Genomic DNA, 140472 nt, shown 5'->3' with positions numbered 1-140472 from the left:
ACAGAACTGGGAAAAAGAGCTTTTTCTCACGCCGCTCCCACTTCATGTAACACACTGCAAAAAACCTGGAAGCTCCCTGAACTTATCTCTGTAAATGATTTTAAAGCCAGACTGAGAGCACTTGAGGTCAACTCCTTTAAATGTAACTGTTTTTATAATTGAAATTGTAATTTTATTATTTGTCTGTGTTTGTAACTTTTTGCTGCCTCTTGGCCAAGACTCCCTTGTAAAAGAGGTTTTTAATCTCAATGGGACTTTCCTGGTTAAATAAAGGTTAAAGAAAAAGAAAAAAAAGCTGCTAAAAGTCAATACTGAAGTCTTCCTCAGTTTCAAACAGGGAGGAAACAATGAGTCCTGGGTGGGGCCTGTTGGGGACTTGACTCCACCCACAACCTCCTCCTCCTGGATTTGTGAATCAGAACTGAGAAAACAGTCTGAGCTGGAGGTACCGGAATGAAAATGAGCTTCATCAGCAGATCGTCTCACTACCGGACCAATCAGCTGCAGAAAAACATATGAAAGTTGGATGAAAAGAAACACTAGAACCTGAAGAGAGAACTGTTTCAAGCTCTCAGTAGGACAAAACACATCTTCAGTACTCTCAAACCCCAAACCCAACGGGCCTTAGTTGGGCAATCAAGAACTGGAGTTTGATTCACCATGAAGAACAAGATTTCCTTACACAATGATGAAAAATTTATCAGAAACAGGACGTGAGATCATTGGTGTTAAATACATGTATTTTCTTTTTATAAATTAGGTTTGGTAAAAGAAACAGTTAAGAAAAATATCATTTCCAACTTTGCAATTGTATAGAGAGGGGAAGAGGTTTCAGAACTGAGCTTTGGGGGACCCCAAAAATCAAGAGGTAAGAAAGGTGAGTCTGCAACTTGAAGCTTCTGCTTGATAGGCAAGACTCAAACCAATGCAGTCTGACATTGAAGCGTGGAGATTCTGTTGGAATGAAAGCGCACAGACGGGGGTATCCAATTCAAGCCAAAGATTTATTACCCGAACAATATTTCTAATTCAGATATCCGGGCTCAATCAATTTCCCTGAAGGCCTTTTACTAAAACAGGGCTCACAGCAGGAACACAAAGAAAAGAGCAGTCTTCTCTTCCTGCCCGGGTTTTATACAATCTCTGGATGAATATGTAAATGCAACTCCCGACGTTAAAGTGCCTAGGATAGCACAAAGGTTAACATTGGGAGTTGGGTCATCTAGACCCACTTGACAGTGCTCTGAACCTTTTTTCTTCAATGATTTGTGATCTTCACTGGTGTCCATGCATTACATGAAATCTTTCCACCTTTATCCACCTTTGTCATGGTAGGGATAACACATCAATGGAAGGGTGGGGTCATCTAAGATAGCACAAGGGTTACTATTTGTGTGGAGCACCTCCCCGTCCTGTACAGGTTTGCCCATTTTTCACTCATATCCACCCATAAGGGAAGGTGAGACAAAGGCTTAAGCTTCACTTTCCAGGCCACCAGACCATTTTAGAATTTGCTTCAAAATAATGTTGTCTCTTTTGGGCCTTCCTTACCTCCCTGACAGTTAACAGCCCCACACCCACTGTCCAACACTCAGGTCTGCAGAGCAGATTCTCCTAAGTGGCTCCATATTTAAATGTAAGCATTGATCTTTCTCTGCAGCAGTTCCTACACTAAGGGAAAAACCTTCCACTGCATATCAGCCATCCCCGCTTTCTGCTTTGAAATTCCCCTGGACGTTGAAATCTAGAAATGAATTGGCATTAGATGGGTTTGATCTTTATTTTGTCTTTTTAATTAAGTATTACTATGTTTTGAAATTTCATATTTCATGTTAATCTATTTAAACCTTTTTTTCTTTTGAGTCTTGTTGTGAAGTGTGTACTTGTGTGTTAACACCTTAACTTCTCTTCCATAGTGTTTGGATTTTGTTTTTCTCTCCAACCCTTTGAGACCTCAGTTATAAAGTGATCCAAAGTAGAGACTGGAATGGAACTGTTGGAAGTTGGTTAAACCAGGTGACCCAACCGATAATCAATGAATATATGTTTGATGCTGTTCTTAACGTGTGCACCATAAAAAAATGATCGGCATAAACTAGATTAAATGAATCGAGAAACAGAAGGCAGCATCAGGTTTTCACCACCATTTATTAGAATGTGAGGTAACAGATTAATTACTCATCAGTAAACAGCTGATCAGATTTCACAAATGCCAAAGTATGAAGAAGGAACAAAAAATACTAGCATCACTATTGACAGTAAGCAACAAGGGTTGATTTCATTAAAAACAAGCAACAAAAAAAAATCAAGGCTTCAAAATAAAAGTCTGAGAATAAACACTGTTTACTTCGTATTAATCGTTTCAGAAAACAACCTTTCATTTTATGAAAATATGTGAAAAAGTGGACCTGTGGGCATCCTGAGCTCTGCTACTGTGAGTAACTGAACAGGAACAAACAGAACCTCTGCAGGTTCGTCTGCCCAGCTGTTTGGATTTACAGCAGCAGATCCATGAGCCTGAACCTCCACAGCAGCACTGTCAGGACTCCTGACCTGAAACTTACTCACACAAAACTGAAGAACTTTAACCAGAAAGCTGTGGAAACGACATGATTCCAGGTCAGACGCATCGAGGAGGATACAAGTTTACTCTGGTCTTCAACAGTGAGCCCCGTCATCTATGTGAGACAACAACTTCAGGCACAGATGGATGATGTCTGACTGATGACTGAACTATCAACCTTTTCCTCAATGACATCCAGACATGAAGGAAACCAGATGGAGACACATAAGAGACGATGAGGAGACAGGACGGAGAACTTAAAAAGTTAAAAGGAGATTTGGAGTAAACAAAGAAAAGAAGAGGCCAGAAGCACAAAGGAGTGATTCAGCAAAGACCAGGATTTGACCGATTCCCACGTCTCCTCCTGCCTGCATGAGCACAACCTTACCAATAGACCAGAAAATGAATCGATTCTGTATGTGAAATACTTAGTGTGTGTGGGCGGAGCCTGCCTGCTCAGGCCAGGTAAAGCACAGGACAGTCAAGTGGAATGATGAGTGAGTTCAAGGTCAGAGGCGGAGCTGGTTTGTCGCTCCAGGACCCGCTGATCCTTGCAGGCGGCCATCTTTGTCTGGATGTTCCTCTTCCTCTCAAAGTAGTCGACCAGCGGAGGCTCCGTCAGCAGAGATGCCAGCACCTGTTCAAAGGTGATTGACCAGTCCACATCCATCTTGCTGGCCTTCTTCTGCTCCCCCCCAACCAGCACCAGGTCATCTGCGAGGTCCTCGGAGTGCAGGGAGCCCAGGCTCACCACAGAGTAAGACGACACAGACGTGTCGTCTTTGTTTTCTTCTTCAGACGTCTGCTGAGCCGGCAGCTCCAGCTGGGCCTCAGCCAGAGCGCTGCACACCTGAGACACACCTGCTGCTCCGCCTCCAGGCACATTCTCCGTCTGCAGAGTCACAGGCGGGGCTTGGGCAGGGGGTGGGGCTTGATCGGGGACATCGTGCTTCTTGGCCCCATTGCCAAACTTCTTTCCAACCTCTCCAATACGCAGCAAGAGGCTGGCCACGGTGGCAATGGAGTGATACAGCTCCTGCTCCAGCGGCTCCTCGCTGAACATGTTGTACAGAGTCTTACACAACTCAATGAACTGCTCCTGCACACACACACAGCCACACACACATACGTTACACACAGTCCCACCTGCTATACCCCCATGCTCTGCCTCCATGCTGAGTACCCTATTATACTGATTCATACCTTCAGGTTCCCATCTTTGCTGTGCTCTCCCTATACTACCCTCGCATGAACTCCTCACCTGGTTCATTCTGGGCAGATCCTTGATCGTCTCCCTCTTGGGTTCCTTCTCTTTGGCCCACATCCTCAGGTAGTACCTGTAGTCCTTCACCTCTGAGGGCAAAACACAGGGAGGAGATCACATTCTGCCTGATAGACACTCAGGGAGACGAGGGACAAACTGTCAGGATGCGGAGGTGGGGTTTACCTTTCTTCTCCTCATCATCTTCATCATTTGCCTCCTCGCCTGTTCACAAAGGAAATCATTAACAGATGATAAAATGACGAGAACCCTGACCTCTGACCTTTGACCTGCCTGTACTGTCACAACATGCGTGTTATTAAACTAGTTTTGTCCTCACGAAACTGAAGATGCAACAGTCCTGCTGCACTGGAGTAGACTGTAGTTACAGCTGTGACAGATACTTGAAAAGTTAAGGAGGATCGGAGCCTCTTTCTTTATCTCCACCAGAACATCTGTTCTGCAAGGAGAAACGATTCCATCCCACAGTTCTTTACACGTAAAGCACCAACTTAGACGCATCAGAGAAGCATCAGAATAGAACTTGACTAGAATGTAAATGTCTTTCTGCTGGAGATTCATGTTTTATAAATCACCAGAGCTCCGCTTGGCAGCTCATCTAGATGAAAACAGCAGAACCAAACTTACTGGACCTGTTTAATTCAGATGTTCTGCATGACACAGCTGTTGGTCTGCTTTTTGGTCCATCTTTACATCTTAGCTAGATCTGGTGTTCATCTGGTAAGGTTCTGGTGTTGATCTGGTGTAGATCTAGTAAGGATCTAATGTGGTTCTGCTCTGATTCAGATGTGGGTCTCATGTGGTAAGTTGTGGAACTGGTGTTGAGGACATGTGGTTCCAGTATAGATTTGGTGTGGTATTGGTGTAGATAAGACATGGAACTGGTGTGGATGAGATTTGGTTCTGGTGTAAATCTGAAGGAGTTTTGGTGTCAATCTACTGTGGTTCTGGTGTAGATTTGGTGTGGTTCTGGCGTGGATAAGTTGTAACTCTGTAGGGGATCTTATGCTGACCTAGTCTGATTCTGGTGTGGATCTGGTATGGTTCTGGTGTAGATCAGATGTAGAACGGGAGTAGATATGGTGGTTCTGGTGTGGATAAACTATGGATCTAGTTTAAATCTGGTGTGGATCTAGTGTGTTTTTTTGTGCATCTGGTAGGGTTCTGGTGTAGATCTAGTGTGGTTCTAGTGTAGATCTGATGTAGAACAGGAGTACATATGGTGGTTCTGATGTAGATCTGGTGTGGCTCAAGTGTGATTGTGGTCCGAGTCTAGTGTTTATAAAGTGTAGATCTAGTGGGGTTCTGGTGTAGATCTAGTGTGGATCTGGTATGGTTCTGGTGTAGATCAGATGTAGAACTGGAGTAGATATGGTGGTTCTGTTGTAGATCTAGAGTGGTTCTAGTGTGGATCAGTCAATCCCCATCTGGAAGCACCTGTTGCAGGTAACGCAACATGGCACGTTGGTTCTGGAGCAGACATCTACGGACCATTGGACCCGCGGTCAAAGGTGCTGCCAAACAGGCACCAGCTGGTTGGTGGAGGTAGCAGAAGCTCCAAACAAAACTCAACAGTAACAGCAATATCAGCTGAGAGGGTTTAGCAGACTGTTCTCACTCAGCGCTGATGCTCCTCCCACACATAAATGTTACTTTCAGGTGTGGCTGCATTTGAAAGACTAAACAGGCCTTAACAGAATACCATCCATCTAAACCTGCTTGTTCCTGTAGGGGGGAGGGGGGGCTGCTCCCACCAATCCATCACAGAGCTCAACATGATGTCATTAATACCAATGAGCACTGTTACTACCGTATAAAGAAAGTCACCTCATCTTTAGTGGTTTGTTTGGGAATCTGTCAACATGACCATAGAGCTAAAATAACTGGCTAAAACAAACATGTGTGTGTGTGTGGGGGGGGACCACAGCTAGTCATTCTGCGTTCAGAGTTTACCCCCGTCTTGGTGCATGCTGCAGATTTGGAAAAACATTATTATTCTATGATCATCTGCAGATTCAGTTCAGCCTTCAGTTCAGTTTGACTCAGATGCTGCTGCAGTTTTCCTCTTCATGTGTTTGATCCTTTTTGTGTGTGTAAGAGTCTTTTGTGTTGCTTTTGGATGTTGCAATTAAAACATGTTTTCATGTGAGGCACTCTGTGTCACATTAGTTGCAAAGGTGCTGAACAAATAAAGTTTGATTTGATTCATGAAGGCGTTTCCGTCTGCAGAGACTAAATGATTATTGATTCTGGTTAGTTACGCTAAATCACAGCAGGTCAGGTTTTAAGGTTTTAAGGTTTTAGCAGCTTCAGAAGGACGTTTGAACCTTGACCTTCTGGATCAGCTGATCACACAGAAGTTTCCTGTGGGGAGAATCTTCTGAAGAACCTTCAACAACATTTGACAGCTTCGTTTTCAAGGAGAAAAGACACAAACCTGCGGCCATCTTGTGCTGCTGCACAGAGTCCAGGTCAGACATGAAGGAAGATTCTAGAGAGAAACATGAGAGGGGAGGAAGAGGAGTCCACAGAGGGGGGAGAGGAGGCGGCAGACAGAAGGAGGAGTTAATCTGAGCTCGGCACATGCAGATACGAAAGAGTGTGAAGCAGAAACTCAAAACATCAGAGAGCCAGCAGCATGTCAAAGAACCTGGACTTCTTCATCACAACCAGAGTGTATATGTGAGCACAGGCACTCATGCTGCCCGCTCCACCACAGGGCTCACAGCCACTCCCAGCCTGACCACGGAGACCAATGACACGTCCAGATAGCAGAGAGGAACTGGCTTTCACCAACCTACATGCGAACAAACTTCTGATAGGGCTGACACGTCCTTTTTTTTTTTTTTTTTTTACTTGTCCTGTCCAACAGCTGGGCAGGCAGATGAGAACTGAGGGGCCTCTTGTGTTGGACATATTTTACTTTAACAACAGGGGTTATTAATCTTCAGACAAACCAAAGGTATGTCTGAATAAACCCCTTTTGTAATTGAGGCCAAACTTTAATTGAGGAAAGCTGACGCTTCCTAACGCTGGAAGGCAGCAGACTTTTGAAAATGCCCAAATGAGGCTAATGTCGTCAGATACTCTGGCCCTACCTATTCAGGCGGTATGAAAGTGCCGAATGCTGCTAGTGTTTGATGCCTTTAGTGATGGAACTGACAAAAGCGTCGATGGGAACAGAGCAAGTGTGACACAGTTGACATGTCTGCACCACAGCTTTCAGCTTTCAGGTTCAAGCTCCATCTCACCTGCCCAGGTGCTTGATGCCGTCTCTCCCTGTGAGATCTGTCATCAGCTGTGAGCCGGTTCTGGACATGCTCTGAAGTGCGTGTTCTGATAGCAGAGCAGGGCTCACTGTTCCTGTAACATGACTGCCCTCAGGACGGAGACGGAGCACTTCCAGAATCTCTCGCTTCTTTAAAGTGGGTCAGAGGCGCAGATCAAACCTTCACCCAGTGATTCTGCTGTGCCAAGCCCTCGTCTCCCTCCATCACAGGGCTGTCACAGGGGTGGATGGACCCTCTCAGCCGAGAGACGTTTACTTTTACCAGACAGGAAAGTGTGAGAGCCATTATGGAAATGACTGCCGTTAGTTAAACTGAGTTTAAACTGCTCCTGTTCATCCAGCCACACGCATCAGCTGTGGGTGTGTGTGGGAACATTGGGCTGCATGTGTGTGCATGTGCACGTGCATTTACCATGTCGTTTGTCATCAGTGAAGAAGTATGTGGCTTCCAGAGCAGACTCCGCCTCCTCAGGACACAAAGCTGCAACAGAGAAATGACCAGTCAATCCCTGTTGTAAAAACGGCAGCTCTGACTCTCAACTCTGGCCCGGTTCTTTGCTGGGCTGGGTCCACAGCAGTTTGGGGCTTTAAAAGATCCAAACTTTCCAAAAGGTTACACAGTTGGGAAACTTCTCAAAAGCACAAACTGTAAAAAGGGAATCCTACTGAACATGCTGCAGGTATCTTTCAGTCACCTTCACTGGAATCACAGAACAAACTATGAGCCAAGCTGCAGTCCAATTGGAACTCAAAGCATTCAAGTTTACAGATCTGTGCAAAGAAGGTTTCTTACAAACACTACTGGAGGGGGTAGGGGGGGTTGCAATTTGACATCAGCGATAGAGAACAGTTCAATTCCACCTCTGACCCACTGAAGTCAGTTCAGTTGTCATTTCTATGCCATGTGGACACTGTCCTGTTAGAGCCAGAAATCCTCAGTAAACAGGGATTGGTGCAAGTCCGGTTGAGTTATCGTTTCCATGGCAACAGCTTGTTGTAAGTCCACACCCTTAACTTTTCAAAGCGAGCTCCACGAAATCTTTCAATCAAACATTTCAAACAATTGACAGTAGACTTCCTACTTTTGTTGAAGCATCTGATTGGTTAGCCTATAACTTGAATTATTTGTGCTGCAGAAGAATATCCTAAAAATTAGAATAATCAAAAAGATGTTAAAAAAGATGGCAGAGCAAGTATGGTTTATTCTGACAAATAGAATGACTGAGTAACAACCTGGACCAATCTAGAGGCAGACCAACCAGAACCAAGCCCCATCAGAATTCACAGGTGCTCTTACCTGGTGGGAGGTGGAGCTTGTACAGCAGCTTCATTTTCTCTGTCATGTCTCCATGGTACATCCCACCTGCAGAGCAAAGCACACCAATGTGGGGCCAGCTCCAGGCGAGACCAAGCAGATCTGCAGGAAGACTCACTGAGTCCAGTGATGAACTCTTTGAAATTGATGAGACTATCCTGGTTCTGGTCCAGGAGTCGGAAGAGGCGAGCCGACAGGATGGGGGTGTGGCCTCCACATGTCCAGGGGGCCAAAACCGTGAAGAGTTGAGTGAACTGGACCAGATCAATGCGATACTGCTCCAAGTAAGGCAGGCTGGGGTCATGGCGCTCCGCTGCAGAACTGCTGGAGCCCCAGTAACAGCTGGTCATGTGTTTGGACTGAACCGGGCCAAGCACAGATAAAGCCAGTCAGATGGACCAGGGGAGACCAGAACTTCTAGACAGGAGAGACAGAGCTGCTGCTCATTCTGACCTTAAAGAGACAGTAGAGCTCCTCCAGTTCCTCTATGGTGAAGGCAGACTCCGTCATCATCGCCCTCACCTGGGGACACACACGCACAAACATCAACAAACACACCTGTAAGCCTCGCTTACAGGTTATATGTTAGCTCAGCTTGATGTTCATGATACGTACCACACTCCTCTTTGCCGTGTCCTCCAGGGACTGAATGACCTTTAACCTTTGCTTGAACCTCATCTGCTCTATGACATCAGAGCGAAGGGAGGCGAACTTCTGCAATGAAACAGGGCACACTTCTTCAGGACTTAGACAGAGTCGCTCCAGCAGACAGTTTGAGCACGGCTTGTAAACGGCAGAGGCGTCATGTGGACATCAGCCTGACCTCGTACGACGACTTGAGGAGGTCAAACACATCAATCTCCGGTGGGGGGTCGTCTCCACTAGTGAGCAACGTGTGAAGGTGAGGGATCGGCGCAGACACAGTCTGTCTGTTCACAACATTATCCAGGTACCTGCAGCACAGGTGAAGTTCACTCCATCTGCAGACTGCCTAACCATGGCCAAACACCATCTGAACCACACAGCACCAGCTTTACCCAGGTACTAACCAGGACAAGACTTAAACCAGGTATGAACCAGGGTAAGAGTTAGATCAGACTTAAATTTAGAGACGGTAAGAGCAATAGACTCTGGTTAGAGCCGTGGTCAGATCTGTACATTCCTACCTGCCCAGGATGGTCATGGCCTCCCCCTCATCACTGCAGCAAAGGAGGGCATTCATGTTGTCCTGGAGGACGGCCAATGCCACCTGCGGGTCGGTGGGGAGATTGAAGAAACTGGTCAGATGTCACTGAAATGACACCAGTGTCTCACTTTTGCAATTAAAGTTAAGAATTTATGTTTCATTTAGAGAAATAATGAGCAGTCTAAGGGGGGAGACAGTGAAGTAATGGGGCCCAGCCATGATGCAGAGGTACAGCGGTCAACCTCTGATTGGAGGATCACAGGCTTGGTTCTCACAATGCCTGTCCATGTGTCAAAGTGCCCTTCGGCAAGACACTGAACCCCCCAACAAATAAACGGCAATTACTGTTGCCTTGGTGCACATCTGGGTTACAAAATGGGTAAATGGATCTGGCTGCAGAAGTTGAAGCTGATGAATTGAACATAGACACAATAATGTACATCCTACATGTCAAAGGACATGGAAACAACTGTCTGCCCCTCAAGCTCCACTAGTGAGCAACATCTTTTTTGTGTCTGTTTGCTCCTTTGGTGGGGGTGGAGAAAGAGGAAACCGTCTCCTACAATATTAAAAATGACTTCATGTAGCTACAAAGTTCAACAAAATTGATGATACACCAAGTTCCTGGAGATGAGTCTCTGAGCTGGCAGCATTCACCAGTCTTCGATAGAAGCCTTCGATCTTCGTTAGAGATCAACGGTGAACGTCCTGCAGGGCAGTACCTGGAAGATGACTTTAATGCCCTCATAGAAGAAGTTGTCTATCAGCAGAACAGCGCTGTCAAACGGCATCGCAGACAGGAACAGGGTGAGGAACCAGGAAAGGCTGATGGTGGAAATGACTCCCAGTTCTTGCATGTGTTCATACAGCTGGGGTAGAAAGTCGCGGGTCAGCTCCTCGAACACACCCTGATCCACCAGAGCTCCTGCAGGAACACAAGCGCATGCTCAGGTGGGCTTTCCCCCTGCAGCCGTCATGCAGCCACAGGATGCAGGTTTGCCATCAGTCGTGTCTTCTGACAAATACTAAAGTCAGGCAAAAAAGTATTTTGTCAATAACCAATCTGCTAAATGCTCCCTTTAAAGAAGAAAATAAGTATTTATCTCCTACAAACAAGAGTTCTGCTCCTCTCAGACCTGAAGCTCTTCTATCCTGCACTCATTACCTTTACGTCACTGTTTATCCGTATAAAAGACACCTGTCCTCACCCTTAAACAGTCAGACTGCTACCTCTCCACCATGACCACAACCAGAGAGCTGTCAGAGGACACCAGGGACACGGCTGTAGACCTAAACCAGACTGGGATAAACTAACCTACAATAAGCAAGTTTCCCTCCATCTGGAGCTCCATGGAAGATCTCACCTGGTGAAAAACAAATGATCTGGGCAGCCGTGGTGCAGCGGTAGGGCGGTCCACCCCAAGGTCGTAATATTACAGGTTCGATTCCCGCCTTGCACAGCCATGTGTCAACGTGTCCTTGGTACCTGGTGGTAGGTTGGCGCCAGTGTTCGGCAGCGGAGCCACCACCAGTGTGTGAATGTGTGTGTGACTGTAAAGCGCTTTGGGCTTTGTAGGTAGAAAAGCGCTACATAAGTATACGCCATTTACCATTTACCATCTGGAGAACAGCAAGAAAACGGCCCAGAACTACACGGAGGAACTGTTCAATGGCCTGATTCATATTCTGCAGAGCTCCAAAAGTCCTCCTGCTTAAAACAGAACATGTCCCATCTAAGGTTCTCCAGAGACCATCTAATGATCCAAAGGAGGACTGGGAGAAGACCAAAATGGAAATTGTTGGTTTAAATGCCACTGGTCATGATTGGAGAAGGAAGAATAATAAAATACATTCCAAAAACACCAAACTAGTCATGAAGCATGGGGGTGGAAAAGTTATGGTTTGAGGCAGCTTTTCTACAAAGCTGGATGGGACGACTGGTCCGTATCAGGGCTCGACATAGCCATTTGTCCGCTGGCCCGGTCCTGTTTTTCGAGCAGTGCGGACCACAAGACTTTACTTTTCACTTGTCCGCTCGGGCCACTAAAATATCTAACGGTTTATATATTCTTCACCTTTTTCAATAAAGTAAATTTTGCGAAAACGTGTAGATTTACCTCGTCTTCATAATGTAGTTTTTCTGCTAGTCCTGTGTTCAGACTTCAAGGGTTTCTATGGGAAACCTTTGATCACTTCTCCTTCTCTCCCGCCTGCGCGCGCTCGGCTTTCACTGCCGAGCACCACGCGGCACGCGCTCACTACTCTTTTTTTTCAAACTTTATTGAATGTAACGATTCAATACAAAACAATGTTAAACAGCAACAACGAAGGCACAAGCCAGTGGGTTATTATTACATTTGATTATAAATCCGACACCGTCACTGAAGAGAGACTGAAGCATGTCAGAGATGTGGAAGACATGGCAGGAATAGAAAGGAATATGTTAGATGGAGTAATGGGTATAATTAGTAGTATGGACAGCAAGATATTTAATGAATGCATTGAAGATGAAACTGTATGCACTAAGCTTTAAGCTGAATGTCAAAGAATCAAAGGCAACTCCAAATACCTGAATCTCAGACTCAAATGCAGTAGAATGTTAAACTACTTAATTTTGTTTTTCTTTACAACACTGTAAGCAGTAAGTATTTCTAGTTAGCTGAATGATCTCAGTTAGACCTGCACAATATGAGGAAAACTCGCGATATGCGATATCAGAGATTAAAATTGCGATAACGATATAATTTGCGGTATATAAACAAACAGCAAAATAACCAAATAACCATTCCCAGTTTAAAAATTATACTCCAAATGACCCACGTTGACATAGGTTACAAACATCTAACATAACAGGGCTCCATCTGATTGGTCAACAATGTGAAGGCGTCCATCCGATTGGTCAAATGCATTAAGGGATTTATTTGATTCGTTAAATGGTTCAAGCTGCCATTAGATTGTTTTAACACATTTAAGGTTTATGATTTATTGCGATATTTGCCGTTAAAAGCACCATGAAAACTTCTGAACTAGTGTTACCTACTACACTGCAGTGCTCTCTTCAAAACATCTGAAACAGACTAGAGCAGATTTAAGTTTGATATGGTCTATTTTCAGTCATTGAAAAGTGTAGAAATAAGTGATGTCACCAGAATGCACCAAATTGTACCATATTAAAAGTTTCCGGGGGGCCATGCCCCCAGACCCCCCTAAAGTTGCAAGCACCTGCGGAGCGGCGGGTCCCGCTATGCGCGGTGTCGGGCCAGTAACTTTCAGGCAGGGCCAGTACGTTTCAAAAACTGCAAATTTCTGGGCTATGTCAACCCCTGCGTATGAAGGAAAGGTTGGTCCAAGAATGGAGAGATGTTGGTCTAAAACCTCCTTCCATCAGAGAGAGCATCGATGATGAGACATGGCTGGATCGTCCAGCACGACAACAATCCTAAACATATCGCCCGGGCAACAATGGAGTGGCTTCAGAAAAAGCATTTCAAGGTTCTGGAGGGTTCTAGCCAGTCTTTGGACCTGAATCCAACAGAAAATCCGCTGTCCAGAAGATCTACATGGAGGAAAGGCCCATAATAACAGCTGCAGAGCTAACCTGGTGATACCTGCAGGTAACCCTTGACCTGTCATGCCTGGTACGGCTAAGCGCTCCTGTCTTGTGGCCTGGGGGCCGGACACTGGGTTCGCTTGTGCCTCTGGGCATTAGGGGGGCCCCTGTAGGGGGGCCCTCTCTGTGCCTGGCTGGTGGGGTGGGGTGGGGTGGGCGCCCCCCCCCCCCTCCCCCCCTCCCGGGCTGCCTGGGTCCGGATGCTGGGGGGGGCTTCTGGTCTGGGGGGCTCTCCTCCCCTCTCCTGGTCTGGCTGGTCTGGCTGGGTAGGATCTGGTTCCCCTTATGAACACACGGTTCACGTCGGCAGCATGCATGTATCTCCACCTCCACGTGCACGTGCACACTGCCACACTGTTCCCTGTCTGCTTCATCCCTCCTCCTTACCTACAGTGTATTGATGGACAGATTTTTTTTCGCTCATCTTAGTGTCAGATTTTCACCTTTTATGTAACATTTGTCTTTCCAGCAGATCTGGTATAATTGTTACAGCTTAAATTAATAACTTAGTCAAATCAGTGCTTGTATCCCCCACCTTTTCACCTTTCTTCCTTTTACTCTCTTCCACCCTCCCCTCACATTCTTCCCCTCTCCCTCCCCACACACACTAAATGTAACAAATAAATAAAAAATAATACGACAAAAAGGGGTTTATACAAATCTACACTCTAGTTTCTCGAAGCTATTTAACCTCTTTTTGTGATAGTAAAACCTGTCCAACACAAAAAGCCTTCAGCTCTAATCTGTTTGCTCAGCTGTTGGACAGAACAAGTTAAAAAAAAAAAAAAAATTAAAGCCATGGTTATATTTCAAAGTATTGAGGTGAACTTTTCATTTTGACCAAATACTTAAATACAGCTGCATTACACAAATAAATGATTAAAAATCATGTGATGGGATTTCCTGCATCCTTTTCTTCCTCTCCCTCTCTGACAGTTAAGAACCGTGTTTCTGTCAAAGACTTGGTTCTTGGAGTAGATTAGAGCTCCTCTGTTCAAGACCACAGACCTGCTTCAGACGGCTGTTACTGACCTACAACTCTGGTGTTGTAGTAATCTGGCAGCATCCGCTCGCACAGCGCCACCAGCAGCCAGAAGGCTTCCTCCTCCGTACAGTAAAGCAGGAGCACAGACGTGACAATGTTCATCGCCTGGTAAGGAGAAAAACAAGTTCATGAAGGAAGAAGCTTTTTTAAATCTACATTTATATCACAGGAAAAAAAGTCTATATTTAAAAACTGGAACAAAACGTAAAGAAACTCAATAAATGTCCATAAATAATAATAATAATAATAATGGATTGGATTTATCTGCGCTTTTCAAGACACCCAAAGCGCTTACATTGTGTCCATTATTCATTCACTCCTCATTCATACTTGGTGATGGTAGCTATGGTTGTAGCCACAGCTGCCCTGGGCCAGACTGACAGAGGCGTGGCTGCCATTTCGCGCCTACGGCCCCTCTGACCATCACCGGGATCATTCATACACATTCACACACCAGTGGAGCCACACTGGAGGCAAGGAGGGTGAAGTGTCTTGCCCAATGACACAACGACATTTTGGCTGGTGGGAGCGGGGATCGAACCGCCAACCCGCCAAAAGCTCCATGCCTACAGAGAAGAAAAGCTGGATCTTCAGAATGTCCTGATTATTCAACTAAATAGGGTTGATCTGTAATGGACTGGATTATAACTGATCTGTTTTCTTGATTCCTTTCTTTCTAGTCCACTCCTCATGCTGTCAGTCGAGTTTTAGCTCGTGCAGAGATGGACTCACAATACTCTGTGGCTCACAGAGCGAGCTTTCATTGTCCAAATGATTGTCTGACCACATAAATCAGAGAATTCCATCCAAAGCACGCTTGACCTTTTACAAAGGCGTTACGGCAAGCTACGGCCCACGGGCCAGAACCAGCCCGGCCCGCAGAACAATATCAGAGATTCAAATTTCTTTTTGTCTTTGTCCTTTTTGCCTTTTTTCTTTTGGTCACGTGATCGAGACTCGCATAGAAGGTGACATTTTATTCCAGTCTGCGCTCCTATCTGAACCCCTCTGAACATCCCTGTCAAACAGAACAGAAGACAGTCTTCCCCTTCTACAGCGCTGTTCACCTTTCGCGGTCTCACTGATTCCTTCAGTGCCATTATGCTGCTGTTTCTTTTCAAACAGTTCCTGTTCTGTGTCCTGATTGGCTGGAGAACTTGTCAATCAGCCTCCTCTGTGTCGTGTCTCCTGCACAGATGCATGCAGCTCTGGTCACGATCAGATCTTTGTTTTCATTCCAAGATCCTGGATTATTTTTCTATGAAGGTTTGAACGTTGAGAGTTTAAAAAGAGAGAAAAGTCTGAAGATGTTCACGTCTGTCTGAGGAAGGTGTAGGAAGTGTGTAGTGAGGATTTCATCTTCATTTGTTATTTCTAGAAGGTAACTCCAGCAAAAAACCAGGGACCACTGAAATAATGCACATATATGTCCAGGAATTGGACTCCACAGTAGTGCAGGACACAGCACAGCTGCTCAGGTTTACGGGGAAGTTTAGCACAAAGCGTGAGATGTGTGAGGAGCTGCAGTCCTCCAAAGTGTCAAAGGGGCAAAGACGGCAGAGGACAGCCTATCTGCTGGATTCATTTTGGAAATTGAGCCCAATAGAAATATTTTTCCTAACTTTTTTCTTTGAAGATCACAGAGATTATTTGATTATTTTTTATTTCATAAATAGTGTTGTTTATTTCATTAAAATAATAATGAATGAATGAATGAACCAAAGGGCTACACAATAAAACAAAGACTTATGTGGCCCTCACAAAAAAAGTTTGGAACCGGCAAACTACGGCGGGGGTGGGGGGGGGGGCGGCACTAAACTACTTCATCTGTCCCGCCAAACTGGAATAAGTTATATTGAAAATCCTTGTCTTATGAATGTAATTCAAGAGTCTCTCCATAGATGGTGCTCTACAAACAAATGGACCTTCAGGAACAGGAAGTCATTGAGCCTCCATGTGGTGTTGGATTGGGATGTATGATTTTTGTTGGTTTTCATTTTTCCGATCATTCAAACACAACATGAATGCAGCATTTCTCTAAGGTTGTGTTTTCCTCGAGGTAAATCAAGTCGTTGGTGAAAATGGCTTTAAAATGAGAACGAAAATCACATCCAATAAAAACTTAAAAATGTTCTGTTTTAAAATATAAATGTTCATTTTCAAAGTGTTTTCGTCCAGATTCCATGTTATTTCCTTCTCTTATGGGGTGGACTCCCACAAAACTCCACAGATCTGCTCCGGCCCTTCTATCAAATTCTGGAAGCCTTTGTGGCCCACGAGGGATAAAGTTTGCACACCCCTGGGTTAGACGTTCAGCTGGAATCAGTTCTTGACTCATAAAGGAAGTCCACAAAGATGTCAGAGTTTAGTGTAGCTGATTGGGTTCAGAGGAATTTAGGATGTTTCTTGAATCTTGGCAAAAGAACAAAGCTTTCCATCAACCTGATTTACCTGGTTCATTCATCCTCAAGATCACTAAGACAACCAGGCCAAAGGTTAGAAGGGGAAGAGACCGAGAACTGTCCGCTCTGACCTGGCAGTATCCGATGCCTGGGTTGCGATGGGCATAGGCGGTGAGGACGCGGCGCAGAGCGGCGATCCCCGTCTCGTTCTGGAAGGCTCTGTGTTCAGGCATTGAGCGATGGAGGTCCCGCTCAATCTCCTCTGTCGCCAACGAGCACTGACCCATGGCTGCTTCAACAAGGTCGCCATAGTAACCAGGGTGGGACACTATTTCATTCTGTGCTCCTAGATAGACAAAGAGGAGGATCAGAGTCAGACAGAACCATTAAAGCTCCGCCTCCACAGAAGGACGGACGCTGACCAGAGAAGAGCAGCCACAGTTCTCCTCGTAGACGTTCAGGGATCCCGTTCAGGACAAGTTCTCTGGTTCTGGAGGTTCGGTACATGCAGACGCCTCGACCAAACTCAGAGAAGTGGATGTTCCAAGCCTCCTCCTTCATCTTCTCCTTCATCTACAGAAGAAGGCAATGAGGCAGACATCTTGAACAGCCCCAGGAGGAACTGGATCATGGTGGGAGTCTAACTGGGCCCATGGGGGGGCTGGGACTCACTGCTTTGGGTCCCAGGTCCTCCGGAGAGTCCCGGTGGTAAAGCTGCAGCAGAGTCTGAGTGGCAGTGGGCAGACCGGGATGGTAATGACGCCCCTTCAGGACGGAGTCAGATTTTGCCAGCGAGGAAGAGGAGACAGTGGAGGTCGCCTGAGGATGTTCACAAAGAGCTTAGATGGTATCACAGACCGTGTGAAGTAAGAGCTCAGTCTGGGCTCTGGTTGACGTACAGCAGGACCAATCAGTGACAACGGGTTGGTGTCTCCCCACAAACTGTCAGGGGTTCGCTGCAGGAAGTCAGAGATACGCTGGACCAGGAAATCTCTGTCCTTAAGGTTGGCGAAGAGGAAGTTCATCTTGTTCTTTGTGCTGATGGAGACCGGACACGGCAGGACGCTGCTGCTGTCTGCCTTCTCCACCACAGACACCTGAGCAGCAGAGCAACAGAAGCTTTCACAGATTTCTTGGTTAAACACACCAACTATATTGTCATCACACAGTCAGAGTGTGTCCTTCCTACCAGCGATTCCTGTCGCGTGTACAGAAGCTTCACACACTGAGCTGCACACCATCACAGACACAACAACACACAGGAAACCGTTCGGTCGCAGCTGAAAGCCCAGATGGAGGCTGAGCCACAGCAGCCGTGACACCAGCACCACATTCAGCGGAGACAAAGTTCTGAACCTGCTCCTGACCCGGTTCGATCCACCACGCCTCACCTCTCGAAGTGGGATGATGAGCTGACACAGGTCTTCCTCTTTACTGTTGAAGCAGATGTAGTTGTTGGAGATGAACAGCTGTCCAACCACATGCATTTTGGCAAATGGCGCCCACAGCGTGCAGTCCGTGTGTCCGTCTAGCCGCTCTTCATGAGTCAGCCGGAACATGGCCCGGTACCACTCGTTCTTCGCTCGTGCGTCAAAATCCCTGCAAACAAGAAGGGGCTGATGAGAGGATCTGCAGCAGTCCGGGTCCGCTCCTTCCGGGCGTAGATTTACAAACAAGACCTCTTCAGAGCGGAGACGTTCTTCAGGGTCTTGCAGGGTTTAGGCAGCGAGCGGTCAAACTCAAACGCCTCGTTGTCGAGAAGCTGCCGCATGGCCAGGTTGGCGAGCTGCTCCATCAGCTTGAAGGTGTCCGTGATGTTGAGGAACATGGAGAAGAAGTGTTCAGTGTGCCGGGTGCTCACACGGACGCTCTCGGGAAACACCAGCGTGGCGTTCTTCTCTAGCTGAGTCACTTCGGTCCACGGCACCACCAGAGTCACTGAGGCCAGAGCACACAAGAACAGGAGGCTGACCACCAGAACCAAGAAACCGCAGGAGTCCTAAAGCAGAGAGGCCTGTCAAGTGTGAGGAGGACCTAAGCAAAGCTCTCATACCCTCCTTGCCCAGCAGGAAGGAGTAGAAGCACAGGTGGTTGACGGACAGGTAGAGCCAACCCTGTCGCGGCACTCTGCCCTTCCAATAGCTGCAGGAGTAATAGTTCACCAGCTTCTCCTCGTCCGGCATCCCGAAGAGCCTCCTCATCTTCACCTCTGCCTCTCTGAACTTCCCACTGTCCTCCTCCTGCTCCTCACCCTGCTTGGGACGATTCTCCTCTGCAATGATGCCCTGCAGAAAAGTGACATCACTCACCAACGACAGTCCGGAGGAACTAAAGAGGCAGAAAAAGGAAGACGTCCACCTCAGAAAACTCACCAAGATCTTTCCTTTGACGAAGGTGGTAATGTCTTCTTCATTGTCAAAGATGGAGATGGTTTGCAGCAGGTTGGACTCCAGCCAATCCCAGTGCTCCGTGATCTCCTTCCTTGATGAACCTGCGAGACACAGGTGAGGCAATTATACAACATCAACAATACATCAACAATCCAAAAATGCTCAGAAATGCAATTTTAAGCTTATTTTTTTTCTCTTTGTCCTCCATCATCAGAAAAGGGCTAAAAACACCATAGAGTGGGTCTTTAACTGTGATGTTTCCATATTTTATTGTGTTCTTCCAGCATGTTGTCTCTGATCATTAAAATATTTATTGTTTGAAAATTGTTGTAACTCTTAGATGTGACCTGTTGGCCACATTGTCTTTGAGTAAGAGTCTTGATCTCTGTAGTTTTTTCTGGATCAATAAAGGCTCAAGGGAAAAAACAAACACAAGACAAAACAGAACACGCAGAAACACAACATGACACACAGCAAAATGCACAACAGTGACTCCACACACCGCAGGCGATGTTCCAGTAGATCTGAGAGTCCGCCGTCTGCAACAGGATCCTGTACGGAGCCACTCTGGCACTGGAGTCCAGAACCACGTCCAGAGTTCCAACCAGCAGACCTGCAGGGCCACAGGTGAACAGGAGAGCATGTTTGAAGAGGTTTGTGTGAACAAAAACACTTTTCTCCAGAGAGCGTAGGGTCTCCATCACTGTTGTGTAAAGCACAGCGCCAACATGACTCAGCAAGCTGAGGCTGCACTGCAAACACTGAACCACTGAAAACACAAAGCATCACAAACCAAGAGCTTTCCGCATTTTCATGACGAACTGACGAAACAGGACTCCCAGCATGCAATGCAGGAATGAGCTCCCGACTTGTTCATAACCCAGTGACTGCATGAGAACTGGACTGAGCGAGTCAGTGTGACATCAACCATAGAAAACCGTTTACTTCCAGCTCCAACCATAGGAAGTCAATTCGGCCGCCATTTTACCCCCAGTGTGGACGCTGTCATGTTGGAGCCAGAGGTTGTCAGCAAGCAGTGATTGGTCCAAGTCAATCCGAGTTAACGTTTCTATGGCAACCGCTGTCACCGATCAGGAGTGAGCTTGTTGGAGGGGGGGGTCAGCATGTTGCTCCATCCTTCACTAGAACTGTGCTGCAGTGACCTTTGAGTCCAGTTCCCATTAACTAACATCTGCACCACATCTGCAGTCAGCTGACTCCTGATGATGTCACCTTCAGGAACAGCTGAGTCTGCGGTTTTTACTGAACTACCCCCCACCCCCCCACCCCACCCCTCATTTTGTTGTTCCTCTTCACAGGAACACACACCCAGCGTAGGACTGGGATCGGACCTGGTTCGGTGCGGAAACGGGTTCCATTCCGGTATCAAGTTCCATCCACAACCACGTGAGACGTTCACGGACCATGGTCCCAAAGCGGATGACCCATGATTCATATCGAGGACGCAACATTTTCATCAGAACCGGAATGTTCCGGACCCGTACAGTACCAAACCAAAACCTTCCGACTGGACCCATAGAACCGGGCCATGGCATGGGCCGAACTCACCCGAAAGGCCCCCTCCGCGGCCGTGCCCCCTCCTTCTCTGCAGAACGAAGAACGGGTTGGCCCGCTCGGACACCCACAAGGCCCCGGCCATCAGCACCTCCTCCGGCGGGATCCACATGCTGGAAGCGGCGGGAACACCTGCACCTCCCCGGCCTTCACGCAGACATCAGCTGCTGTTGTTGTTTTCACCAACTCTGGCCACGAAAGACTTCCGGGTGCACGCGGCTGACCACGCCTTCCTCACCCTCTGCGTCGTGACGTAACAGACCGTGGTCATTAACTCGAAGAGACTTGTTTTGTATGTTGCAATTGTTCAATAAAAATTAAAAAAAAAGAGACGTGCAAAAAACTACAAAATACTGTCTAAAAATTGTACTTGTTGCTTTTGTTTACAACTGAAACACAAGAATGTTACACTGGAAAGAGGAAGGGGTGAGCTGATGATTGTCACTTTTAATTAATTGGATGATTCAAGTATTTCAGGATGAGACGGAGTTACATTTAAAACAACCTATTTGGAGGTTTTTTTGGTGAATGTAGAATTTTGTCCTAAAATTCTGCATTTTTGTTTTGTTCTTAAAAGTCTTTTTTTTTGCTGGAAAAATGAAATCAAAGATTGTTTTGGTCCCACATGTTCCAGTTCAGGGAAATGCAACATGTTATTACGATGATGACATCAGTAACATAAAATGTGTAGAATTGTTGTCTGGTGTGTTAAGACATACCTTCATTTTGGTGTAAGGAAAGTATACTTAAAATTAAAGTAAAAAAAACACAAAAAATGAGGCATAAAACTTTCCATAAGGTGAGGGTGACTGACTTTTACTGTGGCGGGTCTGTTGAGCTTCAGGATCATGTCTCAATGTTTGCTACAGCACGTTTGTGTTATCGTGAAGTAGGCCCTCTGATGTAGTCAGTAAACTGCAGTGTTGCACAATCACACACTCTTCTGGTTGTTTCCTTGAAGCCCATTCCGGGTCTGCTGCAGGTATTGACCCAAACACAACAGAGGTTTCCCATCTGAAATGCTGAGGTTGAAATGAAGACGTTGTAAAGCTCTAGTACGAACAAAGCCAGGTCTTCCTCTTCATCCTAAAACTGAGGTCATGGAGGGACCAGCAGAGCATCTGCTCCAGAACCACAGGGATCCTTCATGCCGCGCTGCTCTGGTCTTCATGGTTCTCAAGAAAGTGTCTTCACTTTCTCCCTGTTCAGTTCCCCACATTCAGATGATGAAGACCTCCACCAGAGAACACAACCCGACGAAGAACTGATCAAATGAACAAACCGAGACAAGGCGAGTTAAACCCAATGAGGACACTTTAATAACAGTTGGTGACACTCGATGCTGAATAAAGACCCAGTGACTGATAGCTTCATCATCATCATCATGGTTCCACACAAACAAGCACAGACAGACGAGGACAGCAGCAGTGTCCCTCCAGACATCTTCAAGTCACTTCAGAGATAGTATTCAGTTGAAGGATTATAGATTGAATAGCAATTTTATATGGATTATTATATGCAGGTTAATTTAGAAGCAGTTTAATACATTTGGAGGGAGCAGTCAGCTATTTCAGGAAACCTTCTGCAGAAACCCAAGCGTGATGGAGACGAGCCAAACATCATCAGGATCTCCTCTTGATGGCTCCATCCCAGCTCAGACATCACCTGGAGTAATTGAGGGAGGGGGGTCTGTGTTAGAAGAAGAGGAGTCCAGCAATGATCCACAGACATGAGGCTGATGGTGAGTGGACTGCAGTCTGGAGAGTCCTGCTGACCGCGTTTTCATGAACCTGCCTTCATCCGACCTCACTCAGCTTCGGCTTTCTCCGTTGGATGTGTGGGTTTGGGGATCAGGGATCGTTCTCTGACGGTTTCCGTGCCTCGGCTTCTGTTGAAGATGCAATGTGAAGCTTGCCTGTTTAAGTTTAGCTGTTGAGTTCATGATGGCTGAACCCTGCAGGGATATCTGATGTCCGCAGGACTACAAGTGAACAAGAACATCCGGGAAGTTCTGGCAGCTTCATTACTTATGTAGGAGAAGGAGGAGGATATGGCAGGCTTTTCATTCTTTCCTTGTATCCATATGAGGCCTGAAAACCCAGAAAAGCACCCTGAGGAACTCCACATGCTGCAAACGACGTGTTACAGCAGGCTTACTGAAATGCTGGACTGTCCCTTTAAATCTAAATACCTCCATGTCTACAACCTGTTCTCCCTGAAGGGAATTAACACTGATAAAGATAATGTTAATACATCCAGATCTTTGTCCAAGACCACTCTGGTTCTGGTTTCCACGTGATTAGGGGGAATAAGCTCACTATGTATGTACAGATGAGGATGTTAATCAAAGAACCACCCATCCCTCATCAGACAGTCAGGGGTTCAGGCTGATTCCAGCTCAACACAGAACACCGGAAAGGAGGGATGGATTTTTTTTCTGGGTTCAGATTTCTGCTGAGGTTCTGCTCGAGCTGCTCCAGTTTCAGACACACAACTTTGAACTTGTTTTCCAGCAAGAGAACGGGACTTAAAGCACAACAGGACCCGTGTAACGGCCGGGGGCACTTCTGTGGGCTTGAAAAGTTCCACAAAAATGGATCCTAAAGCTCTCCAGAAAGTAATAAAACATCTAAATAAACTCAAAAAAGAAAAAAATCTCCAGGAGCAACAAGACTCCAGAAGTCATTTTGGTAGCATCTTCCACAACAACAGCTTTAAGAAGCCATGGTTCTCCTAAACAATTTAAATACGATTTGAAAGAGAAAAATAGAATTTTTCCTGTTTTTATGACAAGCCTCTCGAACAGAAACATGGTCTTTTGGGATCAAAGAAGAATTTCAGAAAGGTGATCAATTCTCCCTCAGCATGACAAACATCCAAAAACTCTTTTTCTGGACTGCAATTACTTTGGGCAACAAAAAGTACTGTTCCACTGAGTCTAAACATGAGAGCAGAACCTTCTGTGGGAGAGCCTAACATCTCAATGGAGCTTCTTTCCCCTGAAAAATGCAGTGAAAACCTTCCAAAGATCTCTGTTGAAAGTCCTGACATTTAGGGGAACGATGAAAAACAGAAGAAGGGCTGTGAGAACTCAAAGGCAATGTCAACATTTCATGATATTTAGAGTTTTTGAGGTACCTTGGATGTCCAGGAAACAGCAGGTTTCCTTATTCGATGTTTTCTCACAACATTCTAGAGCTGGACTGAGGGTCAGATTTGGTTGGTTTGGTTCTGGTGGGTCTGGACTCGGTGCCTCTCATCTTAATGTTTTCAGGGAGCAGTTTTTGAACAAAACAAATCCAGACCAAACTGTCACCAAGATCCAGCACACTGCGTCTGCGGCAAGAAGGAATTCTGGTGGAAACACCGAGTCCAAAACCAGGTTGTTGTTTTTAGAACTTTCCGGTACACCACGTGACCAACAAACAGGCTGTTCCTGTGTCCACACAGGTGCTCCAGTCTGGTGCCGGGTGCCCCTGTGGCGGGTCTCAGGACTTGTTGTCCTCATAAAGGTCCAGTGAGGCCTGGATGTCCGGCAGCTCCATTTCTGACACGGCGCTGCGGCCAGACCCCGAGTTCCGGTTGAAGAAGTGACCGCCACCTGAAGCAACAGAAGCAAGACGGGCTTAGTTTCACTAAACAACCAGGTCTTTATGGCAGACAGAAACAGCTGGAGCGTCTCTGACGTCTGCTGAGTAATGAAGCCTTAGAAAGCAGAGCTCAACACGGTGACAAACCGCAGAACTTCCATTATCTGTGCATCAATGCTCACAGCAGCATTCAAGTCCTGTAAAGCTTAGATGATTATTATCAACATGCTTCCTGTTTCCAGTAGGTGGTGCTGTAAGAATTATGAGCACCAACGAACTGAATCTGAGACTGTGCATGACAAAGTTTGGTCTGGCTCTGCAGCTGCTTTTGTTGTCATTTTTCCACCGCTTTTTTTAAAAAAGAACTTTATTTTCTGTTTAAAGCCACACACTTTTTTTACTTTTTATTTATTTAACATTTTTTTAACCAGGATAAAATAAACTCATTGAGATTAAAAATCTCTTTTGCAAGAGCTTCCTGGAAAAGAGGCAGCAGCACAACAATAACACACATTTCTCATTTACACTCACACTCAATCAACATAAAAAGGCGTACTTAAATGAAGGATTTGCTGTTTGATAGCTTTATCTCACGTTAATTTAAAAGTAAATTGAAAGAGTCCAGAGAAAATCTTTCTGGAGTTCAATCCAAAACTGTGCTGCAGCAAATCTAAAAGCCTTTTTTCCCATCTCTGTGCACACTCTGGGCTGGGCCACAAGCTCCCTGCTCTGCTCCATTCTGATGCATCCACTCGCAGTGGGTACATCCATGAAGGCCGTTGTTTTCCTCGTCTGAGCTGGAATCTGGATCTAAACTGGACGTGTAAAAGGGATGATGAGAAATGAGCAAAGGCTTACTCCATGCCAACAGTCCCGCCCAATAGTCAGAGGTGAGTTTCTAATGAACTCCTGCTGCTCTGCAGAAAATATGTCCAAGGAAACGAAAAAAATGGCACAATCATAATTAAAGAACCGCTGGGAATGCTTTGATTAAAGTGGGAATTTAAACTCAGAATGTGGTTCAACATTCTCATCTTTGATCTGCTTGACTGAGATTTTCTTCACTTTCTGCTGAGGTGAAGCATTAATCTTACCTGTGACCGCGACTGTGATGTCTGCAGGAGTTCTGGGCGTGGCCACATAGTATGGCGGGCTGAGTGGCTCCAGGCTGATGGAAGGCTGCATGCTGTCACTCAATGGCGCCCTCTGGCTGCCAGAAGGCTGACTGACACCCAGACGCTCCACATCCAAGACAACACTGTCCATGCAGGGGAGGGTCGTCTGCGGGCGGAGGCAGAATCAGCAGGCGCTTACACGTGTGTGATTGCTGAGGCCAGACATGACGCTGTGATGTCAGAAGAGACTCACCATGATGCCCAGAGCTTTCAGGATGTTGAGTTTGCACATGGGGCAGGTGCAGTGTTCGTTCAACCAGGGGTCCACACACACTTTGTGGAAAACGTGTCTGAGTGAGACAGAAGAGAGTGACGGTGACAGAATACTTCACCATGAAATGCCACAGAGAAGTCTAACTGCACAAATGAACATAAACATGGAGTTCACATTGAGAGGAGAAATACTCAAATGTTTGAAGCAACGTCTGGTACTTTGGTTCAAACTGCGACGGACTTACTTGCACGGCAGGATCCGGACCACATCATTCAGCTGGTACGCTTCGATGCACACCGCACAGTGGTTGAAGTCCGGATCCGTCTCCTTGAACACACACATGCAGGTGCGTGCAAGCACACACAAAGAGGACAGGTAAACTGACAACTTTCCAGACAAAGTCGTGCACATCTTCTTTGATTTGTTGGTGGTCAGAAGGTAATTCTGGATTACTGGTTCTGGTTATGTGGTCAGAGCTGCCCTCTGCTGTTCGAGTCCCTCAAACAGCTTCTGCGTGAGGTTGTGTGTGTGTGTGTGTGTGTGGGGCGGGTTACCTTGTCTCCTTTCTTAACCGTCCTCGTGGTCAGCTTCCCGATGGCTTTCTTGGCTGCATCGCCGAGGCGGCGCTGACACAGAAGTGAGGAAATGTTAAACATTAACACAAAGCTCCAAGACACATCAAAAAGCTCCGCCCACATCTAGCATCAGGTGATGTGCCCTTGTGCTCTGCTGAACACAACATCTGATCTCCAGTGAGGTTCACAAAAACTCCACAATACGGTCAGATAAATGTTTTTAATACATTCAGACTGAAAACGTTCATATATCTGATTTCAATACTATTTCTGAGATCTTGTCTATGACCTGGAACAGATTTTTTTAAGGATCGTCATTTTTAAAAACGTTCTATTTGGTTTCATGTCAGCTAGACTGCACAGCTCAGAATGACCTCAGGTTCAATGCAGAGACACTGCTGACCCTCCAGTCTTTTAAATAGACTTCATGATGGGGTTTGGTCTTTTTCTACTGTTTTTATGTTCTATATTACACAAATAGACTTCCTATTAGAGTAACTACATTCTGCTCAAAAAGCAGATAAATCTAATCCATTATTATTATTATACGGACGCAGTGATTGATCCGAGTCAGTCTGAATCATTATTTCTATGGCAACCACTCACCCCAATAAGGAGTGAGTTTGATGATAGTCCACACCCCTACCAATGGAAAGCATGCTCATGGGAATCTGTCAATCAAACAGTCTGAACGTTGGATGTCAGACCACATGAACAAAAGAAGAGGATTAGCACATGTATTTATAAAAGTTTACATTCTTTCCTTGTATCTATTTGGAGTACCGGGGGGGGGGGAGGCTCAGTCCAGTTCTCCCAGTTCTCACATACAGTCAATGAGGCCAACATAGCAAAGCTGTTCATGCTGTTCTCACTCTCTCCTAATATAAATGTAAAAGGTTTACTTCACTGCTTAAGGATATTTTATTGCACATCAATTTTACTGAAGTGTGTTTTGATGTTTTAGAGTATTTTTTATTAGATAGTTTTCTATCGACGTCTACAGTGTCTGCTGACTTCAGAAAACCTAAATCTAGATGGTGAATTCTTTGCTGTACCTCTTATTGGTGTTTTACATTCTGTGGGTTTAGTTTAGTTTTTTTACCTGTGAGTGCATTTATACACTGACTCTGATGTCACCCTGCGGATTCTGCATGGAGACCGGCGTATTTACTGTGGTTGCTCTACCCCCATCCCAACAATATTCTGGACATGCCGATCGCATGGGACAAAGTAAAGTTTGAAGCTCTGTTGGCTCCACTGTCCATCTAAAATGCATCTCTGTAAATCTGTGGAAAATAAAGCTCTAACAAAATCAAAATGAATGATTAAAAACACTTTAGCTTTCCACAGGTGACATAAATAAAACAATAAACAAACACTGAAAAGATCAATAAAACTAGACTTTAAATAGATTGATTTTTTTGTCTAAATTCTGACTTTTTCACATGGACATTAACAGGAAATTGTTCCCTTTTAAAACCGGCCTCTAGTGGTCTTTTCAAGAACTGCACCCTTTGGTACTTTCCATGTTAAATGTTATTGAGGTAAAGAATGAAGCATGAAAGATTCCTGACAGGAGTAAGAAATGCAGCGGCTGCTTTCACCTGGTTCAGCTCTGATGTTGCTGAGCACGTTGTGGTTTTATTATTTGCTCAGCAGAGCAGAGGCAGCTAGCACACTCCACATCATCACATCAGAGTGTTCGATCAGCTTTTAAACATTTACTTTTGCTCTGCGTTGGTATTGATTATTTGTACAGCACATACACAACCCCATCTGTCGTAGCACATCTGTCAGGTGATTAAAGATGTCTGTGTGAACATGATGGAAGGAGTTTCGATCCATCAGCAGCCCTGCTCTGAGCTCCTCGTCTCAGAACTCATTACCACCAGAACCCATAAACATGAAATATCCCTAATGATGAAATAAACAGCTAAACAAAGCCTAAACTAATCATAATTAATTCAACCTATTACCCTAACTTGAGACAAAAAAATTAGTGGGAAAAGTGCATTTGACGATTTTCAGTTTTGACTTTTTTGTCAGAATTGTTTATGCCTCACTATTCCATGGACCGGTACTCTGTAAGTGCTTTCTTCTTTGCAGGTTTGGTCTTTGTTTTGTCCACACTAAAGCTGTTTTCATCTGTTGGTCCTTAAATTTTGTTAAAGTTCACCTGAACTCTGATTTGAACCAAAAAAAGAGAACTCTGGTCCTCTAGAGCAGTGTGTGCCGCGGCACACTGGGAGATGGTCAGGTGTGCCGTGAGAAATTGCCCTCATTAACTGATCTAAAAGCAATTACCATCTCCAGGAAATCAGCTCTTTGTTCATCCAAACAGGCCCTGATAAAACACTGAGAAGTTAAGATATGAAATATTATAAAATTATTTTTTCTTTGTGTTTATTTAATTCTATTAAAGACATTTTGATAAGAATAACGGGATACCGCAATTTAGCTGCAGCTATAACTGTGTAAGGAAAAGTCCCGCCCCTTTAACTGTCTCCACCAATCATTCTTGAAGGCTTAATCACATGTCATCAGTCTGACCAATCAGAAGTGGTTAAAGTATTCACTTCCTTGTTTCGATTTAGCGCAAAAAAGTCTCTCTGTTCTAACAAAAATACCAGCTAAAGCTCGTCTTTAGCGGTGTAGCTTTGCACAGAATCTGGTATCAGACTGGAACAAGTGAACAGAATCATGAAGCTCAAAGACGCTGGTCTTTTTGCGGTCGGCAGATTACGGGCACTACATCTCCCATGATGCAGTAAAGTGACTGTCTTAGCGCACAATGAGTCTCTCCTCTCAACATCTTAAAACAACGAACACACATCAAACAGTTTTTGAATCTTTTGACTTAATTTTTAATACATCTTTTAGAAAAAAACAGCTGCAGCTTCCAGCGTTTTCTGCAACAATTATCACAAAAATGCATGTGAGATTGCAGAGCGGCTGGAAATCAATACAGACTGAGCTTTTTCTTTTTTTTTATTTATCTATTTTTTTGGATGCTGGTGTGCCGCGGGATTTTTGTCAAGGTTAAAGTGTGCCGTGGCTCAAAAAAGGTTGAAAAACACTGCTCTAGAGAACAAGGATCTGAGTTTACTTGCAAATGAACTCTGGTGCGGTTTGCTTCAGTGTGAATGTAGATGGGCTGTGGGTCTAATTACCTGGCTGCGGTCACGGGCGCTGCTGAAACGTATCTTCTGGATGAAATAGAAGATGAGCCAGGCTGAGGAGATGATCATGAGGACGATAAAGGAGATAGAGACAAAGACCAACGAGCCGCGGTTGATGTTTTTGGTGGAACTGCGCTGACCCACAACTACAGAGACCAAGACCGTGAAGTTCCGCTCTAAGTGCGCCAGGATCTCTTTTCCATACGCATCAGTGATCATCACCGCCACTATCTCTCCAGTACCTGCAAACATTAGCACACAACATTTGCTTTCTGCTGATGTCATCCCAACATTACTGGCTGACTAACAAATCTCCGTCTACACTGAATTCAATAAATCAGGAGTCTCAATCTCAATTTACCCAGAGGCCAGTGGAGGCAGAGTCTGGAGTTATGTGACAACGCTGCAGTTCTGCAGCAGTGGTGCTTTGGTGTGAATTAGAGGTTAGCCTAGCCATGACACGTCAGCCCTATTGAGGAGTGACGAGAGGGAGCTTTCTAAATGGCCCTGTCAGAGGCCCATTCCCTTTGTGGGCCATACTGATAATATACTTTCATATCAAGTTTGGGGTCACAAAATAAACTTCTGGGGGCTGTAACTGTCGCGTGGGCTGTAAGTTTGAGAACCCTGCATTAAACCAATAACTCAGCGCATCTTGCCCAAACTATGTTTGCTGGAGTTCCACATTGTAGTCAGAACTGGAAGAGGGGGGTTTTCAGGAAGCTCATAGTTTTCAAACTTTTACCAATGGTGTCTAACTCAGCTTGGCCTAAAAACCTACGTTAGTTTGTCCTATTGTGCATTCACCACATGCAAGAGAGGCCTTTTGGTTTGGGTGCAATGCAGATGGAAGGCAATCGAAAGTAAAGGCCTGCCCTTGACATAACAATGGTCAGTGACTGAAAGCAGCAAAGGAACCTTAACTAATTTGAGGGGTACCAACTAAAGTTGGACTACCTTCTTAGTTCTTTTGTCATCAAGCATGGGCTGTGTCTCTCCTTTTTAAAAAGGATTTTTTTTTTTTGGTATTGGTTGATTCGATTTGATTCTGCTTTAGACAGATCGATGTGGTTCAATCTTATGAATAGAAATTAATTCATTGATTCATTGATTGATTGTTACACTGTCATTTCCTGTCATTTGCTTCTCCTAATGTCAGTTTAGATCAGTTAAGCAGTTTTTGGAGTAGCTGGATGGGATGCTAGGGGTTGCACCCATTGAGGACAAGAGCTGAGTAAGAAGGAAGAACTCAACTTAGAGTCAGTATAAGATGATAACTTCACCTAAGGCCATGAACTATGAACTGTTAACAAACCAACAAAATCACCAAGACATAATTAGTGGAAATGAGCTTCCTTACAGGGTCACTTTAGAGACAAAGCTAAGCCATCCAAACAAAGGTAGATCTGCTATCCATAAATGTCAAGAAGAACTAGGTGAGACGGGTTTTGACATCTAGTAAGAATGTAACCTAGACACCTTCCTATTGAGGTGTTAAGAGGATCTACAACTAGGAAGCCCAGGAAATGCTGGACAGCAGTCTTTTTAGCTGCATTGGAACACTTTAGTCTTCAAAGAGAGCTGCAGGAATTGGTCAGGTGGAGGTCTGGAGATCCCTGCTCCCCCTACGACCTTGACCCTCAACAAAGTGGACAAAAGAAATCCAAGAGCCTTTCACTTCAAAGGGTTGGAATGGTGTTTGAGCCTATGATTCATGGAGCTATGAGACCACAAAGACCTGCAAATCAAACTGTCCTGACTCTGCCCTTTACTGAGGGTCTCAGGTTTTTAACCAAACCTGTCCTCTGCTATTGCTGAAGGTTAGACTTAATGATGTGGTAAACAAGCATCCATCACTTTTGAGTCTCTAAAAAGAAACAAACCCACAAACAGAACTTGGTTTTAAGTTGTCCGGACCTAAAAACCAGAGATGCAAATGAATTCTCAAAACTCAAAACTGTTCCTTCCCACATCCCTGTGCGAAAAAAGGCAGCTTCAGTCTGGAAGTCTGTTGACACAGTTGCCCTGCTCCAGACTTTTGCTCCAACCCTACTGAGATCCCAGGCTGACCTAAACGGCAGACAAAAGAATACGAAATATAGAAGTTGGAATCTTCCACCTGCATGTCATATATGCGCTCGCTTGAAGGAGGTTATCAACCTCACACTTTCCAACAAACTCTGCTGAACCCCCCCCCCCCCCCCCCCCCCTGCTGTCTGAAACAGGGGAGCTGAAGGTCATGTCTGTACAGATACAAGCAGGTGACGTATCTTAGTGCCATTTCATCTATACCTTCTTTCCTCATCGTGTCCTCAGACCATGTCTGACTGTTCTTTATTGTGTTTCCATGGTAACTGCCTCCTGTTCTTTGTGGATGTAGAATAAACTCTAGTTGTGATTATAACTTCCTCCTGTTTGCAATTCAGCCAACAAAGTCATCTCTACCTCACACATACAAGCAAGCCCGCACACATACACACGCCTGCCCGCACACATACACACGCCTGCCCGCACGCACACAGTGGGGTCACAATGACCTCATCAATGACAGTCGCCTATATTTAGCCTCATTGATCGGCAGGAAGCCGTAGCTCACGCCCTCCATCCTCTGCATCCCTATGCCTCCTCTGCCCTCATCATCTGGTTCTTAAAAAACAAACTGGAGGTTGGATTTTATGAAAAACACAATTTAAAAAGCTGAGATCAGCTCTTAAACCTTTGAGATGCTACATCAGTATGAAGTGATGTTCTAGTTTTGAAAAAAGTTCTCACAGTGACTGCACGTCACATGATTCACATAAAGATAACCTCTGTTTTGAAAACGTTCATAATCTAGCTGTTCTCCTTAATGCAAAAGTTCAAAAAGTTTTATCAACATAAAGACAGCAAGACAAACATTCAATCTTTAGAGGACTTCAAAGTAAGATGTTCTTGGATTTCTATTGTCCACTTTGGTGAGGGTCAAGGTCATGGGTCTACTTAATTTCCCTCCGGGGATCAATAAAGTCCTATCTTATCTTATCTTATCTTATCTTATCTTATCTTATCTTATCTTATCTTATCATAGGGGACGCAGGGATCCTCAGACCTCCACCTGAACAATTATGGTGTTTGATCAAGTTTGTGACTAATATGATCACCTATTTGATCTATTCTGTGATCCTGTCTGGGATAAGTTAGTGATCTTGCGTGTGATTAGTCTGGGAACATGCTTGTGATCTGTTTTCTGCAGTGATCTGTCTGTGATCTGGCTTTTGAATGAGAAGGGTTGCTTGTGTTGGTGGATGGTTTGGACCTTCATGACCCATCTTGACGGTTTTCTCCGTGGAGTTGTTGTAGATGAGGACTGCTGTGGCATTGTAGGCAGCTGCCTTCAGGATCTTCTCTTTAAAGGTACAGTTGCCTCTCTGTAACAGCGCCACCCAGTGCACAGTCCGAGGAGGAACCAGGAAGTGGGTGTTTGGATCACAGCCCTGGCGGTCCACAACTATAAACACAAAGCCAGAGTTGAATAAAGGATGAGTTCTTGATCTGCCTTGCTAGCTAAAATGAAATCTACACAAAAAATAAGCTTATAATTCAATTTCCTAAGTGTAACACAAATATATCTTCATTGTTGATCAGTCAAAACAAAAATTCCACATTAAAACTATATGGTAGATTTTATTAGTGATTGTCAGGCAGCCGAGATGATCAAAATGTAAAAATCCTTCTTCATAAAAAAAAATTGTTTTTAAACTGAACTGTAACTCTTCTGCTATTTTTTCTAATTATAACATAAAATCAATGACTATTTGCATGTGTTGTTATTTCACTCAAAAAAATGTACAACACAAAACACTGTTATGTTCTCTGCTGCAAATACACTGTCAGAGAAACCTCACCTGTTCACACCTGCAGGTACCTGAGCATCTATGAGGACCTTCCAGGAAGTGGATAGGAAGTATTTCTTGACAGTTTTCGGTAATTATAACCTGGATGATATGAATACTGAAGAGCTCCTCCAGATACTGGAAAACATTCAGCCTCTCTGAACTAAACCAGCTGGAAATTATACAATTATAGGTGTCTAGAAAATTAAAGTGCCACCTTTTTTACCTCCCTATATCTATAACTCTAGCTGCATCGTGGGAAAAAAACTATTACACAACATATAAGCAGAAAGAAAGTAACTCTATCTGGAGTTTTACTGAAGCACTTTTGATCCCAGATGAGTTTTCGGACAAAGCAGTTTGAAATCGTCCGTTTAGATGTCAGTTAAGGTACCCATACTCACTAACCGGTCATGCGCGGAGTAAGGCAGCGTCTACTTCCCATCATCCCTTTGTTTACACTGTTTCCCGCTTGCTTACAGCTTCTCACACCCCCAATCTAACATTAGTGGTGCAATAAAACTGACAAGCATTATTGAAACTGCTGATCTACTGGGATTTCAACACCATCTCTAGGGTTTACAGAGAATGGTCCGAAAAAGAGAAAATATTCAGTGAGCGGCAGTTCTGTGGTCAGAAATGTTTTCTTGATGTCAGAGGCCACACCAGGCATCACTCTTGTCAGCTAAGAACAGGAAACTGAGGCTACAATTCACACAGAATCACCAAAACTGGACAATAGAAGATTGAAAAAAATGTTGTCTGGTCTGATGAGTCTCCATTTCTGCTGCTTCATTTGGATGGTAGAGTCAGAATTTGGACATCAACAATAATTGAGCATGGTTTCAACACCACAGCCTACCTGAGTATTGTTGCTGACCATGTCCATCCCTTTCTGACCACAGTGTACCGTCTTCTGATGGCTACTTCCAGCAGGATAAGGCACCGTGTCCTAAAGCTGGAATCATCTCAGACTGGTTCCTTCAACATGACAATGAGTTCACTGAACTCAAATGACCTCCACAGTCACCAGATCTCAACCCAATAGAGAACCTTTGGGTTGTGATAGAACAGAAGATCGACATCATGGATGTGCAGCCAACAAATCTGCAGCAACTGTGTGATGCTGTCATGTACATATGGACCAAACTCTGAGGAATGTTTCCAGTACCTTGTTGAATCTGTGCCACCAAGGATTAAGGCAGTTCTGAAGGCAAAAGGGGGTCCAACCCGATACTAGCTAGATGGACCTAATGAAGTGGCCGATGAGCGTACGTCTCCCATCAGGAGAAAAATGCCACAAGAAGATGCTAAAAACACCAAAATCACCATTTCTATTGGAGTGGGTCTTTAACTGTAACTGCAACAAAGAGGTATTAAACTATTAGGTGTTTGTTACAGACATTTGAAAGACGCGGATTGGTTTAAATAATGACTGCGTTAAAGAAAAAAGGATCTGAGCGGCTTCATGTGACGCTGCAGTTTGGAGCTGCAGACCCGCGCAGCAGCTGCAGTGTCCTTGTAAAGGCTGACTGTAACCGGACACTTCAGGGCAGAGACACACAATCCCTCATCCTCCAGCAGCCTCTGCAGCAGCTCACCAGAGGCGCACACACAAACGCAAAAACAGACGGTAGCCGTGTCCACAAAAACAACACACATAGCTGCAGCACAGCCACAATCCACCAAAACACACCTGCAGCTAACATCCAAAAAACAAACAAACATAAAAATCCCTTCCACGCACACACATGTTTACTTGCACACACAAACCTGAGCATGCTCAGAGTATGTGGGGGAATTTCATCTACTTGTACTGAACTGGACCACTGATCTGGTCTTGTCTGGAGTGAGCTGACAGACTCACAGCATCGGTGGTCCTGGTCACACAGAGAAACATCCACAAAGGTCTGCAGCTGAGGGCTTGGCAGGAAGATTCAAGACTTCAGCTGCTCCTCTGACGGATCTGGAGGAAACCTGTTCTCTTTACAGACGGCTGTCTGCTGATCTGTTTCTTTGTACCTGAGTTGTTACGTCAATGTGACAGTCCTGTCTCCGGTCAGATCAAAGATCCAGTTCATCTAACCTCTCCAAATCTGTGCTTCCATGTGGGGATGTTAATGTCCAGTTCATTTTAGATAATGAGCACACTTATACGCTGTGGATAGATCGAGCTCCATGGTCCCAGTCTGTGAGGTGACGCTTCATTTTGCTAACTTGCTTATTTCTGTGTTACAACTACCGTACATCCTGTTTCTTTGACCAAAGCTTTTCCATAAGACCTACAGCTTCTTTCTGGAAGACTTGTGGCTCATAGCATAAGCAGACGTGAAGAGGACTCTCTCAGTAAGAGATGTGGTCAAACCAGACATGTTTTTGTCAGAGACACAGGAGGCGGAACTGAAGATGGACGTGGACTTTGCTTAAGTCCAGTCCATTTAGATCAACATTACTGATGAAGAGAAAGGGATTAGGACATGCTGAATCCCCCTGAATTTTCAAAATAAAACATAATGTGGGAACACAGGTAAACTTGTGACTGGTGAATGGACATTGAGGTAGAACAAAGCCACTTCTGATTGGCTATTGATCTTTAAAAAAGTTGTTGATCAGATGAATATGAGGTATTTTGACCACTGCTGGCTTAGTTTACATAATCCTTCTTCAGTTTAACAAGAAACTGAATTGTGCTTGATTTCTAGTCTCTGTGGGACTCCAACAAGTATTTTATAGAAAACACTGAGATTTTAAGAAGAGGGATCTTTGTGATCTTATTGTGTCGAAAGAATCCTTTAGGACAAACTCGACTCACTGACTTAGAGGAAAACAGTCTTCCTTTGTTTATCGCGGGGGTTACGTTCTCAAAATTACCGGTGATCGATGAAATCCGCAAAGTAGGATTACAGATGTTTTAAGGCTGTAAAACTCCCCCCTCAACACTTTATAGGCTTTCTTCAGACAGACATGAACATGTCCACACTTTTCTCTCTTGTTTAAACTCTCAAAGTTAAAATCTTCATAGAAAAGTATTACAGAATGAAAACAGAGATGTGATCACAGTGAAGATTTATGCAGATTTGGCAAACCAAACACATCCTGTACTGTCTAGAGACACAGCACGGCGGAGATTGATTGACAAGGTCAACAGCCAATCAGAAAGCAGAACAGAGAGCGCTGTAAAAAAAGACAAAAAACGGTCCCAAACAAAATTCACAAAACTGCAAGACTGCAAAAGCTGAACCGCGATATAACAAGGGACCACTGTACTATGTTGCTCTCTGGAGGTGCAAGCTTAAGAGAGATGGAAAGTCTAAGGACTTTCCATCTAGAAAAGGAACTGCTGCTGTTTGTAGATCTTTGTTCTGCTGCATAACCCAAGTGCTTTTGAGCCTGACCTCATGAACACCAACTAGTTTAAAAACTTTATCTCGACAAGAAAAATTGTATTACAGTGTTCTCTCGTTATATAGCAGTTCACCATTTTTTTCTGCAAATGTGCGTGCTTTTTTTTTACAGTGTATTGTTTTGAACTGTCAATCTCCTCCGTGCTGAGTTTCCTGTACAGAATGTGTTCAGTTTGTGAAATGTACGCAAGTCTTCAAAAATCTGAAGATGTTCATGTCTGTCTGAGAAAAGTGGATAAAGTGTGTAGTCAGGAGTTTTACAGCCTTCAAATATCTGTAATACTTGTAAAAATAATTCAATTAAATAATTGACTACTTTGCAGAATTTGCCTATTGCGAACTATTTTTAGATAACTGCCAACATTAATGAGGGACCACTGTAACTAAATCAAAAACAGAAAAAAATGTTTAAATATTCTACACATCAAATCAAATACCAAAATAGAAAATTGAGTTTCTGCAGTAGTGCTGGTGTGAATGCTGACGCTGCAAACGCTGAAGCAAACGGCTAAATGAGCTAACCAAGCTGAAGCTTGCTCAAACACGAAAAAACATGCAAAAGAATGAAAAAGTTGCAAAGTATTTTGTTGCTGTTTCCAAGCTAAAGAAAGTTCAAAACTGTTTGAAAAAACAGCAACATAAAAATACTTGCTGGAAGGCCAAACGCCACAATCACTGCTTTGAAAAATGGTGAAAGTTTCAAGTTTTTTATCAGCTCTGAAAGCCAAGAATCATGTCCCAGTATTTTAAACAGATGTTAACAAAATGCAAGAAAAATCTGCATGAAAAACGAATACAGTAAATTATTATAATTAGTAAATGTAAAAGGAGTTCAAATAAACAGTTCTTATAATTTTGCATGTTATTTTTAAATGTTAAAAAGTAATTTATTGTTGGCTATTCTGTTGATTAAAAATGAGAAGCATTTGTCAAACATCTAATAGACTTTAAAGTCAAACTCTCAGTAACAGCAAAATGCTGTCTGACCTGACCTGATCTACTGTCCTAGGAGGTTTCTGTTACAAGTACCTACATGTATGACTGAGCTAAGTATGGCCTACAGAAAGTACACAGAAGGTACTTCTGTTCACAACTGCTGATGCCAGTTAAAGTGTTGAACTTCACTGCATGAAACAACGGTAAATAGAGGATAATTTCCAAAAACATGATGACTGACCCAGATGACCGGCAGCAGGTGGGCTGGGTTTCTGGAAGACCAGCAGGATGCCAGCCACCCAGGCCTGGAGCGCCACACCAGCCTTTGATGTTCTCGGTCAAAATTCTCTAACAAGACTCAAGATGCATTCACACCCAACGCATCCAGTTTCAATGTTAACTCAGAATACAGATGCCATCAGAGGTCCTGCAGCATGATTTGAGCGACAGGCACAGCATGGCGGACTGGTGGCTGAGTCGTTCAGGCGATGAAGCAAAAATTCTGACGTGCGTCCTCAAATATCTGAACTTTGGGGAGGAATTCATGTCTCGCTTTGGCCCGTGACGTGCTGATGATGTGATCAGTGGGCGGAGTCTAACACCAACATGGAGGAGAATCTGTTTTTTCTCTCACTGAACTTCATCATATTCTTCTTATTTGTATTGAGAGAATAGTAAAAAGTTCCTCTAATTCTTGTATTTATTTTTTGCCTCCTCTGACTAATATGGGACAGCAAGTCATCAAACTGGGTCACAGAGAGACAGAAGTGAAAGCGTCCGTCATTCAGACGTAGCTCCTGCAGTAGATGGTGAAGCTCTCCGTACTGTTAGAGTCTCTGAATGATCTGATGAATCCAGACCGATTACTTTTGCCCATGTAAACGCGGCTCATAGCCGCGTTTACATGGGCAAAAGTAATCGGAATGAACGCCTGATCGGAAAGAAAATGCGTCATGTAAACGCGCCATTCAGAATACTCTGCCCCGATCAGACTCGTTCGGATCAGAATTTCTTTCCGATCGAGATAGGTGGGTTATACCGATCGTTTATCCTATCGTGGAGCATGTAAACGGTCATTCCGATCGTGTGTCACTACTGCTCTGGTTTAAGTCACGCATAGACGGTGTTTCGCTGAGAGAAAAGCATTGGAGCGCATAGGGGACCGCTCTCGCCCCGCTGGCTCTCCCGTCTCTTTCACCCCTCACGAGGGAGGTACGGGGAAGGAGCTCTTCGTGCCCCCCGACGCTCACTCGGTCCACTGGCACCCGAGTGAGCAGAGGAGCTGGGTTAATAACTCCGTGTCTGAGGGGAGGAGGATGCTTGTTCGGTGTGCGTTTTTTTTGTTTTGTTTTGTTATGTGTGGGAGAATTCAGACTGCGAGGCGTTCCGCCGCTCTGGGTTAGCGGCTGAAGGACTCAGGAGAGCCGCCAGCTCACGCAGCCAGTTTGGGGAAGCAGAAATAAATGTCGCTCAGTCCTTTTCAACACTACTGCGCATGCCCAAATGATTCATTCCGACTGAAAGTGTGAGCCATGGGAACGTTTGTTCTAATCGGAAAAAGATTTTCTGATCCCATGTGAACGGGTGAATTTTAACCCGATCAAGATATTCTGCTCATGTAACCGCGGCTATGGAGACGTGATCACTGATGCTTTTGCAGAGCTATTCAAATAAATAAACCTGATCTCTAAACATCACCGTGTCTTCCATGCATCAACTGTATATGAGATACACAGATATACAGTCGATGCTTCTATTAAGCGATCAGGCTACTTTGGACAGTAGCTCCTCCCACAAGCTGTGAGTGCGTCAGGATTATGACCACACACACGCCAATGATATGTTTCATTATCATGACTTCCTTTGAGGTGGCCATACGAGCCTCAAGGAAACTGCAAGACACGCCTACGTTCCTTTCAAGATGCAGCCCGTCTGTTCTAGAACCCTCCATGGGACCGGACAACCCAAAACCCCACAGCACCTGTATGAGTCGACCCCCACACTGGTGCATGTGACTAAGGCATAAGGGTAGCTGGGAATCCCATACAAACCAATGGCTCCGTCTCAATTTTCACTCTCAGTAAACAAATATTAATATTTTTAAAACTGAATTACTAACTGAGACAAATGAAGTCTTGTCAGAATCCCAACGCCTTACGCCACCCCGTGTTCTGCTCTTGTGTCTGAGTTTAACTATGGTCTCACAATTGTAAGATAGTCACAAATAGGAAAGTAGCAGAAGTTTGTCTTGGAGAAAGAAGTGTTTGTTTCACAACTTGGAGAGTATGATTTGATGAGACTAGAGGCATTTTCTTACATTTTGTTAGTAAAAATCGTGACTCTGAGACAAACGGTATTGGAGTTCTAGCAGTTTATTGAGAAAAAGAAGTGTCCTCAAAAATCTCCTCTCCCAACTCTAAGCAATCATGTGATCACGGTGTATCTCTGGATCATTCCGCTCCATTGACTTCCATTATAAATCCAGAAATGATCTGAATGAAATTTGAACTGTAATTGTGTAAAAACCAAAAGGATGTTTTACAATCTGAATACAAGGGAAAAAACCCTGCAGAACATTTTAAAGTTGAATGGTTTCTCTAGGACTTAAAATATTTCTCCATTCATTCCTATGGACTGAAATTTCAGATATTTTAATTACTTCAAAACATATCAAAAATTAAACGTACAGGCAGTAATTTCCTGAACGAGTTCAACCAAAATAGCAGCAATAGATACAAATATGAAGGAGTTTCAATGTGTCATAGACATAGAGAAGTGGAAAAGCTTCAAGCATTCATCCATAAATCAGGACTGATGATCTAAAAGGAATAGACTCAGGAATCTGCAGCGTCACCCAGCCATGCAGGTGTGGATGCAGGTGTGGATGCAGGTGTGCGTGCAGGTGTGCGTGCAGGTGTGCATGCAGGTGTCTCCAGGTTTCCACTTGTACGTCTGTGTTTTGGGCTGCAGATGTGAGCTTATCAGATGTCCTTACCTCCATGATGTGGGGAGGGTGCGATGACGACACCCCTGGCATCCACTTTGGGGGAGTTCTGTCCGTATGTGCCGTCGTCTCTGCTCATCACGTGCACGGTGTTTCCTCGTGCGTCCAGCACGGTGGCGTTGACAGTGGCATCCACATTCTCCTCCAGCACCAGGTTCCTGTCGGAGCGTGCGGCTGACATTGAGTGAGCCAGGACCAGGATGTGGACCAGGACCAGGGTGGCGGGCATGGAGAGGCAGGTCCAGCTTTGAGCTGTCATGCTGAGCTTGCACTTACATCTAAACTATGAAAACATAAAAACACAAAAGTAACTTTGTCGTTCTCTTTAGTCTGTGCATGGATGACATCACTTCCTGTGCTGCAGGTGATTATGAACCCCCTTAACATATAGAATAAAGCTGTATCAGGCTACCAACACTCTCAATTTGATTCATTCTTACATGTTTCACTTAAATGGATTGGATTTTTCTGTGCTTTTCCAGACGCTCAAAGCACTTACCATGAGTTTCCATTATTCATACTCAGTGATGCTAAGTTGTTGATGTAGCCACAGCTGCCCTGGGGCAGACGGACGAAGACGTGGACGCCTACTGCCCCTCTGACCCTCACAGGGACATTCATATGCATTCACACATGGAGCCACACTGCAGGCACGGATGGTGAAGTGTCTTGCCCAAGGACACGACAGTTGCTCAACCCCCAAATGAGCCACTGCTGAATGCAGGATGGCTGGAAGTTTGTTAAATTCATGTGGCAGGAACCTGGATTGAGGACTCTTCCTCGCCCACTCTCAGCTCTCACGCTATGATCACACCGAGCATGTGACGTTCATGGTGTTCACACTGGACAAGCAGGAAGGGGCTCCTTCTTCTTCTTCTACTGTTTTCTAGCAAATGTCCACCATCTACTGTTGGCAGAGGCTTGGTGTGAACATTGACTGTGACAACAATGGAAAGCTCAACCCCTCCTTTCTCGTGTTCCCAAATAGGAAGGTCCACTAAATCCTGATACGGGCGCCGCCATGTTGAAACCAGACGACAGTGATTGGTCTGAGTCGCTCTGAGTCATCGTATCTATGGCAACTACTGTCACAATTGCCATAGATGCAATGACTCAGAGCGACTCCGACCAATCACTGTCGACTGGTTCCAACATGGCGGCGTCCGTATCAGGAAGCAATGGTGAGGGATTCTGTCTCATTGGCAAGAGCCGGAAGTGAGGCAGCTCCTATGGGTGAGGTCACACCTCAATTCGTCCGTTGTTTCTACAGTCATGGGTGCGAAATGCTAAAGAGGTGCATATCGCATGAATCTTGCCCCAGGCAAGGAAAGACTTGGTGTCATCGAATTGCCGACGGAAACAAACTGCAATTATGAATTTCTCCTTCGTGACCAATTTTCCAGCCTTCTGTTAATAAAAAAGGATGCCATCCATACGTCACTACCAAATCTGAGTCCCCGATTGGTCAAATTTGACCTGGTTTAACTGTCAAAGTGCACTCAATGGCCACATGTTTTGTACGTAGTCCGAAAACAGTTGTAGACATTGTGTAGCTACGCGTTTATGCGCGTTTCTAGACTTTTCATTAGAAGTGGATGATTGAATGTGTGTTGGGTGGTGTGAACGTAGCTTCAGAGGAGAACCTGCAGCTGTGTTTCTGATCCTCGTCCTGCTGCAAAACCCATCAAACCTTCAGTCTGAGATGCCAATCCTTCAGGATTTTTGGTAGACTGCAGAATTCATGGTTTAGTTACCTCAGTATTGAAGTAGCAAAACAGCCCCAAACCATCACACCACCGCCACCATATCTGACTGTTACTCTTTTTCTGAATGGCTGTATCTCGTGGGCCCTGAAATGAGCAGACTTCTTCTGGAAAATTGTACTTTAATCTGTAATAAACCTTCCTGTTCTTTGTGGAGTTTTTCGTTTTTTAATTCTTTAACATCTTCGGATGTTGGAGTCATGGATTCTAATCCTAACAGAGGCTGAGGGTGAGGCCTGCAGCTCTCTGGGTGTGGGTCTTTTAGGACCTTTTTATCCTAAAGAGGCTGATGCTCTTGAGGTCATTTAATAGATTTGTCCCTCCTGAGAAGGATCAAGGTTCTCTGGAGAGCCAAAGCTGCAGAAATGCTGTGACCTTTTCCAGTCAGTTCCTGGAATTCTTTGGATCACAGAGGGACGAGTCCAGCATCTGGGAATCGTCTGGTCTTCTTCAATTAGCGAAGCCGCTCCAGCTAACCTAGTGTTTGACAGAGAAGCGGCGTGGAACAGATGCGTGGCTGGAGGACCTCCACTCCCACAACATGATGATCAAACGTTCTGTCCTCACATGCAGACTAACATCGGGACCCTTCGGCTCTCCCCGCAGACATTCAGTCTCACCTCTGAGGCTCCAGGCTGCTGTCTCCGCTCGTGGCCTCTTTACTCCCTGGGTTCAGTCTTTCAGGTGCAGAAGGGACGCGGAGGACATAACCATGCCTCCACCCCCTCCCCCGGCGGCAAAGCAACACCTCAGACTCGGGGGCTGTCGGCGGTCACGCGCGCTCTGTTTAGATTCAGTTTAATTGGGCTCAGTTTCCGCCGCAGCACCGTCGGCGGGCGGCGGCAGCCTCATCCCGTCGCCCCGCTTTGTCTCTGCGTGTGCCTGCGGACGGACAGCCAGGCTCCGGCCTGCTCCGAACTGCTGCTCCGTCAGGCTGCGGGCGGGCTCGGCGGACTGCTGGGGAGAGAAGCCCGCATACTGCGGCTCGGTTCTGTTGTGATAACGGCGCGGTACCGCGGCTCGTGCACGTCTCCTCTCAGTTCGAGGTGCACCGCGCAGGCGCGGAACAACAAAAATGGGAAGCGGGCGGGCGTGCGTGTCATGGGGGGAGGGGGGCGCAGATGTTCAATTTTCAGCCAGACTTTACGTTTTGAAACTTGTATTTGCAATTTAGAAAAAGTTCTTTTCTTTTCAATAAAAGTAGAGCTTTATATTATGGATCAACAGGTTTTTGTTACAATTTTTCAGAAGAACATTTATTTTAAGTTGTCAATTTAGCATTTAAAAATATATCAATTGCTTTTTTTAATGTGAATGTAAGTCTGATTTCGACTGGACATGTGTTAATACTTGGAATTGATTAATCGATTCATCTAACCTGATTAATCTGAATTTAAAATGATTTCAAAATTAAAATAAATCTATTATGTCAATATTGGAAAATACCATTTGGATTGCGGCACAGTAGGTTTTATTTTACTACCATCACTGTGGACAACACACATGATTCGTGTGGAAAAACAACAGTGGGCTGAACTTTAGGAAACTAAAATGTGAATGGATTTGATATTCATTGTAGTTTACTTGTTTGTCTGGACACATTAGATTTAGATTAGATTAGATTAGATTAGATTCAACTTTATTGTCACTGCACATGTAGGTACAAGGCAACGAAATGCAGTTAGCATCTAACCAGAAGTGCAATAAGCAGTAAGTACAAAATAGAGGTCTATAATATGTACAATAACTATACAGGTAAGTATATGGACATAATTTACAGATATTAAATACCATTAGCACGATATACCGATAGTTGTACTATGAACATCCTATTCAGATGAGCTATGTAAAAGTGTATGAACACTATAGGCAGAACTATGAACATAGTTTACAGTATTGCAATGGACAGTAAAGTGCATAGAAAATATTACAATGTGCAGATGGATTATACAGTGTTCCTGGATGAGCAGACAGTAGTGCAAGTAATAACAAGTTACTGTTTTGCTTGTTGTGAATAAATAAATAATTCAGAATGTTGAGGAGGGGTGGAGTCTGTGGTCGTGTGGGGGGTGTTTTAGGGGTGTCAGACACATATTTCATTTACACTTGATGATCTGGAAGAAATCCATGAATCTGGAATTCTTCACTGTTCAGTAGCAGGAATTTCTCTGTGAGTCTCACTGGTTGAAGTTTTGGATAAAGTTGTTCTGGATCCCTTTTAGTTCAGTGAATCAGATCAAATCGTTCAAAATGAACCGATACAACTTAAATTGTTCGTCCTCCTCTTGGGTGGGGAGGAATGGCTTCTGCTCTTCACTGAACTTCCCACAGGGGGGGGGGCTTGGGGGCTTGACTCCCTTGGGGGGCCCTGGTTAGTGCCTAAGGTTTGGGGTGGGGGGACGCTCAGAACTCCCAGCTGGTAGTGGGCGCTGCCCGTCTGGGGCTGAGGGGGAACTCCAGGGGTGGGGACCTGTGCTGGGCACCCAGGCCATTCGTCTGGCTGGGCTGGAGCTTGAATTCTTCATGCTCCTTGGCATTGGGGCCCCCTGTGGTGGTCCCACAGGACCTGGTTTGTTTGGGTAGGTGGAGGACCCCACGTACCATTGCGGCCTAACCTTCAGCGGGGGTTTTGGTGTGGGGGTGACCGTGCACTCCCCTTCTTTTTATATTGCATCATAGACCATAGTAAAACACAGACGCTCAACTGAGCACAGGCGTCAGCTCACCTTTTCACCAATGGTATGCATAATGGAATGATACATGCTTGATTTGTGTTTGTTTGTATGCATAACTATGTGCATGTGAACTCTAGCTCTATTGTGTACACATTGACATGTTTGTGATTGAAGGTTTTTGGAGCCAACAGGTACGTTTGGAATATCATAGTGTGTCTGTCGGCAGGCCCGCCCTTTTTGACTAACATCTATACCTGACAGTAATGATAATGATCCTCCAGCAATTTCTTGCTTTGTGATTCTACCATTTCCTACTTCTTATTTATTCTCCAACTTCTTTAACCCCTTTTTTTTCACTTTCCTTTCGTTTGTTCCCTTATGTCCCACCTTTAACATCCCACATTCTCCTTCTCTCTTCTTCTTTTCCATCCGGTACAACAACAAAAAAAAACTGTGATGAAACATAAATAAAATAAATAAAGTTTAACCCCCTAAGGTTTAGGGGTCTACTCAAATATATACACCTCGTGTGTCTGTAGATTCTGTTAAAACAGTAAAATATGTCCAACACAAGAGGCCTTCAGCTCTCATCTGTTTCAATTTGCTCAGCTGTTGGACAGAACAATGTTTGAAAAATTTATCGACTATGAATTAAATTGCCAACTAGAAATTATGATGTGAACAGAATTGTTGGTAAAATTAATCGTTTCTCCACCTAAATTCCAATGTTATTGTAATCTTTGAGTATCATGAAGGCCAACCCTTGCCTTTTGATGCCCTCAGTGTTGCAATCCAGCAGGAAAAAGCTGGGAATCATTTTTAATTAAACACAAAAGATCAAAACTCTGAATGTCATCTGTTCATAAATTATGCAATATGTAATTTAAAAAAAGTAATAAGTTGACCTGACAGGCTGATTTGCATCAGTAAATAGGACCTGAAACCAAGCCCAGTATAACTCTATAGAGGGAACACATCAGACTCAAGCAGTTTTGTCGCCTCCATAGGACTCTTATTCGTTTTAAACCATTTTTGTATTCAGATGTATCTATTGCAATAGAGCACTGCCCAAAATCTGCAGGCATCAACACATCAAAGAAGACTTTTGAAAGAAAAATCTCAGTGAAATACTCTTCATACCAAGAGCCTTAATTCCAGCCTTCACAGTTGTGGCAGAAGCCACAAATATGCGTTCACTTTGTCCAAAAGCGACAAAAGAATCAATATGCAAAAGAATCCTCCGGTCGCTGTACCGGTCCGTTGTGGTGAAGAGAGCGGAGCCAGAAACCAAAGATCTCAATTTATCAGTCGATCTTGATCCCGATATTCACCTTTGGTCATGAGCTCTGGGTCATGACCGAAAGAACGAGGTCCTGAATACAAGCGGCTTAATGAGCTTCCTCCGCAGGGTGGCTGGGCGCTCCCTAGAGGCAGGGGGAGAAGCTCGGTCACCCGCAGAGAGCAGAGTTGAACTGCTTCTCCTCCACATTGAGGGGAGCCAGTTGAGGCGGCTCGGGTCTCTAGTCCGGTTGCGTTCTGGCGCCTGGGGAGGTGTTCCGAGCATGTCCCACTGGGTGGAGGCCGCGAGGAAGACCCAGAACACGTTGGAGAGACTACGTCTGTCGGTTGGCCTGGGAATGTCGCACATTCACCTCAGAGGAGCTGGAGGAAGTGTCCGGGGAGAAGGAAGTCTGGGCATCTTTGTTTAGACTGCTGCTCCTGCGACCTGGTTCTGGATGAGTGGAAGAAGATGGATTGTAGATCATTTTCTCCAAGTGGATTTAATCTGCAACAATGTTGAAACCGTGTAAATAAAAACAAGGTGTGTTGAAAGTGATATAAGAAGTGTTTTTGACAAACCTGTAGTAAATTTCTTGGACATTTGAATGAGAGTTCATGCATCACACACTAAACTGAACCTGGCTTACCACTTGATGTACCCTAAAACCTTTAACAGACCCATCTGATTTCTCTGTATTGACTTCTTCCAGAGTGGCCACTTAGAAACACAATCATCTGCATCGCATCAGGAAATTTGGTCAAAGGCATTATAAAAAAGGACAAAGCAAATGTAGTGAAGGTGTTTCACGACTAAAAAAAATACATAGTACTCTTAATTTTAAAATCAATTTAGCCTTTGTTTACAGCGCACCCCAGAGGAGTTGTCGGGTTCTGTTTTACTGAGTGTGCATCCACCAGTTTCTTCCACCGTAAAACCTTTAAAGGTAAAACTGCTCTTTGGCCTTACTTGGTCCTGCTCCTATAAACCTTCTGTGCTGCTCTCGTTCCTGCAACCACTCTCATCCAAACATCTGCAAATACAAACAAGCCTGCGTTCCTGACTGTCTGCAGCAGTGAGCTGTGGTTGGATGACAGAACATAGGAGGGGTCTGAAGTTCGGACACGTTTCCTGTGTGATGAGGGGAGCGGGGGGGGGGGGGGGGGACTGAGCAGTTCTCACAAACATGTGTGGACACGGTTGCAGTTTCAATCAAGAACGAGCAGAACAAAAAACACTGATCCAGCTGATTAGTTCTCATCCAAACACCAGTTTAGGTCTAAAAAAAATAAAAAAGGTCAGAGACGCAAACAGCAGGTCCGCAGTGAGTTCAAACAGGGGTCCTCACAGGAGCACACACACACACACCCTGAGGTCGTTATGGTGGAGGTGTGTCCGCATTAAATTCTAACATCAGCCTCTCACTTCACTTACAGCAGAACCAGCCCCATACCCCCAAATAGACTCGAGTTTCTGAGAGAACAGGAAGCCGCTGATGTTGATAAGAGTCTACCAAAGAGCTGTGCAGCTAGAGAAAGACGTTCAGAGGAAGTATGAAACTGCTGGCTGGGGCCCTGTTCTTTGCGATGGGACTGTCGTCTGTCCTCGGCACCTTACCACCTTCTCACTCTGCAGACCAATGTCCCAACACATCTCTCAGTAAGTCTTTCTTTTTGTTTTGAAGATATCAGGGTCTCACATCTGTCTCATGCCAGAATTGTTTCATCTGAAATATAGTTGCGTCACTGAAGATGATTATTTTCATCAAAACTAAACATTGACATACTCAAACATTTGCCAGAAGCACAGACAGTAAAAATATTTGAACGCTCTGAACCCCTGACAGTGGGTGTGGTTTGTTTACAGCATCTTTATGCAAGAAACAGACATTAACCAAGTTAGCTTAAAGCCATGATCCGCTTCCCCCACATCTGGTATGATTCTAAGGCTTTTTAGTTTGATTACAGAGGGTTTTCCCAATCACTTTTAGTTTCTTACCTTTACTTCCCCCTTCATTAAATGTAATACTTTATTCTACCAATGATGATAATTGATTTGGAGAATCAAGATGATAACACTTGAGTAAATTTTTCACCAGTTGGCCAACATTTGAAATACCAGACTAGAGCTCGTGTCCCTGGCTAAGAAGCCAAACCCCACGTCACCCACCGCTGTAAAGGATGTTGGTCAAAGATTTTCTATTTGAGTGCAGATGAAGCTGTTTCATACAGGTAGTGGCCCTATGCCTTCTTTTCAGTTGCCTTTCCTTTCACCAAGAAGTTAATAAAGTTGAAGAACAAACTTTATTAGACCTTAAAGTCTTTTTTAAATTTTACACTATGATCTGTTTTAGAGGTCAAAGTTGTCTGAAGTTTGTTTTCTTTTGTGGTTTTATGCAACGTCATTTTAAGCCTTTAAGAAGAAACAGAATTTGCTAGAACACTCATGTCATAGCCTTGAAGAATTGTGCCCTGGCATGTGTAGCAACCACAGCGAATCTGTATGACACCAGAGTCTTCTGAAACGTGCTCTGGACGACCTTTGTAGACCAGTATCAGCACGGTTCACTAAACACTTTCAATCATAAAACAGAAGACAAAGCAACCAAACTTTGGGCTCAAACGTACTCAGAGACGGTACAGACTGTCTGGTGTGAACTGACTGTTTTTTAGAAACTTGCTAAAGGTCTCTTCACCACGTGACTGGGGTACCCAGGAAAAAAGCACCTCCATCTCCTGGGCAACAACCATCCATCAACCAGTTGTTCAACAAACTGGAAAGTTGTTGGTTTGATTCTAGGTCCAATTGCAGCTCTGATGTAAAGCTTCTGCCTAACATCTGTGCTGTGATGACCCTAATCTAAATAAGAACTCAAAAGTGCAAGAGAATTTATGTTTGTAACTGTGAAAATTGAGATAAAATGGAAAAGTATTGGTCCCTTAATCCACTCTGCTTATCAACAACCTCAGTTTTTTCCGCACCATCCCATATTGATTCTGAGCAGGAGCCTGATGCTATGTGTCTTGCTGTCTGCAGTCCTTCGGACCTTCCGGCTCACGGTGACCTGTAACATCACGACTCTGAAGGAGAAGCAGCTAAAGGACATCCAGGCTCCAGTAACAAACCTCTACCTGCCTATCTTGTACTTGCTGGCCTTCAGTGTCGGTCTCCCCTCCAACATCATGGTTCTGTGGGTTCTGGTGTTCAGAACCAACCGCCTCCCGTCCATGTTTTTTCTCATCAACCTGACCATTGCAGACTGCCTTCTTCTTCTGGTTTTGCCATTTCGGATCGTTTACCATTTCCGAGGTAACCACTGGGAGCTGGGGGAGCCCTTCTGTCGCGTGGTGATGGCAGTGTTTTACGGCAACATGTACGGCTCTGCTTGGTTCTTGGCACTTGTGGCCATAGACAGATATGTGGCTCTGGTTCATCCATTTAAGGCACTGACTCTGCGCACACAGCGGATGTCAGTGTACATGACGGTGGCAGTGTGGACGGTGGTTCTGGCTGCCATGCTGCCGCTTCTAATGTCACGACAAACCTACGTGTTGGACAAGCTGCAGATCACGACGTGCCACGACGCTCTCCCTGAGGAGGAACATGAGAATTACTTCCTGCCATACTTCAGCACCCTCTTTGCCTGCTGCTTCCTTCTGCCTTTTGCCATCATCCTCTTCTGCCACAGTGCAGTCCTGCGCACCCTGCTGGCTGAAGGGAAGCGCTACGCCCACGCCATCAGAGTGACTGTTTTAGTGTTGCTCGTTTTCATCGTGTGTCTTTTGCCCAGTAATGTCCTGCTCCTGCTAACTTACGCCGACATCTGGGTGGATGGGGACGGCGAGGACTTCTACATTCCCTACATGATTAGCTTAGCTGTTAGCACTTTCAACAGCTCCCTTGACCCCTTCATTTTCTACTTTGTGTCCACGGAGTTCAGGCAGAAGCTCAAACGTTCTCTGTGCTGCTCCGGTGACCATCAAGGCCAGCCCTCCTCTAAGGGGAACAACATTTCCTCATCAACGAGTCAAAGGACTAATGTCACTCTTGTGTCCATGACCAGGCGACAAACTGTTACTTAGATGGTCTGTATCCTCATATGGGACAACAGCCTCTAACCCAAGAGTCTGTGAAGATGTTAAAAAGCTCCATTAATCTGAGAGCATCTTACATTTCCACTGCTACCCAGGTCAAACACACCCCAAGAGTGTAGGACGGCCTTCAGGGCCAGGGATGGGGACCACTGCTTCAGATGAACCACGTTTGGTAATGCTGTACTGCAGGACTGCTCAATTCTGGTCCTCAAGATCTACCCGCCTTATGTTTTCCAGATCACCAAGACCTGCTAGCTGCTGATCAGCTCAGTCAGACGTCTCCTCATTCTGATGACCTGGTCCAGGTAATCAACAGCAAGCAGTGCAGGGAGAGCTGGAAAACGAGCAGGGTGGTAGATCTTGAGCACCGGGAATGAGCCGGCCTGCTGCGGTGCTTTGTGGTGATGGATTGAAATCTAAAGCTGTTAAAACATGCAAACATTCACAGACAAGTCATCTCAAAGAGAATATAAAGATCACACATTGTGTGTTAGATGAAATTCTTGTCAGTATGTTTGAAAACATTTTAGACAACAACATTTGATCTTCAATCTTAATATGTTCAGTTCAGGATGTCAAACCCTCATATTTTTTTCCCAGCAGACACTCAAAGTTTTTTCCCCCTGTCATTTATGACTGAAGTGAAGAACCAACACAAGTGGAGATGTTTTTTTCTGTCAAGCAACTAAACCAACCTGCACATGTCAGTCTGTACTGTTCCTACTAAAGCACCATTGATCTCGGTCTGACTGCTACTGTCCATCCCTCACACTGTTCATAACATTCCAGGCCTGACTGAGATACAACTGTTTGACCCGCCATATAGTAGGTGGCAGTCTGCACTCCACTGGTTTGTCATCTGCCAATGAATGGTTGAAGAGGGGCATGTGGGCTCATTGTAAAACTAATAATGAGTGAATTTTGTCTACTTTCAAATATGGTGTGTCTTGTAGAGAACAATGTCGCTTTCAGACCTGTTTCTATTGTAGTTTTATGCTGAGTCGTTTTTTGTGTTAAAAATCAATAAAAAACTGTTTCAAAGCATTCCCAGTGGTCTTTTAATTATGATGATGCTGTTTTAGCCCAAATCTAAAAACTTTTATCGTTTCTTAGGACAGTTTCTCCACAGCAGCAAGAGTTAATGAGACATTCCCTTCTGAATTGTGGGCAGGACAGTTGGTGCAGAGCAACCCTGCCTTCTTCCCCTTCCCGTTTCTGAGAACTTTCTGTTTGCACGCTCTTCCACTTGCTTGCCCCTCACACCTCCAACTTAACATTAGCAGTGCGACAAAAAGGACAAGCAATACCAGAGCTATCCAGTCGTACAGTTTTGATCCAGATTCCAGCTCAGACGAGGACAACAAAGATGCTCATGGATCTATTTGTGTGATAGTGGATGCATCGGAATGGAGCAGAGCAGGGAGCTTGTGGCCTGCCAAGCGTCTTTAATACATCCCATGTATGTTCTTTCTCAAATAATCTACTGCAGGCAAACTAATGTGTAAACTACTGGAAGTAATCTGCCTAAAGTATGCAATGTTTTCACTGCAGGTGATCTTAAGCAGGTAATTTTATATGTGTAATCAGATTGCAGGTAATCTGCTTCATGTAACCTATTGTAAGTAATATAATTCATATTATCTATTCCAGACGATCAACTGACTCTATTTGCCCGTAATCTAGTGCATAAAATCCATATACAATAATCTGATACATGTTATCTTCAGGAAATCGACTGTGGGTAATTTTATGCAATTACTCTGGTGCAGATGATCTGGCGGAAGTAATCTGGATTATTATCCACTTCTGGGAATCAACAAATGATCAAATGTGGATAATCTGCCATAAGTAAATGACTTCAATTAATTTATTCAAAAAAGTATTCTAATGCAAGTAATCTACTGAAGGTGCTTTGATGTAAATAAGAAAAATCCTGATAAAATGAATCAATAAAGTTGATGCATGAACTCTGATGCAGGTAATCTACTATTGGAAGGCTGCATCAGTATCCAATCCTTGTTACTTGCTGTTGATCTTCAGAATGTAATCTGATGTGGTGGATCTTGTCAAAAATGTACTGCAATAATCTGCTACAAATACTGTTTTAGAGATAATCTGATGCAAATAATCAGGACACATCTTAATGATGTAATCAGACTGCTGAACTTCTAGCAAATAAGCATTAAGGTGTGGGTGGGTGATCGGAATGTGCTGCATTTTTACAACTCAAACAATATAACTTTTGGATGACAAAAGAACAGTTTATACAAACAATAAAAAAATAGAACTGTTGAAGCGGAGCAGGGATACAAATTCTATAAAAAGAAATTTACCAGGATCATGAGAACATCCAAAAAAGACTATCACAAAAATATTAGAAGAAAAATAAATTAAATACTAAAGGAAGTTGGAAAGTTTTGAACAGTGTCATTAGAAAACACAAATTACCCAGACCCTTTAGTTGGTAAAAATTAGATATGCAATGATATTCAGAATATGACAAGGGAGTTTAATGAATATTTTGTAAAAATAGGACCAAAGTTAGCCGACAAAATGAACTGTTTTTAAGGATTCAGTGGTTTTGTTCTTGGTCATGTTTTTGGTTTTCTTTGTCAGTCACTCCACCTTCAGGTTCATGATCCACAGCTGTCTTCAGCTGTCTTCAGTATTTGAAACCCGTGGGAGCAAAAGAAATTCTAAAACATTCATAAACAAAACATCAACAGACCTTAACGGAATGATATGACGGTGGTAAAAAAAGGTCATTGATTCCATTGTTGACCCGCTAACCTACATTTGCAATATATCCTTTCAACATCCAGGGCGATCACGCAACTAACTGAAAAAATTATAAACGGTACAGATAATTTAGAGGTCACAGGAGTGTTCATCGATCTGAAAAAGGCTTTTGACACTGTTGTTCATAACATTTTAGTAAACAAACTGGAAAGATATGGAATACGATGACTGGTATTAAATTGGTTAAACAGACACCCATGAACTTGTAGGACGAGACCATTTCTACATCCCTCCGCTCCCCAGGCTGCATCAGTGGGAAGGATGTAGAAATGGTCTCTTCCTACAAGTTCCTGGGAGTCCATCTGGACAATAAACTGGAATGGTCCACAAACACTGAAGGGCATGGGTAGACTTTACTTCCTGAGAAGACTCGGGTCCGTCAATGTTTGCAGCAGGATGCTCCACATGTTTTACGAGTCTGTCATGGCGAGCACCATCTTCTTTACTGAGGTGTGCTGGCATCAAAGCAAAGGACGCCAACAGACCGAATAAACACATCAAAAAAGGATGGTTTGTTTTTCAATTCAATTCAATTTTATTTTTATAGTCCAAATTCACAACAACAGTCGTCTCAATGGGCTTCGTACCGGTAATTGTGAGGTAAACATACAATTAAAAGGATCATAAATGCATAGAATTCAATGGGATAATACTAAACTTTACCTAAACAGACTAAACTAAACTAGACATCCCTGCCCTCAGACCTTCCTTTGTGGTAAGGAAAATGTTATTGCCTTCAAGCTTGCCAATCTGGAAGAGGTGGTGGGGGACAGACTGCTGGCTAAACTGGGGACCATCATGGACAATCCGTCCCATCCTCTCTACAAAGTGGTGGACAAACTGAGAAGCAGCTTTAGCAGCAGACTAATACACCCCCGCTATGCAAAGGAACGATACTGAAAGTCCTTCCTGCAATCAGCCATCAGACTCTACAGTTCATCTGGCTGCCATAAGAGTTTTTAGATATTTGCCTGCATGTTTTTCTTCCCTGTATGTTTTGTATTTATTTTATTTTATGGTGCTGCTACTACAACTGGAATCTTCCCTAAACGGATTAATAAAGTTGATCTTAATCTTAATCTACATCTTAAACAGCCACATTCAAAACAGGCAGCAGTTTGTCCAACTGGAAGATTGTAAATAATCCCTGCTAGATTTAAACTGTGGAGTACCACAAGGGTCAATATTAGGTCCAACACTGTTCAACCTTTACATTAATGACATACACATGGTGTTAAATACACCCAAATACTTTTTAAATGCAGACGACACAAGTATAGTCTGTACAGGGGAGAATCTCAGTGAAGTAAAAATAGTAGCGTAAATACAGAATTAGAAAAACTAAAAAAAGGGTTTGATCAAAAAAATAAACTCTCACTCAATATTAAAAAAACTAAATTCATGATTTTTGGAAATTGCCACATTCCTGCAATTTAGAAATAAAAGTTGTGATTGATAATCATGTTCAGGAAAGAGTGACTGAATTTGAGTTCCTTGGAGTAATTATGGACGACAAGATAAGCTGGAAACCACAAATAAAGCAGGTCAGAGCTAAACTTGCTAAAAGCATCGCATTTTTGGGAAAAACGCGTCATACACTCACTCACAAAGCACGATTACTAATGTATTCATTCATAATACTACCATATTTACAGTACATTGTAGAAGTTTGGGGAAATTACGTATAAACAAATCTACAGTGTTTGTACGTCTTACAAAGAAAAGCTATTTTAATCTTTCATGGTGTGGATTATGGGACGCATACAAACGCACTACTTTGTAAGTTTTGTTCATTGAAATTATGGGAACTAGCGAGACTTAAAACAGCACTCATCATGTATAAAGCAAGAAATAACTTACGTCCAGTAAACACACAGCAAATGTTCAAAGACAGAGATGGGAGTAACAATTTAAGAAATCAGCTGAACTTCAAAAAGCATCAGTTTGTGGTGTGGATTTCTGGAACGGGTTGCACAAAGATTTAAACAAACCAAAAGTTTACATGCATTCAAAAAAAACCTACAAGATGTCACTGATGGAAGTGTACAAGGGATGATGAATAAAAACACATAGGCAAATGTCACTTCTGCATAGGTGCTATACAGATGGTGCTTTGAACATATTAGGGGAAAAAACTGTAAATAGAAATATGCACAGCATAAGGGGTAGTAAAAAGGTGTGGGATCATACAAGGTGTTTCCTTCTACCCACTCCTTTTGTAGCACACGGTTTAAGAAAAAAATCTGCCTATTTGTAACTTTTGTGCTTGTTTTCATTTTTTGTGTTAGAAATATAAAAAAATAAATACATAAATAAATAAATAAATAAATAAATAAATATAGTGTGAGTGATTTATTGAGATAGTTATGATTTTTTTTGTTTGATTTGAAATGGTTTATTTCAAGCAATTAAGTAGAAATAATACACAAGAGCAATATAATCATCAGTTATACATTCATACAGTAACTAATCAAACTTAGGATAATTAGACATATTAATAATGACCAAAACACATATTTGGCATGAATGCTCCTTTACTATTATGATTAGTACTAGTGGTAACAGTAATGTGTTTACGTTTCATTGTCTCAACAGCAGAACTGCAGGGTGGAGCAGTGGTTACCATAACTTTGAGAGATGTTGTGAATCAAGGGGTTCCAAGCTGTAGGGTGCTTAAAGTCAAAGTCAGTTTACTCTGACTAGAATCCTACTGCTGCAAAGGGGTCGATTGTCAAGTCACCCACAGAAGGATCGCACATTTGCTTTACAGCGAGTTGAGAAGCCCTGGTTGAAGTCCCAGCTCGTTTCCTCCGTGGCAGCAGGGGGCGCTACAGTGTCTCTTTCCCTGCAGCCTCTTTCTACAAGACACACGAAGAAGAAGCCGCTGTTTATATAGAGGCGCGGCTCACCAGCGCGGCCTCTTGGCACGTGGGAATCTCGCTGACACTCCTAAGGTTAGTTCAAATGGCTTAAATGAGTTTATCATATACAGAGTTGTGTAAGGGTTCAGGACGCTGCAGCCTGAAGAAAGTTATTGATTTCTGCATCTTTACAAACCGCAGCTCTGGTTCAAACACACACCGGTGTTTTAACATTTTAATCAGATCCACCGTGTCATTATTATCTGTACTTGTTTTTTCTTTTCTTTATTATCTTTACTTGTTTTATCCTGAATGTCTTCTGCATGCGCAGTGTCGCTACTAACCATGCAGCAGCATGCAGTTTATCACGTGTTTGGCACTACTTGGTTTCATGTACAGTATTAAGTCAAAAATACAGTGTGAGACAAAGACCAGGGTGTTCTAAATACTTTAAATATTAGTCCAGTCCTAGAAAGGGAGATTGCCGTTTGGCAGAAACATTTAGAGGTTTATCTGGGTCATGCACGTACACCAACACACTGTAAGTCTTGTAGTTGGTATCCTTCAGTTCAATATATACTCGTCCAGCTATGGACAGGAGGTGATGCGGTAACCCAGTCCTCAGTCAGCTGGCAGACTGGTGTCCGTCAGTGTTACAGGGCTGGTAGAGGAAGTTCTGCGGGCGCCTCGATGCATGCTCGGTTCTAGAGCATGTCTGCGAGGTGCTGCAGAACGCAGGTCTGTCAGGTCTGTCCTGATCCACTGCAGTTCAGATGCAGCAGAGCTGCACACGTCACTCTGCTCTCATGGTACCTGACGCTCCACATCACCTGTGGCTGCTGGTTCAATCACCTGCTGGGCCTCTTTGTGGTGTGCGATGCTGCTCAGTGAGTCACTGGTATGATTGAGATCATTGATGGAAACTCAACTCCAGGTCTGACTGTAAGCAGAGCAATCAAATATCGTTTACAAAAAAATTGCTACCAAAATGCTGACAATTTTGATTATTGATTTTGAATTTAAAGAGTATGAATGCTTGAGGATAAAGGTGTAAAACTTGTCTGTTTCAGAGGGAGGAGCCTCTCGGGGGCATCTGTTCACCAGGAGCTTCTGACCTGCAGGGGGCAGTATCTGCACAGGTGAGCGTTTGCAGAAGTGGTGTAGTACTCTGAACCCAATCAAGTACTGCCATGGCAGAGACCCCCCCTCTGCTGTGGAATCAAAGGATTGGCAGATAAAGTCAGGACTTTGGCACAGGTTTGAGTGACGCTCGTTTACCAAACCTGACTGAAGACCTGAAACACGTCAGCCTGAAGTGTGGGGGGGCGAGCTCTAACAGCTGTGTGTTTGCAGTGGAAGCTTTGGACCTTCAACCGGTGGAGCTGCTCTTCAATCAAAACAAGAATTTCAATTAGTCCCATTTTTGTTTTCTTCAGTTTTCCTGTAAATGTTTGTTTTTTGGTGAAAATAAACTGTTTTAAATTAATACTTTTTGGTTCTTATCATTTTTCTGACACGTTTCTGAAATCCTGTTTATGATTTTCATCATACTTGAGCAACAGTCGCATGCCAGAATGCCACCGCATGGCGATTTTAAATGCCAGTTCATCAGCGTATTCGGCAGGTCACGTTTTTGCACGCCACGCAGAGCAAAACGTGAGAAACTGGGGAGAGAAAAAAGGAAATAAATGGTTCCCTTGGAGAGTCCATTCCCATTCATGTTAATGAGCCATTTGGTTTTATCGCTTCTCTGAGTTTGAAGTATATAGGATTGTGTTAAAGTAGCATGTAATTTCATTGTGTACGGAGACCGTGCACACTGTGCGATTGCGCAAGGGTGTGTGCAACATTGCCTCGGGCGGCCTGTCTGGTGAAATTCACACCATCCAGTCAGAGCTGCTGCCCGATCCGGCTGCCTCACTGCTGCCGTCTGCATTCATGACTATGCCAACAATTTTCTGAAATCGGGCAGCGCCACCTAATCTTGACCTCTACCTCCCCATCGTACAGCGGTACTTGTCTGTGAGCGAAGCTTGAACGCCGGTTTTAGTTGAAGGTCTTCAGGGGAGGAGCTGAAAGTTTGAATCTGTGATCCTGACAATTTCAGAACAAACCTAAATGTCTATAATTCTTAAGAAACCTCGTATGTTTCGGCTGTAAGAATAAAACTACACCAGCAGGAGAACCAGAGCAGAGCTTCTCATGGATCCAGGTTGTTGTATATCTGTTAAAGAATGCAATGAAAGGATTCTTTGCTTCAAGAATGAGCTCTTTCTCTGCAGTTGTGGAATGAAATTTCCACAATTGATCAAAATTCTTGTCCGTCTCATTTGTTCTGCTTGAGTACTTGATTTTGTTTTCTTGGCTCAGCTGCTCCCCCTGCAGGCCACAGCAGGTTATTAGACAAGTTTGAGATATTTCCATGAGAACATCCCTTGTTTGGGATGAATTTCACTGAAATATGTAAAAGGTTCCTTTGTTATGAATTATAAACAAGAACAATTTTTTTTATTAGTTTCACATTTATTACCCCCAAATTAAGACAAAGATCACCCCATATGACAATAACTGATTCTGTCTGCAACGGATGCTCCTCACTAACTATTGATGCTGTTCTCAGGTGTTCCACTCTTCTACAGGTTCTACATGCAGGATTGTACTTTACCCACCTGCCACCACCGGCTAATTGGCTAATAAGACCTAGCAGAACTGCATGTCCCACCTGTAGAAGAGTCCTACATGCGGTTCTGTTAGGTCAGGTGGGGGTGCAGTCCCATCCAGTCTCTGTTTCTGCTGTCCCAGACCTGCTCTATGGGGTTCAGGTCAAGGGTCATTGATGACCAAACCATGATAGCCACTCCCACTTCCTGAAGTCCAGCTGTGACAATTGTGTGGTGGAGCGTTGTCATCCATGAACAGAAAGTTGGGATGTTCTGGTGGAATTGGGGGATGGTGATGGTTCTATGATGTCTCTGAGGTAAGAACCTGCAGTGATGGAACATCTACAATAATCAAATGCTCTGACTGCTGATGTCTGTCCAGACTGTTGCTCCACCAAAGCAAACCCGGGGACCACATTGACCTCGGCGTATCGCTCACCTCGCCTTTTCCAGCATCGCTGACGACCATCATTTCTGTGCAAGGTGAACAAACATTTATAGGTGAACAGGGAGGTAGACCTGCATTGTCCAAGTCACATGGTCTTGTTTCTACTGCAAACGTTCACGGCAGTGTCTTGGTGTCAGTGGAGTCACCTGCAACAGTCGCCTGTCATTCCAGTTAAAGCAGTGGAGTCACCAAGTTCATCTGCAACATCTGACTGCCTGCTACCAACCTGAAGGTGCTATGACCAGGTGGTGCTGCTTGTTCGTTAAGGGATGTCATGTGTTCATGGCTGTTTGAATGATGAACTTGGAATGACTGACTGGCTAAATCAGCTTTTTATCCCCACAGAATGTTGACATTGATGCAGCATTAAAAAAGTTCTTCTTTTAGAATAGTTTGGTTCTGGCTCCAATAAGTGAAACACACTGAAAGCAGTGAGACCATCATGAGGAAAACACTGGATAAAGTTTCTCCATCACCCCTATCCTGAAAATCTATGAAGTGAAACAAACACTGTTTGTGAAATCCACTCAGAGTTTCACAATATCCTCAACTTAGTGTGAGTGGTATATTTGGAGCTTCTTGCTGTAAACATTTTTGGATCTGAGCTCACTCTGCTCAGTCCCTTCCTCACACAGCATTAATGTTGAGATGTGGGTCAGTCTGAAGTCAAAAGCCACATACTTGCAATCTTCCATGAACCTCAATGTCCTAATCTTTGGTAAAAAGTTCAGTTTTATTTTTTCCTGAAACCTGTTCCATTTGTTTTTTTTGTGATGTTGAGCTGATGGTTTCTGGAGCACTGCTCTACAAAGTTGTCTGGGCGTCCCCTACTCTATCTCTGTCCTTTCCTGCTGCAGTAATGGAGAAAGGACAGTCCCCCGATCTGCTCCAGTGTCTTCTGATCACAGCAGACTGAGATGTCTTCTGTCTCACAAACTGGGGTCTCAGGCAGATGACCTATTATCCAGGACACAACAACCCTGCCTAGGTATTTCCTGGAGTCACAAAGGTATTTCAAATGTGTTAAAGACACTTACATGTCTGATTCATCCTTCCTGTATCAATAAAGCCATCCAAACCAGAGAGAGCATGTTGCACCAGGAGGAGGAGACCACATGCTGTCCTTTTAAAAAGACTTGGCTGCATCCAGGAACTCTGGTCAACTTTCAAAAGGCTTTAAAGGGCAGAAAGAGGGAAATGACGGCTTGCCAACACGTCTGTGACAATAGCAGGCCGTTATAAAGTAAATAAACTTTAAAGGTGTGATCAAATGCTGAGTTCTGGTTCTGTTGGTGTTTGGCTGAAGAATAGAGCTGCTGGTGTCATAGCAACCAGGTTATTGTCTAATGGTAAAGGAATTTCTACAAAGTTTGTCTGTGCCTGAAATTCAAGTTCCCTTTTAAAGAAAGTCAGATGTTTCTACATCAGCTGTAAGGAGGAACTTGCACAAACAGGTTGATTCAGTGAATTCTCCTCACTTACTCCAACTTCTCTCATGTCCTCCTCCTCTACATCCATGAACCTCCTCTTTGGTCTTCCTCTATAACCAACATCATCACTAGTCCTTCTCTCAACATGTGCAAACTATCTCAGTCTGTATTTATCTTTAAAAAATCTACCATGATCTCTGATGGGTTCATTCCTGATCCTACCCATCCTCATCACTCCCAAAGAGAACCTCAACAGAAGCATGAAGGAAGTGTTTGAACTTGTGTCTCCTGATCCTCTGTGGGAGGTGTTCCAGGGAAATGGGGTCCGGGGCCCCTTCTAAGGCTCATCAGGTCTCTGCAACCACAGCAGCAGTTTGGTTCATATTGAAACCCGTTTCTAGAAATGTCACTGGTACTGGTTCTGTTCATGACTTTTATGCACAGAACTTCTAGTCACAGATTATGCTGTCCTTGTACATTCTATTCTAATTTAGGCTACTCGGATTATGTGGTTTGCTTATTTCTGAATCTGCAGCTCTTTTAAAAACATCAGTTCCCATTTTCAGCATTAAGACAAACATTAAATAAAATGTATTCAGTTTCTTGTGTTTATTATAGTTTATCTGAGAGCCGCTAACATTTTCATTAAACTAGGAATTAAGAAGAAATCTGGGTCTTTGCTTAGACTGCTGCCCACACAGTCATGTTTTAATTGGTGACTACATTGGCCTTAAGTGTGGATGTGATTGTGCGGTGATTTTATGCCCCTGCAACAGACTGGCCATCTCTCCAGGGTGTACCCCGCCTTCAGCTAACAGTAGCTGGGTTGGCTCCAGTTACCCCTCGACCCCAAAAGGGAGTTAGCGAGTTCTGAAGATGGATGGATGGAGAGAAAAACTCTTTATATGGAAATAGAGAAAAACCTACAGCAGAATCATTCAGTGAGAACAACCGTAAGCTGTGACCGGTTGAATCACCGAAGAGGCAATATAAAATGAGAGGAATGTCTGTTGTACGACAAACATGCAGGCTGATCATTCCAGCATTGAGAAAAGAAGAAGCTGGAAAAGTCACAAGTTTCTCCAACTGCCCCTGGCTGCACTGTGCAGACTGAGGCGTGGTTAAGCGTGGGCGGAGTTAAACATGTTCCGCTCCGCCCACTGAATGCAATTCTTCTTTGTCACCGCAATTGCCATATTTTTCTTTGCATGTTACAAGTTTCCAAATGCAATATTGCCTCCTTCCGGATTCAGGAGTGTATTCTGAGATTAAAAAAGTAAAGGCTCATCGTTTACATTTTTTTTAATTCATTAAAAGATTCATTATTTTGATTTTAGGATAAGCAGCCTACACTCCTGCTTTAAGAGGTTTTTTTTAAACCCACAGCCATTTTTATTTATTGCTACAAGAACAAGAAAGGCAGACTGAATGAAACTGTGATGTGTGGATCACAAAATAAACGGCTCTTATCTCATATTAATGTATCTCATATTTTGCACTAGACTAGAGAATGCACTTCTCTTTTTTTCACCTCTGTTTTGTCTGCTTCTGCTGAGAGAACGAACACACCAGAAAACAATTCCATGATCTAGAACCGGTTCCACAATCAACCTGCACCTGAGAACGTAGAGAATCTTCTTAACAGAGCAGATCATTACTGACTGAAGAAACTGTGATGAAAAATCACATGCTGTGGGCGTGCCTCAAAGCCTTTAACTCCGCCCACATTACGGCACGCCTCGGTCTACAGACTGCAGCAAAGGGGCTTCTCTCTCCAAGCCTTTGAGAGGTGGTGGGAGTGCTTTAACGTCTTTCCATAAGTATCTGAAATTACCTTCAGTTAATCGTTTTCTATGCCTAGGATTCAACCACATTGATCTGTCTGAGGCAGAATTGAATCGACCAAAAAATTTGTAGGATTAGATCATTCGATAAATGAATCGATCTTGGAAAATAACATTTGGATTGAGGGACAGTAGGTTTATTTTACTCTAATGTAAAAATGACCAAAAGCGTCACAGCAGACACACACACGTGATGTCATCAAGAAATGATCAGTCCATCATCACAGTTCAATGTGTGGAAACACTTTGAATAAAGTCATGTGACCATCCAATGTCTAGAATGTTCTAAGATTGTTCCCTTTGGATTCTTTGAATGTGGAAAAACATCAGTGGACTGAACTTTAGGAAACTAACGTGAATGGATTTGACATTCATTCTAGTTTACCTGTTTGTTTGTTTGGACACAGATTTCATTTCCACTTGATGATCTGGAAGAAATCCAAGAATCTGGAAAACTTCACTGTTCAGTAGCAGGAATTTCTCTGTGAGTCACACTGGTGGAAGTTTTAGATAAAGATGTTCTGGATCCATTTGAGGTCAGTGAATCGGATCGTTCAAATGAACCAGTATTGAAAGTGAATCGAATCTGCAACCATACATATCAAATCGAATCATTGTTGAAAAGAACCATCATTTCTCACAGTAACTGGAGACCAAATGGATCCAGTCTGATTCCGATGAGTAAATCTCTGCAAAGCACAATGATCCCGCAAAAGATGAAGCTCTGTCACGAGTTCTGCCGTTTTCCACCTCTGGACTGATTCCTCTGGGTTCTGTTATCTTCCAGTCCGCAGCGGCAGAGCGGCAGAGCGGCGTGGCGCAGCGGAACGGCGCAGACGCGCAGGGTCAGGGAAACGCGTCGCTGCAGAAACGGATGTTTTCATCACGAGTTCCCGCGGACGCCGCACTCTGTCCTCCATTCCTCTGGACTCCGGGTGGAATCTGAAGCTCGACGGTTCTCGTGGGTCCACTCCACGCTGGTGGGTTTTGTCCCGTTCTCCAGACTTTTTGCGGTTTTCCTTCCACTTCTCTCGGTCTCTCGATCTCCTGGGGCTGCAGCTGGAACAAGCTCTGCTTGGTTTCCCTCGGTGTCTGCTCTCTGTTAGATTGTTTGTTAAACTTTTTGACGGGGTTTTCAGAACTTTAAACTCGATTGGGCGGAAAAGTTTCAGGTCCGGGCCGCAGCCCTGGTCTGAGTCTGCGCCTTGTTTATGAGGGAAAGGCGCGCTCCTCAGGGGTGCTGGTGGTTGTGGGGGTGTTCCTCTTTTTTTTCCTCAGAAGATGTTGAAACTTCCAGAAGCAGAAGTGTCTGTGATTGTCCAACACGTGAAGAAACGAGGCTGGTGTCAGATTGCGGCGTGGAGGACCTGATCTGCTCAGACCATCTCTGCTCTCGCCCTGCAGGGTCTGTCAACTCCTGAGCCAGCCATCTCCAGCCTGCTGCCATGTCCAGATACCTGAAGCATTTCAGCACGGTGGGGGACAAGCATCATACGGTGTGGGAGGATGAGGAGCTGCATGCAGTCAGCGAAGATCTGAGTCCAGCTTCAGGACTCTTCCCAACATCTCTGACCTTCAGGGAGGCTCTGAAGAGACTCTACGTCTCTGAGCGCTTCCAGGTAAGAGCGTCTGTCTGCAGGAAAGCTTCAGAGATCTGTCTGCTCTGGTCTGGCACTCCTGAGCTACACAGAATCTGTAAGGCAAAAGAAAACCTCTGTCTTTAGTTAGGAGAAACGCTCAGATGCAGAAAAAAGCTGCTCTGGCTGAGCAGGAAGTGAGCTGCAGACTCAGGTCCAGAATCAGAGATCAGCAGGTGACCTTGCTTGGCCTCGCCCATCGGGTAAGTGGTGACTGCAAAACTGTTAACCTCAACACCGCGACTCCTGCTGCTTCATCACCGCGGTGATCAAAAATCCCACTTCATGCTACTGCCCCTAACTATGTAGCCACAATGGGGGCCCCAAGTCTGGGTCTCCATGTGGAGACCCTTCCAGTCAGGATAAAGTACAGGGTTGGGTCCAGAACGGCGTCCGCTGTAAAAACTCTCTGCAAACCCACCTGTGCGAATCAGAGAAGGCGGAATCGCTGTGGCGACCCCTGCAGGGATATGCTGAAAGGGGAACAACAACAACCTTCAGTACAACCTGCATCAGACTTCCTGCAGGACATTGTTTGCATCATAGATGACTTGCAGAAATCTATTGTTCCAAATTACTTGCATTGGATTACTTTTTTCAGCAGATTAATTGAAGTCAATTAGATTATCCACATCTGGTTATTTGTTGATTCCCAGCAGTGGATTATTATGCAGATTACTTTCTGTAGTTTATCTGCACCAGATTACTTGCATATAACCACTCAATATATTTCCTGAAAATGATTACTGCAGTAGATTACATGTAACAGATTATCTTCAATCAGTAGATTAACTGTTTTAGACTATTTGAATCAGATCACCTGCAACAGATTACATGAATAGATTACCTGCACCTGATTGGATATAGTAGGTCAACTGCTGAAGATCACCTGCAGCAAAAACAAGCATTAGATAATTGATGCAGATTACCTTTAGTAGATCACCTGCAGTAGACTACACACATCAGATTACCTGCAGAACATTACCTTGAATTGATTACTGCAATACATTAGCGAAGGTACAATACTCTTTCTAGATTACGTGTAGTAGATTGTCTGCACCAGATACTTGGATTACATCACTTTGACCAGATTACCGTTGGTAGATTATTTACATTAGATTAACGGTAGTAAATTACCAACATCAGATTTCAAACAATCTGATGGGGAAAGCTGATCTTAAACCTAGTTCTTTTATGGTATTTGATGTGATTTTTCTAAAAATCTATTCTATTGCACATGAACACAGTGGACTACAGGCTGCCGCCAAACATTAAGAGAACTGCCTGAAAAAACTGCTGACTCGGGTCATTCCTGTCCGTCACTGCTTCTGTTCCTTCTGTTGTTTTCTTTATCAAGGGTCATGTGGGAACCAAAGGTTATGCTTTAAAAAAACACAAAACATCTGTTCCCATCCAGACTCAAGTCAATAAAAACTTTATAGACACCACAGAAACAGCAGCCTGGTGACATTTTATTTAGAAGGTCTATATCATGCTATTCTTAAACCTTTCTGAGAAAACTATATGTACCGTGTGTGTGTAATATGATCATATTACCGTCGGCACACTAAAGACTTTACTTACTTTTTTAATGAAATATAAGGACAATTTTAAAAAGTGCGTGTATGTGTTAGCCTGGGGGGGTGCTGGCAGCTCAGACTCTTCCTGGAAGCGGCTGTTCTCATTGATCTACGTCACAATGTGAGAACCTACTCCTAATTGTGGATTGGGAGGGGCTGGTGCTTTTTAGAGGAATGCTCATAAATGTTTGAACGGTTCAAAATATCACTTTGGGGTTGTTCATAGTGAGGAATGAACATTTGTGGCCACCTGCTGGCCACAAAGCGCAACTGCAAGTACAGATGGAATGAGGTTGTCAGGCTGTCTGTGTGTCTGCAGGTGGCTGTGGTGTGTTTGGTGATCCTGGACGCCTGCTTCGTTTTGGCTGAATTGCTCATTGACCTGTCCGTCATCAAGCTGGATCATGGCCACATTGCTCCTGAGGTGAACTTCCTTCTCACAGTGCAGGTGATTGAAAACCTCCACTAACTCGGGTTTATGGTGGTCAGGTATTCCACTATCTGAGCCTGGCCGTCCTCACCTTCTTCATGATGGAGCTGGCTGGAAAGCTGTTTGCTTTCCGCCTGGAGTTCTTCCACCACAAGTTTGAGATGTTTGATGGTCTGGTGGTGGTGGTGTCCTTCATCTTGGACATCGTCTTCATCTTTCACGAGGATGCCTTCGATGGGATGGGTCTCCTCATCTTGCTTCGACTCTGGAGAGTGGCCCGAATCATCAACGGTCAGTGGGACTCTCCGCAGACCTCCACGCAGAAAACATGGTTCCAGAGGAAGAGGTCCACCCTCTTCTTCTAAATGGAGCCTTCAGCCGGGTTGTGTTGCTGTTGTAGGGATCGTGGTGTCGGTGAAGAATCGGGCGGACCAGAGGATCCATAAGCTGAAAGAGAGCTACGACCACGTGGTTCAGAGAGTGACGGAGCTGCAGAAGAGCTGCGATGATCTGGTGATTTCTTTAATGTCCTTCCTTTCATCGTTTTGTACCAAATTTCCATCTTTGGAAAGAACCTTTCTTTATCGTGTGATGTGACTGCAGCTCTCTTTACTCTTAAAACAGACACAGGTAAATTGGGATTTTGTGAAACGTTTCAGATTTGCATGAAGATTAGAGGGAAGAATGTCGGCTTTGATAAACCCGTCCTCTCCAAAGTGGTTTTGAAGACACATAAAGAACTTTGGTTCTGCTGAGGATGTTCTTCACATGTCTGATCGTTCTCATTGGTGCAGAGAAGTCGCAGTTCTGGAAAATCACATGATGCTTCCATCTGAAACTCTGAACTTTCTGGATCTCTCCTGAGCTGTTCATTTAACCCTTGTGCTATCTTAGATGACCCCACCCTTACTTTGACGTGTTCTCCCTACCATGACAAAGGTGGATAAAGGTGGAAAGATTTCATGTAATCCATGGACACCAGTGAAGATCACAAATCATTGAAGAAAAAAGGTTCAGAGCACTGTCTAGTGGGTCTAGATGACCCAACTCCCAATGTTAAAGTGCCTAGGATAGCCCAAGGGTTACACTGAACTGCTGGTGTTTTCTGAAGCCACTATCCCTGCATGGACAGTAATCATCTTCATCGTAACTGCATTCTTGATGAAGAGCATGTGGCATCTGTGTTTCCATTGTGGTTCTGATTCTGCGGTTCTTTTCTGTCAGACTCAGGAGAACCACAGACTGAAGGCGATCCTGAAGGAAAACCAGATCGACTTCTAGCTCCTCGAGGACCTCAGCTCTGGATCCAGTCTCCGTCAGTCCTTTGCTCTTCTGGGATATTGTGTTTTTGTAGATAACGTGCTGATCCAGCTGTGGTGATCTGAACTTCCATCTCTCAGATTACCCGTTCACTATGTAGCATCTTCGGGGTGGTTCCTGTATCCGGGCAGAGCAGCTGCTGATGGGTCGATCAGCAACACCAGGACCAGAACCACAGCAAAGTTCGTTTTTTACAGAACCCCTCCATCATAAACCAGAACTGCCAAGATGGTCCAGATGTGCACGTGACTGTGAGTGTGCACGTGTCAGTCATCAGATCTTGTGTGGAGATGACATTTCGAAGGTCTGTTTAATGCACTCATCATGAAAGGCTTTTATTCTGAAAGTCTCCCCTTTTGGGTTTGTTTCATGAAGACAAATGAAGCAGGTGTTCTGGTTCTGGTTGGTTCTGCAGCCAGAAACTCATAGTACTGGTTTAAAATCAACGTTTGACCTTTTTGAACCCTGACTGCTTTTCTATCCTAGACTTCTGTCAGGTTTCAGCTGCTCTTTTCATTCACATTTTCTTTCCAATGTTGTTATGAGATCTACAGAAAACGTTCGTACTAGAGTCTGAAATGTTCTCTGTGGTCAGAAGAATCCAAATAAAATCCTGATATTTCAGGTCATGGTTTTGCCTTTCTTCTTCCGCTTCACATGTCATCATGAAGCTCTGGTAATGATCCTGATGTGCCAGACAGTGAGTGTAACCCTTGTGCTATCCCAGGCACTTTAACATTGGGAGTTGGGTCATCTAGACCAGGGGTCAGCAACCTGCGGCTCCGGAGCCGGATGCGGCTCTTTCACCCTTGTGCTGCGGCTCTAGGTGATTTTGTAAAATAACTGTCATGTTCTAAGATTTTTGTGGGAGCGGGCAGGAGGAAGGGGGCAGAGAGCAGCGAGAGCACGCGTGTCTCCGCTGTGAAGACGACCAGGGTCTGTTGTGGGATGGAAAGCTCTTCTAAAAAGACAGCCAGTGGCGATCTCGTGATCACATGAGCGCCCCCAAAAAAAGTAAAATTAATTAAATTTGCCTTAGGGCGCCCCTACTATCCTGTCAACTGTCTGCTATGATGACCGTATGTTGCGCTTTCTGTGTAGAACCCGTTGTAGGGGGGTTGCACGATGGGGAAACAACTTGGAGCTGCAAAGGATGTGAACAGGAAGCGAGGCGGGGGCGGGGCTTAGACTCACTGCTTGTGTTTCCAGACCCGCAACAAACTAATAGCTGCTTCTTAATAAAAATTAGTTGTCATCCATAAAATTAATTTACTTTATTGGGTTACTGGATTTGAAGAAAAAAAAAAAGAAAGGAGTCTGCATCAAAGCAAATTTGTTTTCATCATCCTACTCATGAACTATGGCGATATATAGCCAAAACCAGTGTTGCGGCTCCCTGTGGTTTCATTTCTTTCGGAAACGGATCCAAATGGCTCTTTGAGTGGTAAACGTTGCCGACCCCTGATCTAGACCCACTAGACAGTGCTCTGAACCTTTTTTCTTCAATGATTTGTGATCTTCACTGGTGTCTATGGATTACATGAAATCTTTCCACCTTTATCCACCTTTGTCATGGTAGGGAGAACACGTCAATGGAAGGGGGGGGGTCATCTAAGATAGCACAAGGGTTAAAGTGCTGTGCAGCTGCAGATGTGATCATGGAGAAATGATCTTCACTACAGGAACCTCCTCCTCCACACGGACCTCCCGTCTTCCATTATCCCAGTTTGGACTCGTTTCAAAGTCCAGTTGGATCTGACAGATCCTTTTCCACCTGCTTCAGCCACCTAACCACAGAATCTGCTGCCGATCTCAGGAACATCTCAGCAAGGAAGTTGGAAGGACCTCCTATTTTCTGCTCCCTGCTGGAGCAAACCCTGCACAAGTGAGGCTCGTCCTCCATGAAGGTGCTGCCTCACTTTTCTGGTTGTTGCATGGATGGAAACAAAGAGCCTCCATGTTTTAGTGTTTTATTGCAGCTAAAGCAAACTTCCACCTGAAACACATTTGACCTCAAGAGAGACATTTTATAAAGAGTGACTGAAAATCAAAAACCTTCAGAAGCAGCTGAACTTGATGAACGTGAGCAGAAGATGGAGTAAAAAAAAAAAAACCATTTGAGCTTTCTGCATTTAAAAACCAAATGGGACTGAAATGATGACAGTTTATTTGTGCGGTCACAGAAAATGATCTGACATAACTTTACAAATGATATTTCTTTAAAATGATCTGATACATGTTTAAAGTAAAGAACAACCACTTGTGTCGTAGAGATGAGAATACTGAAGCTCCAACATGAAGAGCTGCTCTGCAGAAAAGTCCTCCATGTGCTCCTGTCACACACGTGTGTGTGTGTGTGTGTGTGTGTAAAGCTGGAGGTCATCACGACCAGCCTCCTTTGCCGCCCTTCTTCTTTTTTGAAGCCTGCTTCTTGCGCGTGCCCCCAGAGGACGAAGGTTTCTGTTGTCGAGGGGGGACCACGCCAGCAGAGGGGGCGGCGGTTGACCCAGAGCTGGGTCTAGGGGACGTGGGGGGGCTGCTGGCAGTTTTACTGGCATCCCTGAGCAGAGAGAAGGAGACGTGAGTGATGAAGTTCCTGGATTTACATCCAGTTGTATTCAGCTGCAGTGTGTGAGTGTAGTTTGCTCACAGGTCTGCTAAAGCTCCTCCGGTTGCTCCCTGCGTGCCTTTCCCCACCTGCTCCTTCTTCTTGCCCTTCTTCCTGCCCCTGTAGTACGAGCGCTCCCTCATGGGGAGCCAGCGCTCGGGGTCGGGCGTCGCTTTGGGGTCATAATTCTTGGGAAGTTTTCCTGGAAAGAAGAGGGCGAGTCGGATTTAAAAGCTACGTGACTCCAGAAGAGCTTCATGTTTCATTTGATCAGGAATGTTGGCTCCATGTTCCTCTTCTCCAGACAGGTCATGTTAAATTCTGTTAGCATGGTAGTTCCTGCTCTACAGTCAGATCTCTGTGAAGCTTTCCAGTTCATGAAAACTGCTTTGTGCTTTCAGCACTGAGCAGAGCAGACTTACAGTTAACAACCAACAGGTTCATCGCGTCTGATTTGACATCTTCAGCCTTCTGGAGGCAGTATTGGTAAAGTCAGTGGATTTAAAGTTTTTTTGAAGTTTTAAAGGACTCTGGACAAAATTTAGGGTCCATTTCACCAAAGCTGGAAAGAATGCTAAGAACAAGACGTTAAATAGTATTAAAAAAAATAAAGTGGTTGACTCGACCGCATTAGTATATTTTACCCAGCAGTAAACTCACTCCTGGATACTTTGGTGCTAAAAGAGGTCAAAAATGTTCAGACCCATGTTTGAATGCTTTCCATATTAGCAGAAAAGGTTATTAAAATAAAAAAGGGAGGTACATCCAGGGCAAATTTGGTGCTTGTGGCACAAAATGCGCGATTTGTCTGGTTTATCAACCGCTGTGAACCAATATTTGAAGATCCCACACAGTGAACGGCTGCAGCTCCTCCCATACAGGAGAATCCTTTCATGTCATTGTAATCTACAAGCATCAACCACGTCTGCAGCTGAGCTGTGACTGCACGTTCCTCTGAGGCCTCCTGTGGTCACGTCTTACCGTGTTCTTCAAAGCTCCTCCTTCTAAACGTCTTTCAACACCAGTTGTGAATTTGGAGCAACTGAGACTGACGTGGAGCGTTCAAGAACACGCTGAACCTGGGTTTTTGCATGCGCTTTTAGCGCAGGGGCCTGTCGCTATCTGATGCTAGCACTGATACTAGGCGGCAGTTTAGCTCAGGCGGTAGAGAGGGTCGTCTAAGAACCGAAGGGTTGGTGGATCGATCCCCGCCCTCCCCGGGCCAGCCGAGCGTAATCTGGTAAATCATGCTCCAGGTTTCACAGCTCTGTTCCGATATACAGAAGATTTGGCACAACCTGCAGTTATTCGTTCTTTTTAGAACGGTTTGAACTTCCATGTTTTGGAAAGGAAGCTACCTTTACCTCCCAACGGAAGCAGAGTCCCCAACCTGGTTGGAGTTTTGTACAGAGACCCCAAAAACAGGCTTCAAAACTTGCATAGCGACAAGTGAACGTGACAGTTTTGAACCCAGAAGCCCAAACTGCGCAGTTATGCATGTTTACGCAGACCATTCATTGAAGGTGGTCGCTTGAAAAAAACCTTACACTGGATTTTTCTTTGTAGATTTGAATATGTGCAGATTTTAAGGCCCTGCAAGAAACTGATGAAGATGATGAACTTTTCTTCCTGAGCTACAGAAACAGCAGCTCTCACCTCTCTTTTTCTTCTTCTTCTTCTTGACCTCTGCTTGCCTGTAAACATGGACAACAGCAGCATGAGCTCCTTCTGCCGGGGGGCTGGCTCTGACAGAAGACGGCAGCGGACGGCGCAAAGCTCACCCCGGCTCTGTGGGGAGGTTTTCCCCAACCACTTTGGCGGCCTTCTTCCTCACGTAGGTGGCACCGTGCGAGTTCTCCAGCTCGTCCACGTCCACATTAAAGGACATTGCGTCTGCGGATGGCAGGTGTTTGCTGAAGCTGCAGGGCAGCGCTAAGGAAACAAACTGATGTTCCTACATGAACCAGCTTGCTTCAGGGCTGTCAATTAAGAGGGAGAAAAGGTTCCCTAAAATCAGGAGTACAGGTAGGAGGATACGCCTTGGCCTTGTCTGTGTCCACCAGAGAATATGCAGAGATGAGCTGTGCCAGTGTGTACACGTCCTTGGTGTTCTGTCTGTAGGAGCAAAGCTCTGGGTCAGTCTCACTGCACAAAGAGGGCCTTTAGTTTGCTGCCTTTGTGGTTCTGATACAACATGCTGGCTGCAGTCCTTTTAATTTGAGATGTGTGTCATACATGTGTCTGAGCAAGCACATGTGTGTGTTTGTTCATGCACACGTGTCTGCGTGCTCATATGTCTGCATGCAAATACATCTGTGCATGCACACATGTGCGCACACACGTATGACATGTACTGTGCATGTTGCAGACACAGACATGTGCATACGTCTGTGTACACTTTTAGATGTATGCACATGCGTTTTCTTGAGAACTTGCGCTCATATGCATACATCTGTGTATGTCTGTGCATGAGCTTGCGTCGGCGCATACATCCATGCGTGGGTTTATGTCTGTGCATGAGCTTAAGTCGGCGCATACATCCATGCGTGGGTTTATGTCTGTGCATGAGCTTGCGTCTGCGCATACATTCATCCGTGGGTATATGTCTGTGCATGAGCTTGCGTCTGCGCATACATCCATGCGTGGGTTTATGTCTGTGCATGAGCTTGCATCTGCGCATACATCAATGCGTGGGTTTATGTCTGTGCATGAGCTTGCGTCTGCGCATACATTCATGCGTGGGTTTATGTCTGTGCATGAGCTTGCGTCTGCGCATACATCCATGCGTGGGTTTATGTCTGTGCATGAGCTTGCGTCTGCGCATACATTCATGCGTGGGTTTATGTCTGTGCATGAGCTTGCGTCTGCGCATACATTCATGCGTGGGTTTATGTCTGTGCATGAGCTTGCGTCTGCGCATACATCCATGCGTGGGTTTATGTCTGTGCATGAGCTTGCGTCTGCGCATACATCCATGCGTGGGTTTATGTCTGTGCATGAGCTTGCGTCTGCGCATACATCCATGCGTGGGTTTATGTCTGTGCATGAGCTTGCGTCTGCGCATACATCCATGCGTGGGTTTATGTCTGTGCATGAGCTTGCGTCTGCGCATACATCCATGCGTGGGTTTATGTCTGTGCATGAGCTTGCGTCTGCGCATACATCCATGCGTGGGTTTATGTCTGTGCATGAGCTTGCGTCTGCGCATACATCCATGCGTGGGTTTATGTCTGTGCATGAGCTTGCGTCTGCGCATACATCCATGTGTGGGTTTATGTCTGTGCATGAGCTTGCGTCTGCGCATACATCCATGCGTGGGTTTATGTCTGTGCATGAGCTTGCGTGTGTTCATGTCTGAGTCCGCTTTGACACAGTCTTACTTCCACAGCTGCTCCAGGTCACTGACGGCCTCTTTCTTTCGGCCATATTTCAGTTTGAAGTTGGCTGCTTCTCGCACAAGCGCCAGGTGTGCTGCAGATCCAGGCTGTGGAGGAACAGGTCAAGCGGAGAACAGGGATGGTTGTAATGCCTGCAGTGGTTCTCCTAATTATCTACTAAAGCAACAGTAAACAGCTGGAGGAGATGGAAAGGCGTAAACCAGGACACACCTGTTCTGCCTGGTAGTACTCTATGGCCTGCTTGAAGACATCGATGGCGCCGTCAATGTCCTCCTCATGGGAGTACATGGTCACCAGAGCAGAAACCTGCAGACATCAGAGGGTTCAGAAGCTGGCCGGAGGTCTGCGGCAGACTCACGGTTGCTCACACACTCACCATCCCGGCTTTGTGCTGATACTCCTCAATGGAGCGCAGGACGTCACAGGCTTTGGTCACATGTCCTGAAAAGCAGAGAGAGGAAGGAGCTTGGTCCACACGACTCAGTCGAACTGTTGGCTTTAATGGGGGGGGGGTCTCAAACCTTGAACCAAATACAGCTGGGCCATGGTGAGTTTGATCGCTGAGGCGCTTTCTGGGTTCTGGTCGAGAAAATGCTGGAAAACAAGTAAATCCAGATTGAATGACTGAACTCATCAGGACTCGTGTCCATTTGGGTTTTTTCCTTCATTAATGTGAACTTTGTCTTTACATCTGAATTGTTCTTGTTAGCAGAGGCTTCTGTAGTTTCCAACCATTAGTTTGCAGTTCTGTCAGTTTTTATTCTATTCATCAGTAACTGCTGTGGAAATAAAACGACTGCAGTGGATCTCTGCAGAGACAGGATTATGCCCATCTCAGAAGGGCTTCTTGGAGCAGGACGGGTCTGACTGACGTTCCTCTGACGTGGAGAGGGTGGGGGGGTGCTGTATGTTCACCTGCAGCAGCTCAATGGCCCTGCCGTGCTGCTTCTCTCTGCACAGCTGGGCGGCCTGGATGAGGACCGGCAGTGGGTGACTCGGGTTCTGGGACTGCAGGCTTGAGGACAGCTTCCTGCACTGGTCGGCCTGAGGACACAGGCGTTTACAGATGTGTTCAGGGGAGCCACAACAGCAGCAGAATTGAAGAAAATACCAACTGAGACATCCGTACCTGGTTGGTGTACATTGCCAGCAGCGCCTTGTTGAAGTCGATGGCCTGCAGCTGCTTTTTGGCCAGCTTGTACTCCACACCTTCAGCACTGGTGAGCTTCACCTTCCTTTTGGAGTCAAACACGTTCTGGTCCTGAGGACACAGGTGTTCCACCAGGTGAGACTTCTGTTTTCCCAACCTGCAGCAGTTTCTACTTTCCTAAATTCAACATGGCAGCTTCCACAGACGGAAGCCGTGAACACGCGTGTGCACAGACAGCTCTGATGCAGGAGCATCCATCACGATGATGATGAGACTGCGCTTACCTTGTTGATGGTGATGATGTTGTTGGCCGTCACAGCCAGCAGCCCAACATCCGACGGCCTGAAATCACAGGAGATCCCCGTCAGTCCGTCAACATCAAGACAAACGAAGAACGAGCCTCCGGAAGCCAGACTTACTTGAGTTTGATGACCTGGTTGTAAAGCTGCAGCGCCTCCTCTGTCCGGCCCTGTAACTGCATGACGTAAGCCATCTGAGAGTGAATGACCGCCAGTTCGGACTCGACGTCCTCCTCCGTCATGTCCTGAAACGATTCACGAGAAGAACATTTTTCCTCCCAGCATGAGGACCATGACCCATGGAAGACTACAGCTTCAAGATGAAGAACAGCAAAAGGCTCAGAGAAAAGACGACCACACTTAAGCATAAAAACAGAGGTACTCACAGAATCCTCTGCCAGCGAGGCCCTGCACAGCTCTGCAAAGAAAAGCTACGTCAATCACCAAAGTCTCCGTTTCTGTCAGAGCAGATGAACTCAAACTGACCTTCTGCTTGCTGCAGTTTGCTGAGGGCTTCGGTCAGCTGTCCCTGACCAATCAGAGCACAGGCAGCATTGTAGCAGAGCTCGTAGGTCACCTCAGACAGACCCAGATCTTCCTGTGAGCAGCACAAGGGGGTTAGCATCACTACATCTCCCCAAAGCCAAAACACACAGACGACAGGTTACCATGGGCGTCTGCTCCCACTGACTCATGGCTGCCACCACAGCAGACAGGTTGGTCTTCCTCTCCTCCTCATACTCGTCCTGAGAGTTCCGGATCAGATCCGTGTACACAGACCTGCACTCCGAGTAACGCTCCATCCGGTACAACTGCACACAGAGCAGCAACATCAGGTGCAGCACGGCAGAAGAAACGCATCTGAGCTGAAAGGACCGATCACCAGGAATCACAGCAGCCGAATCAAACCAGCTACACAAAAACACAAATCGTGACAAACGCCAGCCTCACCACTTGACCATAAAGTTCCTTCAGCTTGTCGGTCTGCTCAGGAGCGCTCTCTATGGTCTTCAGGGAGCTCTCCACCCGGTTGAGGCGGTACTCGCAGTACGCCTTCTCAAACACCACATCACTGAGGAGAAGAACAGACATCTCCTGAGAACGGAAACCTCAGTCTTCTGCGTCTGACAGAAGAACCATTATTTGTTTGAGTCTGCGCTGCTAAAGATCAGCCTGAAAGTCTCATCAGTCTGGATTCCATCACCTGAACTAAGAGCTGCAGCGACAGAAATACATTCTGAAGAAAAACATGTTCTTTTTGATCACTGGAAGAGTCTATTGTCCAGAAACAGAGGTGGGCACTGGGGGAAGGGGCCTGCAGATCATTGACTGTACAAGAGAACTGGACCGACTGAGTGTGATCCCATCCATAAAAAATGACTAACTGCTGGTTCCAACTGTATGAAGTCGATTCAGTCTCCATTTTTTTCATGGTACGGACGCCGCCATGTTGGCGCCAGACATCAGTGACAGGGGATTGATCCGTGTTGGTTTGAGTCAGCGCTTCTGCGTCAACCACACTCACCAATCAGAAGTGAGCTTGATGAAAGGTCACGCCCCTTTCACTTGAAAACGGGCTCAGGGGAGTCAGTCAAATGTTTCGATCCCCTACTTTTATTCAGGCACCTGGGGCCTGTTTCAGAAAGGAGGTTCAACCAACTCTGAGGTTAAACTTGAACTCTGAGTTGGTCAATCGAGAGATTAACATCTCTGAGTTTTCTGTTTCAGAGAAGCTGATCGGAGTTAGGTCAATCAACTCTGAGTGGACTGATTCGGAAGAAGCCATTATCAATGGAGCGCAGATATTACGAGTCACCATGGCAACCGTGGAAAAAAAGAGGTCTGCGTATTTTTCTCCAGCTGAACTTGACGTGCTGCTGCAGAGTTACAGTGAATATGAGCACATATTCCAGAAGAAAAGCAACACCGCTGCATCTGCAAAACAGAGACAGTTAGCGTGGAAAACATAGCTGCTCAAGTTAATGCGCAAGTTTGCATTTAAATCATTGTTATAAAATATTGGCTGTAATAACTTTTTAAATAGCGTAAGGTGTGAAATAAAAAATGGCGATATTAAGGTGTACTTTTGAAGTGTTATTCCTGGTGTAATTGCATGAAATGCTGCATAGTGTACAGAACCAAGAACCAATGGGGGGGGGAATGCATTTAACGTCGGTAATGTTTAGAGGGCTTTTTTTGTTAACCTTCCCCTCTTGCAAACGTTGGTCAGTTTAATATTAATACATGCAATTGTGTTTTTAAAAGTGAACTTTTGTCTACCCTTGTATTGATCAAGTGGTATAGGTTTATACGGGATTAAGAAAGTAAGCAGTGCTAGCAAATTGTGTTTCCAAAAAGTAATTGTTACATTAATCTAATTCAATATCCCTGATTTAATTTTCACGTAGATGCAATCCTGCAGGAATTAAAAGATCATGGCAGCAGCTAAAAATGAAGTATAAAAACATAATTCAAGCAGGTAAAATGTGAGCATGTCATGGATGTAGGCTTTGTTGACAATATTTGACATATGAAACATCTACATAGCAATAGATATCTAATGTTGTTTTCATTGTATATATGTAATTGATTGCAACGAAAAACGGTAACGCTCAAACAAAAACGTATGGGGAAATGACAAAAAATCAAGTCTAGGTCTCAAAATCCTCGCACGACGTAAATGTAATTCTCTACGAATTAATGCAGCCTCCTCGTCCTCCTAAAAAAGGACAAGCCATTCTTGTCACTTAGACCGTCTCTGTGTGACGGAAAATTGGGCAATGAAGGTTAAAGCGAAAAATACCGCTTCGTCTTTAAAAAGGGGAGGGGACCGGCAGAAACCTTGAGTTTAGAGAATAAAACCTGCTCCCGACCAGGTTAGGTTCACAGCATAAGTAACCATGGACACTGACTCAGAGTATAAGTTACCTCTCTTTCAGAAACAGGTTTGACTTTCTCTGTTTACTCTGGTTTAAAAACCTCCCATTCTGAAACGGAAAACCCAGGGTTTCCCTGTTTTCAGGGTTAACGCACTCAGAGTTTACACTTAACCTCCTTTCTGAAACAGGCCCCTGGTTGTTCAGTTTATAACGTAAACAACAGAAAAAATATGGAGAAAAAACCAAAAAAAAGTCTGCCGATGATCAAGAAAATGTTTTTAAAAAAAAGTATCAGAGTGAAAATAGTTATTCGGACAAATAAATGAGTAACAGCTGTTGATATCTCTATAGAAGTCTATGGAATTTTGGTTTTTTGGAACCAGCCGCTACTTCCTGTTTGGAACGCCAGGGAGGAGGAGTCACTCAGTCCATTTCTCACATACAGTCAATTAATACATACATTCAATACATTTAAACACATTTTTCTCAGCAAAGATTGTTCACACGGAGTGCATTATGGTCTATATTCACCAATCTAGTGAGCACTGATGCCCACTGGTTTTTCACAGAGACTTCTGGGAAATTTCTAGGCCACTCGATATTTGAATTGTAGATTCGGACAGCACTACGAAATGGCGAATGCATGTAGTGACTCACTACTCAGGAATTTGGCCATAGCTAAGGTCGTTGGAGCCGATTGGTTAATTACATCTAATCCTAATATCATTCACTCCAATTCTCCTACTGCAGACTGTGATCAGGTGACTCACAAACATGAGGGGAGCGGAGGAGGAAGCGTGTCAGATGAGGAAAACGCCAACCTGCAGGGCCACTAAACACTGTGACACCCACCCCCCCACTCTGAGCGTAAACCATCTGTTTTCTGAGCTCGTCAAACCCCGTTCTGCAGACGTAACCATGCAAACATTTGCATATGATCACAGATCAACAGGACAGATGATTGTGAACGTCAATGTCTTCAATGAATCTGTTGATTAAAGATGCAGACAGAACTTAGAAGATGCAGGAGTGGAAGGAAAAAAATACTTTCTATCTATATGCTATACGATCAGCCAGGTAACGGTGTTTCTCTTGACCCTCAGCCTTCTCTGTGTGTGGACGTTCCCATAAGGAGCTCCATCCTGTGCTGAAATAAAACAGCCTCCAACATAAGCATGTCCCTTTTCCAACAACAAAAGATGAAAGCAGTCCAAACTCTTGTCTGGATCAGTGATGCCGGATCACGTCTGACTGCTCTGCTGACGGGTTGCAGTACAGACTATTTCCAGCTGAATGCGCATGCGTGTGGCTGAACAGCGTCCAGGTGAGGACATGTACCTGCCCAGCACTTTGGAGTGCGTGTTCATCACGTTCAGCGCCTCCTTGAAGCTCCCGCTCTGGACCAGGCAGACCACCTTGCAGTGCAGGGCCGTGACGTCATCTCTGGTCTCCTGCAGAACTGCAAACAGTATCACACCTGAGTCAGTGAGTGAGTCAGTGAGGTGACGGCGCCACCAGCCGGCTGACCCGGGCTAGCGCCAGCTTAGGGACACGTCAGACTAGATCAGAACCGGCTACAGTTCGGAGCGAACTTAGTGATGGGTGTTAAACAGAAACAATGAGGAGCAGGAGGACGGTTCCTGCTAAACGCGGAACCTGTTCAGGACTTAGGTCGTTGCTTCATTTGACCGAAAGCGAAGCAGTTCACTTAGCCACATGCTAACAGCTAACCCGGCGCGCGGCGTCCAGACCGACACACAAACACGCACTTTTACTGAGAGCCTTTAGGGCGCGGGTGTAGTCTCCGTTCTGCCCGCAGCGGTTCACTTCGGTCCACAGAGAGGCCACAGAGGGGCCCCCGCTCGCCATGATGATGAATGGACGACTACCGGAAGACTGAGCGTTCACTTCCGGGTTAAAGCCTATGGTCAAAATAAAGTTCCTTTTTGAAGCTTTTATTGTGTAAATCCTGACAAATAATCATACTTTGAACTTTGTGTTTGTTAGAAGTTTATGCATAACAAAAATTAAGCTCCCTAAAAAATAAAAAGCGCTTTCAAGCTTTTAAACCTGCACTTTTTGTATTGCGTTTGTGTTTTTTTTAATTGATTTGACCATGAGTCCATGAATGAACAAAAAATTGAAGGAATGAATGAATGAACGAACGACTGAAAGAAAAAAATTTTCTTTGGTCAAGTAACTTTTTTCTTTTCAGTTATGTCTGTTCAAAGCCTCAAGGGTAACTCCTGCAATTTCACGTGAAATGGGAATTTTCTAATCAGATTGCAACCACAGTAGTCGCACAGTTACACCATCTTTTGATTCTTATGCAGTTTTCTTACATCACTTTTTAAAGATATTCTGACTGTCTGATAAACACTGCATGTTTTTTGCTTTTCTTTATTTGCACTTTTATAGTTGTTAAAAAGATGAGCTGTTTCATGTTTTGTAATGACGGGAAGAGTTTCAGAAAAACAGACAGCTGCAGGCAGGACTTCATTTCTGTTTGGCACAGCTGGTTCTTGCTAGGCTTCAGTCTGGGTTTAAACTTCAATCCTCATGTTCATCAAATGCTCAACGACAAAAAGTACTCATGCTACATGACTGTTTTTACGCTGTTTGCTTACTGATGTTCACTATGAGACCTACTATACATTACAGACAACATAAAGAACACTGTGGAGAATGTGTTGTTTCAAGTTGACTTGTGACTCAGTTCTTCTGGATATAGAGGGATCACATCTCATTAAGCAAGAGGTCAAAATGTTATCAGCCAGCTAGCAGACACTGCTACATTTACTGAGACTGTAGATGAAATTTCCATGGTTGTATATACAGTTGATACTGTTTCTGGGGCATACATATGAAATTAATAAATCAATCAATCAAACTTTATTTATAAAGCACTCTTCATATAAAAGTATAACACAAAGTGCTTTACATTTAAACAAAACAAATAATATAAAAACAAGCATGAAAATTACACTAAACAAGCCCAAAAATAAGTAAATAAAGATAAAAATGGGGACCCCCTCCCCGTACCTACACAACCCCCCCAGTTCTTTCACATCTCCCACCCCCTCACTGATGGGGAAAGACAATGAGAAATAAGAAATAGGCTTAGCACCAAAACAAGATGTTGGAAACGCTAATAAATTGGAACCTCCCTCTCTGTGAACAGCCGCATGACCAGCCAAATGCAGCCTCACAGGTGGGGGCCGCTCCACCACAGCTAAGCAGTGATGCAGGTTCCCATCTAGAGCTGCAGTGGCTGAACAGCAGCCGACCCAGAAGGAGAGGTCCCAACTGAAACGTCAGCTCCAAAGGAATCATGTCCTCAGGAAAGCTACTGTTAGGATTTGTTTTTCTATACCACAAAAGATAAAACTTATTTTAGACATGCAAAAAATTACAAAAATGCAAATCACAATTAAAATGTTACAGGGACCTGTAAATGTTGGGTAGAATTATTGTACACTAACTTGGAAATGACCTAGAGTGTTTGCTCTGCCAAGTCATTAAAAATCCAAACTTTGGTTATAAAATGTATTAATCAGGGGATATTTCACTATTTTTGGGATAAAAAAGTCAGAAAAGTTCCTATTGTTAAACCTTTTAAAAATGTTGGTCCTTAAGCAGCAGATGTTGACTGTTCTAAGGAACCTTTTTAAAAACTGTAACATGGTTCAAATGATCTTCTAAAAGTCTGCACGACTTTTGGTTTGGTGTTTACAAGTTATTGTTAGTATTCTTTTTAAAATAGATGACATACATTTATGTGTGCTGAGGTGGAGCGGTCGACCTCTGATCAGAGGTTTGCAACGTCACGTGTACCTGACATAGAATTGCTTCTGGTGTTTATAGGTTGGCCCCAGTGAAGGGCTGTAGAGCCGCCATCAGTATATTGATGCACGTGTGTGAATGGGACTTACACTTACTAAATCTTTCTCCAAAAAACACTGCAAGAAAAGAAAAACTTTTTAAGGTGAACTTCCACAAAAACCCAACAAGTTATTTATCAAATTCTCTCTGACAGACGTTCTAGATTTAACTTTGAGGTCAACAGTTTCTTTGGTGATATAGAAATGGAGTCTACAGATCATCCCCCTTTTACCTATATTTATAATGAACTTTAAGGGAGGATGTGCACTGCTGGCTTTTAAATGGTCTAAAATAGATGTCATAATTTATACTAGGACATCTATGCTAAAGTCCATAACCTGCTTTTAACCAAAAATAATAATTTTTAGCAAATGTAGGAAATTAAAAACACATTTTAATTCATTTTTAAAGATTGATATACCATTTCATGTATGTAATTACAATTGTGAAAAATATTTATGCATTGAGACTCAAAAATATGTTTTAATAGCTAAGACTGTTGATGCTTTAGCCTTGGACATTATTAGTTTGTTTTTATTGTCACTATTTCTGTTTCTTTTTTTCATGTTACTCGTAATTATTATAATAACAGTTATAATATTGTAATAGTGCAATTTGCTATTTTCCATTTATAATTCAGTAACAATTCTATCTGATGTTTGTTTAAAAAATATCGGTTCACCTCTCTTTTTAAAATTCAGTTATATATGTTTGTACTTAAAGAATGTATATGAATTCCGACATTTTCATTGGTCCGTGAAGTCAACGTCGTCCTTTGCGGAGTAGGAGGAGCTACAGCCCTGCGTCGGGGCTGCGTGAGCGTGCGTGACCAGGCTTTGTCCGGGAGAAATGGCTGGCATTAAAGGTAAGTGGCGTCCGTCTGGGTCTCCGGTCAGGGAGCCCGGTGGGTCCGGTTCGGGGGAGGCAGCAGGGCGGGGATGTGCGCGTGGAGGCCGCCGCGGACACCGGAGCCGCCAGCCAGGGGCCGGGCGGCTGCCGTGCCGCTCCGTCCCGCCGCAGCTCCTCTGCGGGCGGAATGAGCGGCTATCGCGGAGAGCGTCCGTTCTAAGACGCTCAGCTCCGTTTGTTCGGACAGAGAGCAGCGCTGACGCTACCGCGCCGCCGCGCCGCGCAGATTAAAGCACTAATGACAAGACTAGCTGATGCACGTGAGACCCGCTGACTGTCACGTGACCAGCTGGTGCTGATGCTGATCCTTGCTTCACCCCACCCCCTCTTGTCTTGCAGCTCTCATCAGCCTGTCGTTCGGGGGGGCCGTGGGCCTCATGTTCCTCATGCTCGGATGCGCCCTCCCGGTTTACAAGTGAGTACCCCCCCCCCCCCCCCATGCCGCCCTTTTACCACGTGACCCCGATGAACCCAGAAAGTCAGACTTGGGGTTTAGACTCGACCTGAAGGACAAAGCTGAGCTCAAAAACACGTAGCAGGAGGGAAGGGGGTGGGGGTGGGGGGCTGCAGGACGCTCAGGCTGTGGGACAGTGAACACGTTTTTCTATCAGCGTGTCACAGGTTTGAGTCCCAGCTCAAACTGGTTCTTTTTAAACAAAACCTTTAGAGTTTCATCATCAGAATCATCAAATCATTCAAAGTTTGGAATCAAAAACATCAAAGACATATTTGCACAGAGTTGAAAAACTTCTGAAACTCCAGACCTTTCAGAACCGGACATTGGTCTGGCGCTGGTGTTTGTAAAGTTCCTTAGGTCATGGGAGAGACTCAGGAAGGTGGAGCTTAAAGTGGTTTGCCATCCGCTCCCTCCAGCGGTGTTTGACTTCCCTGAAAATCTGCTCAGAAAGATGCAGAAACGGGTCAGAATCCATGAGAACTCCCAGATCTGGACTGGGTCTGTCAGTCACAAAGCTGCCGTTGAAGCTGGAGAATGTGGTGAGGCGGCCACGTTTCTTCATGAAGCTGCTGTTAGTGAGGATCGTTAGGAACCAACCGCTTCTCCTTTCCTCTTTCCATCATCGGCTGGCAGGGCTGTAAAGAGTATCCGAGTACTCGGATACTCACAATCTGTTCCCAAAAATACGAGTATGAATGTTTGTGACGTCTGAGATCAGTGATTCGCAGAATTTAGTATATAAATCTAGTAGAGTGCAATAAAAATACACCTCAGACAATGTATGGCTCTACGTGGACCATCGCTCTAAAATAGGGAATATTGTTGGATTTAAAGTACGTAAACTAAACAAAGCACAAAGTAAAGTGTCGGTGAAGTTTCTCATTTTTAAAGTAAAACTTTAGTGTTTTTTGCAGATAAAAAGAGTGAAGTTCAGTTTCCTAAAATAAGTTTAAAAAATGTTTTAAATACATTGAAGAATCAATAGATTAGAATAAAAAATAAAGTAAAAAAAGATGAGAATGAATTTAGCAATATTTCAAAAATCTGCTTGAAATAGAAAAACTGCAGAACATTTTCAGGATTTGTTGTTAAATGATCCAAAGCAACCAGGATGTTTGTTTTGTTTCCTGCTGAAGTTAACAGAAAACTGTTGAGTGGGACATTGTTTAAAGTAGTAAATATACATAAATTCTTTCTGTTATTATGTTGATTCTTATCTTCTGTTCTAAATAAAGGTATAACTATTGTACAAATTATTTGATTTGATTTAGATTTTTTTTCGTTTGGAATGCTTTATTTCAAGCAATCATGTAAGGGTTAATGGCCTTCGAAGTGTGCGTTATTACTTTTTAACGCACGGCGTGGAAGCCTGAACCGTCCGACGCAAAGTGTGTTAAAAAGTAGTAACCGCACACTTCGAAGGCCATTAACCCGCTTATACCATGGTCATATTAACCAGGTTTTAGTCCTTAATTCTTGTTTTTTTTCCGATTTGGATCGCTTTTCTATCAAACAGCGGACTATATGTTACGTGATGCGCTGCATCACGTAACATATAGTCCACGTCGCGCCACACCACCACTGCAGTCAATATTCAGCGATATATATATGCTGATCGTCCCGATGGGTTGAATAAAGCATCAGTTCAGACAGAAAGTTCATCTCTTACCGCTTGTTTTTGTCCAGATGATGAAGCTAAAGGTTGTTTTAAAGAAGCAGTGATACAAAAGATTTAAGCTAGCTGACCGGAACTTCTTTTTTTCACCGTGCGGTTATCAGGTTTTAATGCATACCCAGCAGCCAATCAGAATCAAGTTTTCAACCAGACCATGGTATAAAGCAAGAATAATTTACAAAACAACAATCACCAGTTATACATTCATACAAATACGTATCAGACTTAGGATAATTAAACATTAAAGTAAAGATTGCTTGAGAGGGAGTGGAAGGAGGCATATCTATATAATCCCAGCCCTATTTTAATGTTCGTGTATCTAGTATGCATATTGAAACACAGACATATTTAGAGGAAATAGTAAGGATTATGGTTTGATTTGTGAATCGTTGATCTTGATTCATGAATTAGATTAGTTTGCCACCCAACTATTGAGCCACAGCCGTAGTTGATGCTGCTGTTCTCCTGTCTTTGCAGCAAATACTGGCCCTTGTTCCTGCTCTTCTTCTACATCCTGTCCCCCATCCCTTACTGCATCGCCCGGAGGATAGTGGATGACACGGACTCGGCCAGTAACGCCTGCAAAGAGCTGGCCATCTTCCTCACAACAGGCATCGTCATCTCAGCATTCGGCCTGCCCGTTGTCTTTGCGCGGGCTGAAGTCGTAAGTTTCTGGATTCTTCCGGAGCCTCTCTGCTTGAAGGTGCTGCTGTAGGACCGTCATGGCGTCTGCAGCCGTCTGCGCAGCTCTGCAGCAGAAGAATGCAGCTCTCGGGTTCAACTGCAGTGTCTCTGCTTGGTGTCAGCGCAGACCTGTCATACACTTTATGTAGAAATGTGTGCAGATTAGGGGAGATGAAGTCATTCTATACAGGAGACACAGCACAGGGGAGATTGATTGACAGATTAAACAGCCAATCAGAATGCGGAACCAGCGAAACTGTGAAAGGTGAACCACGCTGTACCGTCAATGGATTACAAACTCCCCAAAATCAAAATCTTAATCCAGATTCCTTTAGTTAACAGATTCTTTAAGTGTTAAGTATTGTTTGAATTGTTTCTTTGTTTAATCGTTTGTTTTGATCGACGTGTGAAATGTGTGCAGGCTGTGATGATCAGACTGAAGTCGATCTGTGTTTGAGTCCACACACTGACCCGCCTTCGTCCTCAGTTACTGCCGCTGCTTCAAAGCCATCAGTTGAGCTTGGTTGTGGTTGCAGATCGCCTGGGGGGCGTGCGCGCTGGTGCTGACGGGGAACGTGGTCATCTTCGGGACCATCCTGGGCTTCTTCTTGGTGTTCGGCTCCAACGACGACTTCAGCTGGCAGCAGTGGTGAAGGCCGGCGCCGCGGCGTCTGAACTGTCTGTCTGAAACCCCCCAGTATTATTTTGGTACTGCTGCTGCTGTTCTTATTTATTTGATGGCCTCTCATTCATAGACCTGCAACCAACCAGTGCAATACTAAGTTATTAATACTGTTTAATCAAAGCGCCCCCTCCCTCAGCTGCTCCCTTCATGACTGTTACACGTGCGCATCCTGTCCGGATCAGACCGTCCTGAGTCTGAGCCCTTCATCCACATAATCCTGAGAGGCTGGAATGCAGGAGGTTTAGTGTGACCTCTGACCTCCTGCACATTCTAACTGATTCTGTCTCTTAAAGTACTACTGATCTAAAATGCCTTCATGAAAGGTCAGACGATTTTCCAGATGAATGCAGGTTTGCTGGTGTTACAAAGATCCAAACAGCTGAATGCTGTTATTGTTTTTTAACAGCTTCTGTTTTTCAGTTCAGCCACATGAGATCCTCAGATTATAATCTGATTATTCGCTGTGAAAGGGGTCTGAGACGTTTTCGTCCTGAAGCATGTGAACCTGCTTCCTGTTTGAAACGCTGAACAGGAGGACATGAAGCTGCAGCTCCGGAACCGCCCTGAGGACGCTTCAGGTCTTCAGGTGTGAAGTGGGCGGGCCCAGAGCTGCTGGGGCCGAGCCTCTTTGTGTGCTGAGAGACGAGTCCACGTTCTGTTTCCTTCCTCTGTCTTCAGGGGACTCATTTTAATCTGGAACTGGGTACACGTGTTTATGATTCAGCGTGACTCCATTGGGTCTCCATTTACCCTTCAAATGTCAGTTTACCATATTTTCTGAACTCTGGGGTGCACCGGATTCTAAGACCCACCGTCATTTTAGAAGGAAAAAGAGAGATTTGAAGTGCGCCTTATAGTGTGGAAAATGCAGTAAATCCAGTTTCTTTGCTTGTGCAAAACATTAGTGCTGTAAACTGAACAGAGGAGGAGAGTTAATCAACGAGGTTCTCACATTGGAAACTACCTGAGAAGAAAGTCATCAATATTTCATTTTCTAAATAAAGATGGAATCGATTTTGATTTTATTGGGGGGGCAAAAACGCGCTCTTTTTATGAAACGTCTGTGCTGCAGGTGTCTGTGTCAAAGTGGGGGGGCAGCAGAGGAGGGGCATTAAAGACTCCCCCTAATCTGGAATGAAACCATCAGGGCTTTCTGACATGACAGAGATGCTGGGATGGAGACGTCTCACTCCCATGGCGTTCTGCATGAACACTGAGGTGGGGGCTGATGATGGCGAGCCCCCGTGTCACAGGGTAACAGGAGTCTGTCTGACTCCATCCACTTCAGGCTTGGCTGTTGTTCCCGCTTCCATGTTTGTTTCTGTTAGGTCCAGTGACAGCAGTGTTGTGTTATATTCCTTTATGCAGTTGGAGGTTTTGTGTTGATGTTTTGTGTTTTTTTCTACAAGTTTTGTCAGAAGAGTGGAGGTCAGCATCAGTTTCTTTTTTTTTTAATAAACTCCATTTTGAACAGAAGCTGCTTTGACTCATCTTTTGTTCATTTTGAGGGGATTTGATGGAGACCAGCAGAATTTAGAGAGCAGAACAAACGGACACATCCTCGGTTTGTATGATGAAGTACTATGAAAGCCTTCAGCCAAACCGTTATCTGCACAGAAATTAACATTTATATAACAAAAAATATGGATTTTTTAAATTATATTTGTTATTAGTATACAATCTACTGTATATGATGCTAACTTAAAACCGTTATAATGGAAATAAAAACAGCAGCAATAATATAATAATAATTCTAATGCTAAATGTCTTTGGAAAGGAGCAGACAGAAACTTAAAAAACTATAATTTTACCATCTTTTTTATTTGAGGGTTGGATGTTTGCATGTTTTAATACCTCATTATATATTTTTGAGTGACAGACTGAGGTTTTAAGGCTGCAGTGTGGTGTAGTGGTTGGCACTCCTGCCTCACAGTGAAAAGGCCCTGGTTTGAATCCTGGTTGTTTCTTTCCATGTGAAGTTAGCATGTTCTCCTTGTGCATGTGTGGGTTTTCTCTGGCTCCTCCCACAGTCACAAAAAAGGCTTCATGGGTTAATTGGTGTTTGTCAATTGTATGTAAGTGTGAGACTGGGTGACCCTGCAACAGACTGGTGACCTGTTCACGGTGTACTCCACCTTCATCCCACAGTAGTTGGTTGGCTCCATCAACCCACCCCAGGACCCTGAAAGAGATTCAGTTTAAAGGTATTTAGACAAATTTCTGACCAGAAGCTTTCATCCGTGCTGATGCTCAAATTTGCATCCCATTTTGTTATCGGAAGTATCTAGTTATCTAGTATAAGTTTGTATATTTTGGAGAAAGTTGTTTTCATTGAAAAATTAATCAGAGAGGTAGCTACTTCTGGTAGCTTTAAATCGTTGTCTTTGTATTTAAACTTTTTAGTGATAATAGATTTTAGTTGCTGATATTCCAAGAAGTTATTTATTCCATGTTTGTCTTGTAGTTCCTGGGGAGTTATGACTCTTTTATCAATAGTTAATTGCTCTAGTAGTGTCACGCCCCCTGCTTGCCAAGCTGGGAAGTGGATCATTTTTTTGTTGATGAGGACGTCCGGGTTGTTCCAGATGGGTGTCATTTTACACCGTTGAATTGACGAGTTTGCTATTTTGAGAAATTCCCACCAGGCTGTTAAAGTAGCGTTTATATTAGTACTTTGGAAACAATCCAGTTTTTTAACTGTTTGGCTAATAAATGGTAGATCTGACAGGTTGATCTTTTCACATAATGCCTGTTCCAAGTCTAACCATGAGTTGGTTTCTGGATTATATTTTAGCCATTTTAAGATGTATTGTAATCTACTTGCAAGAAAGTACTTGTAGAAGTTAGGCAATTCTAAGCCTCCAAGACCAGGTTCGTGTTTGTAATCATCTCAGCTGTTTTCATCTCTATGTATTGTGTGTAAGTGTTTGGTTTTCAGGGCATCTGATTTGCCACCTTTATGTTTTAATCTGGGTTTTGCCATGTTTAGGTTATTGTTTATTACATGTTTGAGTTTTTGCCAAGTAAAGCCGACACAAACTTAAATAAACATTCAGTTAAATTATTTTTTAACAAGGGTTATGTTTATCCAAAAGATTTTAACAAAAAAATAAGATACGTACAACAGACAAACAAACAAACAGTCCCCTCTTCCTCTGTCTCTGGTGTCTGGGTCCTTGAGTGAGCTTTAGTATAGAAACCAGGACCAGCCTCAGACATTCTTTGGACCTGGAAGAACTGTACATGTGAAGAACCTGGACACTGAAATCCACAGGCAACTTAAAGGAAATAGAAAGAAAACAGAAAAATAAATAAATATATATGCTACTCTCTGTGCTCAATAATAAACTGACCCAAACATGTCTGTACCTGTTGCTGAGGCACTGTGACTGCATCTGAGAGTAACATTTGTAAATAATGTGCAGAACTCAGCCTTTATTGTGTTGCATTGGATGCTGCATCACACTAAGCATAGGTCACCTGCTCCTTCACCTCACATTTTTCACACAGCTTGACTTTCCAACTGAATGAAGAATCTCTGGTTCTGTTGGTCTTCTTTCAGCCGTCCTCGCAGGAGGGTCTGAACCAAAACCAGGCTGCAGATCAAGATGGTGTCACACCCAGAGTCCTGAGGGTGTGCACAGATCAGCTGTGAGTCTGCTGTGCCTCTTCAACCAAGTCTGAAAACATCAACCCTGATATGCTTTTTCAGACTAAATTCACAAAATGATGTTGATCCAGGGGTTGAAAATGTAACAATTGAGTCTGTTCAATTGAAAACTTTTATTTAAAAAAAATCTGCATCAGAGATCCTTTTTGCTCCATCGCTCAACATGGTGTGGAAGGAAGCAGAGACAGCTGCTTCCAAAAGAACTTTAAACTTATCACAGAATTGCTTAATTATCTGAAATTCAAAGGATCTGCCTGATGTTGCATTAGAGTGTTGGTAGAGTAGAAAAAACACATGAACTCTGATGTCACTGGCTATTTAGTTATGAACAGTATAGGACTCCATACAACGGTGCTTTTTTTTTTTTTTTTTTTTTTTTTTTTTTTTTCTGCCAAACTTTATTAATTTCAATCATGTCTGAAAATCTTTGGTGTTGGACCGGACGGAAAAGGAAAGAGGGGAAGAAGAGAGAGGGAAGCTAGAGAGAGGGGGGGGTAGGGGGTGATAATAGGAGGGGAAGGGGGATAAGACCATGAAGCAGCATACAGCAACAAGTTTACTGGTTGTTAATCATTATGGTAAGGTTCAAATGCAGTACAAAAAGGGCGGGGCCCGTCCACACACACACTCAAATGTTATAAACACACCTGCTATCTGCAAAAATGTCCACCTGTCGACATGTACACAAAACAGATAGTGTTCACACACGCATACTTATGCCTTAAAACCAACTAGTGTAAAATATTTCAGTCATTCAGTCATGCAAGCTATTAGTGCAAAGGTGAGCTAACACCAGTGCTCAGGTGAGGTTTTATGTTCTTCTAAAATGGATGGTGGAACGTGAAAAGAAGGAGGGAGAGTGCCCAGCCATCCCCACCCCAAGACCCCCACCGCAGCAGCAGCGGCAGCCGGAATCCCCCCAACGCCACACGGGAACCGGCAGGGAACAACCGCCGCCCGGGCGACCAAGCCCGCCACCCAGGCCAGGGCCAGCAGGGCCGCCGCAAGGCCCCCAGAGCCAGAGGCCAGGGAAGCACGGAGGGAAAGAGAGCGCCGCCCCAGCCCAACCAGGAGAGCAGCCCCCCCGCCGCGCCGGGAGAACCCAACGCAGAGCCCCACCGGAGAAGGACGCCCACAGCCCCAAACGAGCACCCCACCACCACCCAGGAGTTCCGGGCATCCCCCCGCCCCAACCCCAGGTACGAGCCAGGACCCCCCAAGGGAGACCCGCTCCGCACTCCAGGCAGCCATCCGCCCGGCCCACGGTTGGTCCAGGGAGGAGCGAGGCAGGGGGCCCGCCGCCCCCGCCCAGGAGGGGGGAACCCCGGGGAAAAAAAAAAGGGCCCACAAGGGGTGTTATAAATATGGCCCGACCAGGCTCGGCCACAGTTGGAAATTTGGCGGGGCCCAGCACTCAGGAGCAAGGACCAGAACCCACCCCCCAGGGACCAGACACCCCCGGCTCAGATGTAATGTGAACTCCCCCACCACGCGGAGAGAGCACCGCCGGGCCCAGGAAGCCGGCACCCCGGGGACACAGCCGCCGTTGCAAAGGGGCCCGCACCCCCCACCAGGGAAGAGGCAGGGGACAGATGGACCCAGGTCCCACTTTCCTTGCAAAATATGTGTGCGTGTATGTGTGTTTGAGATGGTGTGTGTGTGCATGGGTGTGTGTTTATGTTGGGATGTATATATTGAGGGGGGAGGGGTGTGTGTACTAAGGGGGGTGCAGTTAAAATTGGCGGGTAGGGCACTAAGGGGACATCTCCTGATTACTCACAGTGACGTCCCCTCACCCTCCCCACCAAGGGGCCCTAAATGTCTAAGGTGTGGTTAAAATTGGCGGGTAGGGAGCTAGGAGGACATCCGCTGCTTGCTGGCAGTGATGTCCAAGCACCCCCCCTACCAAGGGCCCTACATGTCTAAGGTGCAAATAAAACCGAAAGAGGGGGGGGCCACTCCATACGCCAACCATAGGAGGGGGGCCACTGCCTAGTAAACACCCCCAAGGCTCATCGCAGGCTAAGCCCCCCACCCCCTCACCCTATTATGAGGTTATATGAGGAAGGGGGTAAGTTGGGGACAGCTGATAGACTGTCCCCCGGTGGTCAAACAGCTGTCCCCCGCCCCCCCCCCCCCCCCCAGCAAGGGGGCCAGGCCCACCCAGCCCAGGGGCCCCACCCCCGGAGGCGCCGACACCCCAGGCCCAACACCACCCCCCCCACACAGAGAGAGAGGAGCCAGAAAGCGCCGGCCCCCCCCGGAGCAAGCCCAGGCCCCCACCCCCAAACGCCGGCCCTAGAAGAGCTCTGGTCAGGCCTCGACGGGACCGAGGCAGCCAACCGGCCGGGGAAACCGCCGATGGCCTCAGCGGAGACCCCGACCCGTCAACCCCCCCTGCCCCGTACCAATAGTGGACCCCCCCCCTCCCCCAAAATGCCCCCCCACAGGTCAGGGCCGACAAGACCCCCCCCCCCCACCCCCCCCAGACCCCGCAGCCGAAGCGGAGGACACCCAGAGCGACCGGGGGCCCCAAGAGGGTTGTCCCGTCCCGCCCCAGAGCCAGGGAAGGGCCGATCCCAGCCCCAGGCGTAGATGGGAAGCCCATCCAGCGCCGCTGGGCCCCCCCCCCCCGAGCAGCGCCCCCCGCCAACCCCCCCCAGCACAGGCAAAGGGACCACCCCCCCAAGCCAGGCCAGACCACCACCCCACCCCCCCACCACGCACCCCCACACCCAAGCCCAAAGGACCACGCAGCGCCCCAGCCCGCCCCACCCAGGCGCCGGACCCGATCCCCCGACCAACGGAGCCCCCTACAACCCCCACCAGGCACCGGAGGCCCCGACCCCCACCCCGGCCCACGGCAGAAGGGCAAAGAGCAGCGACGACCAGGCCCCCCCACCCCCTAAGTCACGGAGTTAGCTATGGGAGACCAGAGAGACCGAATTCTTTCGAAGTTACTTGAACTTTGGGCTGACATTTTTTCCAAGCTGATATGATCAAGCAGCAGATTTCTGTGTTGACTTATATTTATATTTTTTTTGCTTTTCCAATTTATTAAAATAGTTTTTTTAGCAATGCAAAGAGTTATGGAAATGATAGAGCCTAATCCTCCTTCTACATCGATGGCACTCATGTCACCAAGCACACAAAGTGACGGTGAAGCTGTGATTGAAACCTTAAGCCAGACTGATAGATCGGCACATACCTGCCGCCAGAGAGCCTGGACAGGCGTGCAGAACCATAGTGCATGCATGTAATTGTCGGGTAGATTACTGTCACAGTGCTGACAAATGTCTGAGTTACTGAGACCCATCTTGAACATCCTCTGTCCAGTGTAGTAAATTCTGTGAAGAGTTTTGAAATGGATTAGCTGCAGATTTGGACTTTTTGTCATTTTAAAGGTGTTTAGACAAAGTTCTGACCAAAAACTTTCATCTGTGCTGATGCTCAAATCCGCATCCCATTTTGTTGTCGGAAGTGAAATATTGTTATCTAAATTACATAAAAGTTTGTATATTTTGGAGAGAGTTTTATTCATTGAGAAATTGATCAGAGTGGTAACTACATCTGGTAGCTTTAAATCGTTGAATCTGTATTTAAACTTTTTAGTAATAATTGATTTAAGTTGCTGATATTCCAAGAAGTTATATATTCCATGTTTGTCTTGAAGTTCCTGGGGAGTTATGAATCTTCTATCAATAATTATGTGCTCTAGTTGTTTTATGCCCCCTGCTTGCCAAGCTGGGAAGTGGATAATTTTTTTGTTTATGAGGATGTCTGGGTTGTTCCAGATGGGTGTCATTTTGCACGGTTGAATTGATGATTTTGATATTTTGAGAAATTCCCACCAGGCTGTTAAAGTGGCATTTATATTAATACTTTTGAAACAATCCTGTTTTTTAACTATTTGGCTAATAAATGGAAGATCTGACAGGTTGATCTTTCCACATAACGCCTGTTCCAAGTCTAACCATGAGTTAGTTTCTGGATTATTTTTTAACCATTTTAAGATATATTGTAATCTATTTGCAAGAAAGTAATTGTGGAAGTTAGGTAATTCTAATCCTCCACAGCTTTTTGCAGATTTTAAAGTTTTTAGACTAATTCTTGCAGGTTTATTGTTCCATAGAAAGCTTGATATGGATGAGTCTAATGTTTTGAACCATTTTAATGGCGGTTGTGTGGGAATCATTGAGAAGAGATAATTAACTTTGGGTAAGATTTTCATTTTTACCGTGGCTACCTTGCCCATAAGGGACAAAGGCAGTTTGGTCCAGTGTGTTAGATCGTCCTGTATGTTTTTCAGTAATGGGGTGTAGTTTAGCTGCACCAGTTCTGAAATTTTGGGGGAAAAATAAATACCTAGATATTTTATATTGCCTGATTTGACTGGTATTGTGAGTCCTTGCTCCGCATTACTGTTCAGTGGTAATAAAACAGATTTATTCCAATTAATGGAATAGTCTGATATAGAAGAGAATTCATTAATAATTGTTGCCGTTTCATTTACAGAATGTATATTACTTAAAAACAGTAATATGTCATCTGCATAGAGACTAATTTTATGATGGCTGTGTTTGGTTTTAATTCCTTTGTTGTGGTTCTGTTGAGCATGCCTCCTCCTTGGAGCCCAACACCTGCTGCTCATCTCTACAATCAGCACCTCCCCACCTGCAGGCCATCACAGACTCTATTTATTCCTGAGGAGGATCTCCAGCCAGCGCCAGATTATTGTTCACCCTGTGGTAACAAGTCCTTGGCTTTGAACAATCCTTCACACTCAAGAGCAACTAAAATAACTTTTGCATCTCTTTCCAGTCTGCCTGCCTGCCTGCCTGCCTGCCTGCCTGCCTGCCTGCCTTCCAGTCTGCCTGCCTGCCTGCCTTCCAGCCTGCCTTCCAGTCTGCCTGCCTGCCTGCCTTCCAGTCTGCCTGCCTGCCTGCCTTCCAGTCTGCCTGCCTGCCTGCCTTCCAGTCTGCCTGCCTGCCTGCCTTCCAGTCTGCCTGCCTGCCTGCCTTCCAGTCTGCCTGCCAGCCTATCAGTCTGCCTGCCAAGTCAAATTAAATAACCTAACTTCTATCAGTTTGTGTCTGCACTTGGATTCAGTTATCCACTCCCCTCTCCCAACAGAATAATCTGGCCATTTAATATGGATCCAGCGGACATGTCTGCTTCCCAGGACCCTGCTCAGCATCCCCTTCCTCACTCTGATGTGAACTTTCTACGCCATGAACAGATGATCCTTAACCTGGATCACAAGTTCAATGCAGTTCTGGCTCAGTTGGATCGACTCACTCAGTCTTTGTCCACTCACACCGCCCCTGCAGCACAACCTACACCAGCTCCGCTTCAATCTGTTTTTCCAGGAAACCCGCCCGCAGCTGTGAGAGAGACCCACATCCCGGATCCCAAACCATATTCCGGAGACCTGGGTAAGTGCAGGGGTTTTCTGTTACAGTGTTCTTTAATTTTTGAACAGAAGCCTCTCTCTTACGCCAGTGACCAAGCAAAGGTGTCATATGTTGTTGGTCTCCTGGATGGCAAGGCATTGCAGTGGGCAGAAGCCTCTTTCGACCGGCATGGCTTTGGGCAGCTGTCCTACTCTGACTTTGTAGAGAACTTAAAACGTGTTTTTGACCACCCAGTGAGAGGAGGGGATTCCACAAGGCAGTTGATCTCCATGAGACAAGGAGCCCGGAGCGCTGCAGAGTATTCTGTGGATTTCCAGACTGTGGCTGCAGATGTGGGCTTTAATGACGAGGCACTGCAGGCATTGTTCACAAATGGTCTCAACGGGCAGCTGAAAGATGAGTTGGCCTCAAGAGATCCACCCTCAACCCTAGGTGACCTCATCTCCCTGACAATCAGGCTGGACAACAGGCGGCGGGATCGAGCAAGGGAACAGGGACCTAGTCCACGTTCATTAATCTCCTCATGTCCACCTTCTCACCCGCTCCATGCTGCAAGCCCTCCACCTGAGGAACCTATGCAACTGGGTCGAGCCCGCCTCTCCACTGAGGAACGCCAGCGACGAATATCTAGTGGGGCCTGTCTGTACTGTGGAACTCCTGGACATGTTGTCATTTCCTGTCCGATCCGGCCAAAAGACAGTGGTCGTCAGTAGCAGTGGGGGTATTGACGACCACGACTACCTCCACTAACATCACCCACACAAAGACCCTGCTCTCGGCTACGCTGTGCATTAATCAGTCGTCCCATCCAGTTCTGGCATTGGTGGACTCAGGAGCAGAGGCTAACTTCCTTGACCAGACCTTGGCGTCCCAGATCAGTCTTCCTCTAGAGAACCTCCCTTCACCCACTGTTGCACGAGCTTTAGATGGCCGGGAGCTTTACCGGATCACTCAACGCTCAGCCCCAATTAAGCTTATTACCTCTGGTAATCACCACGAACAGCTCCAATTTCTCATTGTTGCCTCTCCAGAAAACCCAGTGGTCCTTGGACATCCTTGGTTGGTCTCACACAATCCTCATGTGGACTGGAGGACGGGGACCATCCTGAACTGGAGTGACACATGTCACACATCCTGTCTTCTCTCTGCTGTGCCTTCAGGTCCCTCCACTACATCCCCACCTGACCCACCTGACCTGTCCACCATTCCAGAAGTCTATCATGACCTTAAGGAAGTTTTCTGCAAGGATCGTGCCCTTGTCCTTCCACCACACCGTCCTTATGATTGTGCTATCGACCTGCTCCCAGGGGCCCCTCTACCAACCAGCCGTCTGTATAACCTGTCTAGGCCACAAATGGAAACCATGGAAAACTACATTACAACTTCTCTAGCTGCAGGAATCATCAGACCCTCTTCTTCTCCAGTAGCAGCTGGGTTTTTCTTTGTCACGAAGAAAGAGGGTACTCTCCGTCCCTGCATCGATTTCCGGGGGTTGAACAACATCACTGTGAAGAACAAATATCCCCTGCCACTCATTGATTCAGCTTTTAACTCTCTCCAGGATGCCACAATCTTCTCCAAACTAGACCTTCGAAATGCCTACCATCTGGTAAGGATGAAGGAGGGAGATGAATGGAAGACAGCTTTCAACACTCCACTAGGGCAATTTGAATACCTGGTTATGCCTTTTGGTCTTTGTAATGCCCCTGCAGTTTTCCAAGCACTTGTAAATGACGTTCTAAGAGATTTCTTGAACCGGTTTGTGTTTGTCTATCTAGATGACATCCTTATTTTCTCCCCCTCAGTCACAGAGCACATCCAACATGTGCAACAAGTGCTACAGAGACTATTGGAAAACCGGTTATTCGTGAAAGCTGAGAAGTGTCAGTTCCACACCACCTCCATATCCTTCCTCGGCTACATCTTTGAGAACAAGCAGGTCAAAGCTGACCCTGAAAAGATACGAGCTGTAGCAGACTGGCCTACCCCCACCACTGTAAAACAACTACAACGTTTCCTGGGGTTCGCCAATTTCTACCGCAGGTTCATCCGAAATTACAGTCAGATAGCTGCTCCCCTGACAAGATTAACTTCTCCATCTGTCTCTTTCCACTGGTCAGAGGAGGCAGCCAAGGCCTTCTCCACGCTGAAAGAGAGGTTCACATCAGCTCCTGTTCTTCGTCATCCTGATCCAACCCTGCAATTTATCGTGGAGGTAGACGCATCTGACACTGGGGTAGGAGCCGTTCTGTCACAACGATCCATGGACACACAAAAATTGCACCCTTGCGCGTTTTTCTCCCGACGCCTGACCCCAGCTGAGAGAAATTACCATGTGGGAGATCGAGAGTTGTTGGCTGTTAAGCTAGCTTTGGAACATTGGAGACACTGGTTGGAAGGAACCAAGAATCCCTTTATCATTTGGACTGACCATAAAAACCTCTCCTACCTACAATCAGCAAAACAACTCAATCCCCGTCAGGCGCGGTGGTCTTTGTTTTTCACTCGTTTTAACTTTCTTTTGTCCTACAGGCCAGGTTCCAAGAACCAGAAACCTGATGCCTTGTCTCGCCAGTTTACTTTAGATGCACCAACACTGCCGCAACCCATCCTTCCTTCATCATGTACACTTGCTGCTGTCTCTTGGGAGATCGAGGACAAAGTTTTAGAGGCCCAGCAACAACAACCAGATCCAGGTACAGGCCCTGCTAATCGCCTTTTTGTGCCAGACTCTGTTCGCTCACAGGTCATCCAGTGGGGTCACACCTCTCGCCGTACCTGTCATCCTGGTGGGGCCCGCACCTGCTCGCTGCTGAGACGCAGATTCTGGTGGCCGACCTTGGAGAAGGACGTACGGCAGTATGTTGCTGCCTGCCCAACGTGTGCTCGTAATAAGGCCTCGCATCAACCCCCTGCTGGTCTCCTCCGTCCTCTACCCGTTCCTGGCCGCCCTTGGTCTCATATAGCTTTGGATTTTGTCACCGGTTTGCCCTTGTCTCGAGGTAACACCACCATACTTACCATTGTGGATCGTTTCTCCAAAGCTGTCCATTATGTGGCCCTTCCCAAACTACCCTCTGCTACTGACACTGCCAACCTCCTTGTCCATCACGTTTTCCGTCTTCACGGGCTTCCTGCTGACATTGTGTCGGATAGAGGCCCTCAATTCACGTCCCAAGTTTGGAAGACTTTTTGTCGGTCCATCGGTGCTACCGTCAGTTTGTCCTCAGGTTTTCACCCTCAGACCAACGGACAGGCCGAACGCGCCAACCAGGATCTGGAGACAGCCCTGCGGTGTGTGACTGAGGCAAACCCCTCCTCCTGGAGCGATTACTTGGACTGGGTTGAGTATGCCCATAATTCCCTCACCTGCTCTGCTACAGGTCTGTCACCATTTGAATGCTCTCTGGGGTTTCAGCCACCCCTGTTTCCAGCCCAGGAGGAGGAGGTTTCTGTGCCATCTGTCCAGCTGCACATCCGCAGGTGCCGTCGAGTGTGGAGATTGGCTCATCGGGCACTCCTGCGTGCTCGGGAACGTAGCTGCCGCGTGGCTGATGCCCGGAGGTCTTCTGCTCCCTGCTATAGCCCTGGTCAGAAGGTGTGGCTGTCTTCCAAGAATATCCAACTCCGTACTGACTCAAGGAAGCTATCTCCCCGTTACTTGGGCCCCTTTGAGGTTTTGGCTGTCATCAACCCGTCTGCGGTCAAGCTCCGGCTCCCTGCCTCCATGAAGGTTCATCCCGTTTTCCATGTCTCACACCTCAAGCCGGTCTGTTCCAGTGCCTTGGTCCCTCCTTCCAAGCCCCCTCCTCCCGCCCGGTTGGTTGGTGGCCGGCCCGCCTACTCTGTCCGACGTCTTCTGGATGTTCGTCGACGTGGTCGAGGGTTCCAGTACCTCGTTGACTGGGTGGGGTATGGCCCGGAAGAGCGTGCCTGGGTTCCTCGGTCCTTTATCCTGGATGACTCCCTGATCCGGGATCTTCGCAGGCGTCGTCCAGACCGTTTTCCATCGCCTGGTGGCTCCCGTTGAGGGGGGGGTACTGTTGTGGTTCTGTTGAGCATGCCTCCTCCTTGGAGCCCAACACCTGCTGCTCATCTCTACAATCAGCACCTCCCCACCTGCAGGCCATCACAGACTCTATTTATTCCTGAGGAGGATCTCCAGCCAGCGCCAGATTATTGTTCACCCTGTGGTAACAAGTCCTTGGCTTTGAACAATCCTTCACACTCAAGAGCAACTAAAATAACTTTTGCATCTCTTGCCTGCCTGCCTGCCTGCCTGCCTGCCTGCCTGCCTGCCTGCCTGCCTGCCCAAATTGAATAACCTAACTTCTATCAGTTTGTGTCTGCACTTGGATTCAGTTATCCACTCCCCTCTCCCAACATCCTTTAATACTCTCATTGTGTCTTATTGCTGCAGCTAGAGGCTCGATAAATATTGCAAAAAGAGAGGGGGAGAGTGGGCAACCCTGTCTAGTTCCTCTTCCAAGAAAAAACCTGTTGGAAGGCTGTTTATTAGTTCTAACTGATGCATTGGGGTTGTGATATAATATTTTGATCCAATTGATGAACTGTAACTGAAATGTAACATTTTTATTAATCAAAACTGCAACCCCTCTTTGTTTGGAGTTGAAACTGGCAGAATACATAACTGGATACTGGGAACAGCACAGGAGTTGACCAGCTGATAAAGATAAATGGACCTCCTGCAGCAAAGCTATATCTGCTTTAAGATCATTCAGGTGATTTAACACTTTCAATCTCTTTGGCCCAGAACCAAGTCCACGCACATTCCAGCTAATGATGTTAAGACTGTTCATAGCTGTTCTAACCGGGAGAGTGCAAGGCTAAATAGTGCGTGTGCCCGTCCGTGTGCGCGTGCACGCTGTGCGTTCCTGCTACACTGACAAGCGCTGTGCGTTGTGGGTGAACGTGTCTTGGCTATGAGCTGCATGTTGCGTGCGTCCTGTGTGAGCCTAAGTGAGGTTTTTGCAGTTTATCAACGTGTGTGTGTGCGGGATTGCGTGTGCATGCTCTTATGCGCGCTAGTATGAGCGCGCGCCCGTTCCGTGCATAAATAAATACTCACCGTGGTTGCGTTGACTTTACCTGATTCACATATGAGAACATGGGAAGGGGGGGGGGGGACAAGAGAAAAGAGAGAGGGAAAGAGAACAAAAAACAAACAATGAAACAACAACAGAAACATGAATGTGAGAGAAAGAAAAAACACTTTTCCTGAGAGGTGTGGATTATTGATGATCCGATTATTTCCTATTTAATTAAATAAGTTTGCGGGTTTCTTCTGGGCAGCGCAGATGTCAGTGCGCCTCTGAAAGCCTTCAGCACAGCCAGGGTGTTACCTCTGGGTCCCGGAACAGCTTGCCATTCACAAAAAGTTTATCAACGGCAACCACCGCACGGGCTCCAGCAGACAGGTGTTTCCTCCTCAGCGGGAAGAGGATTTTCCGCCGGCGGAGGATCTCGCCTGGAAACTGATCATTCACGCTGTAATGTGTGTCTTTCAGCTCTCGCCCTCTGCTTTTTACCTGCATCTTTTGTTTATAATGTTCAAATTTAGCAACAATAGGACGGGGACGCTGATTGTCCGGCCTTTTTCCTCCGAGCCGGTGAACCCTGTGGAAGGAGATCTTCTGGACTTCTTCCTTGGGGAGCTTCAGGTGGACCTCTATGAAGGACTTAACAATGTTCTCCGGGACTTCTCCTGCCTCTTCTGGAATCCCTGTGAACACTAGATTGTCCCTCATGCTCCTCGCCTGAAGATCCAGGAGGGTTTCCTTGATGGATCGGTTTTCCTCAGAGAGACGGGCGGTGTCGTGGCCCAAGGTCTTGACGGTCTCTCTGAGGGCCTGGTTCTCCGCTGCGAGCTCCTGCACCTGCTGTTGGCTGAACTCCAGAGACTCTCGCAGACCTTGGAATTCCTTATGGAGGATCTCCAGCAGATTTAAACGGCAATCAAGGCTGGAGAGCCTTTTATCAATTGAATCCAGGATGTCACTCATGTTGCTGCCTGGAGAGGAGACAGCCCCTGGGGAGTCTTCGGGGAGTCTACAACGGTGCTTACATTGTTCTGTGCACTTTCCTGTGCACTTTCCTGCACAAACGCTAACATGTGATGGAAGTCTAGTGGTGCTCTGTCTCACATCCAGACAGCTGATCAGAACATAACATTCAGGATTTCTTACAAAATTACTGAAAGAGCACAAACTCACCATCAACTAATTTACTAACAAACTCAGAGTATTGTGAGAAAACAAGGTCAACATATGCAGATGAAAACATCTGCTTTTATTTCTCCATCTTTTTACATTTTTCTGTGACAGAAATATTCAACTTTAACCTCACAGTTTTACAGAGAGATCCAGCAAAATGATTTGTTTTCTGTCACAGCAAGAACAGAACCTGGTTCTGGATCAGATGTGTTCCTAGAATTGTGTTTGGCCTGAGGCTGCAGCAGCCCCTCCCTCCCCTCACCTGCCTAGGACAGTTGAATGCACCTGGTTGCGTCAGCAGACACGCCCCCTCCGTTCAGAAGGACCTTCATGTTCAGACTCATGACGCTCTGGCAAGAGATCCCTGCAGAACTGCGTGACACTGCGTGCACACTCAGGGAAGCATGAGGAGGTTTTTCAGAGCGCACAGGGATGAGGACTACAGTCAGATCCAGTACCTGACCGCAAAGTGCACGCGCCTGGCGCACGACAAAGGTGAGTCTTTCCCACTTAGAGCTTCATAGGTTCATGATCATCATCGGGGTGGGGAACTGCATGACGGACCTCCAGCCACAAAATGATCCAGATGGGATCAGATAGTCCTCGGAAACAGCAGAAAAGAACAGATCGAAAGCAAAGTCCAGCAGGTCGTTAATGTTCAAGCTTCACCTGAAAGGTCAACGGCCTCATGAGGGAGGAGACAGCTTTCCGTCATCTGGTTTCATGTTTTACCTTCTCTAAACAAAACATTGTTACCAAATCAACATTTCTGATATGATACTGAACAATTGCATCAAAAAAGGAATCAAAGATAGAATGTTTACCTTTACCCCACCACTAGGAGCGCTGTGTCCTGCCTGTAGAGAGCTGCCTGTAGATCCAGCAAGATGATCTTGCTGGATCTTGTCTGTTTGTAGTATTTACAAACATTCAGTCATTCATCTCCCTCCGTATATTCCCAAGAATATACGGAATATTCTATGGACAATTTATAGATTGCTAATTCACCTATGAAGCATGTTTTTGGATGGTGGGAGGAAGCCGGAGACCCCAGAGAGAACCCACGCATGCACGGGGGGGGAACATGCAAACTCCACACAGTCAGTCACCTGTAATCTGAACCAACTGAAGAGGAGGACATTTTTCAAGACATTTTTTGCAGTGCTGTGAAAAAAGGTTGTTGTTCACCTCTCAGGGGTTGCCACAGCGAATCAGCTTTGACTGATTCACACATGTGGTGTAGACCCAGACATGGGTCCCCTTGTGGTTAGGCAGGAGTGCGAAGGGGATTGGGCCAAGGACCCATGCTGGATAAAGTGTGTATCTGTTATCCTTTACATCCTTGAACTTTCTTTGCTGTTTGACTTTGGTCTGCTCTCTTCTGTGCTGCAGCAGTTCTGGATTGCGAGTTCCTGCTGTCCAGAGAGAAGGAGAGGAAGCTGCAGAATGACCTGGAAGCTGTAACGTCTCGACTCCTGCAGCAGGAGCATCTAAATGTGGAGCTGGTGATGAACCAGGACAAACTGCTGAGCAGGATCCGGGAGCAGCAGGTTCTGTCATTCTCAGCTGTCTACATCAGGGGTGGGCAAATTTGATAGAAGGGCCGGACCAGGAGCAGATGCTTGGAGTGAGAATGATATAACATGGAATGTAGATGAAAAAATTTATATTGAAGAATTATATTCTAAAACAGAATATTCCAGAGTTTTTAGTTTAAAGCTTTTGTTCCCATTTTAGATCTCTCTTTTATTGTGAAGCCCTTTAGTACCTTCAAGGAGTTGTATAGTGCAGTATGAATAAAGTTTAATTCATTCATGATCCTTTAAAAAAAAAAAAAAAACATTATTAATGAAATAAAACAATGACCAAAAAACACCCTATGATTTTCAAAGACAAAAATTCAGGAAAAATATACTGATTCATTTGAAAAAAAACAACCAAAAAAATAGTGGATCGTCTCCAGTCATAATCCTGACAAAGACTTTGAGGGCTGCAGCTCATCACACGTCTCACAGTTTGTGCTAAAACTGAACAGCTGTGTCCTGCACGTCTGTTTCTCATCCAGTAGAAGCAAACTTCTCTGTCTTCTGCTGCAGCTACGCATACATCTGCGTTACCTTTTCACCAGAACAGAGTTCCCTCGTTTATTGCAGGAGTTACGTTTTAAAAATAACCGTGATCAGTGAAATCCATGGAGAATGATTACAGACGTTTATGGCTGTAAAACTCCTCACTGCCTAAATACACTTTTCTCAGACAGACATGAACATTTTCCCACTTTTCTCTTGTTTAAATTCTCAACCCTTCATAGAAATTAGGTCCAGGATCTTAGAATGAAAACAAAGATCTGATCGAGATCAAATATTTCTGTAGATCTGAAGAGCTCTGCGTTTCTGTACAGGAGACACGGCTCGGAGGAGATTGATTGATTGGGTCTCCGGCCAATCAGAACACAGAACAGGATGCGCTGTTTAAAAAAACCCAGCATAATCGCTCTAAAAGAACGAGCTAAACTGGGAAAGATGAACTGTGACGAAGACTGTCTTCTGTTCTATTCGACAGAGATATAAGAGGGTTTAAGGTTGGAGCACAGACTGCAGAAGGGGGCAAGAAAATGTCACGTCTTCATCGATGTTTAGCTGTTCTGTATTAGACTTTATGGTTAGTTTTTGTTTTTTGTTTTTAACAGCAATAGCAATAGTTGGTGATGCTACTAAGCACAAAGGGACACTCTCTTTTTCAAGGGTAGACTCAAATTTCTTTTCAGCAGACTCCTGGCCACTAAAACCATCTCCTAAATTAGGAAGCAGCTGGATCCAAGGTCATCCCAAGATTTGTACACAAATCTGTTCCTGATAAAACAACACAAGTAGAACACTTACAGTCATGTTAAAATAAACTGTAAAAAGTAACTGTCGTGATGTTGCTTCTTCAAGAAGGCTCCGGGACGGGACGTGCTGTAGACTGTTTATTCAACCACCGGAAACAAAACATACAGTCCTCAACTCTCGCTACTGCTCCACCTAGTGGGCCCGCCTCTCATGACGTCTTCCCCCACTAGGGTGTTACCCCCAACATGTATAATACCACATCTCCCTTTCTTAAAACAAAACAAAGGGCATTTATACATCTTTACTTATATGACAAAATCAATGACATTCTTTTCTTTCCAAACCATCCCATTCTAATAAACTCAAACATCCTTATTTACTCTCTTTGTTTTTTTAAATTTACAAGTCAAGTCTATCTGGTTTTCTGACCACTCTTCCCGACCTTGTACGGACAGTCTCTGTGATGTTTTCTCCGCTGTGTGGTGTCTGGTCTGTTGGAACTGGAGTAGGTGTATCTTCTCCCACAGGTTCATCAACAGGTTCGACTCCCTCACCGTCGGTCTGCATTGACACCAGGTGGTGTCGGTTTCTTCTCAGTGTGCCCTGGGGCACTTTGATGCGATACGAGCGAGGAGCCTCATGTGCAGAAATCACTGTACCTTGAGTTCTTGCATCTGTGATCCAGACCTCTTGCCCAGGAACCAGTGGTTCAAGGTTTCTTGCTTTGTGTCGCTTGTCAAAGGTTCTTGCATCTGTCCACCTCTTCTCCCTTTCTTTGGCTCCCAACGCGTTGTAGTCAGGCAGAGCAGGATCTAACAGGGACGGAAGAGCAGGAACAGTAGTGCAAAGTCGACGCCCCATTAACAGCTCAGCTGGACTGTAGCCGTTTTGTAGAGGTGTTGCCCTGTACGCAAGCAAAGCACGGTACGGATCAGATGACTTTTTCAGCAGTCTCTTAACAGTCTGTACAGCGCGTTCGGCCTCTCCATTACTTTGTGGAAACTTGGGGCTGCTTGTTACATGTTCAAAGCCGTAACACGCTGCAAAAGCCTGAAAATGGCTACCTGAGAACTGCGGCCCGTTATCTGTCACAAGAACCTGAGGAATGCCATGACGTGCAAAAATCGACTTCAGGTGCACCACTACGTCCATGGACCGTGTATATGAGAGCTGTGCAATTTCCACAAAACGGGAAAAATAATCCACAACGAGCAGATATTCTTTGCTGTCCAGTGTGAACAGGTCAGCTCCGAGTCTTTGCCAAGGCCTGTCTGGCATCTGACTTGGCATCAGTGGCTCTTTAACATTGGTTCTCTCTTGGATGCAAGTTCTGCATCTTAACACCATGTCACTTAACTGATTACTGAGCCCCGGCCACCACACTGTTTGTTTGGCCCTTTCCCTGCACTTTGTCACGCCCATGTGTCCTTCGTGCAATTTTTCTAACACATCATTACGCAAAGCCGATGGGATGACCAGCCTTGTGCCCCGCAGCAGCAGTCCATCGTGCACTGTAAGTACCGCTCTTTCAGGCCAGTACTGTCTCAACACCCCCTGCAGTCTGTTTTTATCCGGCCACCCATCTCTGCAGAACTCCATCAGCGCAGCACATGCACTGTCTGCTTTCAGATGATCACGAAGGTTGCTCAGATAGTCTCCACTGACAGGAAGGTTGCTGATGACAGAGTCCACATAGATGTTAGTGTCCTCTAGCAGGCTTGCACCTGCGTGTGCTCCTGATGCTCTGAAGGGGGCGCGTGACAGGGTGTCTGAAGTCCATAAATTTTTGCCAGCAACATGTGTGATTTTGTAGTTGTAGCGCATGAGCCTCATTCTAAATCTTTGGATCCTAGGTGGAAGGTCGTCTAGCGCTTTGCCACCCAGCAGACTCACCAAAGGCTTATGGTCAGTTTCCAACTCAAATGATCGGCCCAGAACGAAGCAGCTGAACCTTTCACACGCCCATGTTGCAGCCAGCGCCTCTTTCTCCACCTGAGCATATCGCTGCTCAGTCACTGTCATCGCTCTGGATGCATAAGCCACAGGCGCCCACTCAGCCTTGCCTGTTTCCTGCTTTTCTTTAACATTTTGGAGTAAACTACATCCACGTATATGATGATATATTGCCTTAGGCACACTGAAGAAGGATTTTCTGATGAAATATTAGTTATTTTTGTAGCCCTTTTTTCTACAGCCTTTCAACCCTTTTGGGGTACCACTCATTTCTTGACGTCAAGCTAGAGTTTGCCTTGGCAGCGTCTCTGCAAACCACATCTGGATGGATGTGCATGCTGTGCATTTAAAAGAAAAGTGTTTTTGCCGATCACTGCTAGCTCCGTGGGGAAAGTTTGTCAGCCTGGGGGCGGTGCTGGCAGCTCAGACTCTTCCTGGAAGGGGCTGTTCCTCACTTTGTGACATCTCACAAAGTGAGATGTCACATGAGAACCTGCACGTTTTTGTGGATATGTGAGGGGCTGGTGCTTAGAGAGATTTTTATAGGAATAATCAGAAATGCGTGAATGGATCAAATACCGCTTTGGGGTTGTTTTTAAAGAAATAACATTATAATACACCTAAAACCTCAAAATGTTAATTTTTTAATAATATAGGCCTTTAAAAGTTGTAAACCACTCGTGAGGCATTATAGTGAAAATTTTCATCCACATTTTTTCTTCGGGTTTGCTGCGAACAACAGGTTTTACCGAACACCTGAGCAACACGTGATGGTAAGTAGGAGTTAAGTAGGCTAGACCAGTGTTTTTTAACCAGAGTGCCGTGGGAGATGGTCAGGTGTGCCATGGGATATTGCCCTCATTAACTGATCTAAAACCATTTACCATCTCCAGGATATCAGCTCTCTGTTCATCCAAACAGGCCCTGATAAAACACTGAGTAGTTAGAAAAATGAAAGATCATAAAATACTTTTTTCTATGAATGAATGAAAATGAATGAATGAAAACTTTATTAATCCCACAAGGAGAAACTCGGTTCCAGTACATTTCGATGAAGAAGGTCAGACAAACAGCACAGGATACACACACACATCTCGAGAGGTTACTGAGGTCAATGCAGCCGAGCGCCTTAGATGACCTACGCCGGCGCACCTTTGTATAGCATGCAGATGGACCACGAAGAGGGCCGGGGGTTGGGTTTGGTGACAAAAAAAAGTCGTATCCCTACACTGCGTACAATGTGTTGATACAAGAAAAAAACTACACCTTTTAAACACAAATAGCACATATTCCGACAAAGACACAGTACATGAGGCTCAGGGGGGAAACGGTGGTGGACGGGAGTGGGGGGGCCCCCATGAGTCTGTCCATCAGGTGCAGCTCCGTGAGCCAGGCACATCTTCCGGGCAGCACACAGAGGAGGTAGGGAGGGGGTTGGGAAGCCGAGGACAAGCAGGGAGGGGGTGAGTTGCAGTTATCAACCCTCAAGAACAGCTGCTGTAGTCCACTCTGTAGAAGCGGCTTTGTTTTGGTGGAGCCAAGGACAGTTGTCCATAGCTCCTTCGGGGAGTCTGATTAGATAAAATACTTTTGGGCGCCAGCAGGTTGTTTGTACTGCCGGCAAAGTCCTTGACTGGCTCTTCGCTTTGTGTGAGGCAGAGATTGATCCGAATGAGAAGTGGGTGAATTTGGCCCAGTCTTCCCTCAAATCCGGGCAGAAACTTGCTCCAAGGTGGCATCCATCTTCCGCACAAGTTCAGGGGTCTCAAGCAATCTGCTTAAGTGGGCAAGACAAGCACAGAGCTTTTGATCCGCTTGTGAAAGTTTCTCATTCTGAGTCTCTCCTCCCCGAAAAATCTTTCCCAGGAGCTTTGATTGATTGCCTCTCTCCATCTTCTGCTCCCAGACCGCCTGATAAATTAGAAATCCTCCGATCCCAATTACGAGGAATCCAATTATCAGAAATCCAAATAGGTACACGTCCTCGACATCCTCCACAGACAGCTGGGCCAGGCAGACCAGCCTCCACTTGCCCCATGGATCGATGGTGTATCCAGCCGCGTGGGTGCCGTCCGGGCAGGAAGGGTCCGCTTTCCCGTTCCTTAGTGTGGAAAATATTTTCTCGATCGAATTTAGAGACCAGCTGATCAGATCCATTTTCAGAGTGCAGAAAAGCAGCGGCTTCAGAAGGGTGAAGAATGCACCTCTCGGGCAGACAGGACAAAAAAGCCTTGGGGAAGGGCTGACACAGGAGGAGCGAGAGGAAAACACGTCTGTCCTCGACGAGAGTCAGAAAGCACTATGTGTTTATTTGATTCTATTCTAGACACTTTAATAAGAATGACGGTACCACGATTTAGCCGCAGCTTCAGCTCTGTTTTCAGAAAAGTCCCGCCCCTTTAACTGTCTCCACCAATAATTCTTGGAGGCTTAATCACACGTCATCAGTCTGACCAATCAGAAGTGGTTAAAGTCTTCACTTCCTTGTTCTTATTCTGCTCATAAAGTCTCTCAGTTCCAACAAAAACTCCAGCTAAAGCTCGTCTTTAGCGGTGTAGCTTTCCACAGAATCGAGTATCAGACGGTGGAACTAGTGAACAAAATAATGAAGCTCAAAGACGCTAGTCTCTCTGCGTTCGGTGGCTTTTTGCACTACATCTCCCATGATGCATTGGGTTAACGTGACACAGCTCAGCGCACAATGAATCTTTGTTGTTAAACGTCTTGCAACCACAACAAACACACATCAAACAGTTTTTAAATCTTTTAACTTAACTTTTATTTCATCTTTTAGAAAAAACAGCTGCAACTTCCAGCTTTTTCTACCACAATTATCACAAAAATGCATTTGAGATTGTGGAGGGGCTGTAGATCAATAGAGACTATGAGTTTCTCCTTTTTTGAATTTTTGGATGCTGGTGTGCCGCGGGATTTTTGTCAAGGTTAAAGTGTGCCGTGGCTCAAAAAAGGTTGAAAAACACTGGTCTGGACGCACGTGTGTGGTACAGATTTTTCTTTTTTTTCCACCCCCCCACCAAATCGAAGTGTAGTTTGTGTGGAGATTCTACGGGTGTCCTATGAGCCCTCACATATCATAGGCAAATGCTTGCAGTATTTGCATGCGGCCAGTAAGGGGCCAGCTAATACTAACTCTGCATTCACACTGAACGCGATTTGTCCAGTTTCAATGTCACGTCAATGTACAGACTAGAGCCCTGCGCGGGACTGTTTTCTTCATCCCGCTCCTACCCGCCGAATTTCTGACCATTACCGCCCGCTCCAGCAACGTATGTGTTACACCCCCGCCCGCTCCCGCAAAACTCAGAGAATTTTTTCCAGCACAATGATAGAGATGCATTGATTTTGTGTCTTCTCCCGTCCTGCAGGAAAAAAAAAACGTATTTGTATTGATATTATTAAAGAGATTTATTGAGTTGTTTGTTTTGTTTCCCTGGCCTGCATGTAAAAAAAAAAAAAAATTAAGAAACTTCTCTAAACGTCAGACTTTCCTTGCTTAGCTTTTGTGCTGTAAATCAGCAGTCCCCAACCTTTATTGCGCCACGGACCGGTTTGATGTCTTATAACAACAACATTGCTGTAATCCCACATTGTACATCACACAGGATCAATTCAATTCAATTTCAATTCAATTCAATTTTATTTGTACACCCCAAATGGGCTCCGTGTCGGTAATTGAAAAAGTTAAAAATAAAATCAAAAGGATCATGAATACATAGAATTCAATAGGAATATACTAAATTGAACTAACAAAATGACAAACCTAATCTGGCATCCCTGCCCTTAGACCCCCCCTTCGCGGTAAGGAAAAACTCCTAAAAAAACGGATTCCGGAAAAAACGAAGAAACCTCAGGGGTGTCCACATGAAGGAGGGATCCTCCCCCAGGACGGGCAGGCGATGTACCAGAACTCTTAGAGAAGAATTAACTTATCAAACGCTACAACTACATATTTAAAGTCCAGCAGACGAGCTTCATCCAGATGGAGTTGGGGGGAGACAGTCGGGGGCGCGAGTTAAGCCAAAGACAGGATCCACAGCCAGGTGTTGGAGCAGTTGGAGCAGTTGCTGCATTTTGCGAGTGAAGTGTTCTGTTTGGGTGGTAAGGGACTATGAGGTCCTTAATATAGGACGGGGCCATTCCATGTAAGGCCTTATAGGTTAACAGGAGGATCTTGAACTTGATTCTAGAATCAACTGGGAGCCAGTGAAGTGAAACTAACACAGGAGTGATGTGATCTCTTCTGCTAGTTCCAGCTAACAATCTAGCTGCTGCGTTCTGAACCAGCTGGAGACTTCTTAAGGAACTCTTAGGACACGCTGCTAACAAAGAGTTACAGTAATCAAGCCTCGACGTAACAAATGCATGGATGAGTTTTTCAGCATCACTTTTAGAAAGTATATTTCTGATCTTAGCAATATTCCGCAGGTGAAAAAAGGCAGTTCTACACTCCTGAGATATGTGAGCCTTAAATGATAAATCCTGGTTAAATAAAACCCCAAGGTTTCTAACTGTGGAATTGGAGGCTATACTTATGCCATCCAGGGAGACTATCTGAGCAGACAGAGTATCTCTGAGGTTTTTAGGACCTAGTATAATGACCTCAGTTTTTCCTGGGTTCAAGAGGAGGTAATTAACTGTCATCCAGGTCTTGACGTCTATGATGCAGGCATTCAGTTTCTCTATATCCTCATTCTGGTCAGGTTTCATGGATAAATAAAACTGCGTATCATCGGCATAACAATGAAAATTAATGCTGTGTTTCCTGATTATGTTTCCTAAGGGTAGTATATCAAGCATAAACAGGATTCGTCCTAAAACTGAGCCCTGTGGGACCCCATAGTTAACTCGAGTGCACTGAGAAGAATGTCAATTTACATTAACGAGCTGATACCTATCAGATAAATAGGATTTAAACCACTGGAGGGCAGATCCTCTGATCCCTATGTCATGCTCTTTGGAGTAAAATTCCGTGTCATCCTCCCCTTCCCACACTCATGGTGCTAAAAAGAAGTAAACACAACAGGAAACTAGAAGGAGCTGCATTTCCAGAAGAAAATGCAGGGTTGAATGCTGTATTGCTGAATGAAAGCTGAATTTCCTAAAGAAATGGCTGAACAGAGCTGAAAGAGCTCAAAATTTTAAAAGTAGAAAGGTCAAAGTGGGCAAAAAACTGTAAAAGAACTTAAGCGATAGGATGTCCTATGTATTTTAATGAAGCAAAAGTCCTGGAATGTCTTTAAAAGTTCAAAGATTTGGGAAAAAAATAATAGCAGGAATAAGCTGAAAAAGTTGAACATTGTAACAGTAGAATGGCTAAAATAGGTCAAAATTTGTAGAAGGAGTTAAGCATTAAAGCTGAAATTGTTGAAAAAATGGTTGAACTGTTGAAAATTTGAAGATGTTGCTAAAATGGATAAAGTGCTAGCATTTGAATCAGCATCATCAACTGACTCAAAGAAACACATTGTTTGAGAGTATCATATTGGTAAAAGCTACATGTTCTGAGTTGATAGAAAATCCACTTTTTTCAAAATGGCGGCTTTTCTATTGATTTTATCTCCATAGCAACTATTTTATGTTTGGGTCGCCTGGGGATGACGAACCAATCGACGTCAGTTTCAGACAAATCGGAAAAATTAAACCTTTGGACGTCCTTAGCAACGAAGTTTGTTTGCTAACCACTCCCACATTCCTTATAAGTACAGATCCAGTGAATTTCAATATGTTCAGTTCCAGCCATGGATGAAGTTTAATCAATAAGCAATATTTGCTTCAGATTTGGTCAAAAAATGGCCACCAAACAGTAGGTTGTGTCGACATCCCATAACGATTTCTAAACCTATTTTATAGTCCAAAGCCTTGTGATCAATTTAACGTTTGAACGGTGTCTCTAGCTAAAGACATGTTGAAGTTACAATGGTTGAAAGAACCAAAGGTTTTCAAGGATTCTCAATGTATTTAAATGGAGCGAAAATCTTGGAAAATCCTGGAATATCTTAAAAGGTTCAAGGATTTAAAGGACCAAAAGTAATAGCTGAAAGGAATAAGCTGAAGGAGTTGAACATTGAAATAGTAGAATGGTTGAAATAGGTTTGAAGGAGTTCAAAATTGCCTCACATTTTGGCACAAAATGGCCTTCAAACCGTAGGTAGTGTTGCCATCCCATAATAATTTCAAAACCTATGTTGAAGTCCAAAGCCTTGTGAACATTTAAATGTTTGAACGGTGTCTCTAGCCAAAAGCATGTTGAAGTTACAATGGTTAAAAGAAACAAAGGTTTTCAAGGATTATCCTTGTATTTAAATGAAGCAAAAATCTTGGAAAATCCTGGAAAATCTTGGAATATCTTGAAAAGTTCAAAGATTTGAAAGACCAAAAGTCGTAGTTGAAAGGAATAAGCTGAAAGGGTTGAACATTGTAATAGTAGAATGGTTAAAATAGGTGAAAGTTTGAAGAAGTTTAAAATTGCCTCACATTTTGGCACAAAATGGCCGCCAAACTGTAGGTGGTGTTGCCATCCCATAATAATTTTGAGCCTTATATTAAAGTCCAAAGCCTTGTGAACATTTCAATGTTTGAATAGTGTCTGTAGCCAAAAGAATGTTAAAGTTACAATTGTTTAAAGAAGCAAAGGTGTGGCCAATGGAGCAAAAATTTTGGAAAATCTGGGAATATCCGGGAATATCTGGAAAAGTTCAAGGATTTGAAGGACAAAATGTAATAGCTGGAATAAGATGAAAGAGCTGAACATTTTAATAGTTGAATGGTTAAAATAGGTGAAAAATTGTAGAAGTAATTTAACTGTGAACTTCTGCACGAAAAATTCTCCATGTATTTCAATGGAGAAAAAATCCTGGAAAATCCTGGAATATCTTAAAAAGTTCAAGGATTTGAAAAACCAAAAGTCATAGCAGTAATAATCTGAAAGAGCTGAACAGTTTAATAGTTGAATGGTTAAAATAGGTTGAAAATTGTAGAAGGAGTTAAGTGCCGAAAAACAGCGGAAGATAGCATAAGAGGAAAACAAAGGGTTGAATGCTTTACAGCATTCAACCAAAAAGAAACACCCGTGCTTAACCCTATCTTGACCAAAGCAGGCAAAGTGGATTGATTTCTATAATTCCCTGTGCTACCAGCTCCGAGAGTAACCCCTGGCTGCACCCTGAGGAACTCCGACAGCAGACCAAACGTGCACGTGACCGACACTACAGTACAACAAAGTAATATGATATGACCTGCATGAAAACTGTGGTATTTTCTAAACATAACAATAAACACGAATTATGACATGAGCAACGTCCTCTCTGTCCGCAACACTCCCTGGTCGCTATTATTCCAACAAAAATAAGTGTATGGAAAATCCAACTTACCACAATGCTGAATGGTTGGAGGGAATCTCCCATTGGGATAAATGCGTATTTTAAGCAGGACTCCTGATACTGTCTATTAAATGTAGCTTTCTTTTTTTGGGAGTGGAAGGCTCCTCTTTGTCTTCTGGCTAGGCTCTTTCCACTTGCCAAAGAAACGTTCCAAAGACGTTTGTTTTTTAGTCATTTTGCTAGCTCCTGGCTTTTATTTTAGCAGTATCCTATCACGTGACCGAGACGAGCGAATTGGCCTGCGTCAAGAGTAACATAGATGGATGTAACAGAGAATCGGGCAACTTTCCAAATAAAACATCTTTCAGATTCCAAAATAAATAAAACGGCAGTAATGCAAGTTATTTATTCTTACTGTGAGGCCCGGTACCAAATGACCCACGGACCGGTACCAGTCCGGGCCCAGGGGGTTTGGTGACTGCTGCTGTAAATACCTCGTTTGAGGTTCTTTTCTACATCATCTATTGAAATCTTCTCCATCATGTCGCAAGGCAACCTCCCTATCCCGCGGTGTTTGTTTTTAGCCGCCCATTCCCGCCTGCAGCAAAATTCAAACCGCCCGCTCCCGCGAGATTTGTGTTGGGTCCCGTGGAACCCGGCGGGTCCCAATCCCAATGCAGCCCTCTAGTACAGACGTGATCTGAGGTTCTACAGTGTGATTTGAGTGTCAGTCTGCCAGCAGCACGATTTGAGGGTCGTAGCACGATTTGGGCGGCGCATCCAGAGTCAAAATATCAGAACGTTGGCTAAGAAAATGTGTCGTGTCAACCAATCAGAAACATAGCTCTGGTCAGTGACGTGTTCAATGATGAGATCAGTGGGGGGAGTTCAAAAACAACATGAAGGAGAAGCTGATCCTTCTTCGCTTGAACTTAATATTTTGCATCAAGGAAATAATAAAAAAGATCTTTACTTTTTAATTTTTTTTAGTTTCCACCTTGGACTAATGCACGGATCCCAACTTCATGACTTCAGGGCAAAGCCATGGCTCTCCATCTGAGAGACAGGTTGAAGACTGAAGGGCAGGACCACCGACTGTCAAAGTTGAGGTCGATGCATGTGGTGAAAACCTCCATAGCAGCAAAGCCTCAGATGTTGGTTAGATCCAACAGGATTTGAATGTTGTGGCTGTTTTTGCTATAAACCACATTGACATGTGTTTCGTGGTTATGGAAAAGACATCTGACTGACTCCCGCTGGATCTTTTATGGGGGTGCTCTGGGAAAAGGGGGCCTTTTTTCTTGGTGAAGTCTGATTCTTTAATGCAGTAAGTTGGACTTGTTTTCATTCAGAATTTGACGCTGTTTGCTTTTAAGACGTTCTTTCTTTCTTTTATGGACAGCCCTTTTTGGTGCAGCTACATGAAAGAAGAAATTGGCTTTGGAAGCTTTAAAGACCCACTCTGATGAAATGGCGCTTTGGTGCACCAAACACCATTTCATCAGAGTGGGTAAAACATGTTTTTAACATGTTCTTGTAGCATTTTCTGATAATAGAGGACATACAGTACAGACCAAAAGTTTGGACACAACTTCTCATTCAAAGAGTTTTCTTTATTTTCATGACTATGAAAATTGTAGGTTCACACTGAAGGCATCAAAACTATTAATTAACACATGTGGAATTATATACATGACAAAAAAGTGTAAAACAAAATATGCCATATTGTAGGTTCTTCAAAGTAGCTACGTTTTGCTTTAATTACTGCTTTGCACACTCTTGGCATTCTCTTGATGAGCTTCCAGAGGTAGTCACCTGAAATGGTCTTCCAACAGTCTTGAAGGAGTTCCCAGAATGCTTAGCTCTTGTTGGCCCTTTTGCCTTCACTCTGCGGTCCAGCTCACCCCAAACTATCTTGATTTGGTTCAGGTCCAGTGACTGTGGAGGCCAGGTTATCTGGCGCACCCCCCCATCACTCTCCTTCTTGGTCAAATAGCCCTTACACAGCCTGGAGGTGTGTTTCGGTTCATTGTCCTGTTGAAAAATAAATGATGGTCCAACTAAACGCAAACCGGATGGACTAGCATGCTGCTGCAAGATGCTGTGGTAGCCATGCTGGTTCAGTACGTCTTCAATTTGGAATAAATCCCCAACGGTGTCACCAGCAAAGCACCCCCACACCATCACACCTCCTCCTCTATGCTTCACGGTGGGAACCAGGCATGTAGAGTCCATCCGTTCACCTTTTCTGCGTCGCACAAAGACTCGGTGGTTGGAACCAAAAATCTCCTATTTGGACTCATAAGACCAAAGCACAGATTTTCACTGGTCCAATGTCCATTCCTTGTGTTCTTTAGCCCAAACAAGTCTCTTCTGCTTGTTGCCTTTCTTTAGCAGTGGTTTCCTAGCAGATATTCTACCATGAAGGCCTGATTCACACAGTCTCCTTTTAACAATTGTTGTAGAGATTTGTCTGCTGCTAGAACTCTGTGTGCCATTGACCTGCTCTCTAATCTGAGCTGCTGGTAACCTGCCATTTCTGAGGCTGGTGACTCGGATGAACTTGTCCTCCGGAGCAGAGGTGACTCTTGGTCTTCCTATCCTGGGGCGGTCTGCATGTGAGCCAGTTTCTTTGTAGTGCTTGATTGTTTTTGTGACTGCACTTGGGGACACTTTCAGAGTTTTCCCAATTTTTCGGACTGACTGACCTCCATTTCTTAAAGTAATGATGGCCACTTGTTTTTCTGTGCTTAGCTGCTTTTTTTCTTGATAGATAAAAACTTTATTAATCTCTCAAAGGAAAAATTCAGGAAAACACACACAACACAATATATAACAATAAAATTATAGTTTATAAAATAGCAGTTCATATCAGGCAGATTTGTTAAATAGCAGTACCGAACCGAAATGTACCGAGCCCTATGAAATTTTGAATCGAACCGAATTGAGATTTTAGCGCATCGTTACACGCTAGTAGAAAATATGCTGGGTGGGCCAGAGGCTCCGTACTCTGGTCCATTCTGATTCATCCACTTGCGGACAAATAGATCCATAAAAGTCTTTGTTTTCCTCGCCTGAGGAACAAACTGCTACTGCTCTGCAGAAATTATGTCCTAGAAAACAACACTTATTTTTTTATTTAGGCCAAAAACGGTATAATCACAATTTAAAAAAAAAAACACTCCGAACAATTTAATAACACATTTAAAGATGATCGGAGTAGGACTTTAAAGGACTGCTACTTGCAGATGAACTGGTTCTTTTGGCTTTCTTTGCCAGGACTTTTCTACTGTTGAAAGTTTATGTATTCAGAATAAAGAGTAAAATGAAGGCCATCAGGCCTGCAGTATTGCAGAATTAGCATCAGAGTGATGAAAAAAGAGCTGATTTAGAAGACAACTTCCTGATCAAAGTTTGCTTCTACTTCATGGCAGTGGGTCGTGAGTGAGATCAGGGATACAGGGTTGCTGGTGTCTCCTTTAGAGAAAAGAGAAACTTAGCTGTCTGAGAGAAATCCAGAGTAGGGCCATCACACTTCCACATTGAGAAGAGCCAGGTCAGGGAAAAAAGGTTGACTACTGCACCACCCCTTAGGCCTCCATGACTTACACAAGCCAAGAATAATGAGATCAGAAGTACTGAACGTCCTCCCAGAAGAAACATGCCAAACAGATGCAAGGGAAAAAAAGATGAATAGAGGGAGAGAAACTGCTGCAGTTCTATGTGGAACTGAAGTTAATTTGGATTTTATCATTCAAACCACTTTAATGTCCAGATTTACAATTTAGAAATTCAAAAAATGAAAAGCTGTGGCATTGAAAATTCTAATCTGTTTTTTGTTTTAGGATTGTTTACATTTGTATATTTTAGGCTGATGTTTTAGATTCATTTTGGTATTTAACACAAAACTTGATCTTAAAACTGTTTAAAATACTATAATGTGTTTGTCTTTTTTTTTAGTGTAGCTCCCTGTTCCCAAACATAAAACTTTTTAAATCTCAGTTATTCAATCTGTAGGTTTGACTCACAGGTAGGACTCAGACGGGTTTGGGCTCGCACAGAACAGCTTGACTCTCACAGGATTTTGTCTGCCCCGGCTTTCTGTTCTGTGATCAGGGCATCTTCACAGAGACATGCAGACATCCTCAGGGCCTTGAGCGGAATATTTGGCATAGTGAACATTTAGTCGTTTTTGCATGTTTTTTATGCTCTGACCCCCTCTTACAGGAACTGCTGAACCTGCTGCAGCAGCATGTGCTCCAGCTTGAGGAGGAGAGCCGCCGAGACGTGGCGCTGCTACAGGAGGTCGGTGCAGAGCTGCACCATCTGCAGAGCTCTGAGGTGGAGCTGCAGGCCCTGGTGGAGGAGCTGTTTGTGGAGCTGCAACAGCAAGCGTCTCAGTCAGAGAAGCTGCAGGCAGAGCTGCTCCAGTACGTTCCCTGATGCTCCTCTGTAGTAGCTCTGCTCAGTGTTTGAACGATTGTTGTGGTGGTGTTGGTCTTGGATAGTTGACGCGTTCTGCTGTAAATGCAATCAAAAACGTACATGGACATTTTATTTAACTTTGTAGTAATGGTCAAAAACGATTTGCCCTTCTGACCAACGTACGCTGTTAATTACAGTTTACTGCCCAAGATAGTGACACCCAAAGGACAAACAATACATATACAGTTTGGCTCCTACATTCTCTGCATCTGCCGACTGCAGACACTCACAGTGAAGAACTGAAATGACAAAAAACGTACAATGAAGCTCTCAGCCGCCTAGTGAGGGCATCATTCAATACTTCCTCATAAAAAAGACATAGGCTCACAATAAGAAGCAAAACAATGAAAACAGTTCTAAAACAAAGAGACATGTCCACATCGCACTTTGAGGTAGACTGGAACTGTGCAAACGTTCACCGATGGGATGTTTTTATTGTGGATAATGCAGTCGGGTGGAAGGCGTTTTTCAGTCGATTTGTCCTCGACCTGATGCCCCCGAACCATCTGCCTGACAGAGGGAGTTCAGACAGACTGGGAGTGTGTGCCCGGTGTAGCTTCCCCAGTGTTTGGAGAGTGCAGCCGTGCACAGTTTATGACTCTGTGGAGGGATTTCCCCTGACCTCTGTGCAGCTGGGGGGGCAGGCACACATGGACCACACCAGAATGACCTTTATGGAGCACCTCTCAGCAGACCTGCAGTTTCTAGGGAGCTTTTTTGTCTGGAGCATCCTTAGGAAGTGTAGTCTGCTTGGTCTTTTTGAGGAGCTCAGAGGTTATGACACTGTGGGTCCTCCTCAATGTGGACTCCCTGGAATCAGACCCCCCCCCCCCCCCCCTCCACATAGTGCTATAGTTAAGGGGCTTCTTTGCTTTTTTGGTTGTTGAGGAGGAAGCGGGCTTCTGTCCTGTCGTCCTCTTCACTTCATCTCTGTATGGGGTCTGCATTCATCCAGAGAAGCTCCCATCCCTGTGTTGGTGAGATTGATTATTTATTCAAGTTCTGAGAACAGAGACAAATGTCAATCCCTCAAATCTGAAGTCTGTTGGGTGACATCCATGCTGTCCTCAGTTTAAAGCCCCACACTCCATCTGGAAACAACGCACAAAACAACGCAAGAATAAACGTGTGTCCAGTCTGGGGTCAAAAAGTTTATTGTGTTACTTTGTATTCATGACACCTGGAGTGTAGACAACTTTTTAGCTGTTCTGACTTTTTGCTGAAAGAAACTCCCAAAACCTAGTCTCGCCCCTTTGTCCATTTTCAGCCTTGTTGTGGTGGTGGGCGTGGTTAATGAGGAGATTACCCATTGTCTTAGCTCAAAAAACCCTGCATGGTTTTGTATGGCTGAGCTCGCATGCTAAATACCACGAAATTGGCTAAAGGGAAAAGGAAGTTTTCATGAAACCTCAAAGGTTGAAGAGAAACTTTGTCTTTTTGGACTCAACAAACCTTCCTGCCAGAAGATTTTTACAGTTCCCAAAGTACTGCCTCCCGGAGTTGATCAACTCAGAGTTCAGCTTTAATTAATCCTGCTTTCTAAAACAAGGCCCTAACAAAAAGGTTTATCTGAGACTGAACCTGAAAATGACTACATTTCTAAATGAAACTCCACTAAACACTTTCCAGTTCCAACATTGTGTGTTTTTGTTGTTTGCTCGACATTTCTCTATTGTCATACATAGGAGGAAGGAGGAGCTGGAGGAGCTGCATGACACAAACAAAGGTCTGACAGAGGAGCTGAAGGAGCTTCACAGAACGCATCAGGAGGAAACCAGAGATCAAAGGACACAAGTAAATGTTCAGTGTCTTTCTGCACAGCCAACAGACACACAATGTAACCTGTGAAAACACACACACTACTAGGCATTAGTCACAACTGCCCTTACTGGTGGGATAGGACTGTCTACAAGTGAAAAAGAGGCAAATCTGTGTGGTGCACGCAGGTGGACCACACAAAGTTTTAAGATTGTAGACCACTCTAAGTCAGTACATAGAAAATTCAATCAATTTTATTTGGATAGCCCAATATTACAACAATAGTCATCTCAATTGTATAGGAACATGAAATCAGTCATAAAATACAATTGGTAATGGCTAAACTAAGCTAAACAGACTAAACTAAGCATTGGGCGGCAGTTCAGCTCAGGCGGTAGAGCAGGTCGTCCAACAACCGATGGGTTGGTGGGTCAATGCCCGCTCCCTCCAGCCAGCTGTCGCCCCCCCGAGCGCAGCCAGCCTGCAGCTCACTGCTCCCCCAGAGATAAATAAAGGATCAAATAAACTGGGCATCCCTGTTCTTAGACCTTCCTTCTCAGTAAAGAAAAAAAAGGAGAAACCTCAGGGGTGTCCACATGAAAGAGGAATCCTCTCCCAGGACGGACAGGCGATACACCTTTCTAAATTCTTTACAGAAGAATTATCACTAAAACTGCCATACATGTTTAAATAGTCCAGCAGATGAACTTCATCCAGATGGAGTTGGGGGACGGCTGGGGGCGCAAAACAAGCCATAGGTAGGGGCCACAACCAAGTGTAGGAGCAGTAGTAGAGACGAGCCAGAGACCAGGTACAGGAGCACAGACAAGCTAACTGGAGTCTGGAGTGGGAAAGAGGGACAATGCATGAATCGCACTGTACTAAACAGAGGCATGGAGAACTAAATAATAAATAAATGATCAAGAATAGAGGAGAAGAGAAGTAGATGAGAATGGAGGACAGAACCCCAGTGCACCATAGTTTACCCAGCTTCTCAATTCTAGCAGCAAGAAGTGTGCATTATCAGAAAGTACTGTACTTAGTGGAAGCAACCGCCCTCCACTTTGCATTGGATGGTTCAGACTTCCACAGTCCGCATTACTTTCTGATAATGCACACTATGAAGGCCATTAACACGCTTATACCATGGTCACTTACAAAAGAGAGAAATATTTCATCAGTTTTTAGTAATTTACTCTTGTTATTTTTCAGTTTAGATAGCTTTTTTCAAAAGACACAAACTACTTGTTACGTGGTGCAATGTCACGGTAAAATGAAAATGCACCACTGAGCGGGCACCGACCTCGACTGCAGCGGCAAAGGAAAGCGACATGCTGATCGATTGGTTAAATAAAGCATCAGTTCACAGAGAAAGTTCACCTCTTATTGCTTGTTTTTGTCCAGATGATGAAGCTAAAGTTTGTTTTAAAAAAGCCAGCACAATGAAATCGAACACTTAAGCAATGTGACCGGAACTACTTTTTTAGGCGGACGGTTATCAAAACAGTATATCGCTTTTGAATGCACACCCAGTCGCCAATCAGAATCGAGAATTCATCTGGACCATGGTATAATCTCTGATTTGTAGCTAGTCTGACAATAAGCCTGTCCAAAGAGGAATGTTTTCAGTCTAACTTTGAATGTAGAAACTGTCTGCCTCTCTTCCATGAGCTGGGAGTTTATTCCATAAAACAAGGGCTTGGTGGCTAAACGCTCTACCTCCAACTGTACTTTTAGAAATTCTGGGAACCACAAGCAGTCCTCCATTTTGGGAGTGAAGTGTTCTATTTGGATGGTAAGGCACTATGAGATCTTTAACCCTTATGCTGTCTTAGGCACTTTAACGTTGGGAGTTGGGTCATCTAGACCCACTAGGCAGTGCTCTGAACCTTTTTTCTTCAATGATTTGTGATCTTCACTGGTGTCCATGGATTACATGAAATCTTTCCACCTTTATCCACCTTTGTCATGGTAGGGAGAACACGTCAATGTAAGGGTGGGGTCATCTAAGATAGCACAAGGGTTAAAATAGGATGGGATCAGACCACGTAAGGCCTTACAGGTTAGCAGGAGGATTTAGAAAATGTTCATGCACATTTTTTCTATGGGCAATCTGCGAGTGAAAGGTTGTAGAAAACACTTAAAGAACACATAAGGGAAAGTAAGTGAGATGCAGGCACATTGTGTGTTTCCCCCCCATTTTTTTCAAACACTCAAACCCTGCGCCATGCTGTTAGTGCCTGTTAGTGCTTTTAAAGTGATAAGTGTGCTCTCCTCGTTTGCAGCCTGTTTGAAATAGGGGAAATTGGACAATCAGAGTGTCGTTTATTTTACTAAACTAAAGTAACGAAGCCAGCAGCTCAGGAGCTGGACTCTGGAAGCCTCTGTTGTTCTGTGACCTGCGTTTGTGACTGGACCTGAGCTGACCTGTGTGCTTGTTCCTGCAGGTGACAGAGCTGCAGCTGCAGGAGACTGCAGAACAGTTCGAGTGGCTCTGCCAGCAGCAGAGATGCTGGATGAGCTATGTGAAGAGGTGGGGGCCAGCATGAGCTGTTTTTATCCCAAAGCATGCTTGAATCATGAACATGTAAGTGAACGCTTTCCTTGATAACTGTGACTTATGATTGAATCCAAAGCTGTTTCAGGAGGCTTCTTTTTAGTCTCTGTGGTGAGTTTTAACATAAAATAAGAAAAAATGTGAGTGTGCTAAAGCAAGTGTTTACTCCACAGGTGGAAGGAATCTCTAGTGGAGGACAGACAAACTCTACTGCGTCACATCTGCAAGCTGGAGGAGGAGGCGGAGACTTCCAGGAAGAGTTCCCATGATGCAACACAGAGCCTCTCCTGGCCTGTGCAGGACAGCTGTAACAGGTGCATGCCCTCCGTTTTACATAAAACAAACATGTAAACCAAGGCAGGTCTGTTTAAAGCACATTCATGCAGAACGACACTCAAAGTAATTTACAGAAGAAAGGCAGTTCTGTCTGTCTCTGCAGCAGACTGAGCATCCTCTGTCTCCTCTTTGATGCAATCCTGCCTCTGCATGTTCACCTGGTTTGTCTTAGCTAACATGTTAACCTGGTTTACCTTAGCTAACATGTTCACCTGTTTTGTCTTCCAACAGCTGGTCATGGGTCTCAGGTGCAGAGGCTGACATGATGCATGAGAAGCTGCTTGAGGAGGCAGACTGACTGAGTTGGTTCTGGTCAGAGCAGGTGCAATCATCTTATTTTTGTATCCTTCAGCTGTAAATGTCTGTGAAATGTCTTTGTTAACAGTGTTGAGTTCAAAGACAGCTGTTGAGGTAGGACAAAAAAGTTCTGAGTGAGGGGTCACTTAGGTTCTCCATCAGAACCTGACCAGAACAGAACCTTTTCTCTGTCTTCTATCCATTTACGCCCCCCTGGTTTATCTTCAGTAGATGGACTAGTAAACATCTCTTTCAGTCAATGTCGAACACAATCCAAACATTTCAATCTCTGTCTCTAAAAAATTAAATCTTTTTATGTGTGATTCTGTAGGGAATAGATGACAGCTGTTCGTATTTTCACTACAGATTCAACCAACCTGAACTTGGATCTGAACGCAGAAAGTGGCCTAAAGACGGAGAAGCCAGGTCTTCATCAGAGACATCACCATGAAGGTCTTCATCAGAGAGAGCATCATGAAGGTCTTCATCAGAGAGAGCATCATGAAGGTCTTCATCAGAGACAGCATCATGAAGGTCTTCATCAGAGACATCACCATGAAGGTCTTCATCAGAGACATCACCATGAAGGTCTTCATCAGAGAGAGCATCATGAAGGTCTTCATCAGAGACAGCATCATGAAGGTCTTCATCAGAGAGAGCATCATGAAGGTCTTCATCAGAGACAGCATCATGAAGGTCTTCATCAGAGAGAGCATCATGAAGGTCTTCATCAGAGACAGCATCATGAAGGTCTTCATCAGAGACATCACCATGAAGGTCTTCATCAGAGACATCACCATGAAGGTCTTCATCAGAGAGAGCATCATGAAGGTCTTCATCAGAGACAGCATCATGAAGGTCTTCATCAGAGAGAGCATCATGAAGGTCTTCATCAGAGACATCACCATGAAGGTCTTCATCAGAGACATCACCATGAAGGTCTTCATCAGAGACAGCATCATGAAGGTCTTCATCAGAGACAGCATCATGAAGGTCTTCATCAGAGACATCACCATGAAGGTCTTCATCAGAGACATCACCATGAAGGTCTTCATCAGAGAGAGCATCATGAAGGTCTTCATCAGAGAGAGCATCATGAAGGTCTTCATCAGAGACAGCATCATGAAGGTCTTCATCAGAGACAGCATCATGAAGGTCTTCATCAGAGACAGCATCATGAAGGTCTTCATCAGAGACAGCATCATGAAGGTCTTCATCAGAGACATCACCATGAAGGTCTTCATCAGAGACATCACCATGAAGGTCTTCATCAGAGAGAGCATCATGAAGGTCTTCATCAGAGAGAGCATCATGAAGGTCTTCATCAGAGACAGCATCATGAAGGTCTTCATCAGAGACATCACCATGAAGGTCTTCATCAGAGACAGCATCATGAAGGTCTTCATCAGAGACAGCATCATGAAGGTCTTCATCAGAGACATCACCATGAAGGTCTTCATCAGAGACATCACCATGAAGGTCTTCATCAGAGAGAGCATCATGAAGGTCTTCATCAGAGAGAGCATCATGAAGGTCTTCATCAGAGACATCACCATGAAGGTCTTCATCAGAGAGAGCATCATGAAGGTCTTCATCAGAGAGAGCATCATGAAGGTCTTCATCAGAGACATCACCATGAAGGTCTTCATCAGAGAGAGCATCAAGAAGGTCTTCATCAGAGACATCACCATGAAGGTCTTCATCAGAGACAGCATCATGAAGGTCTTCATCAGAGACAGCATCATGAAGGTCTTCATCAGAGACATCACCATGAAGGTCTTCATCAGAGACAGCATCATGAAGGTCTTCATCAGAGACAGCATCATGAAGGTCTTCATCAGAGACATCACCATGAAGGTCTTCATCAGAGACATCACCATGAAGGTCTTCATCAGAGAGAGCATCATGAAGGTCTTCATCAGAGACAGCATCATGAAGGTCTTCATCAGAGACATCACCATGAAGGTCTTCATTAGAGACATCACCATGAAGGTCTTCATCAGAGAGAGCATCATGAAGGTCTTCATCAGAGAGAGCATCATGAAGGTCTTCATCAGAGACAGCATCATGAAGGTCTTCATCAGAGAGAGCATCATGAAGGTCTTCATCAGAGACATCACCATGAAGGTCTTCATCAGAGAGAGCATCATGAAGGTCTTCATCAGAGAGAGCATCATGAAGGTCTTCATCAGAGAGAGCATCATGAAGGTTTTCATCAGAGAGAGCATCATGAAGGTCTTCATCAGAGAGAGCATCATGAAGGTCTTCATCAGAGACAGCATCATGAAGGTCTTCATCAGAGAGAGCATCATGAAGGTCTTCATCAGAGACAGCATCATGAAGGTCTTCATCAGAGAGAGCATCATGAAGGTCTTCATCAGAGACAGCATCATGAAGGTCTTCATCAGAGACAGCATCATGAAGGTCTTCATCAGAGAGAGCATCATGAAGGTCTTCATCAGAGAGAGCATCATGAAGGTCTTCATCAGAGAGAGCATCATGAAGGTCTTCATCAGAGACAGCATCATGAAGGTCTTCATCAGAGACAGCATCATGAAGGTCTTCATCAGAGACAGCATCATGAAGGTCTTCATCAGAGACATCACCATGAAGGTCTTCATCAGAGACATCACCATGAAGGTCTTCATCAGAGAGAGCATCATGAAGGTTTTCATCAGAGACAGCATCATGAAGGTCTTCATCAGAGACATCACCATGAAGGTCTTCATCAGAGACATCACCATGAAGGTCTTCATCAGAGAGAGCATCATGAAGGTTTTCATCAGAGACAGCATCATGAAGGTCTTCATCAGAGAGAGCATCATGAAGGTCTTCATCAGAGACAGCATCATGAAGGTCTTCATCAGAGAGAGCATCATGAAGGTCTTCATCAGAGACAGCATCATGAAGGTCTTCATCAGAGACAGCATCATGAAGGTCTTCATCAGAGAGAGCATCATGAAGGTCTTCATCAGAGAGAGCATCATGAAGGTCTTCATCAGAGAGAGCATCATGAAGGTCTTCATCAGAGACAGCATCATGAAGGTCTTCATCAGAGACAGCATCATGAAGGTCTTCATCAGAGACAGCATCATGAAGGTCTTCATCAGAGACATCACCATGAAGGTCTTCATCAGAGACATCACCATGAAGGTCTTCATCAGAGAGAGCATCATGAAGGTTTTCATCAGAGACATCACCATGAAGGTCTTCATCAGAGACATCACCATGAAGGTCTTCATCAGAGAGAGCATCATGAAGGTTTTCATCAGAGACAGCATCATGAAGGTTTTCATCAGAGAGAGCATCATGAAGGTCTTCATCAGAGACATCACCATGAAGGTCTTCATCAGAGAGAGCATCATGAAGGTCTTCATCAGAGACAGCATCATGAAGGTTTTCATCAGAGAGAGCATCATGAAGGTCTTCATCAGAGACATCACCATGAAGGTCTTCATCAGAGAGAGCATCATGAAGGTCTTCATCAGAGACATCACCATGAAGGTCTTCATCAGAGAGAGCATTATGAAGGTCTTCATCAGAGAGAGCATCATGAAGGTCTTCATCAGAGACATCACCATGAAGGTCTTCATCAGAGAGAGCATCATGAAGGTTTTCATCAGAGAGAGCATCATGAAGGTCTTCATCAGAGAGAGCATCATGAAGGTCTTCATCAGAGAGAGCATCATGAAGGTCTTCATCAGAGACAGCATCATGAAGGTCTTCATCAGAGACAGCATCATGAAGGTCTTCATCAGAGACATCACCATGAAGGTCTTCATCAGAGACATCACCATGAAGGTCTTCATCAGAGAGAGCATCATGAAGGTTTTCATCAGAGAGAGCATCATGAAGGTCTTCATCAGAGAGAGCATCATGAAGGTCTTCATCAGAGAGAGCATCATGAAGGTCTTCATCAGAGAGAGCATCATGAAGGTCTTCATCAGAGACAGCATCATGAAGGTCTTCCTCAGAGACATCACCATGAAGGTCTTCATCAGAGAGAGCATCATGAAGGTTTTCATCAGAGAGAGCATCATGAAGGTCTTCATCAGAGACATCACCATGAAGGTCTTCATCAGAGAGAGCATCATGAAGGTCTTCATCAGAGAGAGCATTATGAAGGTCTTCATCAGAGAGAGCATCATGAAGGTCTTCATCAGAGACATCACCATGAAGGTCTTCATCAGAGAGAGCATCATGAAGGTCTTCATCAGAGAGAGCATCATGAAGGTCTTCATCAGAGATATCACCATGAAGGTCTTCATCAGAGCAGCTCAAACTCCAGGCTCTGTTCTGTCAGGAGGTTTTGGTCAAAAGCGATTTTCTACATTTGAGATCTAATCTATAAACTAAGGATGTGTTTCAGTTCTGGTGAAGGTTCAAGCGATGATTTCCTTAGATTGGTTTTTAATTGTGAAAGTTTAACTAAACATCAGAGCATCTCTGTGTGATCTGAAGTGGCGTCTGTCTTTGTTCAGACTCAGAGAATGAACTCATCTGTTTAGTCTCATATTGTCCTCCTTTCAGCTCCACTTGTTTTAAAAATAATCTTTTTGCTGTTTTGGGATTTTAGTTGTTTAGTATTCTTTGGTAAAGAAAAATCTAAATTAAATGCATTTTTATGAATGTCATTAACAACGCTGCTTGTTCGAAGCTCTCTTTGCTTAATGATAAAACCTGAAAAGAGCTCATATCATTATTCTATATACGGAACTGTGTTTTAAGCATGAATGTTTTTAGAGTTCTTCTCTTCTCTCCAGCCTCCATCACTTCCTGATCTAGCAGATTTCTCAAAAGAACTTTATTGCATTTTTAGAAAAATGCACAGCAAGCCATTATTACAAACTTGGATATAGAAAAAAAATCCACACAGAAGAAAAGGAAAATGCACAAATAAATGTGTGAGAGTACGATTCATTTAAACAGCTGTAAAGATTTACCGATGTTAATATTCTTTGGAGCCTTTGTGTTGTTTATGGAAGTGGAGATAGTTTCTAAGACAGTTGAAGTTCTTCTCTCTGAACGAAGAGTTCAGGTTGACTGATGATATCTTTCCCCATGTGAATTTGAATAAAACAACATTTAAAAAAAAAAGAAGCTTCAAAATCCTTGTGACTAAAATTATGGAACCTTAAAAAAATATGTTTCTTCTAATAAAGATGAAAGCCAGGAAAGAAATCATCAATAAATTACGGTAGTTGAAATCTCTCCTGAATTTACCAGTGTTTGAACTGGTTTCTCCTGGCAAAAAGTCATGATTTTTAAGACTTTAATTTAGTTTTGTCAATTGTGCATCAATCTAAATAAAACCTCTTTGCAAGAGAAGACTATGACATATCAGGAGGATCAGATGATGAGGCAGGACCAGACCAGACAGCATCAAACACTTTCCTTCTTTTTCTCAGTTTTTGTATTTATTCTGTGCTACATGAGGGATGTGATTGGACACTTTCAGTATTTGTTTTATTTGCGATGGCCAGATTTAACTTGTAAAGCCAACAGCTTCAGAAAATCTGAGTCGGCTTCTACCAAAAAACAGAATTTTGGTTTTGGTTCAAAGTTTGATCCTGCAGACACCTAACAACAAGTCTTCCTGATCCAACTTGTGTTTGATTTGCAAGAACACACATTTTATTTAATTCCTAACCTATGCGTCCCATTCTTCTGGGACAATTTTCAGCAATCTTAAAATACATTGAAGTAAAGTGTGAGGAAAACCGTTTAGTCCTGGAGTTCAGGCCTTTTATGTTTATTCATATATTCTTTTCTTTTTTCATGGTCCATCATTTTGCTACCTAAAGGCCAAGAGGTTGGAGAAGACAGAGGTCAGGGACGGTTGGTGAATGTGTAGGTCAGCAGCTCTGATGTTGGAGCTGCACAAGAGAAGCCTGTGTGTCTTCTGAAGGGACGGCTGAGAATCTCCACGCATGTTTTTAGCTGCTGGAAAACACACCTGGAGAAAAGGCCCATCAGGACCAGCTGTGCTGGACACCAACCACACAGCCTGTTCAGAACTATCAGTGTAGTTCCACAATACACCACTAGAGGTCAGTGGGACTCCAGGGCAGCGGGTCAGACAGACCCTACCTCCAATTCTGTCAGTTGGGAGGAGAACCAAGTTGGAGATAATCTTCTTGGCTTCTTTGATGCTTCAAATTCTGATGAATAATGGAGAGAAGATCATATTTCCGAAGCTTTAACTTTGGTGGCCTGGAAAAAGCAGAATGTCTTTTTTCAAAGAGATCTTATTTTCACAAGTAGTTCTTGTCTCTGTGTCTGCAGGATTCCTGGTTATTCTAACAATTTCCAAAACTAGAATGGAGGCGGAGCTTTCAGCGTTCCTCTCTGGTGGAAACAACTGCCTGCTTTTGGTCAGAAGATTGTGGTTCATTGTGCTGCTATAAACCTGGACTGCTGTGGGACGTCCCACAATGCACCTCTGCTGCTTTACTGGCTGTTTTGTTTGTAAATTGCTGTTTTTTTCTTTTTCTCTCTTGTATGACGGTATAACTTCTGGTTCTGCTCTGGGTTTCTCCTCCTCTGTCATCCATCAAATGCTCAGGACACAAGATGTTTATTTTATTTTTGTAAGAACCAAGCAGCAAAATGTGGACAACAGAAAATAACCAAATTGATTTATAAAAAAAAGAAACATAAAAACTGTGCCCTTCAAAGAAGTCTACACAAACAGAATCAACTCAGTTTATTAACCGGAATTCAATCAAACCAGCTGAACAATCTGATCCATCAGCACAATGTGGAACATTTGTCGTTGCTGATCAGACCAGTTCACTAACATTGGGAAACTTAAAACATTTAATAAAGACTACAGACAACACGAAGGGCCAGTCTTCATTTTTCTATGGAAAGAAAAGAGTACACAAATGTATTTTACACAAATGTGTGACAACCCAACAGAACCAAAGCAAATAAAACTTAAATTACTCTGTTGTTTCTTCTTTTGAAAACTTGTGTTGATGGTTTCTGTCCAACTACCTGACTGGTGAATATAAAGGCTTACCTTCCTGGATGACCTCTTTTGACCTCACAGCTCCAGAACTTCAGCAGAACCAGATTCCTCCCAGCATCCTCCTAGCATCCTCCCAGCATCCTCCCAGCATCCTCCTAGCATCTTCTTAGGTTCCTCCTAGAAACCACTCATCTTTCTTCCAGTATCCTTGCAGCAATCTTCCAACATTCTCCCAGCATATTCTCAGCATTCTCTCAGAATCCTCCCTGCTCCCTTCTAGCAATTGCCCAGGTCCGGAAGCTTTTATTTTTTTGTCCCTTTAGGTTTAATTAGCAGGTGGCTACCTACATTTGAAGTACATTACATTACCAAAAGTATTTGCTCACCTACCTTGAATCACATATGACCTGGAGTGTCATCCCATTCCTAACCCCTTGAGTTTAATATGATATGGGTCCACCTTTTGCAGCTATTACAGCTTGAACTCTTCTGGGAAGGCTGTCCACAAGGTTGAGGAGTGTTTATAGGAATTTTTGACCATTCTTCCAAAACTGCATTGGTGAGGTCACACACTGACATTGGTGGAGAAGGCCTGGATCTCAGTCTCCACTCTAATTCATCATAAAGATGTTCTATCAGGTAAAGGTCAGGACTGTGTGCAGGCCAGTCAAGTTCATCCACACCAGACTCTGTCATCCATGTCTTTATGGACCTTGCTTTGTGCACAGTCATATTGGAAGAGTAATGGGCCCACTCCAAACTGTTCCCAAAAAGTTGGGAACATGGAATTCTCAAAATTTTTTTGGTCTTTTGAATCATTAAGAGTTCCTTTCACTGGAACTAAGGGGACAAGCCCAAGTCCTGAAAAGCACCTCTCACCATAATTCGTCCTCCACTAAATTTCACACTCGGCACAATGCAGTCTGAATCCGTCTTGTTCTCCTGCAACCAAATATTGTCAAATAGAAAAAGTATGATTCCCCACTGCAGAGAAGGCATCTCCACTGCTCTAGAGTCCAGTGGCGGTGTGCTTTCCACCACTGTATTGCATGCATGACTATTTGTCTCCCTGTAACCCTTGTGCTATCCTAGGCACTTTACCATTGGGAGTTGGGTCATCTAGACCCACTAGACCAGGGGTCGGCAACCAATGGCTCCGGAGCCACATGTGGCTCTTTCATCCATCTGTTGTGGCTCCCTGTGACTTTGGAAAATAATGAGTATTTTATAATAATTAAATTTTATTTTAGTTTGTTCATTTTTCATGGCATTTCAAAGGCGCTGGTGGCTCCGTACGTAGCGCGAGCCACGTAAAAAACAGCTTCCTTAATGAGCTTGTATTTATCGGGCGTGACCTGCAGAGCTGATAGGCGGGGCGGATTCAATAAACACTCCGATCTTCTGCCGGGAACTTGACATGCCGCGGGGCAGAGACCAACTCGCTGATGACAGAGAGTTTGCGCCAGTGTTGCCAGATAGAGTCACAGTTTTCCAGCCCAAAAGTCATCTGAAACCCGCCAGACCCAGCCAAAAACTGCCCAACACAGCTTTTGTTGATGTTTTTTTTTCGCACTGGACTGATAAAATAAAAGATTTTTCTAAATAAAAGATAGTTCAGACTAATAATAAAATGTGTACACTTTCTTCAGCGGGCCGCCTTCTTCCATTCCATAGCACCTTTGAATAATATATACATGCATAATATGTATGATGATGTCAAAACGGGTTGTGGCTCCGGGTGCTTTCTTCTTTATTAGGGGCGGTCCCAAATGGCTCTTTGAGTAAAAAAGGTTGCCGACTCGTGCACTAGACAGTGCTCTGAACCTTTTTTCTTCAATGATTTGTGATCTTCACTGGTGTCCATGGATTACAAGAAATCTTTCCACCTTTATCCACCTTTGTCATGGTAGGGAGAACACGTCAATGGAAGGGTGGGTCATCTAAGATAGCACAAGGGTTAAATAGGCAGACTGACTGATAATGGGTTTGAAAACAGCTGTGATGTCAATTAAAGGAAATACCTGAGTTCATCATGACCCCCTGGGCAATGAGTTTTCAGTCTTTCATGGAGGTACCATCATCTTTGTCCAGCCCTATTTCATTAGTTTGTTTTTTAAATAATTCTGTTAATCAACAACTCAAAAGTAATGGCTGATTTTGATATTTAATTTTCAATACATTTTAATCGATTGTTACTTTTGAATGTTTCAAGTCATTTCAGTGAGCATTATGGACTTTCTTTCTTTAACTGAGGGGTACCAACAATTTTGTCCTCCACTGTAAATTAATGAAAGTGTAAATAATTTACACTCATGTGTTTTCAGAAGAAATGACTGAACGTCTACTATGACATGGCAGTGTGGGCTGTGCAGGAGCGGCTGTTCTCTTCCAGACAAATGGCTGGTGTCCCGCCACAGGTGAAGAAACTCTGTTCCAAAGAGTAAAACACGTCATCTTCAGACACAGCAACCTGACTCTTTCCAGCCAAACACAAATCTTTTTCATTTAAAATGTAAGAACAATCAGTTCAATAGAATGATTAAAATCAGACCTACACAATCACGAAGGATGAGGTGTGGATCGGCAGAACACACAGCAATGATGTTGGCGAAGCGGCAGCGAAGTAGCGCCAACAATAACATCTCTGAGGGTAGTCCCGGACAGGAAGTGTTATAATTTCTGCCTCCATTACTGTAACATATCTGTGGTTATTATAGCTGCATTTTTCCTCCATCATCATGGTGAGAACACCATCAGAACATCTGGGGACCATCAGAGATGTTGGTTTTGACAGCATAACTGTCAAGTCTAGTATGTGGGTCCTTCAGGAGTCGGTCCATCCCAGGTCTCAGAGAATAAGTCCTCACACACCAGCACCTTCTGGGGTTGTGTTCATTTGGCAGACTTTTCTCCAAAACAGCTTTCAGACAAGGGTTAGAGGGGAACGTGGAACGTGCTTGGATATTCTTAACAGTTTTCTGGGTACTGGCTGTGTTGGGGGTGGGGGTGCTGGGGGTGGGTGTTTCTGCTTTGGTGAAGGTTGGTCAAAGCCTGATTGTTTCAGGTCAGCTGTTTCTGCAGGAGGACTAATGGTTGGATCCAGCTCTCCTTGAACTTCTTGCCCTTGTCTTCAGGTCTTTCCATGACCATGCATACTCCCACCCTCCAGATCACCCCCGCTCCCCTCAGCTTGAGCTCAATGGTTCAGCCCACCAGCTATGGAAGAAACCATTGATTAGCACAAGCACGTTTTAGGTTAAGAAACTTGATTTGTGGAGATATAAACATAGGAGTTGTGTTTCTCCATCTGCATGCAGCACCAGAAGAAAAGACGCTTAAAAAAAGTCAAGTGAACAAATCAGATCTCTGGAACAACAAAGTACAGAAGCTACATACACATACAAAAATTATCCTTGGTTTTTCTCTGACCTGTAGATGTCTGCATGTATGAGAGGAGGCTGTAATGGGGGCGACCTCCCCAAGGAAGAAGCTTTTGTGTGCTCTGTCCTGGTTTCATTGGACCATCTTCTTGACTTAGGAAATGGATCTCTGCATTTGAACTTTCTCTACATCCATACAAAATATGTGACAACAAACTTCACCTGTATGACTCTCAGAGTCATCCTTGGAGGATGACACATTTATTTTACGCTCCAAATCCTTAATAGTTAATCAAAGATCTTCATAAAAGTCTAACACAGATAAGAGATCACTGTAGAAACCAAGCCTGCGCAGTTGGAACAGCAGACATGTGTTAGGGAGGTGGCTCTGGAGTCTGGACTCGCTTTTTATGAGGTATAAAGGCAAAAAGAGTTGGTCAGACTCAGCAAAACCTTCATCTCCAGACTCAAGTTGTGGTTTGGCCTGGAGTGGACTTTATCTCAATAACGTGAGATGCTACCTGGGGTGGTGCTGGTGGTGCTAATGAATGTAGGTGGTGTAAAAGGGTAAAGGATAAAATAAGTTGTGGGTGCAGAAGGTCAGCTGGTCCATCCACAGCTCTTTCTTCTCCATTTCTCTATCCACCATCATCACAACAATCTAAATGTTGTTCCTTAAGGTCTCCTCCGTTTGAAATCTGATTGGTCTGGTTTAGTGTTGAAGACAACTTTGGCGGTGGGGGGCCCATTTCACAAACAGCATCTTAAGTTTGAAGCCTTGAAGCAATACAACAAAGCTTAGCTCCTTGTGTCTAACCCAGGGGTGTCAAACATACGGCCCGCGGGCCGTGTCCGGCCCGCCAGGTGGTTAAGTCCGGCCCACACATGAAGAGTAAAAATCACAAGGATGGCTAAAAAAGAAAGCAAGTTTCTAGTCCATTCCTGTGGCGAGCTATAATTTTTTAAAGAAATAACCAAAATGTGCAATTCCGCCACTAGGGAGAGCAAAGGAAAAGCAAAACAGGTGAAACAGCATATCTCTGCATGTGCCAAAAGTGAAACCTAACAGCTCTGCGTCTGGGTAGGACGCACTTTGGTTCCCCATGAGCCTCACCGCTGTTATCTTGCTATGAGGATGATCAGTAGCAAGACCCTAATGACCAAAATGTTGTAAAAAAGTGAAGTGGAGTGAAAAGCTTTCCAAGAAAAATGGACAGTTTTTTTTTCTTTCACGAAGCTGAATGCAAAACCCCCATGCTTGGTATGTCATCAGCAGGTTGCAGTGTTCAAAGAATATGACATTCAGCACCACTAAGAGACTCACCATAAAGAAAGGTTTCAGGATTGCTTCAGTGTCAGATGTAAAATATTCAGTCTGTATAAAATTAAATAGACCAACTTTTTTTAAATTTAAATTAATTTTATTCAAGATCCATTGGCCCTAAGTGATTAGGCTACTATGTTGGTTGAGGCATTTTTTCAAATTGAGTAAAAAAACTAAAACAAAGCTGTTATTTTGCTTTTATGTTATGGTCCGGCTTACTTGAGATCAGACGGGCTGAATGTGGCCCCCGAACCAAAATGAGTTTGACACCCCTGGTCTAACCTGAACATCATTAGCATCAGAACGACAGGAAGAACACAAAGACAAGATCTGGAGTTTCTCCAGGTAAACAATCTGTGGACTGGTGAGACCAAAAAGGAGCTATCTGAAAGGTCTTTTACATTTGGAGTTAAGGTTCTTTTTTTTTAGAAAAAACTTTAGAGAAACAGTCAGACATGGTGGTGGGAGTATTATGGTGTGGGGCTCCTGGCACCTTCACTGATGAAAACAGGAAATCTCCTGTAGAAAATTGTTCTTCATCAGTTCTATTATGTACTACAGCAGAGGGAAGATCTGGTCACTTCAGAGGGTCCATCTTTGAATGTGACTAAGTGGATGTTCAAGAGGGTTCTGACCAAAATCTAGATCTAAAAATGGGTTGAGGTTCCTTTCATTCTCTTAAACAGACAGTCATGTTGGTAAACTTGAAAACACATCTGAATTCAGGCTAAAAAAAAGGTTGTCTCAAACATCTGAGGCATTTGGCTTACAGGTTAAAGTCTTAGTCATGTGCACCCATAAAGGGGTTGACCCGAAGGGGTTCTGAAGGTTTTTGGTTTGTCAGAGCCTGTTGAGAATCGTAGAGAGGAGCGGCTGCATCTCAAAGGGAGTACAGGACTGTCTTTCAGCTCCTTTAACCCTTGTGCTATCTTATGGGGTCCAGATGACCCCACCCTTACATTGACGTCTTATTCCTACCATTACAAAGGTGGATAAAGGTGGAGAGGATTTCATGTAATCCATGGAAACCAGTGAAGATCATAAGTCATTGAAGAAAAAAGGTTCCGCAGACTGTCTAGTGGGTGACCAACTCCAAACTTAACGTTGGGAGTTGGGTCTTTGGTAGCACAAGAGTTAAAGCTTGTACTGCCATGTTGAGGGACATCATAAAAATGATTATGGAACTACATATACAGACGTCATGGAGTGTCCTTTACCCAGCAATGTAGTTGATAGTAAGGCACAAGTACCGGCCCCTTATTGGCCACACATAAATGCTTGCACGTGCACGTGATGTGCAGGTGATGTGTAGGACACCAGTAAGTTTTCCACACAAACTAGAACAGGGGTCGGCAACCTTTTTTACTCAAAGAGCCATTTGGGACCGCCCCTAATGAAAAGAAAGCACCCGGAGCCACAACCCGTTTTGACATCATTATATATATTATGCATGTATATATTATATCAAGGGTGCTCATTACGTCGATCTTCAAGGACCTGAGTGTAGGTCCCGGGCCAGAAAAGATTAAAAAAAAAGAAAGTACTTCGTAAAAATCCACCAGCCAATCAAAATCCTCACTGAGAAGTACGGGACTTGATTGACATGTAGATTGGCCAATCGGACATCGTCTGAAGCATACGTCGCTGCAAATGCACATTGTGTTCTTTAAAGGATGATACCGCGGTCGCGTTGGGAGGAGCCACCAGCTGAAGTTCTGGTCTGATCGCTGCATGGAGCGATGTGTTCGTCAATGCATGGTAGACACTGAGAATGGCCGTCACTCTACAGGTTGCCTTGCGTCTAAGGCCTTGATATTTCTAATGGGCCACCTGATTGCCCCGTACAGGTTTGCCCATTTTCACCCTATATCTAGTAGTAAGCGCAAGCATGAAAGCGGTTGTTCGTCAGGTTTGAGCCATTTCTTCAGGACAGTCATATCTATATGAAAAACACTTTTCTCGGAGATCAGAATCATTTCGTGGAAACACCGGAACAGGAAAGGCAGAACTGTTTCACCATCAGCTGACAGATGCCAGTGAGGGTCGGTGAAAGCAGCTTCAAGAACAGAAGGATGATAGAGAACTCATGCTGGGAGCTTCTTGTGACAGGATCTGTCAGACAGAACACCATCACGTGGTCTGCGCAGTCATTCATCTACAGACCAGCTTGTCTTCTATCTGATTCTTCTTGGACTCAAGCAAACTGAACCTTTAATCCTGAGGAGATGAGGGGATGCTGTGACGTTCTCAGATCTCCTCCCTATATTGGAACCAGGCTGAGGGCCTGCAGGAATCATATTTCCTTTCAGCCTCCAGCAATGTCGCGTCTTGCCCCTAAATCTCAGACTTCTTTGTTTTTCCGAGCTGACTTCATGGTTTTGAGGTGTGAAGGGGTCCACAGTTCCTGGTGTTTGGTCCTGGCAGACGCTGAGCTGGGGTTTGCTCCCAGCAGAGAGACGAACAGACGGGAGCAGCCTCCCGTCCACAGTCAGGGAGGGGGTGCAACAGCGAGGTGAGGGGCCCCACCTACACAATTAGAGGCTATTTCAGACCCATTACGTTTACAGTTTCTCACATTCCTCTGACCCCCCCCCCCCGAAGTCAGTACCTGAGTTATGTCTGCTCAGGAGAAGCAGGGGGGCAGTTTTCCATGACCGCTTCCGGAGTGAGTACGACGGCATGTGTGTGTGGGGGGGCGTCTTAAACAGAAAGGAAGCAGAAAAACAGCAAAAGCCAGCAGACGCTCTGTCACAGCCTCAGACAGACGCACATTCATTATAATGAGCCCTCAGAGTTAAAGGTGAATGCAGTAAAAGCTCGTGATGGGAGGAACCGTTCACCCCCTGATGAAAACGACAATGAAAAAAAAACTCCAGGTAAGAAGTCTAGAATTCTACTTCATTAAAAAAAACTCCAAGAAGTGAACAGAAAAAGTACCAAACAGGTTCACAAAACCCCCTTAAACAACCTAAAAACAAAATCCACCAACAAGGACGAATTGTCAGCCTTTAGGAAAAGGGGGAGGGGCTTCTGTGGATAAAGCAATAAATGAAACCAGTTCATGCTGCAAACAGGCTTCTTCCCATCACTTTATTCATCTTAATAAATCACTTATTTTATTCTCTTTTCTCTTTTACTATTTTCACAGTAAAGTAATTCATAAATACTACTTATTTTTATGCTTCATACTTTTTATGCTTTTATGACATCATCATTTTTTACAAATAATCATCTGGACTTAATTTTTAGGTTGAAGACGTTAGTCTTCACAGATATGCTTCTAATCTTAAACAATAAAGTCCAGTTTGTTAAGAAAATAAACAGAATACACGTGTCTCTAAAAACTCTATTTTTTTTAAATCAGTTCTTTATAGGAGAATGGTAAAGGATGTATACTTAGCAGTTTACTGCCTTCTTTGACGGCCCAAAGTGCTTTTACAGTCACAGTCCCATTCGCCCATGGATGCACCCATTCACAGCTCCATTGCAGAACACTGGGGCCTCCAGGAGCAATGTGGCCCAAGGACACTTCTTCTGCACAGGTCAAAGGGGGAGCTGAGGATGGATGGAGGACATGTTTGTCTATTGCTCCAAGTGATCAGAGCGACTAAGTGAGTGGTTTGGTTCTGAGTGGGGAGGATGTGTCTTTCATTGTGGTAGATCTGGCTATAACACCTGAATCTTCTTCTTGAATGTGTTGGAGATTTCACTGGAATTTCTTTTCATGATCAAACATTTGCATTTCCTTTTTTGTGAGATAATTCATCCAGTGGACGGGCCGAGGTAAAACAGCACAAACTAATCCTAAAATCTGAGTAAAAAAGGAAACTCTATGAAGTGGGGTTTTTACCAGATCAGCAGATAACAAGACAGTAGCAACAATAACCAACTTCAAGAAAGTTCAGTTACCCGAAAGCTTCCTGAACCAGTGAACAGAGGAGAGACGCAGCAGCTGCAAACTCTGTGATGAAAATGTGTCCCATCATCAGCTGGAGCTGCAGGCCTGTCAACACAGGGGCTGTTTCACATGAAAACATGCGAGTGCAACACTGCCAAACAGCTGAGAGAGCTTCAGCAGACAGGAACTGAGGACAAACAAGGCTGCAACCATTCATAACATTATGATTGTCATTTTCACTGAATTAAAGTTGTACAAAAATGTTCCTTCACAGCTTTTGTCCTCAGCGAGCCTCAGTGGGACAACGGGGAGGAGAAAGTCCCTCTTTACAGAGAGCTGCGTACATTCAAACACATGATGATTCTGTGAGAAGGGAAGGATTCATTTCAACTACCTTAACCCTTTGTGCTGTCCTAGATGACCCCACCCTTCCATTGACGTGTTCTCCCTACCATAACAAAGGTGGATAAAGGTGGAAAGATTTCATGTAATCCATGGACACCACTGAAGATCACAAATCATTGAAGAAAAAAGGTTCAGAGCACTGTCTAGTGGGTCTAGATGACCCAACTCTCAAAGTGCCTAGGATAGCACAAGGGTTAATCACGTCTATTCGACTGAAACGATAACATACAGACTGAGATTGCAAGAGGCACAATTACACCGAAAGTGGAAAAAAACTCACTTTACAACAAATAGACACAAGAAACACCCAGAATTGACCTCTGTTTTAATTTTGTTTGTGTTTTATTTTCATGTGACAAAAACTTATAAAAACTGTTTCTAAAAAAAAAGAAAATTGATTTTACTCCTATTACAGTAAACCCTTGTTTTTCGCGGGGGTTACGTTCCAAAAAGAACCCGTGATAGGCAAAATCCGTGAAGTAGAAACCTCTTGTTTTTTTTTACAATTATTATACAATTAAAAACTCTATTATACATTGAAAAGAAAGAACAAACTATTTTACAGGCTCAAGCATTTGTTTCCCAAATCAAAGTACTTTAGAAACGTTTTTTTCAACAAATAACTTCTGTACTGTAAAATAATATTTTAATTATCAATGTGAACAAAAAACTTCAAATTACTGAGATTAGCCCCGCCCACCGCGACCCGAGTAATTGTATTAAACGGGATAAAATTTAAAATGATTATGAAAAAAATAAAAAGTACAGTTGGACAAATAGTGATTCAGGTGTTCTTCATTGCTCTTCAGACTGAGCCGCTGCATCCTGACTCCACTCTGCAGTGTTTTCTTCTTCTGAAGCCCGCGGTGCAGCTGTGTTTGTTCTGGAGAAGAACATAGTGATAAGCAGTTGTTGTCGCTCTTTTTTCTATGGGTTTTAGAGAAACTCGAAATTGCAAGAGAATTTGCACGTACGTAATGTAAATTTGGAAAGCTGTTTTACGTACATGTACACCTTAAACTGCAACATTATTGACGCACAGGTATGGAAGAAGCGGAGGGACTTTTTAGCCAATCAGAATGCAGAACACAATGCACGATGCAAATCCGTGAAGTAGCGAAACATGGTCCCCCAAGACCAGGGATGTTGATGTTATGTGAAAGAAAGAAAAGCGTGAAAAAATGAATTAGATTTCAAAGTAAGGAAAAGACTTCTAGAAACTAATCATACCGTTGGATACTCTCCTTCCCTCCAGGACAGAAAGAGGTCTTCCCCTTTGTGGCCTTAAAACGTCCTTCAGGCTTCCTCTCCTGGTGCCTGGCGAGGTAAATGACCCTCTGTTTGTGTCTGGTAGGAGTTCCCAGAGTGTGTGTGACTATTCTGTCCACCCTGCTGTTGGAGACCATATAAAGCGTTACCAATAAGGCTGTTTTCTTTGGATCCAATTGGAGCTCTTCTGAATCACCTGTAACAGCAGCTGCAGGTGAAGAGGGACCAACAAGGGGGTCTTTTTCCTTTTGTAGATTACAACAGTACTTTAAAACAGCTTTAGCTTTAGCTAGCTTT

At 44.5% G+C, this 140472-nt stretch overlaps 8 protein-coding genes and 2 long non-coding RNA genes across 19 annotated transcripts; 6 read left to right on the top strand and 4 right to left on the bottom strand.

Annotated features, from left to right (window-relative positions):
* Nucleotides 1–2129: 2129 nt before the first annotated feature.
* tbc1d9b (TBC1 domain family member 9b) lies at nt 2130–20922 on the bottom strand. 2 transcript variants are annotated; one of them, XM_004086543.5, is made up of 23 exons: nt 20652–20922; nt 19585–19695; nt 19065–19183; nt 18746–18977; nt 18372–18630; nt 18084–18291; nt 17592–17789; nt 17365–17511; nt 17115–17265; nt 16824–17038; nt 14278–14395; nt 10358–10560; nt 9616–9698; nt 9273–9402; nt 9065–9163; nt 8903–8971; nt 8568–8808; nt 8432–8497; nt 7547–7615; nt 6283–6336; nt 4011–4049; nt 3825–3916; nt 2130–3662 (listed from the first exon to the last, which is right to left on the bottom strand). In XM_004086543.5, exons 1-23 carry the CDS (start codon nt 20767–20769, stop codon nt 3045–3047), a joined length of 3639 nt encoding a protein of 1212 aa, XP_004086591.1. In that variant the 5' UTR covers nt 20770–20922; the 3' UTR covers nt 2130–3044. The 2 variants fall into 2 exon arrangements, with proteins under 2 accessions (XP_004086591.1, XP_011471461.1); XM_011473159.3 differs by lacking the exon at nt 6283–6336 and having other exon boundaries at nt 20652–20914.
* Nucleotides 20923–21953: 1031 nt separating this feature from the next.
* rnf130 (ring finger protein 130) lies at nt 21954–43445 on the bottom strand. 3 transcript variants are annotated; one of them, XM_023959536.2, is made up of 10 exons: nt 42990–43426; nt 42745–42846; nt 40598–40884; nt 32686–32877; nt 29382–29632; nt 26191–26262; nt 25881–25963; nt 25616–25712; nt 25342–25528; nt 21954–24258 (listed from the first exon to the last, which is right to left on the bottom strand). In XM_023959536.2, the coding sequence occupies exons 3-10, from the start codon at nt 40863–40865 to the stop codon at nt 24146–24148; spliced, it is 1263 nt and encodes a 420-aa protein (XP_023815304.1). In that variant the 5' UTR covers nt 40866–40884; nt 42745–42846; nt 42990–43426; the 3' UTR covers nt 21954–24145. The 3 variants fall into 3 exon arrangements, with proteins under 3 accessions (XP_023815304.1, XP_023815302.1, XP_023815305.1); XM_023959534.2 differs by lacking the exon at nt 42745–42846 and having other exon boundaries at nt 40598–40889; nt 42990–43445; XM_023959537.2 differs by lacking the exon at nt 42745–42846 and having other exon boundaries at nt 42990–43419.
* Nucleotides 43446–47592: 4147 nt separating this feature from the next.
* LOC105353609 (proteinase-activated receptor 4) lies at nt 47593–51461 on the top strand. Its single transcript, XM_011493342.4, has 2 exons — nt 47593–47982; nt 49360–51461. Exons 1-2 carry the CDS (start codon nt 47877–47879, stop codon nt 50403–50405), a joined length of 1152 nt encoding a protein of 383 aa, XP_011491644.1. The 5' UTR covers nt 47593–47876; the 3' UTR covers nt 50406–51461.
* A 2309-nt stretch (nt 51462–53770) lies between these two features.
* Nucleotides 53771–59664, top strand: LOC101160133 (uncharacterized). Of its 2 annotated transcripts, none has more exons than XR_013658484.1 (5): nt 53771–56170; nt 57148–57216; nt 57431–59220; nt 59357–59430; nt 59531–59664. It is a non-coding gene; the product is annotated as an uncharacterized LOC101160133 (long non-coding RNA). The 2 variants fall into 2 exon arrangements; XR_911698.3 differs by having other exon boundaries at nt 59309–59430.
* A 2633-nt stretch (nt 59665–62297) lies between these two features.
* On the top strand, nt 62298–68050 carry hvcn1 (hydrogen voltage-gated channel 1). Of its 4 annotated transcripts, XM_078953891.1 has the most exons (8): nt 62298–62404; nt 62867–62943; nt 63247–63439; nt 63864–64078; nt 65996–66100; nt 66166–66397; nt 66507–66619; nt 67331–68050. In XM_078953891.1, the coding sequence occupies exons 4-8, from the start codon at nt 63905–63907 to the stop codon at nt 67385–67387; spliced, it is 681 nt and encodes a 226-aa protein (XP_078810017.1). In that variant the 5' UTR covers nt 62298–62404; nt 62867–62943; nt 63247–63439; nt 63864–63904; the 3' UTR covers nt 67388–68050. The 4 variants fall into 4 exon arrangements, with proteins under 4 accessions (XP_078810017.1, XP_011491645.1, XP_011491647.1 ...); XM_011493345.3 differs by lacking the exon at nt 62298–62404 and having other exon boundaries at nt 62900–63439; nt 67331–67421; nt 67507–68050; XM_011493343.3 differs by lacking the exon at nt 62298–62404 and having other exon boundaries at nt 62631–63439.
* Nucleotides 68051–69382: 1332 nt separating this feature from the next.
* srp72 (signal recognition particle 72) lies at nt 69383–79689 on the bottom strand. Its single transcript, XM_004084978.5, has 19 exons — nt 79530–79689; nt 79099–79219; nt 75833–75953; nt 75550–75693; nt 75368–75479; nt 75268–75299; nt 75002–75126; nt 74867–74924; nt 74562–74693; nt 74348–74476; nt 73954–74026; nt 73809–73873; nt 73643–73738; nt 73415–73518; nt 72072–72149; nt 71816–71953; nt 71691–71728; nt 70077–70236; nt 69383–69986 (listed from the first exon to the last, which is right to left on the bottom strand). The coding sequence occupies exons 1-19, from the start codon at nt 79627–79629 to the stop codon at nt 69809–69811; spliced, it is 2004 nt and encodes a 667-aa protein (XP_004085026.1). The 5' UTR covers nt 79630–79689; the 3' UTR covers nt 69383–69808.
* A 2673-nt stretch (nt 79690–82362) lies between these two features.
* On the top strand, nt 82363–87528 carry LOC101159883 (leptin receptor overlapping transcript like 1). Its single transcript, XM_023959532.2, has 4 exons — nt 82363–82507; nt 82891–82966; nt 85161–85347; nt 85904–87528. The coding sequence occupies exons 1-4, from the start codon at nt 82492–82494 to the stop codon at nt 86018–86020; spliced, it is 396 nt and encodes a 131-aa protein (XP_023815300.1). The 5' UTR covers nt 82363–82491; the 3' UTR covers nt 86021–87528.
* Nucleotides 87529–87619: 91 nt separating this feature from the next.
* Nucleotides 87620–101756, bottom strand: LOC105357894 (uncharacterized). Of its 2 annotated transcripts, XR_911699.4 has the most exons (4): nt 101632–101756; nt 89422–89680; nt 89175–89330; nt 87620–88234 (listed from the first exon to the last, which is right to left on the bottom strand). It is a non-coding gene; the product is annotated as an uncharacterized LOC105357894 (long non-coding RNA). The 2 variants fall into 2 exon arrangements; XR_013658483.1 differs by having other exon boundaries at nt 89175–89680.
* On the top strand, nt 101723–123500 carry LOC105353706 (uncharacterized). 2 transcript variants are annotated; one of them, XM_023959529.2, is made up of 8 exons: nt 101723–101864; nt 102762–102919; nt 117721–117923; nt 119664–119772; nt 122184–122269; nt 122467–122607; nt 122861–122951; nt 123293–123500. In XM_023959529.2, exons 1-7 carry the CDS (start codon nt 101774–101776, stop codon nt 122925–122927), a joined length of 855 nt encoding a protein of 284 aa, XP_023815297.1. In that variant the 5' UTR covers nt 101723–101773; the 3' UTR covers nt 122928–122951; nt 123293–123500. The 2 variants fall into 2 exon arrangements, with proteins under 2 accessions (XP_023815297.1, XP_023815298.1); XM_023959530.2 differs by having other exon boundaries at nt 101728–101864; nt 102765–102919.
* A 1336-nt stretch (nt 123501–124836) lies between these two features.
* On the top strand, nt 124837–128023 carry LOC144994836 (uncharacterized). Its single transcript, XM_078953890.1, has 2 exons — nt 124837–124891; nt 124973–128023. The coding sequence occupies exons 1-2, from the start codon at nt 124859–124861 to the stop codon at nt 127268–127270; spliced, it is 2331 nt and encodes a 776-aa protein (XP_078810016.1). The 5' UTR covers nt 124837–124858; the 3' UTR covers nt 127271–128023.
* The last annotated feature ends 12449 nt before the right edge of the window (nt 128024–140472 follow it).

The sequence above is a fragment of the Oryzias latipes genome, chromosome 10 (genome assembly GCF_053564925.1).
Source record: "Oryzias latipes strain Hd-rR chromosome 10, Olatipes_Hd-rR_3.1".
NCBI classification, from domain to species: domain Eukaryota; kingdom Metazoa; phylum Chordata; class Actinopteri; order Beloniformes; family Adrianichthyidae; genus Oryzias; species Oryzias latipes.
The sequence above is the reverse complement of the archived record's forward strand: the minus strand, read 5'-3'. Positions and strand labels throughout refer to the sequence as shown.

Coding starts and splice junctions, on each gene's coding strand:
- srp72 (XM_004084978.5), bottom strand. CDS start 79,629: ATGGCGAGCGGGGGCCCCTCTGTGGCCTCTCTGTGGACCGAAGTGAAC. Junction 74,477..74,561: donor TGGCAATGTACACCAACCAG/GTACGGATGTCT, acceptor CTGTGTCCTCAG/GCCGACCAGTGCAGGAAGCT. Junction 70,237..71,690: donor GAAGAAGAAGAAAAAGAGAG/GTGAGAGCTGCT, acceptor TCTTCTTTCCAG/GAAAACTTCCCAAGAATTAT.
- LOC101159883 (XM_023959532.2), top strand. Junction 82,967..85,160: donor TGCGCCCTCCCGGTTTACAA/GTGAGTACCCCC, acceptor CTGTCTTTGCAG/CAAATACTGGCCCTTGTTCC. Junction 85,348..85,903: donor TCTTTGCGCGGGCTGAAGTC/GTAAGTTTCTGG, acceptor TTGTGGTTGCAG/ATCGCCTGGGGGGCGTGCGC.
- LOC105353609 (XM_011493342.4), top strand. CDS start 47,877: ATGAAACTGCTGGCTGGGGCCCTGTTCTTTGCGATGGGACTGTCGTCT. Junction 47,983..49,359: donor ATGTCCCAACACATCTCTCA/GTAAGTCTTTCT, acceptor TGCTGTCTGCAG/TCCTTCGGACCTTCCGGCTC.
- LOC144994836 (XM_078953890.1), top strand. CDS start 124,859: ATGAAGGTCTTCATCAGAGACATCACCATGAAG. Junction 124,892..124,972: donor TCAGAGACATCACCATGAAG/GTCTTCATTAGA, acceptor AGCATCATGAAG/GTCTTCATCAGAGACAGCAT.
- LOC105353706 (XM_023959529.2), top strand. CDS start 101,774: ATGAGGAGGTTTTTCAGAGCGCACAGGGATGAGGACTACAGTCAGATC. Junction 117,924..119,663: donor CTGCAGGCAGAGCTGCTCCA/GTACGTTCCCTG, acceptor TGTCATACATAG/GAGGAAGGAGGAGCTGGAGG. Junction 122,608..122,860: donor GTGCAGGACAGCTGTAACAG/GTGCATGCCCTC, acceptor GTCTTCCAACAG/CTGGTCATGGGTCTCAGGTG.
- rnf130 (XM_023959534.2), bottom strand. CDS start 40,865: ATGACAGCTCAAAGCTGGACCTGCCTCTCCATGCCCGCCACCCTGGTC. Junction 32,878..40,597: donor ACCCTCCCCACATCATGGAG/GTAAGGACATCT, acceptor TTGTGTTTATAG/TTGTGGACCGCCAGGGCTGT. Junction 25,529..25,615: donor TGAAAGCTCTGGGCATCATG/GTGAGTCTCTTC, acceptor CTCCGCCCGCAG/ACGACCCTCCCCTGCATGGA.
- hvcn1 (XM_078953891.1), top strand. CDS start 63,905: ATGTCCAGATACCTGAAGCATTTCAGCACGGTGGGGGACAAGCATCAT. Junction 64,079..65,995: donor ACGTCTCTGAGCGCTTCCAG/GTAAGAGCGTCT, acceptor GTGTGTCTGCAG/GTGGCTGTGGTGTGTTTGGT. Junction 66,101..66,165: donor ATGGCCACATTGCTCCTGAG/GTGAACTTCCTT, acceptor TATGGTGGTCAG/GTATTCCACTATCTGAGCCT.
- tbc1d9b (XM_004086543.5), bottom strand. CDS start 20,769: ATGTGGATCCCGCCGGAGGAGGTGCTGATGGCCGGGGCCTTGTGGGTG. Junction 18,978..19,064: donor TCGTCAAAGGAAAGATCTTG/GTGAGTTTTCTG, acceptor ACTTTTCTGCAG/GGCATCATTGCAGAGGAGAA. Junction 8,972..9,064: donor ACACGGCAAAGAGGAGTGTG/GTACGTATCATG, acceptor GTGTGTCCCCAG/GTGAGGGCGATGATGACGGA.